This window comes from Pezoporus flaviventris, unplaced genomic scaffold, assembly GCF_033815535.1.
Source record: "Pezoporus flaviventris isolate CSIRO_AGI_PZ_B2104156 unplaced genomic scaffold, CSIRO_AGI_Pfla_v1 ptg000079l, whole genome shotgun sequence".
Classification (NCBI taxonomy): Eukaryota; Metazoa; Chordata; class Aves; order Psittaciformes; family Psittacidae; genus Pezoporus; species Pezoporus flaviventris.
The window spans coordinates 2,857,795-2,980,967 of NW_026892627.1; the positions used below are offsets into that span (position 1 = coordinate 2,857,795).

The 123,173-nt window shown below is 46.8% G+C and overlaps 7 protein-coding genes across 12 annotated transcripts; 4 read left to right on the plus strand and 3 right to left on the minus strand.

Moving 5' to 3' along the window:
- Nucleotides 1-638: 638 nt before the first annotated feature.
- On the minus strand, nucleotides 639-2,370 carry LOC133280022 (5-beta-cholestane-3-alpha,7-alpha-diol 12-alpha-hydroxylase). The gene has a single exon (XM_061474314.1). The coding sequence runs from the start codon at nucleotides 2,236-2,238 to the stop codon at nucleotides 706-708; it is 1,533 nt and encodes a 510-aa protein (XP_061330298.1). The 5' UTR covers nucleotides 2,239-2,370; the 3' UTR covers nucleotides 639-705.
- A 2,307-nt stretch (nucleotides 2,371-4,677) lies between these two features.
- On the minus strand, nucleotides 4,678-9,186 carry ACKR2 (atypical chemokine receptor 2). The gene is given in 5 exon segments (XM_061474315.1): nucleotides 4,678-4,991; nucleotides 4,993-5,771; nucleotides 5,774-6,022; nucleotides 7,624-7,681; nucleotides 8,279-9,186. Coding segments are annotated over 5 exon segments (1,182 nt in total). The 5' UTR covers nucleotides 8,303-9,186; the 3' UTR covers nucleotides 4,678-4,919.
- Nucleotides 9,187-11,596: 2,410 nt separating this feature from the next.
- HIGD1A (HIG1 hypoxia inducible domain family member 1A) lies at nucleotides 11,597-18,190 on the plus strand. 2 transcript variants are annotated; one of them, XM_061474290.1, is made up of 4 exons: nucleotides 11,597-11,601; nucleotides 13,378-13,485; nucleotides 16,335-16,469; nucleotides 17,220-18,190. In XM_061474290.1, exons 2-4 carry the CDS (start codon nucleotides 13,383-13,385, stop codon nucleotides 17,267-17,269), a joined length of 288 nt encoding a protein of 95 aa, XP_061330274.1. In that variant the 5' UTR covers nucleotides 11,597-11,601; nucleotides 13,378-13,382; the 3' UTR covers nucleotides 17,270-18,190. The 2 variants fall into 2 exon arrangements, with proteins under 2 accessions (XP_061330274.1, XP_061330273.1); XM_061474289.1 differs by lacking the exon at nucleotides 11,597-11,601 and adding an exon at nucleotides 12,854-12,877.
- Nucleotides 18,191-18,800: 610 nt separating this feature from the next.
- On the plus strand, nucleotides 18,801-50,258 carry CCDC13 (coiled-coil domain containing 13). Of its 3 annotated transcripts, XM_061474407.1 has the most exons (16): nucleotides 18,801-18,931; nucleotides 20,077-20,297; nucleotides 25,003-25,151; nucleotides 27,663-27,805; nucleotides 31,217-31,303; nucleotides 31,568-31,729; nucleotides 32,832-32,936; nucleotides 34,633-34,797; nucleotides 36,091-36,267; nucleotides 37,909-38,115; nucleotides 39,260-39,393; nucleotides 41,405-41,482; nucleotides 42,300-42,428; nucleotides 44,895-45,049; nucleotides 48,426-48,540; nucleotides 49,075-50,258. In XM_061474407.1, exons 2-16 carry the CDS (start codon nucleotides 20,083-20,085, stop codon nucleotides 49,220-49,222), a joined length of 2,169 nt encoding a protein of 722 aa, XP_061330391.1. In that variant the 5' UTR covers nucleotides 18,801-18,931; nucleotides 20,077-20,082; the 3' UTR covers nucleotides 49,223-50,258. The 3 variants fall into 3 exon arrangements, with proteins under 3 accessions (XP_061330391.1, XP_061330393.1, XP_061330392.1); XM_061474408.1 differs by lacking the exon at nucleotides 18,801-18,931 and having other exon boundaries at nucleotides 18,956-20,297; nucleotides 31,568-31,684; XM_061474409.1 differs by lacking the exons at nucleotides 18,801-18,931; nucleotides 36,091-36,267 and having other exon boundaries at nucleotides 18,954-20,297.
- A 5,848-nt stretch (nucleotides 50,259-56,106) lies between these two features.
- HHATL (hedgehog acyltransferase like) lies at nucleotides 56,107-71,207 on the plus strand. 3 transcript variants are annotated; one of them, XM_061474412.1, is made up of 12 exons: nucleotides 56,107-56,190; nucleotides 57,707-57,853; nucleotides 58,418-58,485; nucleotides 58,816-58,929; nucleotides 59,609-59,803; nucleotides 60,517-60,726; nucleotides 64,234-64,405; nucleotides 65,055-65,199; nucleotides 65,581-65,616; nucleotides 66,398-66,599; nucleotides 68,028-68,169; nucleotides 69,464-71,207. In XM_061474412.1, the coding sequence occupies exons 2-12, from the start codon at nucleotides 57,748-57,750 to the stop codon at nucleotides 69,583-69,585; spliced, it is 1,512 nt and encodes a 503-aa protein (XP_061330396.1). In that variant the 5' UTR covers nucleotides 56,107-56,190; nucleotides 57,707-57,747; the 3' UTR covers nucleotides 69,586-71,207. The 3 variants fall into 3 exon arrangements, with proteins under 3 accessions (XP_061330396.1, XP_061330397.1, XP_061330398.1); XM_061474413.1 differs by lacking the exon at nucleotides 69,464-71,207 and adding an exon at nucleotides 69,013-69,442; XM_061474414.1 differs by lacking the exon at nucleotides 56,107-56,190 and having other exon boundaries at nucleotides 57,723-57,853; nucleotides 58,422-58,485.
- Nucleotides 71,208-75,594: 4,387 nt separating this feature from the next.
- On the plus strand, nucleotides 75,595-85,293 carry KLHL40 (kelch like family member 40). The gene is made up of 6 exons (XM_061474397.1): nucleotides 75,595-76,986; nucleotides 79,655-79,815; nucleotides 81,404-81,511; nucleotides 82,505-82,690; nucleotides 83,117-83,263; nucleotides 84,025-85,293. Exons 1-6 carry the CDS (start codon nucleotides 75,841-75,843, stop codon nucleotides 84,134-84,136), a joined length of 1,860 nt encoding a protein of 619 aa, XP_061330381.1. The 5' UTR covers nucleotides 75,595-75,840; the 3' UTR covers nucleotides 84,137-85,293.
- Nucleotides 85,294-89,945: 4,652 nt separating this feature from the next.
- Nucleotides 89,946-108,660, minus strand: ZBTB47 (zinc finger and BTB domain containing 47). Its single transcript, XM_061474410.1, has 6 exons — nucleotides 108,194-108,660; nucleotides 97,018-98,391; nucleotides 93,615-93,762; nucleotides 92,922-93,037; nucleotides 92,359-92,503; nucleotides 89,946-92,194 (listed from the first exon to the last, which is right to left on the minus strand). The coding sequence occupies exons 1-6, from the start codon at nucleotides 108,194-108,196 to the stop codon at nucleotides 91,827-91,829; spliced, it is 2,154 nt and encodes a 717-aa protein (XP_061330394.1). The 5' UTR covers nucleotides 108,197-108,660; the 3' UTR covers nucleotides 89,946-91,826.
- Between the last annotated feature and the right edge of the window lie 14,513 nt (nucleotides 108,661-123,173).

The window sequence follows — 123,173 nt, forward strand, 5'->3', positions numbered from 1 at the left end:
ATTTTCCTCCCCCACACAATAGGGACAGACTGTGCTGATCAGGGGCAGGGTGTATCTGCCAGTGTACTTGTCCGATGTATGACCAGACAAGTGTATGGACCAGCTGATTATTTTACCACAACCTCTTTTCCTCCCCACAATCAACTCTATTTTCCTCCCCCACACAACCAACTTTATTTTCCTTCCCATATCCCATAAATCCCTCCTTTTCACCTTTGGGTTTCCCCCTAAACATCCCACAGTGAGTTCTGTACAGTCTCAAAATGTTCTTCCCCTGGATGCCATAACACGTCCCCCATCCCTTGACAGCAATGCCCCTTACTCCAGCCGGTGATTGAAAGAGCTACTCTGGATGAACCATCATAATGGGTCTCATGCTGGGAACATGGAGGTGATGGCTCTGCTGGGACAGCCCTGGGAGGGACCTGGACAAAATACTTGTTTCTTGGAAGCCCTTAATTTGGGTTCCCACCTGCCAGTAAGTCCCTGTGCTCCTCTGGGCATGTGCAGACGGCTTTTGAGGGGATGATGGCCCCCTGGATGGGGGAAAAAAACACCTCCAGTGGTTGCTTCCAATCTCAATCATTCTGTAATTCCGTGATCCTGTGCTATCAAGTGTTGGCAGGACACTGATCTGATAAGCAGGGGATCATACAATTTATTTCACAGATAACACCAGAACAAACAACACAAAGACTTTGTAAACTAAAAGCGTAACCGGTATCTAAACCGAACATCACAGGCAGGCTGCATTGTCCCAAATCCCCAGCGGCTTATGTCTATGGCTGGGATCTCCTCTTCTCTGTTGACCAGCTCCAGGTCGTACAGACTCAGCATCAAGAATACAAACATTTTAATTTCAGTGGAAGCGAAGAACCGCCCAGGACAGATGGATACTCCTGCCCCCCAAGGCATGTTGAAGTATTTCAGCCTCTTCCCATTTTTGTAGAAATATTTCTTGGTGCCATCTGGGTTTATGAAGCGGTCGTACTTAAATTCATGAGGCTCAGGGTGAATTTCTGGGTTCATCTGCACAGACATGTGTGGGAACAGGGCCACCCTGTCTCCTTTGCGGAGGGTGTACTCTGTCCCACTGCTTGTCTTAAGGCTGATGTCCTCCAGAACAGCTCGGATCAGTATTGGGGCTGCAACCAGCCTCAGGGTCTCCTCCAGAGCACTGTCCAGAACTGGAGTCTGGTTTAACATGTCCCTAGTGACGTTAATTGGTGGGCTCCCTGGCTTCGTTTCTTGGGCATTCTCCCTTGAGACTTTATCTACCTCATCCTTCACAGCCTTCATTGCTTCTTCATGTTTCATTAGGTACAAGAGAAGCCAGAAGGCAGTTGGGCCTGTATTGCCTTGGGATGCCCAGAGTAGCATAAACATGAAACGATCCCGCATGTACTCAGGGACACCGTTTTCTGCCAGAAGCTGGTTTTGATCACTTATCCACCCACTGATATTGTCCTTTTGCCAGCTTTTCTTCACAGACAGCATGCTCCAGAAGAGCTTCTTCAGTCGTTCAGCTTCTATTTTGTCCTTGGGAGGCAGCACAGCAAAGGCCAGGCGAGGGAAGAGGCGGTCGTACTTCCGAAACTCATGGAACATCTCGTTGGAGTGGATGCGATCTTGCTCATTAGCTTTCTCCTTGTTTTCTGCCCCTTGGTGTGGCTGGGTGCCATATAGAGCCAGGTACCCAGCTCTGAAGACAATATTGTAGCAGTAGTCAAAGAGGCTATCCTCTCGCCACACTCGCTTCTCCTCTCCTGAGCTCAGGTTGAAAAGCATCAGCTTCTTAAAGTTCTCCATGGTGGCTTGTGTCATGACAGTGAGACCATCTCCCATCAGATGCTTCGTGCTTGATGCATGAATTATGCTGTGGTTGGCTTCAATGGGCTTGTAGCCAAAAACCTGCAGGACGAGTTTAGATGCAAAAGTCCTAAAATCTAATTTAGATCGTGATTCCTTCACAATGGCTCCAAAGCAGGATGGGTCCAACACAAAGGTGAAGTAATAGCCACCAATCAGCACCGTGAAAATATCCCCATGTTTTCTCTGCATCTTTTTCAGAAACCTTGAAGTGTCCTTTCTGAAATCCAGAGCATACCCCAGCCAGGGAATTATACCTTTGTCTAGAGGTGGTTCACCAGGTCTCTGTCTCCGAAACATACCCAGGAGGTAGAGCCCACCGAACAGTAATCCTATCAAGGTACAGAGGAGAATCTCGCAGAGTGCCATGAGAGCTCTGTGCCCATCCAGCACGTTGGACTACAACTAGATTGGGGCAGAAACGTGCTTTTTATTCCCATCCAGCAACGGATATGCAGATGTGAAGCTGACGACCTCTGTCCCTATTGGCAGGAAGCGTTCACCTTTCCCCTGTAAAGCACTGCAATGTGTACACTTCCCTTGATGAACACATATTTTTAAGGTGGAAGGTATGTTGTAATCAAGTTACCAGGCTGCTGTGTAAGGTGGATGGGTTTTGATGTGTGCTCTGTAGCAGCTTAAAAAGAATTCCCTTTCCTAGGCTGCATGGAGCTCAGGTTTTGAAAAAGAAGGTTCAGAGAATTTCACTCAGTGATTTCTGCCAGTAAGATCAGGCTATGGATACATGCTGCAGGCTGAAAACCTGAGAGAAAGAGCAGATGTTGGAAATGCTACTGGAAATGAGCTCAGGACCAAGGGAAGGAGGTTACAGCTGAGCTAATTTGGCCTCAAAATAGAAGAGAAGAAAAGGTCTCTAACATTTTGATGTTCTCCTGCACACAGTGTCCCATGAGTGCTTTCCCAGTGAGCGCTGCAAGCACTGCTAACCCGTACGAGGGTAAATCAAACCAAGTCTGCTTGCCCCATGAGTGATGAGGGCTTCAATCAGTTGCATTTGCTTTGCACCAGATGAGTCTGGAGTCTGCAAATGGCCAAGCCTGCCTCCTGGCTAGAGAGCAGCAGTGCCTAGGATGGATGCCAGCACTTTCTTCTGGGCCAATGCATGCACGCTCGGCACCTGCAAATCAGTCATGTCCCCTCCAGCCAGTGGAGGGCCCACAACCCTCTGCCCTCCTGCTCCCACCCCTGTATACTTGGCAGTTTTACTCATCTTCCCTTCTGCTTCTTCATCTCTCTTGCTCCCCATTCTCTGGACGGTGTCTGGGGATGATGCCAGGGATGTCACGCGCCCATCCGGCACTATGCCTCTGGGTGCTGCCACCCTGATCTGCACAGCCTTGGTCCCAGCCACTGGCACTTGGACCTCACAGCACCTTCATGCAGGATAGAATGACATTGTCACTCTCTATGTGAAAAGATCTAGTAAACCAAAAAGTATTTAATAGAATGTGAAAGAAAAAGTATTTAATAAGGAGATAGGACAAACTGCTGTGAGCAGTCATCGGGAATGTTGCTTACAGCCCCTTTTACACCCCCCCTTCCCCCATTTCCCCCACCTTTGCCCTTCCCCTGAGCATCCCATCATAAGGTTTGCACAATCCCACGAGCCCTGCTCTGTATGGGATCACAATCTTTTTTTGGTTTCACTTCCCAGCTGCATTCTCCTTCCATGTTCCCTCTCAGGGACCTGACCCCTGCAGTGACGGACACATCACAGTATCAGCTAGATATTTACTCTAGGTTTGTTGGTTATTTTGTTGGGCTTTTTGTTTGTTTGTTTGTTTAAAAGTTCCCATCCCTACCATTTTGGAAGCAGCTGGCAAGAAACAGCAGTGAAAACAATCCACCTTCCTTGATTAACTCAAAGCCCTTTTTGGTCCAGTAGTCTTGTCTAGTGATAAAATTAAGGTGATGAGTGTTTTCTTTTAAATTATTGATTTTATTTGTACAATTCCAGGCAACTCCCAAGTTCAATAGCTCGCCAGGCTGGAAAGGGCCCATGTAAGGTTCAAGAGTATCTGGGGTGAATAGTATCTTTAAATAAAGGTCAGCAAACTAGTAACTTTGAATTTTAAGGCTATATTGGCTAATAAGGATTGGCTAGCAGCTATACATGCTCTTCTGTTCAAGGAGGCCATGCTCTCAGTCTGTGGTTTTGCAAAGCCAATATTTATATTAAAGATGGTATCTGTGGGTCTTTCTATCTTGTCAAAACAAATCTTTGAGAAGGCAAATACCTCCACCACTGTTCTGCTAAGCACAGTTGGTTTTTTTCTCTTTCTCCCTGTTTGTTACTGGTTTGTACTTTGTTGTTGATCAAACTGATCTCTAATCAAAGATCTGTCCCTTGGAATGACACAGTTTCCTGCTCAGCAGACCTGAGTGTGACATAGCTCTTCATAACAGAGAAACTTGTCATTGGTCAGATAGCTTCATTTAAAGGTGCCTAATTCCTCATGTTGTCTCTCCTGGTAGACAAAGGGATGAGCCTGGTTGAACACAACTACCTGGCAGATGGTGAAAGCCAGAAGTAAAGCCACCCTCGAGGCTGAGCTTCAGGCCACCTGTGTCTGGCCTGATGAGCATGGCAAATCCATTCCCCAGCCCACAGCACAAGCTGGAGGATGACAGAATGGCTCTCCTCCATCAGACCCTTCAGACCCTTTGGGATCTAAGAGGGGAGAAGTTCCGCACAAGTTTCAGTTTGCATTTTAATGGCACAGCATCTAGACAGGCTGCTCCTTCATTCACTAGTGCCAAACAGGAGGTAGTGAATGACATTCACATACTCCAGACAGGAGCTGGGCTTCTCGCACATTAATAAAACCTGGTCAATCCTTTTATAATAATACCAGTCACAACAGAAACAAATCTCTCACGTACTTTTCCAATCCCAGTGTGGAAAATCCTCATCTTGATGCTGGTGCTAGGATGAAATATCTGGTTACTCACCAACTCCATCACACAGCCATGACCAGTAAAGTACACTATAGAGGGCATACACACAGTCTAAATAATGTAAATATTTATCATGCATTTGTGATACTCAACACTTCTATCTCAGCTGCATATCTGCTGCAAGATTGGCTTGTCTCTTGAAGGCTGGATGTCAAAGAAAGCACTTCTCCGGAAAATGGCCTGGGGGATCTTCCATAAACATAACCTGAATCATTTTTTCACAAAGGCATATAGAAAGAGGTTAAGACAGCAGTGGACAAAGGACAAACTCTCCGTGATCTGCATGGCACAGTCCAGTCGTCTACTGCTGCTTTCACAGCTCCTGATCACGCCAACATCTTGCAGGGAGTGAAGGATGAGGACAATGTTGTAAGGGAACCACAGGACAAAAAAGACACCCACCAGAGTAAGGACTAAGCAGAGTGCTCTCTTTGAGCCAGGCATCTGAGACATAGGGAGGACACACGCTATGCGGGAATAGCAGAACATCATGAAGAGGAAGGGAAAAAGGAAACCCAGGGTGTTTTGCATGACCCAAAAGACAACTTTCCAAAATAAGTGATTCTGGCCATAATCATGGGCACACACGATGGTTTTGTTGTGGATTTGTGTTGTGCTGGTGAAGAGACCATCAGGAATGGAGAGAAGTATGGAAAGGACCCATCCCACCAGCAACATGAGGATGGACTTCCTCCACGTCATGGAGCTATTTGAAGAGCAAGCATGAACTATCTGCAGACACATGTCCAGACTCATGCAGCTCACAAAACAGAAACCACTGTAGAAATTCACAGTGTACATGGCATTTAAGACCAGGCACAATATGTCCCAGGTCACCCACTGAGAAATGTACAGAGCCCAGAAAGGAAGGGTTAATAGCAAGAAGAAGTCTGAAACCATCAAGTTCAGCAGATACACTTTGGTAACTTCTTTTTCTTCTTGATGTCCATAATGAGAACAATAAAGAGGAGGGCATTCCCGGCCAACCCGACCAGGAAGACCACAGTACAAAACAATGGCAAAAATACTGTGCTGAAGGAGAGTACCTCTTTTTTTTTGCAGGGGCCATACTGCTTGTAATCCTCCTCATCCAAATACTCATACAGATAGTCACTCGAACTGGCAGCATCCATCAAGGCTGTAGCGGTTGCTGTTGCATTTGATAAATGGCTGCCTAGGAGCAAAAGACAAGTGAAGGGGATCAAAATGTTATTCCAATTCACACAGGAAAGGCAAGCATCACATCATGGAGCATTTTCCTTTAGTCCATAGGTTTAAATTTATGCCACTTTCTGATAAGTATTTTGTATCCTCCACTCCTTGGCCTTTCCCTATGGCATGGGGACAGCCGTCTACACATACATATGAAAATAAATAAAATAAAATAAAATAAAGTTCAATCTGGTTTCCTTACTCTGACATATTCAAACTTGAAAGCAAAAGAGCAGCCTCCTCTGACACAACTCACCACTTCCTTCTGATGCCACTGCAAGCTTTTGAAAAAAATTCTGCTCTAAGTTACAGGAAATCCTCCACGACACCTTGCGGTGAGCTGCTTTAGACTCACCCAGGTCACAACTGAGAAAGCAGCATCTCAATTCTCAGTGAAGCAGAACCTGCCACTGACACCTTTATGTTGATGCAGCTGCTCCCTCAGGTGAAATGCTCAACATCTCACTCCTGGTTGAACACTGATCCCTCTCAATGCCAACTCTAGGACACCAAGCTATGGATTTTTGTAAAAGGTATTAGGAAGTGTAAAATATGGATTCATAAAATCATAAAATGGTTTGGGTTGGAAGGGACCTTAAAGATCATCTAGATCCAACCACCTGCCATGGGACACTTTCCACTAGACCAAGTTGCTCAAAGACTTAATGAAGGTAAGGACATGTAGGAACCAAAATCAACTCCTGAATCAAAGTCAGAGGTAAAGATTTAGCTGGAAGGATGTTGCTGGAGTTGATCCTGCATGAGAGGATGCATGGGCTGAAACACTGCTGACCGAGGAGAGCGAGGGCCGTGAGGTTGGCCACTCCCCAGGACTGAAGGGTGGTGTCAGTGTTTAGACAGCTGCAATCCAGATTTCAGGAAATGATGAATGATTTGGAGAGCTTCCTACTTCTGCAGTCTGATTTTCAGAAAAAAAATTAAAAAAAAACCCCACATAAGAACACTACAAGGGTTTCATTTTCTAAAAGCCATCCAAACTGGGCAATGGTTGTCACTAAAAAGCCTGTCTTGTGCAGTGGGAGATGGGATCTGCCTGAGCTACCTCCCAACAGTACCATGAAGTTCATTGTGAGGTTTAAAAATCAAGCCTAATCACCAGGCTCTGAGAATAAACCAGGGCTGTCACAGAGAAAAATCGTGCAGATACCACTCCACCCCTAAACCATACCATTTTTCAGCCATGGCCAGAGATGCCCACCTTTCTCCTGGGGCTTATTCTTCCAGCAATCCAAGGCATGACTGTGTAGCTCCCTGCCTGCACTCACTCCTGCCTTGCTCTCTTTGACGATATTTCTCTCATTGCCCAGGAGACCTGCAGCCACCAAGTAATGATAAAATGAAACTGCTGGTCCCTGGTTGTGCTACACATCCCAAGGGGAACATACACCAAGGTGGCTCTGCAACTTCTAGGTATGGCTCCCTTCCCACAAACACCCCAGGAAAGGGGGCACACACAGGCTAAGCAAAGTACCTGAGGCTCAGAGTGGGGTGCTGAGGAAGCCTGTGGGTGTGCAGCTGTAAGGGGTGAAGTTGTGGACAAACCTGTTGTAGTCCCATGTCTAAAATTGTTCAAATACTCATTCCAGGCACTTCCAGGCAGCTGAAAACAGAATTTGTTTTGGGCTGGATTGAAATGTTTTCTTGATGTCTTGCAGTTCTTTGGTGATTGCCACAGGGCACTTCAGACAGCAGCCACACAGAGCAGAGATCTGCTATGGGAGAGTGATACAGTAAGACTGTTCTGGGCATTAGCTTATATATATATATTTCAGAGAAGAACCGTGCTTCTCTATATGCAGCTCTGACTGTATGCCCTTGAAAGGAAATCAAAGCTCCCCACCCTTCTGAACACAGCAACACCCAGCAAGATTCTCAAACACCTCTCCCCACATGCCCTCTGCTCCCATAACAGGACAAACCATCTCCAAAGTTTCCATTTCTGGGTCTCTTCCAGCCCACCAGGATGCCTTTTCTCCCTTTGCCGCATCTTCCTCTCTCTGCACCATGCTGGCGCTGACATTCACATGCCCATCCCCATAGCTCATAGTGGAAAACTGAAAACATAGGCTGAGCTCAGAGATTAATTCCAAGCTTGCTGAAGCACCAGTGCCTAGGAGCTGGCTCAAGAAGAAAACAGAATTTCTCCAGGTTTCTCATGCTGCTTTGTCTACAAGTAAGAAGGAGAAAATGCACTTACAGGAGCTTCTTCTCCTGTCCCCATCCTGCCAGATGCTTGAATCAACTTTTAGGAACCTCTTTTACTTGTGTAAGAGCATGGGCAGGAAATTTGAGTTCAGCGTGACCTCCCTGGTTTTGTTCTGCCTTTCCTGGTGTTAATCAGTGGGTGACAGCACTGAAGGAATCATCTCCACCCCACATCTGAGCATGAATCCCTCTACAATATCTAGAACTGGCACCTGCACCCAGAGTTGGGCTTTGGCACTTGAGATACCCCTCAGGACACAGCACCTTCTGCCACCAGTGCCATGAGGACCCAGCACCCTCCTTCATAAACACAACCTACTCTTGTATAGCTGGAGTCAGACTTCACATTAGGGATGGCCCGAGCTGCAAGGGCCAAGGATCCATGTCAGCACATTGTGAATATCACTGGTGGATCCTGTGCACCCCAACATGCACGGGCTGAGTGGTGAGTCCACACACAAAATAGTCTGAAGCAGGCTCCTCTGGGATGTGCCACACCAGGGTCACCCAGGCAAGCACACAGACCAGCCACTTGCTTAAAGATAACCAGTTGCTTTTGCTTTTCTTCTCTCCATTCCTCCATGCATGCTTTGCGTCTGTGCTCCCTGATCCTTCTCTTTTCTTTGCCCCATCTCCTTCCAATTAAGTGGTATTTTTCTTTCTCTCTGTTCCATCTGGATTTGCTGCATACCAGCCCCAGATGTGGCAACAAGTTCCCTCTTTTTCGTTTTCTAAAAGCTTTCATTAGTGGAAATATTTGTGGTTGTAGAACAGACGGATATTAAGATTAGATCATGTCCACCCTGCCCATGTCCCAGCTCCCCTGGGCAGGACTGGATCTGCTTGGTCTCTGCACTGAGAGGCTCTCAGGGCTGAGCCCCTGCTGTAGAAATCTGCATTTTTTTCCAGGAAATCTGAATAAGCCACATGCTACTTGGATGGTGCAGAGTCCTCATCCCCTGCAGAGCAGAAATGGTTACCAGTGGGGCCGTCGGGCCCTGGCAGCTCTGTGGGGACAATCACATGTCTTTTCAGGCACTAACAAAGCCTTGCAAGTGGTACCAGAATAATGAGCTTATTGCCATGGTTGAAGATACAAAGATTGACAACAGCAGAGATGTGCCAGCCTCCTGGCACTGCCACAGGGACGCTGGGGGAAGCTCCATGGCACAACCCTTTGCTTGTTTGTCAAAGGTGTCTCTGATGAAATGGATTATTGGAGAGGTTTTAGAACATCACTGTTGTTGAGTGGTCACCTAGCAGCTCATTTCCTTCAGCCCACCAACAAACAGGGCCACAGGGAACACTCTGACTGTGTCAAGGCCATCCTCCATGCCAGCTCTGGTGTGCTTTATAAATCCCAAGCCACCTTGGTAAAAACAGGAGAAAAGAGCAGCAGCGATGGCCACAGCTCCAAATCCAACCTGCCCCATGGTAGGTGGATTTGCAGAGAGAAATATATTATTTTTACCCATCTTCGTGTTTGCTGCCATCAGCTGGTGTACATGTGTGCCTGCATTTAAAACATAGCCTATAATATATATAGGCAATGTACAGATTATTAAGAGAGCAAGAAGCTGATTGCAAAGCTGAGGCACCAGACATGCACACAAGGATGCTACAGCTGACAACAGTTTCATTAGCCCAGCAATTACAATGAAATAAGTTTTTTGTTTTAATTGAGTTTCTCCCCTAAAGCACATATTGCGCAGATCTGCAGGGATTTAAATATGCCTCTAAGAGTCACCAGAGAAAGTAGCCTTCACAGTAATCTATTACAAGATTTTAACTCAATTCGGGAGCTGGTAATTGCATAGATCTTTTAAATTTATTTTATTTTTTAGACTCTGCAGAGCCCTAATGGCTTTGGCAATTAAGGTAACCAGATTACTGGTAATAGGGAGCACATTTAGAGAGATACAGCAGCTATCTGAGCTGCTTTCTTTTATGCTTCTGAAAATGCTGTGTCAGTGGTAGGGTGGCCCTGCAGGAGCAGCAGCTCTACGTCCCCCGTTGCTCAGAGCTGGGGAGACACAAACACTGCACCAGAGCACTGCAAAGCCAGTCAGGGTTTTTGGAGAAAAGGACTCTGCTATTTTGCTCTGACAAGTGTCCCCTGGTTTATGGGAGGGGGTTAGGCATCTTCAGGATCCTAGAAGATTTTTCCAGCTGCCCCAGAGTCTGGTTTGCTTAAAGTGAGAAGCAATTTGTGGGTTGTCTTTGGGCTTCAGAATCCACTGCCTGGCATACAGCAGGTGCAAAGCGAGCTCTGTTTAATAGCTGGAATTCAGGAAAAAATAGTCAACGAGACAGCTGAGTATCAAGATAACCAGACCGATGGAAATCTGGCCTCTGACTTTTGAGCTCTGCTACAGAGCTTCCACCTGATGTCACAGTGTGAGTTTATATTGACATGAGAAGTTCTGAACTGGGGTTGTTTAGTCTGGAGAAGAGAAGGCTCAGGGGGGCCCTTATCACTCTTTACAAGTACCTGGAAGGAGGTTGTAGTGAGTTGGTGTCAGTCTCTTCTCCCAGGTAACAAGCGATAGATCAAGAGGTAACCTCCTCAAGGGGAAGTTTAAACTGCATATTACGAAAAATTTCTTCACTGAAATGGTAGCCAAGCATTGGAACAGGCTGCCCAGGGAAGTGGTGGAATCACCATCCCTGGGACTGTTCAGTGATATACCTGGCCCTCGGTGATATAGTTTAGTGGTGGACTTGGCAGTCTGCGTGTTAATGGTTGGACTTAAGATTAACTTGAAGGTCTTTTCCAACCTAAATGATTCTACGATTCCAAGTTACAGGAAAACTGCAAAGCTGTTTTCCCATCCTGCAAATGACAGCCTAAACCCCTACGTTCGGGGGTTCAACCCGGAGCCCCTGCGTTTTGCAAACCCTAGATACTCGTGCCCGGCCGCCATGGGGAAAGGGTCCAGCTCCGCGCAGGGCCGCGTCCCGCTGTCCGTTTAGCAGGTCTGAGGGGCGGGCAGCGGCTGGGACGGGCCGGGCTGCTCCAGGTGACAGGGCCGGATCCCCAGCACGCCTCCACGCCAGCCCCAGTTCGAAGAGCCCCGTGATCACATCCCGCCCCGGCCTGCGGTGACAGCGGCCGCGCTCTGGATTGGCTGTCGGCGGGTGGGTTGCCGCGCGGCATGCTGGGAGTCGTAGTTCTCCGGCCCCACCCGCGGGAGCCTACGGCCGGGGAGGCGGGGCGCACCGGGCCAATAAGAGGTGGGGGGCGGGGCCAGGCGCGCAAACGCCGGCCGGTTTCAGGATTCAGGAGGGCAACGCAGCGGCGGCGGTAGCAGCGTGGTGAGGAGGACCTGTCCTTGGAGCGTAACTGGGGAGGGGACCCGGGGTGGCGACCCTAAAGCTGCGGGAGGGTATCGGGGGCAGATAGAAGGGCAGAGGCCCGGGGTGGAGTGGAGGTGCATGGGGCTGGAGTGGGGCAGAGGCCTTGTGTGGAGTACGAGGGCCTAGTGCTGGAGTAGAGGGAGGGCCCCGGGCGGGTCTGGGCGGGGGAAGGCAGCCCGGTGGTTCTGTGGGGTGCTAGGTCCTGTCACATGCCCACCCGTGGCAGAGCCACCCCTTGTGGGTGCGGCACGGGCGTCCCGCGCCTCCCTGCTGCGGTATGGGGCAAGTCAGGGCAGTGATGTGTCCCACGGCCACACGAGGTGAAGGTCACGGAAACGTCTCGCGGTGGACAAATTGCTTCACTTCGCGGTATCCTTCCCTTGTGTGAATCTCACCTGCGGCTGTTCCCGCCTCTCCAGCGTGACGGAAGGGTGCGGGGGGGGGTTGTGTGTGTGCCCTCTCAAGTTTCCTTCTCCGAATGAGTCAGGCTAAAATATAACTTCCATTTAGCAAATAAGGGTAGCGGTAGGAGGCACAGAAAGGCCAAATCCTTTGGCCTGCAGAGGCTTGCGTGTTTAGTTTAAAACCCAGGCAGTCTGAAATGGCTGCTAACCGGGGAATACAGCCACATTTGAAGTGCATCTTTCGCATGTTAATTTAAGCCCGTGCTTAAGTTAAATTCCTGATGGCTTATTTCAAGAGCTTGGAGTACATTCATGTGCCCCCAAGGTGTACGTGGCTGCTGAGCCTCTTTATGGCCAAACAGGAACAATACAGGTAGAGGTTTTTCTAGTAGAGAGCTTTGTGATGTTGTTGAACTAATTGTGCTGGCATAAACAGTCACCAATTGAAGAATTATGCTTGTGCCAAGCACTGAAGAAAGAACAGGTTCTCAGTGCAGCTGCAATGGGGACAGGACAAGAAGCTGGCAGGTTTTGGTGGATGGTCTCTCTGGTTTGGTGATGATGGCTCTGTGAGTACAGCCCTCCTCATGGCCATTGCTGCTTTTTCTTTAACTAGGGGGCATGTGAGAAATCACCTGTGCTGCAGCAGAAACTCTGATCATCCTCCTGATGTGCCCCCACATGAGTCTGTGCCAATCAAGGGCTTCACAACTTGCTTTGGCTCCTCCACAGCTGCCATTTTACATTCTTGCATTTTCCAGTAGGCGTTTGAAACCTTACTGAAGTGTCAGATGAGGTGGGAAGAGGTGTAGTGACCAAAAAGCTGCCAGGTAGGGCTGACCTTCTGCAGCAGCTTGCGCTTTCCCCAAGCGCTTCAAGTGCCGCTCTTGGCAGGGAGCGAAAGAGAAGAAATGATCTTTCCTGAGGTCAGAGCTGCTGTTAGGGAATTGTCTGTGGAAATAAAGCAGTGTGGTGGAGGACAGATGTCCTGAAAGGAAATGCAGGCAGTGACCAGAGCTTTCAGTGGCTTCTTGCTGCCCATGAGGGGCAGCTGGGGTCTGTAATTGTGTGAAAGCCATGGCAGAAATTTGTTGCTTCAACGCTGTTTCTTTTGTCCTGTCCTTCCCTTTCCTAGTATGCAATGATCTTGTTTTCCAGGACTTCACTTGAATTAATTCATCTGTATATAGCTCATCAGCTCGAGTCTAGCTGTTGTGCTTTTATCTTGCTACTCAGTTCACTCATGGACTATGTAAGGGAATTTATTTTTCTAAAAGTTCTCTTAACTTGGTGTTTCTAAATCCTGAAGAGAGACTCCTTGTCTTCACAGCCACTATGTCATCTGGCCAGGAATCCGTTTTCCCTGAATATGAGACTGAAACCAGTCAGACATCAAAGCTGTTAAGAAAATTTAAAGAGACGCCATTTGTACCAATTGGTAAGTATAAAGATGAATAAATATGTTTACACATAGATCTTTCTTTTCACGGGCGATCAGTAGGGTTAATGCTCTTTACCTTTTTCCCCATTAATGGGAAATTACTTTGAAATTACTTCGTTGTGTAGGCTTTTTGTATGCTGACAGTGGTATTCCTTCTGCCCAGAATGGTGTTTGTTCTGCAAGATACAGGGAAATTAATGATTCTTGTTAGCTTAAATAGAAACCTCAGAACCTACAATTGCAAGTGGGAAAAAAAAACAGCCAATCAGCACACCCTGAAAGATTGATTAGGTGAGCTTAAAAAAGGATGTTTAGGTGATCCTGTTAAGTGTTAGAGACTGTGTTTTCTAGCCATTCTGGAGTGTACGGTTGATGGGAAATACGTGATCTTTACAAAGTGACTTTAAAGCCAACAAAATACAACTTAGAAGTGTCTAAAATACAACCTGCCAGCTAAATGTGGCACCCTCCTCTGCTGCTATCCTTAGTTTAAAATGCATTTTCTTAGTAGGTTTTGCAGTGCCCCAGCTTGAGGAGGCTGTTGAAGTTTTCAGCCTCTCTGCTGAAACCCTGAGAAAGCCTCAGAGGAGGGAGAGGGTCAGTTGTATTCATCCCAAGAGCTTTCCTCTGACTGGGAACTGCCTCTGATGTGAGACACGTTTTGATTTCCAGCCGCCTAAAATGGAGAGCAGTCAGGTCACTTGGGGTGAACTGTTTCAGGCGTTTGCCAGGAGATATCTGTCACCAGTCCGTGTGGTCACAGGACTTTGCTTTCCAGCTTCCTAGGGCATACTGTGAACTCTGTGAGTTCAGGTTTTCCTGAGCAGATTGGCACAATTTAACCTTCAGCCTATGCTGGAGCTAGCTTGAGTGCCCTAAAACTCTTAATTGGTATTTAATGAAGCTGCCACATGGGTCGTGCACCAGTGAAAGGTTTACGGCTTCACAAGTGGAACTGGTGATACTCCTGTTCAGGGAGACAAGCTGTCCAAGCTCTCATTGGTAAAATATACACTACACTTAAAACTTGGCAGCCTCTTTTGTGCTATGTAAATAATCATCCTAAATAGGAAATGAAGTAGATGGAATTGGGAAATCTTATGCATTGGTGCTCTGTATTCCATGAGACCATCAGTATACACAGGTTGGAGCTGGCATATCCGGGGCTGTGGTTGATCTGTTGAAGAACAAAAAGTTCATTCTTTCCCTGTGAAAGAGACCTGGCTGAATCTCTCCCCCCACATCACAGGACCAGTAACACGACTTGTCCTATCCCAGTGAAAGTTGTCTATGTGTGACAACACCTAAAATAACAACCTCAAGTAGGATAGTGGGTATGTCAGGCTGCACCCACATGCTGGGGGTCAGATCTGCAGGTGAGTAGGGTTCTTGGATGTGAGCTTCTGTCCTGGAAAGAGGATGTAAGCAGCACTTACTCCTCCTGAAAATTAGCCAGGAAACTCTGAGCTACTGCTTTGGCATTTTAATGCTAGTGGAAATCCTAGAATGGTTTGGGTTGAAAGGCACCTTAAGGATAGGAAGAAGTTGTTCCCTGTGAGGGTGATGAGGCCCTGGTACAGGTTGCCCGGAGAAGCTGTTGCTGCCCCATCTCTGGCAGTGTTCAAGGCCAGGTTGGACGGGGCTTTGAGCAACCTGGGCTTGTGGAAGGCGCCCCTGTCCATGGCAGGGGGGTTGGAGCTAGGGTTAGGGAAGGGACCTTAAAGACCATCCAGTTCCAAATCCCTGCCACAGGCAGGGACACCTTCCACTTGACTAGGTGTCAAAGCCCTGGCCAAGTAACAGCTGGAGTTTATAGACAGCAGACGATCAAGAGATCTGAAGATCTCTAAAGATCTGTATTCTTGCCATTGTTACCAAAACAGTGAGGCAAATAGCTGCAAAAAACCAGCAGCAGCAACTAGCTCATTAGCTCACATTTGGGAAGGATTTACTTGATCATGTAAAGGAAACCACAAAAGCCTTTAAATAACAAAAAAAGAATTTTTCAGTGTCTAAGGTTGCCTCATAAGAGTACCCCTATTCTGCCCTAGCCGTTTTTATGTAAGATTTTGTGTGAATGGCAGAAGGTGCCTCTGAAACTGCTCTGCTCTTGTAGGAAGCAGGAAATCTATGGAAAGTATATGAAGACCTAAAATGGTATTTACCGCTACAGTCTTACTTAGTTTTGGATCCTTTTCTATTATATGGGTTTCAGTTGAACCGTTGTACCATCACATGGTTGACTGGTTTTGGCCCCATGAAATCCTGTTTCTGCTTGATGTCATTTAATTTAAAAGCTATTTTTATATTTCATAATGTAACATAATCTAGGAATTATATGATGTTCTCTGTAGCTTGTCTCTTTGTGTATGAAAATGACAATCTCTTGCTCTTCTTTGCACTGACTTGTGCATAGAATGAGGGGACACATGAGTGGATTCAGTAGACAGGGCAAGACTTGTCATCCACATAGAAACAGTAATTTGACCAAAGCATGGTTATTTTAGAACAGGGGGAAACGCCTCAAGTCATGCCAGGGGATGTTTAGCTTGGATATTAGGAGAAATTTCTTCACCAAAAGTGTTATCAAGTGTTGGAACAGGCTGCCCAGGGAAGTGGCTAAATGGCCATCCCTAGAGGGATTCAAAAGACTTGCACATGTGGCACTTAAGGACATGCTTCAGTGGTGGCCTTGGCAGTGCTTGGTTGACAGTTGGACTTGATCTTCAGGGTCTTTTCCAACATAAATCACTCCATGATTCCCAGGGTATTTTGTTTAGATGGGTCACTTCACACATCCCTGATGTTGATCTCGACTCAGAAGGATGCTTGCCTCTTTCTTGCAGGAATGGCTGGCTTTGCCATGTTGGTTGGGTATGGGCTGTACAAATTGAAGCACAGAGGTGACATGAAAATATCGCTTCACCTGATTCACATGCGGGTGGCAGCCCAGGGCTTCGTCGTGGGAGCGCTCACGTGTGGTGCGTACTGAACAGGAGGACCTCTCACATCATCTCTTCTCTTAGTGGTTTACACAGCCTGCATGAAATGTTGGGGTGAAAGTGTGCCATCTGTTACATTTTAGGATGTTTATGCTCATGACTGGTGTTTGCTCAGACTTCCTAGAGTAGTGTGAATTTTAACTACACATTTAATATTAAGCTGTGCTAACTCTGAGAGTAGAAGTTTTGACTGCTTTTAGATGTGGAAAGTTATGTGAGGTTCTGCAGATGTTGAAATTAAGAGGTAATAAAAGAATGGTCTGCCATTAATATTTCCCCTTGTAGGTATGTTGCTGTTCCTGAATATAGCACATTGGAAGACCAGTTTATGTAGAGTGTAGTATTATATATTTTTGTATATATATTTTCAGGACTGAACGTACCAGTGTGTACATCCCAGGTCTTATCTGAGTGTTTCAGCTATGTATGTGTGTCAGTGCCTATCCCGTGAAACACTGTTGATACTGTATTCCCAGAAGTTACAACAGAGAAGCCTGACTGCAAAGTAAACTAGAATTAGCTTGGGATCAGGATTTTCATATACAGTATAATTCCATATCAGATTTCTCTGTATATGAAGAAGTCAGTGTTCATCACTGCTATAAAAAAAAAAAAAGAGGAAGGGAAACATTATTTCATGACTGAGACTCTCTCTTACTCTTCAAATTGAAACTTGTTACTTCTTGTTTAACAAAGCTTTCCGATTGTGTTTGTATTTCTGTCTTGTAGGTGTGCTGTATTCGATGTTTCAGGAGCATGTGCTGAAGCCCAAAGAGTAGCAGAAAGCTCATTGAAATCTCTGTCCTGGTGGTTGCCTGTGTACTGCAGCTACAAACCTCCTATCAAGGGGTTCTTGAGGAAGAACAAAAAACACGATATTAGAGAATTGCCCTGTATATATTTGGTGTACAGAACACTGTCTTGGAGCTGGCAGCCTAAATGATTGTGCACTGGGGTAGTGGGTGTCAGGGTCTGCTTTGATTGACATTAGCATATCCCAGTTTTTAGGGGATATAGTAGAGTACAATGCCTTTATCTTCTCCTCAACTATCAATACTTTCCTAAAATTGGTGGCTTCTTTTCCTGCCGTTGCCCAAAACCACAGTCTGAACTAGCTTCTATGAGGCATTGGGCAGCATGTGGAGGCCAGGCCTGTAAGTATCGTGAATGCTTTGCTGTCATTTTCTATCTTGTGTATTTGTCAGCCTCCATCTTTGTAATTTAGAAGCTTCTAGTAGCACTAAATGGTTTCTAAAATATTGAGAGAGATATGAACATCTATTTTATTTTTTTTATTTAAGGCATAAGTACTTGGTATGTTGCAGCTATTTAAATGTTATATTTATTCATTTTAATGAGGACACAGGCTCCCTATTTTTACTATAGATTTTCAGACTCTTGAATTGCTATATTTTGTAACTTTATTTACAGTGTTCTTCTGAATAACATTTAACTGTAACGTTTAAAATAGATATTGTGGAAATTAACCTTTATTTGGTGTTCTAATGCTTTCAGCTGAAGTATATGATATAGCTCTGATTTCTGTGGTATCATTAAATTTTTAACCATTTAAATCTGAAAAGGCCCCATAATCTTTGAGGTGTTAAAACCCTTCTCTGTCAGTTGCTACTGTTATTTTACACTTGGACCCCTTGTATCTGCAACAGCAGTCACAAAAATAAATATGTTGAGAAATCCAATTTGTAAAAACCTCATTTTCTCCTCTTAGCTTACATTCCATGGTGACAGTATGATGTCTGTGTAGCAAATACCACAAGGTCTATTCTGCACCTCTGTCTGTGACATATTGTACAGCCCAGTGGGAGATAAAACGTGAATAAATATATGAGCGCTAGAGGTAACAAGTGTTTGGCTATGGATTTGTTGGGGGGTGCGCCCCCTGTGCGTGCCTGTTGCAGAGGAGGGATGAGGTGAGCGTGAGCTCCTGTACCCGGATAAAAATCGCCTAGGAGGGTGCGATGTTCCTGGAGAGGGCATTCCCAGCCGGCACAACTCTGCCGTCCTTGGCTGCTCCCACAGTTCTCCCTCACCGGGGACGAGCGGCGAAGGCGAAAGGAAATGCTCCTCCACCGCGCAGAGACCTTTTCCCGTCACCGCCTTCCTCCTCCCCCTCCAGGGGGTGGGATAAGGAGCAACCCATTCCCTCCACTGCCGCACCCCGAGGGGCCGGGCTTCTACCGGGAAGGGGCGGTGCTGTGCGCGGCCGATCGGACCTATCATGGCGGCTGGCCTGAGGGGTGGGGCGCATGCGTGGCCTTGCCCTTTCCCTTCCCTGGTGGCCTGGGTGCCGTTGCTATGGAAACCGCGTGGGGCTGCGGCTGGGCCGGGAGCCGGAGCGGCCGGGCCCGTCGGGCAGCCAACAGGAAGGGGCGGCTGGCGGGTCCCTGCCGCTGCCCTCGGGGCCGGGGAAGGCGGTTTCGGTAGGCAGATGGGCAGGGAGGTGCGGGGGAGGCAGCGCGGCGCCGTCAGGCCGCAGGACAAGGCGGGCGTTGCGCGGGGAAGAGAGGGACTCCCATCTCCCCACACATCAGATCGGCAGCAGAACCCCTGTGCCAGGTTTGGACTCGGTGCCCAGGCAGGTTGTCGTGCTTAAGATTGTCCTCTGGCCATCGTTCATACCCACGGGGCTTGTGGCTATGCAGAGGCGCCGGACTCCGCTCTTTGCTCTTGTCAGTTCATAGTGCACCCTGTCGTGGTGCAGGCTGCAGTGCGTCCCTGCCCACACAGTACAGACAGGCACAGAAGGACGTGGCCCGCGTTTCTGCACTTCATCAGGATGGTTGCTGCCCTAGTGTCAGAAAGGGCGTGTGTTAATTACTCAGCAAAAAGCCTTTGATAGTTTTTACTGATTGTTCTTCCGAGACCAAAGGTGCACTTGGGTTTTTTGCTGACGCTAAATGTCAAACAGAAGGAGAAGCGGCTGGAATACATCAGAAAACTGCTCATCTTTAGTCATACTTAGTAAAGCTCTAGACATTTAAGTGGGTAGCAGTACTATCGCTTATAATGTTATCACTTAATGCTCAGAAATCTGGGGAGAAATATAAGTCACGCCCTTGGTGTCTTGTGCCCAAAAGGGAGCATTAGGATAAACAGAGATCTTCTATCCTTTGTCAGTCCCACATTAACCCCAAAATGGAGGGATCTGCACCTTTCTTTGGAACATGGGAAGGAAGGCTGGATGGTTGCCAACAGTTTGTGTTCCGTTTAGTGAGTGTACCATGGTGGCCTGCTGCACTCTTGGATTTGACCGCAGCTTGCTCTTCATTAAAAATGTTTATTTAAATGATGCGTTTAAAAACATTTGAGAACATTTATTTTTGGATGCTAAAGTGGAAAAGGCCCCAAAACGTTTTTGAAGGGTGCTTGAAAACTGTTTATAGGAAAAGGCACTTGAAGCAAGGCAGTGGGGTTGAGGATCCCGGTGGCTGAGAGGAGGAGGTGACAGGGAGGCTGTGCAGAGGTCAGTGAGGGAAAATTGTAAAGCAGTTGTTAGAGGAAGACGTTCTTCAAAGAGATGTTGATCTCTGCTTGCTGTTGCTTTTTCTTCTTGTTAGGCTTTTAGTAAACAATGGAGTCAAACATAAAAGAGAATGAACATTTTCAAAGCCAATTTAAGGCTTATCAAGAACAACAGCAAAAGCGGCTGCGAAATCTAATGGAGAAGAAGGAAAAGCAGAATGGTCAGAAGGGTGATAATGGCAATACAAAGGAGACTTTCAGAATCCCTAATGATCTAAACCTCTTTGAAGCAGGACAACCTTTAAATGAAGATGGTGGCAAAAGGTAAAGCTGTAGCAGCACCATTTCCTCAGGAAGTCACAGAAGTGTATTTAGCATACGTTTTTATGAAACTCATATTAAGTGGACAGCAGGCTTTCTTCACATATCAGGCTTTCAGTATACTGATGTCATGGTTCCCAGGCTGAAAGTCAAAAACACAGCAGTGCGCCAGCTACTAAGAAGGAGAAAAATGACTGCTACTGCTGAACCCAGGACAGCTGAGAAGACTTCCTCTGTCTCTATAGTATCTATTCTTAGGGCACTATGATGTGCGCTTTATTTTCAGTGTCTCACAAATGAAGAGTGGAAGGACAGAGGGGTTAAGGGTGACATGCTAGGGGCAGCTAGGTACTATCTGTCAAAATCCAGTCATTCAGGATCACTAACACTGTTGGTTAGTTCCTACCTAGCCTTGTAAACAAACAAGTTCCCTATTTGAATAATTTCCAGAGACAGATAAGGACAAAAATGCTAATAGATGCACCCCGGGGCCTACAGAAAAGTATTTCCCTGGCTATCTTTGCACTACAACCTGACTTAGTAGATGAAAAGACAGCCAGCTATGTAGGAGGGTCTCATAGGCAGAGTTGCCTCCTGGTTAAGATACTTGACAGGGTTGTACAAGGTAAGGTTTTAAATCTTACTGGGGACAGGGGGTTGGGTCTTCGTCACCCACTGGGGCAGTATCTGGATTACCAGGACACCGGACATTATGGTATGGATCTCCCTTGGTCTTGTTTTTAGAGCTGAGTTACTGGAGCAGAGAATTGAAACTTCAGCTGACATAACTTATCTTCCTCCTAGGATATAGTTGGTTGGTCTTCCCTTCTGACCCAACTGATTTTTTTTTTACAAACTAGAACAGGTCCGAAGTTGGACACATCCCAAAGATGTCTGTAGTGTTGGCTGTTCAGGTATATGCTCTGTGTTAGTGGTGAAGCCAGCTGAAGAAATTTCTGCTTCTACTTCCCCCTTGCAGCTGTGCTGATACAGCTGTTTGCTGGAAACTGGATTCACTTTCTGGAGCAATAGTACTTTTATCTCAGATCATTTCAAGGAGGAGGAGCTGGCAGCTTTGCCAAAACCAGCAAATCACAGGTGGAAAACCACAATTAGGCATATACCTTTGAGATAGTTTTCTCTCCCAGCATCTGGAGTCGGGAAGGGCACTTCTACCAAAGTTTATCAAGCCACTCACCAAGGTTTATTCATTCCCAAATGCAGATCTTCCCTCTGTGTTACTCTAGGCAACTCCCTGCTCAGCTTGTTTCTGGGAATTGCTTCCTGAAATGCCCAAGTGCATTAGCTGCAGCAGACCTTCTGTGCAGATGCAGGGAGTCGAGGAGCGAACCACTGAAACTTGCAGGTGCTTCTGGAAATGTAGTGTTCATGCTGCTCAGGAAGTCTGTGTAGAAACAGGGAGCTGCTCTCTCCATTGCATCATACATTGCATACTTTACACATGGGTGCCTCACTATGGCTGTTGGATTTGCCAAGTTATGCTTCTGATGTGACCTCTACCAGCTGTCCTCTTCCTTCAACATTTTGTTCTGATAGTATATGGAAGATTACTATGGAGATCTGGGGTTTTTAATATATATATATAATTTTTTTTTTTTTAAATGGAGAGAGAGACTGATGTGGATTTGCCTAGTGGAGGAGAAGGAATAGGTGCTCTCATAGCACATCCTGGTGCAGTGTGCATTCCCTGACATGCAGAGTGTAAGAGAGTCCCAGCAGTTTTCTGTTATTTACGGTCCAGTAGTTTAGGTCTGAGTAATTCAAGAGCTATTATGTACCTCTGTTTTCAGTGATGCTGACTGTTGAAAGTCCCCATTTGACATTGCAGGTGTAGCAGATTTATCTGGATTGTCCTTTGCTTATGTACTTCTGTGTTCAGCAAAAGAGGGGTTACGAGTGTATCAAATCCAGGCAGAATTTGCTTCTGGAATGGATTCACCAGGATGTACTTTGCAGTATTCCCATGACAACACATAAGAAACTTGTTCCAGAATAACAGGACTCCATATGGTCCGCAGTGGCAGTGATTTCAGCACGTCAGTGTTGTTTATAGCAGCAATGGAAAACATCCTCCCCTCAGAAGTTTTGCTTCCTCTGAGCCTTGGGAGTTTGTTTTTCCTTCCTCTGTCCCACTCCCAAATTTTGTTGGAGTGGTTAGCTGAGGCTTCTGTCTTTCTGGTTTGTTCTTTCTGTCATTTTATCCTTCCTAGTGGAGGAATGGTTGGACTTGATCTTAAAGGCCTTTTCCAACCTGCTTGATTCTACAATTCTACTCTGTTTGGTATATTTAAGATTAAGTGATTCTCTCCATCACATGGAGAATTTGTAACAGAGTTGGGAAAGACACCAGAATTTCAGTTACAGACCCTGTTCATAAGCTTCACCTGTCTCTATTTCCTTGAACTAGAGTGAAAAGGGTTACCTTTTGGTGGCCTGTTTCTTTTGGCTGACTTTCTGTAGCTGAGCCACTGGGGTGGAAACTGATACCTCCTTTGCATATGTAGAGTCAGTCTGGGGTGGGTGGGATGGAGACGTTTCTCAGAGCAGACTCCAGCTCTGTGCAGCTAGTATTTGTGTCCATCCTACTATAAGTGCTTTTTGGTAAGACTTGGAAGCCAGCTCTGAAGAAGACATCGCTGCTTCAGGTGTGATAAGAGCTGAGAGCCTTTTTTCATGTTAATTCGCTAACTTAAAAATCCTTTTGTCCACATATCTCTAATTAGAGCTGCACACTTCTATGAGGGGTTGCATGTAGGAATAACTTAGTTTTGCCTCTTTTCTGCTCAGAGTGCTGCTTGCTTTCTTCTTTTATGTAAACAACTGCCTTTGATCTTCCTTTGATATGCAGCTTTGAAACACAAGTGCATTTCTTATCATCTCATAAATTGACTGTGCTGTTTATGGCAGTGCTTTAAGGGGTCATTTCTTTCTGATATGTACTTATGGACTGAGCACTTAAAAGTTTCAAAGTCCAGTTGGAGCAAAAAGCTTGCTAACACTTTTGAATAGAAAAGATTTAGGTGACTGCTGAGGTAACTGACCTGCCTGGCTGTGTATATGTTTAAAGACACTGGTATATACTGTAACAACTGGGCTTAATCCAAATCTCTGTGATCATGCACTGTTCCAGATTAAGTCACCAAAATGCAAACATTTAGGGCCATTCTGTAGATAATAGGAATCCAGGGGTCAATTCATCTGGCTGATTTAGGTGTCTAATGGTATTTGAGATGCTGTAGGAACTTCCACGTGGGAAGGATAGGTAGGACGCGGAAGACCTTCACCCTTCAGTAGCAGCAGCTAGGAGGTGAGTGCGCAGCCCAGATGGCACCTGTGTATGAGTAACTGAACTGAGTCCCCTCCTCGGGGCACTTAGTGGCACTGCAAGAGCAATTCAGATGGCAGCTAGTCTGTAGGCAGTACTGCTTGTATTGACTGGACCTCCTCTGACTTTTGTGTGCATTTTGGCTTGCTGCTTAAAGAGAGGTGCCCATGTCTTGGTACGGAGTGGGACCCCATCCTGAAACTCAGATAGAGCAAGATGAAGAAACTCAGATGGGTGGGGAGAGGAAACTCAGAGGCCGTGCAGGCACAATGGGAATCATGGACATGAGCCAGCAGGGTCTCTACCACAAACTTATTTACCAAAGACAGTGTCAGTACAACTTCTCTAGCACATTTGGTTTCCTCCCTTCCATTCATTGCTTGCTGCTGGCTAAAAGGTGTGTCTAAAGTTGGAGGATGTTAGTAGTTCCTGGATTGGCTCGTATGTCTACACGTAGGTGGCAAGTGCTCTCTGAGATGCTCTTGATTCTTTCCTTGGGCTCCAGTAATATTCCCAAGAACCCTATGTCATGGCTGCTGGCCTCACATAAGAAGCTCAGAAAATCCTGGGGCATCACAGATGCCTGATTGCTCACAATTGAATTGATCCCCCAAGGCCTTAGCATCTAGGTTTTACCTTCAGAGGAACCATCACATGAGGACAGCAAAGAGATTGAAGCTATTCATTATCCGGATGTCTTAGAGAAATAAAACCCTTAAATGTCACTAAATGTACTGAAGAATAAGAGAAGCAAGACTACTTCCTCCCATTCAGAGGGGGTTTTGATATTCTTTGTTTCTAAATTAATTCCAAAAAGCAACATTAAAAATGCAGACTGATGCCAGTCCCTGCCTTTGGGCTTCCAAGCAAATCAGATGAGGACACAGGAAATGGGTCTTTTGTGAATTATTATAAAGCATTAATTTTGAGGAAAGAACCTCAGTAACAGGTTTTGTAGTTGTTGCTCTGTTTGCTTTGGTAATTATGGAAAGTAAAGCCTGAATGTTATGGATGCTGAATGGTGAGCCTGTCTAGTTTCTCCTGAAGAAACACGTAAGTAAGACTGAGTGAGATGAGATTATTCAATGACTTCAAGACCGCTAAAAATATGCCTGTTCTGTGATGGTTTGCCCAGACAACACAAGGAAGTGCAGAATTTTTTAAGAGGAAGTGTTAACTGAATAGGTCAGATCATCAACTTGTGTTCTGAACTTTGGGATACACTACTTATTTCAGTAAACTCACACCTGGTAAGCTCAGCTCATTTAACATGCAGTCATTTCATTCTTTTATTTCTCGAAGCAACTATTTGAAGCACATTACAGTGACATTTACATTTGCATTATGGTTTATTTTTCCCAGGTTTCTTGAGGTTGAGAATAAGCAGCTCCAGGATCAGCTTCGGGAAGTCCGAGATGAGAACTGCAGACTGTACAAACTGTTGACAGATAAAGATTTTGAAATAAAGCAACTCCGGAAAAAAATACAGGAGGACAGATTGGCTTTAACAGGTAAATGCAGTAACTTTGTATTCTCACTGTGTTAGTTTGCTTGGTGATGATGACAGTAGAGGTAGGGTAAGAGATTCATTGTGAGCTCCTAGCAGTAAAATATTAATGTGGCATCTCTTTACCTGCTTTATGCTAAAAAGGAATGTATTAGTCATATTGTGATCACCTCTGTTGCACACCTGTAATGAGTTTCTGCTAGGAAGAATCAAAATTCAGGTTTCAGGTGAGAGACACTTGTTCTCTGTTGAGCTTGCAGGCATTTGCACTAGCACTGAAACCACTTGACTCTGACCTATGAAAATACTTAAGACACCTGACTATATATTTAGACAATGCTTAGAATTGCTTCATGAACTTGGCAAGGATCTCAACTGACACAGTTCTGCATTTGCTGAGTTTACAAAGCATCTTGCTTATGTAAGGAGTCTCATGGCGTTATTTGCAGAGGGAAGTTCCTCACAATGGTTTTACATGATAGTGCTTACACATGGAACAGCATATATGCTTAAAGATCTGTCCCTTCCTCTCTCCTTCAGTTTCACAATCCACAAAATATGAACACTACTACTACTCCTCCCTGTCTTACGGAGCTATTGAAAGGACCAAATGACTTCTGGTAGTCAGTCAGGTCAGATTTAAGGTGCAGAATACTGTTATTAATAATTATATGGCCCTTAAAAGAAGTATTAGGCCCTTTTGGGGTACACAGTGATCTCTGTTCCTCACAGATCTTCTGCAAACTTGCTGTTACTGGCACAAACCCACTTATGATTCATAGACATCTTATTTTGGAAAACGTTCTGTTAATATCAAAGAGCAGTGTTGCAGCTTTCTCGGCTTTGTGGTGCTAAATTCCTTATTCAGGCTCCTTTTTTTTGCGTGAACAGGGCACATGCAGGATGCTTGCTGAATGCTAAAATCTGGCTTCTAATGTGTCTTGGGGGACCTTTGAAACTTGGACTGTGCAGGCTGCCTTTCCTCCACTGGGTGCCACTGTTGTTTAGGACAGCAGAGATGTCCGGGCTAGCAGAGAAAGGGGAAACCAGAAATAAGCAGACCTAAATAACATTTAAATTACACCTTAATTCTTAAAAACTGCCAGTGGCTTGCATGTAGGAGAGATGATGAGCTATTACTGGGTCAGGACTAGGAGCCAGATGTGCTGTTGCAGCTTCTCTGGCTGACTCGTGTGCCAGCTTGTGGCAGTTTGCGCCATGGTTCTGTCTTTCCTGTCTGCAATGTGGCAAAGACTTGTCCACGTTGCTTGAGAATTAAAAGCTTTGATTAAATGTGTGCAGTGCATTTGATGACCATCACATGGAAGCACCAGCCTGGCTTTTGGTTTATTACTTAGTGATCAATTGCAGTCATTATTTATCATGAAAACTAAGAAAAAAGCAGCTTCTAGATAAGAAGGGAAAAACAAATCAGATAAAGGAATAAAAACAGTGAAAATGCTTTTATGTTCTCTACACATTTTTTAAATAGTGATATAGGCTTATATTCTGTTCTCAGCTGTATTCTGCATGCCCCCTTTAAAGTCTCTAGGGGTTTTATGTGATTCAGAATTCACTTTAAAGTGATCTGTTGTCCTTGCATACACCTCAGGTCTTGAACATAATCTTCACAATGTCAGCAGAAAAATTAATCCTTCAGAGCAGCTAAGGAGGATGAAGAAGTTAAAAAGAATGACAACAGCTGAGTTCAGTCTTCATATATTCCACCAATGTTGTGTTATTGTAGGCTCATATTCATTGCTGAGCTAGAGGTTTCTGTGGACATAGCATGCAATTATACTGATTTTACGCTCGTGTGAAAACTTTTCTTCACCTATGTGATGTGTGTCAATTAACAAAAGCCAAGAGACACAAAAGCTAGTCCTTGCTCTGACACTAATAAAACTCTCTCTGATGAGGAGGTGAATGAAGTGTCTGTTTAAAAAAGCAATTAAGAGAGTAATACAGTAAGACTCCATGTATAATCTCAAGGGATGTATAAATAGGCACAATGAAATTTCTTGAATGTTTTCCAGGAACCAACTGTAGTAGCGTGCCTGACCTTTCAGGACAGATGTCTAAAAAAGTTCACACCTCTGTTTCAGCAACTCCTCCAGTAGTAAACAACCAGCATGATGTTGTCTTTTCCTATAATACTCCACAAAAACCTGTTCATAACTATCCATCACAGCAGTGAGTAGGAAACATTTCTACCCTTTCTATGTAGTAATGTTGATATGACCAGTGCTGTGGCCTTCTGACATATAACTGTTGCTGAAGTGTGAAATGTGGCTTTGCTAGCCACAACGTGATGCTGACTCAAAGGACCAAGCAATCCAGCTGGAATCACTGGCGCCTCTTTTCCTTCTCTTGTTCATTTAAGTGCCTGGCACAGCTCTGAGGGAAATGGATTAGAAAATAAAAGTACATTGTGCACTGGACAGAGAACAAAAGCATCATCTATTCTGAATCTTCCCTGTAAGATATGTCCTTTGCTTTTATGTATACTTTTCAGGGGCGTCTGGTTTAGCTGGAGATGTTGCAGCTACTAAAATAGTTGAATTAGCCAAAAAGAATCGTGAGATAACTGCTGAGGCTGAGACTGAAAAAGCCAAAGTGAAGCAACTGAATAACAAAGTCAAAGAGCTGGAAAGAGAAGTGAGACATTTTTGTTGTTTGGTTGTTTTTTTTTTTTGTGTGTTTTTTTGCATGCTAAAACATAGAAAACTAGCTTTTGGGATAGAGGACATGTAGAAACTGAGTTAAATTCATGTTCCCATTTTGTATTTGCTCTTACATCCATGCTTGCTTTGAGTTCTTGTAATTTCTAGCCATAATAGGAGAAAGGGATGTGTGCCCTCAGCTGTGTTTTCACCTTTGCAGAAAGGAGGAGCTAGGAAAGCTAAATCCATAAGTTTCGATGACCCAAGAATATATGAAATAGTGATTAGGAATGTGTATTTGCCACACAGAGGCTTTTCTAGCACTATGGGAATGATATTTTTCTGATTTTATTTTTTTTGTGAGGAGAAGCTGATTTCATACCATTCTGTCTTACATTCCCACCTCATTAATGCCAGCCATGAACTGGTATTCTATTCTTCTAAGCTGTATTTGTCCAAGTAATGAAAGCTGCTTTCTAACATAAGTACTCCCAGAACTGAGATAGTAACAAACTAGATCATGTAAAACACCAAATCTTCATTCAGAGAAACTCATTTTTCTGGTTTAATATGAATTTTTCATATGTACTAACCTATAACAGGAATAATTTTACTCAGGTGACTGCTACAATGAAAATTAGAGGCCCTGATGGCAGTGTTTACTTTGTTCATTGGCTATTACTCCTCTTCCTTACACAATACTGGTAAAATTTTTGGTAATTTTTAGTCCTTTTATTTCTGCACTTTGCTTCCTTAGAAGCATAATTGAAATGGATCAATAATGTTTATCATGCTGACAAGTGTTTATCATTCTGATTTCATCTGTCACAATCAATTATCACAAATCATGCATTTATCTGAATTGTACCACATTTGCCTGAAAGTTGAAGAAATAGTAGATTAAACTTTGAGAACACCTGCATAAATCCAGAATGTTCTGGTCAAAAGCTGGCTAAGAAATGTCAGGTATAGCTAGGGACCTACAAAATCACACAAGGGGAGCAAGCCATGAATAATTTCAAGAAAAATCATGATAGTTATAATCCCCTACTTTCAGAAGTGTAATGATCATTATTCAAACAGAAACTTAAAGTATTATCAGATATTGACCCAAAAGAAAGGACCACAGACATTTCAGGAAAGGAAATCAAACTGAAAGCCAACAGAAATTTTCAAGAAACAGTAATTGCTGGTCAAAGCAGAGATGGACGTGTTAAATGTGAACTAATCTGCTCTTAGACACCAACACCATCAAAATCAAAACTAAACACAGCAAACTGTCTCATCTGAGACAAAAATGACCACAGCATGAACCCCACTGAAACTATGCCCTGGTCAGTGTTCTACATTTTCTCACAACCTCATTTGGAGTGGCTTTTCTCTAAACTAATGATGACTGGCTGAATTTGTGGATTGTACTTGTTCAGGAGAACTATAGGAAGATAAGGGGGCTGACAAGAAAACTGAAGAGGAACTTTTTACAAGGGTATGTAAGGATGGCATGAGGGGTAGTGGCTTTAAACTGATAGAGGGTAGATTTTGATTAAGTATTATGAAGAAGTTCTTCTCTGTGAAGGTGGTGAGGCGCTGGCACAGGGTGCCCAGGGAAGCTGTGGCTCCCCCATCACTGGCAGTGTTCAAGGCCAGGTTGGACGGGGCTTTGAGCAACCTGGTCTAGTGGAAGGTGCCCCTGCCTATGGCAAGGGGTTGGAACTGGATGAACTTTATGATCCCTTCCAACACAAACCATTCTGTGACAGAGAAGAGCTGTTACAGACGGAAACCTGCAGTGATTCATATCTCTTTAGTAGCTCTTAAGCTAAGCTGGATCACTGTCTAGACACACTCATCTTTTTCTATTGATTGTAGAAAGAACCAAGACAACTAAAGTGCCATTCAGTTGCCCATGCATAAGTGTGAAAGTACAATCTGAGATGCCACTTAAACCTCTTAGACACCCCTGCAGGGCTGTTTGACGTGACAAGACTGGCAGTGCTGGTGCAGTGGCTGAAGGCCTGCTGGGTACCCTCAGATCCTCAAATGGGACTAGGCAGCTGTGGATGGGCAACAAAACCAAGCCTACAGCCAGTTCATCCACTTGATGTAATGTAGGAGTCTACTGTGAGTGGGCTGAAGACTTACCTGACTGTGTTGGCCAGACTCCATTCTTTATAAAGACTCCCACACTGAAAACAAGGAACATGTTAATTTGTGATTTGAATCTCATTCCCTATGCTGACTTCTAGATGCCTTAAACCCTGCAAAATGAATTGTGGTGACACAATTGCATCACAATATGTACTTTCAAGGGTTGTTTTACGTAATTGTTAACTCTTTGCTTGTATGAAAACTCAAAATATGTAAATTGAAAGTGTTCTAACATGACTCTGTTCCCACAAATAAAATGGAAGGTGTGGCCATTGAGCAATCACTTATCAAAGGGTGGTACATGTAAACAAATGCTGCAGACAGATGTTTGCAGAAAACTGCCTAGAATTTAGCCTAGCAGCTGCCAACACTAGCTGAAATTTCTTATTCTCACTCCATTGACTAAAAAAATTTATGAACTATATAGAAGGGGTGGCCTAACTGTTGATTTACGTGCAAAGAAGGGGCAACATTAGAGCTGGTTCCAAGTTGCACTCTGCGTTTCACCAATCATTTTAATGAAGCTATTCCTTTGTGCCTTTTTTTACTCAGGCAAATAATCAAGATTTTCCTCCCTCCTCAAAGAATGAAGTTTCAGCCCTTTAAAGCAACATTTCCTGGCCTTTTTAGCTCCAAATTACAACACTCCTGTCCAATAAGAAGTCTTTGCAGTCTCAACATAAGACATGGTTCAAACAAGGAGTGGCTTTATGTCTGCCTGCCTTTGCTGTAGCAAGCAATTAGATATATATTCTTCTACCTTAGAGCTACCAGCTAAAGAGAAATGGCCTTAACATCATTGCTAAATGTCAGTTGTAGGGCCATAGGTAGTCATTCCTTCTTTTACGTTCCTTTGGTGAGTAGGACTATGTGGTTTTTATTAAATATCCTGTACTGTAGTGCATTTACATTTATGTATATAAACACTTATTTTATGAACCTATGGTAATAAAATCCCCCAGAATTCTCCATACTTGATAGCTGATCCTGTCTCAGCAAGTCAGAGACATTTTCGGTGAATTTATTCCACTGTAAAGTAGCATATTTTACTTTGGGAAGTATTTCAGGGAAAAAAAATGCTTTCCTACTGATTGTGTTTAAAAACAAGGGAAAATGAAGTTGTTGTTTGGTTGTGTGTTTTGTGGTTTTTTTTTTCTAGAGTAAATAAACATCCATGTACTTTTTTGCTAATTAACATTCCATGGATTTATGCTCTTCACTGTATTTATTCTATAATAACAGTGCATTTTCTTTACAGTTACAGACAGCCGTAGAAAAAATGCATTGTCTTGGTGGTGATGCAGGAATCAAGCAATCAACTCTGAAGATGATAGAAGGAAACTTGGTACGAGTTGTAATTGAAGAGAGGAAATCAGAATTTGATACTTGGTTCTCTCCTGTTGTACCATCCTTTTCCTATGATAAGGACATATCCCTGTCACTAGTTTGTGGCCAAATTGCTCTGTTTGTATTGCCTCTATACCCTCAAAATTAGGGAAGGCATGGGTCTGGAAAAAGATTCTCTGATCCTGAGGGATCTGTGGATCTTAATCACTTCAGGTTTTCCTTAAGGACTGTGTTCTTACCAAGTACATTCTTCTCTTCAAAGGCTGAAAGTCCAGAGGTGAAAGCATTGCAAGAAAAGTTAACTGCAGCCAACTTTAAAGTGATGGAATATCGTAATCAACTCCAGTCTGCAAAGCAGGAACTGAAGATGACCCAAAAGGTACTGTTGCAGGATGCAGTCTGTGTCTGGGATCCTGTGCAAGAGGTATATTCTTGTGAAATCAGGCTTCTTTTCTTTTGAGCTTTGATGAGCCTCCATGAAATATTCCAATGAACCGTAAAGAAGGTATAGTGGTTGCATTGGGAAGATATACACATAGACACACAGATTTCATCCTCTGACACCATAGCTGGATGACTGTGTCTGTTATTTCTACTGCTATGATAGGTACAGGTTCTTCAAGGTTTGAAAGTCCCAGTTGAGCAGAATAGGTTCAAAGCATATGTTCAGGCACATTTCTCCTTTCCAAAACATTTAATTATGCATTTACTTTAAATATAGGCTTCAGTCCCATGGAAATCAATGGGATTAAAGACCACGCTTGAATTAGAGTACAGTTTGTCGGACTAACCTTTTTGATTCATGATGGATTTTAAAGTGTTTATGTGCTCTGTTTCCTTTGGTTTTGTTACTTTGTATAAGAACCTGCAATGCAGATCAGAGTAGAAATATGGTCCTAAAAATAGAATTCTGCTGACCTTTTTATAAATAATTTAAATGCTCTTCATACTAACTTTAGCTCTAGTTAATGTGGATGTGTTGGAATTGTGCAAGAGAGATTGGCTCAATTCCTGATTTGCAAGGATGTATATTAGGACAATAGTCTGTTCCTGTTTAGTTCTGGTTAAGTATTTATTATATCAAAAATAATTACATATGTTGACAACTGTCAGGACTGGTTAGTAAACCTTGATGATGAATTTGAAATCTTTTTTACAGAAGTAGCACAGTTTGCCACACAGCTATACAGCTAGAGAGTACAATTTGACACTCTCCATAGGCAGGCAGGAAAACACAGATTCATATTTTTTTAAAAAGCAAAGAATAATACTCAAACATATCAAAATACTGAAATGCCCACCTCAACAAGTAAAACTGTTCATGTTAGCCAAACTTCTACCCACCAACAGTATGTATTGAAATAATGATCTGGAAGAGTTTACAGCAGATGAGATGCTGAATATTGGATGCAGGCCACTCTGTATAGATTGTGTTTTGTGTTTATTGCTAGAGTAAGCAGCCTTTCCATGCCCCCAACCTGTATTAAAGCCTAGCCTTCTTGTTTATGTTAATTCTTTTTTTATAGCTTTTAGCAAATGAAGTTGGTGAAGATGTGAATATTCAAAGTCTGTTGACCAATTCTGGCAGCTGGCGTGGACGAGCCCAGCAAATTCTTGTCCTCCAAAGCAAGGTGAGTTAAGACTCTGCATAGTGCCATGTAAGCTGGGTACTGGGGTGCTCTTTCTAAGTACAGATATTACATTAGTTTAAGGTAAAGATGCTGTTAGTTCTTTATTACGTAACTCCTAACGTCTATACTTGCTTATAAGGTATGTCCCAGTACAGTGCTTACTGCAACTACATGGCAGTTTTCAATGTTGAAGAAAGCAACTGTTTGAATAAAACACTTTATGGTTACTTCTGTAATAGTTTTTAGGTATGTTTGTATGTGTCTGCACATTCATGTGTGTGTGTGGTGGCAGGGATGTTATATTCTAAATATGTGTTGATGTGTGCAGGGTCTTTCAGAGTTCCTGCAAATTATGTTAATTGGTCTATTGCAAACTTGCAAGCTTCAGCATTTAAGCTGTGAATCTTTCGTATCTGTGTCAAAGGAGAGAGTTCAGTGACCTTAGAGAGTTCTGGCAGTTAAAATCCCAGGATGTTGTGAAGGTGCCTCTCTCCACTGGGTAGAGAAGGAGCGCTGTTCATTGTCTGTGCTCTGGCTTAGACACCTTCATTCAGTGCCTAAAGTCAGATGGGAAGAATTGAGGTCAGATAAGATTTTCAGGTTGTTCCCCCAGGAACTTCACTAAAATCTTTAACTCTTGAATCTCTCCTGAAGGGCACAGCCTAGCTGAAATGTCAGCTCCAGACAGGGAGGCAGTTTTTTCTGCAGTTTAATTCTATGCCAACAAACTGATTTTGCACTGTGACTGAAATTGTTAACCTCTAATTTCCCTGGAGGAAATTATATTTTCCTTCCATTAAGGTCCCCTGGATGGAATTCATGTCAAGACCATAAGGACTGTACGCTAATGCAGAAATTTCTTTCTGAGGCAGTATCCTCAAGCCCCTTCAGTAGTCAGTGGTGATCTTGTAAATACAATCACTTGATCAAAAGTGAGGAAGGTGCATCTTATCTTAGAAGACACCTCCAGAAAAAGGCAGAGAAACTGTGCTGTAGCAGTGCCCATTTCTTTCTACTGACTGTAAAATAGATCTATAGCAAATAGCTGAGATGCAGGGGCTTAGTTCACTTGACTGCACATAGGTGTTTAATGCCAGCTGAGAGGCCACAGGTTGTCCCTCTGGCTTCTAGTCATCTCTCCAGAGGAGTATGGATGTCTTGTAGATCCTGCATCATGTATGTCTCCAGTATCCCAGGGCATCTAAACCAGTGCTAGGTACTCATGTTCAGCCTAGTGATCTGTGTCTTTGATTGTGGACATCCTGGATGGTGATTCTCCTAAAGACCAAGATGCTTAAATGTAGATGGGTGAGTGGGTGTTTGCTCATTTAGAGGAGATCTAAGGTATTATTCTGTTGTGCAAGTGTGTTTAGTGGCATTCAAGATGCTTTGGAGTTGTCTGCATGGCCTCCACATATGGCCCCAATAAAGCACGTATCTCCAATGTATCCTGAGTCTCTTGTAGGTCTGGTGTTACATCTCCTCCCTGCACAGATGTGCTAGATGTCTGCATATTTGTTAGCAGGTAACAAATTTAAATTTGAATGAGCAGACACTGCTCTGTGTTAGTTAACTATGATAATGTCAAGAAGTAATATGATGCTACTCTGAGCTCTCTTTGGTTATGTCCTCTTTGGTGCTGGACCACTGTACTCCTGGAAAAGGCTCTGGATATGTTGTCATTATTGCCCCCTAGGTTCGAGAGCTGGAGAATCAGTTGGGTCAAAGCAAGACCAGAAAATCACCGAGCAAGGTTGATGAGGAATTGCTGGCAGTTATTGATCCAAGGAAGTTATCAGCCCAAGAGAAGAACTTGCTGAAGATTCGCAGCTTAGAAAAAGAAAAGAAAGAAACTTTGGAGGTAAAACACTGTGAGTTGAGAGAGGTCTGTTTGGGTGTACAGTATGTAATAACTTGCCTTACCTTACCTTCAAGGTGTACATTATAACCCACCCAAGGATCATTTCACCCAAAACCCACCTGGTTTTTGATCTACTGGAGGGAATTCTGCCACACTTCACAGACTGTGCAAAAGGCTTCCACACTTGAGATCTGTATTGTAGTCTTGGGTGGACAGGATTGTACATGCCTCTGTAGTACAAGATTTAGTCTTCACCTCTGCTTCTGTCTTCAGCTTGGGGACCCCAGCATAAGAAGGATATGGGCCTGTTGGATTGAGTCCAGAGAAGGCCATAAAGTTGATTAGGTGCCTGGAGCATCTTTCCTATGGAGACAGGCTGAGAGAGCTGGGCTTATTCAGCCTGGAGAAGAGAAGGCTCTAGAGAGATCTTAGAGCAGCTTCCAGTGCATAAAGGGGTAACAAGAAGGGTGGAGAGAGGCTTTTGACAAGGGCAGGTAGGGACAGGAGAAGGGGAATGGCTTTAAACTGACAGAGGGGAGATTTAGATTGGATATTAGGAATAAATAATTTACTGTGAGGGTGGTGAGACACTGGCAGAGGTTCCCCAGAGAAGCTGTGGCTGCCCCATCCCTGGCAGTGTTCAAGGACAGGTTGGACGGGGTTTGGAGCAAGCTGGTCTAGCAGAAGGTGTCCCTGCCTATGCAGGGGACTTGGAACTAGTTGATCTTTAAGGTCCCTTCCAACCAAAACCGTTTTATGATTTACGTGTCAGGTGCATCTCTTTAGCCTGAAATGCCATCAGCTGACAACTGTGCTTGGTTAGGTGATGTTGGGAAAAGGGAGAGAGACCCTGGGTTGCAATACAGCTGGTGCTGGCTTTATATTAAAGGCATATGTAGAAAGAAGCCCTGCTACAGCTGCATCCAAACTCTGTAGCATCCCTCTTACACTTTGGCCAGATGTGCATTCTTCATGCAACATTAAATACAAACCAGGAGCATACAGAATTAGGTTTTAATACAAAATTATCATTTGCTTCTCGGCACATACTGAATTAACCCAGTCCACATCTATTCCTGAGCAGGCAGACTTTTTTTTTTTTTTTTGATACTGGCAAGCAGGCAACGAGTTGTAGCATTTGTAATTTCTACTTTCTTTGGGATAATATGGAATGCCAGTGCCATTTTTTATATTCTCCCAGGACATATGTGATTCCTCTAGCTCATCAGAGCACCTGGGGCTTGGTGATAGGCTATAACTGTCATTTCCTATGATGTGTTTGCATCACTGCAGAAACTCACTGGGGAATATGATGTTCTCAAAAAGAGTCATGAGGAAGTGAAAAAAACCCTTGACGCATCAAAAGCCAGGAACAAAGTACTGTGCAGTGAAGTGAAAACCCTGAAGGGACAGATCGTAATCCTGTTGGAGAAAGGAAAACATGACAATGAGCTCATAGACGCCTTACTGGTATGGTCTGACTATTACTGTTGGTCTCAGCCCCTGCATATCAGCCCTCTTTCTATAAGTGATGAAACATGATGTCATTTAATGACACAATGACACAGACAACCTTAGGGTGTACAGGAGCCTGATGAATCAAACTGTGACAGCCAGAGGTTTCCTAGGCAGCTAAAGCACTTCTGTGTTTTGGATCAGATCATGTAAAGGCTGCAAGACAGCACCAGGCGTGACACAGTTGCAGTGAAGTGGCTCTAAGCTGCAAGTATTGGAAGAAACATTTTGCAGAAGGAGGATTGAAATAGGATTGTCTAGTATGTAGAGGAAAGGCTTTATTCTTGGCCCATGAAGCTGGACAGTATTCTCTGTTCTGCTTTCAGCTTCATTGGTAGGTTTGGGTTTTTTTCTTAGAATTCCTGCAATTTTGCACTTTCAGTTGTTGTGTTACACAACCCAAAACACACAAGCTAAACCATGAGTACTAATCCATATGCGCATTCGCTGGAGATGAGATTTGACCTCTTCAAAACCAAGAGTATTAGCAGAGACTCAAGATGCAGTTATGCTGAAATAAATAGCTGCTGTCATGGTCTTGCAGGACGCTTTTGTCCTGCCGTGATTCTAAATAGTCTTCCCCAATTTCAATAATTAAAAAAAAAAAATAGAAAATATGCTGCTTTTTACTAGGGTTAGCTCTGTGTTTCTTGATCCAGCTCCTCACAAGTTTCAAATCACATTTCCTTGCTTCTTTAGGTTTTAGCTAATATATGCTTGTGACTGAGCTGGCATTCACCTTTCTGCATACCAGGCACCCGCGGGGAGAGTGGGTACTGACCAGCACATTAGGCAGATTACAGAGGAGTCAAATAACGGTTGTCACTTTTGCCAAGTCTTAGTGTCTCACTAAACTTATTACAGAAAGACACAAGTTTACTTGAGAAGGAATGGTTAAACTGTTTTATGCCTTACATCAAAGAAGCACCTTGCTTGCAGTTTGTTGGCCTGACAGAATCAACTATCTGACAAGGATGAGATTTGTCAGTGTGAGAAAAACTCCAAAAGCCACTGATAAAACAGCCTAGTGTTATAGCTGTCATCTCATACTTCCCTTATCTTTTAATGTCACTCACACAATCTGATCATGTTCTAATTTCATGAAAAGCACATTCAAATCCTTACTTTTATCCACTTTATGAAAAAATCACCTTCATTGTCAGAGGCCAGCCTTTCTTGCTTTATTTTCTGCTACACTGAGTAGCAAAGCTGCCAGCAAACTGAATCTCCCAGTTGCTTAGGTCTTTTCTACTTTCATTGTCCAGTCACTATAGTCTTGATATGACCAGCAGGAGCCAGTGGAGATGGACTGTCCTTACCCAGCCACATGTGTCTGGGCATTGCAAGTAGATGTGCTGTGCAGTCCTTTCAATGGATAAGTGCTGATGCAGTGATCTCGTGCTTAAAACATAACAGACTCTTGGAGTACCACTAGTGATATCAATGTGCTTACACCAAGGAATGGGTTTGGCAGAGCAGTCTTGCCCTAGCATTCATAAACAGGTATCTGACTTGGAGGGTGTAAAACACCAAGGGAGTCTTAATAATCATTGTGTATAAAAGTGAAGATCTCACTCATTGTTTTTATTTTATCAGGCCCAGCAGAAGCAAATGCAGGAGATCTTAAAGCATCTGAGCCATCAGGATGAGGAGAACAAGGAGTCCAAGCACATGCTAGGGCAGAATTTGAACAGTGAGGTTCAGAAACAAAACTGCCTTATAGAGCAGCTCAGACAAGTGGTGACTGAACGAGAAGCAATGGTTAAAGAGCTAGAAGAGGAGATTGGGCAACTCACACTTCAGGTAGACAGAAGAAATTAACTGGTGGAGTATGCTCTCTAATCATTTTAGATCTGCTCTCTCACTTCCTTCTCCCTTGTTATCTGAGTTGGCTGCTAGCTTGAGACATTAATACCTGTCTTACTGGCAGTCTGTCCTCTTGGAATGAGACAGGAATTTTCTCTTATAACTCTTAAATTTCTTTCCTGTACGTAAGTTTTCTTCAAGCTGTTTAAGCAGCAGAAAACAGAAATATCAACCACATCCACCCGTGGCTTCATGTCAAGAATGTCACACAGCTGACAGCAAGGGTTGGGCTGCAATGGTGACTTCTCAAAATTGAACATCCTTGACTGCTGAAGGAAGCAAGCAAACAAGCATAAGTGAGGCTGACATCAGCAGGCTGACATGGTACCTGCCATAGTACCCATCTGCATTCCTTTATGGTGTGATGGGGCCCCTAGTAAGTTATTCTCATCTCCCACTGTAAAACACTTCAAAAATTTCCTTCAGATCTCTAAGCTATGGATATGAGTCTGAGGAGCCTCAAGCATATGGAAATTTCATTGTACAGATGAAAGAACTGGGGAGGTTGACCCCTTACAAATTAGCGTGTTAAAAATGTTTTAAACTTTTAGGGTTTAGTGTTGCAAGCTGACAGAGGCAAGACGGCACTATTGCCAGAGCACAGGCACAGGAGTTGAGAGGAAGTCCACTAACCTTCCAAAAGCTTCTCATGTGATCTTATATCTTACAGTCAGGTTTTGTTAAGAGTATTTAGGCAGCCAATTCCTGTTGATATAAAACCCTCATAGGGTTATGGTGAGATTGTGGATCTGTCAGATACCTCAGTAATGGGGACAAGAGCATTGAACCAGAGGTCAGACCTGGGTTAGGGAGACAAACCAACTGTGCTGGTAGTTGTAGTGTTGGTGCTGCACTGTGAGTTCTCTAGTGAGGCTGTGTGCACCCTATGATTTCATATGCAACTTGCTTTGTTTTCATCCTGCAATGGATAGAAGCTAAAGGAAACTTTCTGAGGAGGTCATGTAAATCAAAAGTTCTGGCATGCTTGTAGCAATAATTATAAGATGCTGATTAGTCATTAAGGCAGCTATTTTTCTTTGAACTGTGTAATCAGTTTTATAACCTGCTCCAACATTAACAGCTGAAATCTGCCTATGAAGGGGACAGTTTGGGAGCTGCTGAACCACCACCTTCTGAGTCCTCAGATTCAGGTTCTACTCTGCTTAAGCCTGTGGCATCAGGCAGCAATCAAGTTGGAAGGACTGGATCTGCTCGGTAAGAAGACCCTACTGTCAATGTTTACAACTGCTGTGAGTTATTCAGAAGCATGGTTTCCCCAAGCAACTGTATGAAACCACAAGTGCTATGTGCCAGCAGTGGTGGCAGCCTGTTTGCAGTATATGGGAATCTCTAATCTCATTATTTCTTGGATTTTCATCCTGGAACAGAGAAAGATCTACAGACTTGCAGATATTACTACATTTGGCATGATGGTAGTGCAGCTAATTTTCCTTCTGCAGCTCAGATAATGTTCCTGTGGTTAGCTTAAGTGCCTGTGATTCTTCTCTCTTATGAGAAATGGGGTTTGTAATGAGCAGACTTCTGAAAGCAGGGTGGCGAATTAATGCAAAATGCCATTTTAGGTAAGCACTAAATCACTGGCTCATTATTTAAAATCAATAAATACATGGAATACGATTTACTTGCAGAAATGTTGAAAACACACCACATCATTTGTTCTTAACAAACATCCTTTTTAAAACCTCACTGAAGACCATGTAAATTACGCTAATCTTAATGCAGCAGTATATCCGATTTTTGTTTATGCTGATGTGGCTCTGTGCCACTCTGTCTGTGTAAAGGGACCATAATACCGAAACAAGTTGTTTCCTTTCCTTTTAAAATGCTGGTTTTGATGCTAAAGAGTTCATGGTCTAACTGGCGATGAGAATTTGAGACTGGTTTTCTCAGGAAATGTTTCATCAAATTAAAGTTGCAACTGATTTGTTCTATGTAATTTTAACTTGCCTACCATATTACTTTAGACACTGAATGTGGTTTTAGAAATGACAGATGTATCCCTGTCAATCAGCATTAAAGTAGAGCATTACTACAAAATTTAAGAAAAGTTATTCTCACTGGTTTTGAGTTACAGTTAAAACATCCTTTATTTGAAGTTTTCCACATCTCCATTGGTATACCTTTCTGACTGACTTTATTCTCCCACTTCTAACTCTGCAGAAGTTGTGCTCTCAAGGAGTAAATCATAGAATCATGGAATGGTTTTGATTGGAAGGGACATTAAAGCTCATCCAGTTCCAGCCCTGCTGCCACAGGCAGTGACACCTTCCACTAGATCAGGTTGCTCAAAACCCCGTCCAACCTGGCCTTGAACACTGCCCCAGTGATGGGGCAGCCACAGTTTCTCTGGGCCAGTGTCTTACCACTCTCATAGTCAAGAACTTTTTCCTAAGATCTCATCTAAATCTCCCCTCTGTCAGTTTGAGTCTATTTCCCCTTGTCCTGTCCCTACCTTGTCAAAAGTCCCTTCCTAGCTTTCTTGTCAGCCTCTGTAGGCACTGGAAGCTGCTTTAAGGTGTCTCCAGAGCCTTCTCTTCTCCAGGCTGAACAAGCCCAGCTCTTTCAGCCTCTCTGCATATGAGAGGTACTCCAGCACTCTCTTTGTGGCCTCCTGTGGACTTGATTTAGATAAAAAACTATATTTTATCCACCTTTTCACTTCATATATCTGCTGAGATTAAGAAGGAAGGCAAGCAGAAAAATTAGATTGGGTAATGGCTTTGAAGAAGCCACTAAGTGCAATGCATAAATAATTTCTTGTATACATGGCTACCATAGCTGTGTCGTGAAAATAGCTGACATGTAAGGTGGGCAATGAATGAGTCTGGAAATTGCAAGAGCTGTTAATAGTTTGGTCAGCAGGCCTCACTCATTCCATTAATTTTAATATGCTGATGAACTCTGTATTCCATTTTACTTTAGTGAATCATCTTTTCCTATCAGGAAAGATGAAATGAAAAATGCTATAAATAGGAACTAAAGCTCCTTGGAGATGTCAAACTAAAAATCTACATATTTAGACTGGGACACTTCTGTCATTACCAACCTTAACTTGATTTTAGGATTAACCACTCCTGACTTAGGAGGCTTTGGAAATCTTTTCCCTGAAAGGTGACAATAAATACAGGCATTGCAAAATGACTGGAGTTCTTGGAAGACTGCCTTCTGCGGAGTTTAGGGACTAATACATCTTTCTTCCTCTCAGCACAGTGTCCAAGATGGGCCATACACTTGTAGAGTCAGCAGCTACTTTCCATCTCAGTAATAACATCACACCTGGAAGGTATGTATATAAACTTCATAATAAACAAGGGGATGTTTCCTGCCACACTCCACAAGCTGCTGGCCTTATCTTTGTGTGCCTTATTTCTGTAACAATCAGCTTCTTTCACCATCCTTCGTACTGGATACTGCCGAAGACCTCTGACACAGGCTCTAGCATCTTCTTGCTATCTTAATTTTTTTAATTGACTGCTAGCTTTATGCTCCATAAATCCCATGTTCCCCTTTTCACCTCCAACCACCAAGATTTCTCCTGCTTTTTGCTCTCAAGGAGATATTTCTGAATACTACTCCTATGTGGAGAGTTCAGAGAAGTAATGAAGTACATAAAAATGGGATACATGGGAGAACTGCCTCTTTTTTTCATCACAGATCAGGCATAGGAACGGCCATTGTACTAATGTTGCCCGAAGCCTTTCAGCGGGAGAAAATCAATAGCACACCATTTAACAGCTTAGCTAGCACTTTAGAGAATCCACATATGGGCTTCTTTTATTTTGGCAGTAGCAATGGGAGGAGAGTCAGTGATAGTGAATTGATAGGAGGTGGAAGTGTGTTTCCAGGGGTAATGGGAAGGGAAAGCACCCTTGTGAAGGAAAAGACCTTTCTAGCGAAACGGTAGCTTTATTTTCAAATATTTCTGTTCCATTTATTGCAGTATAGAGATTGGTGCTGGGGGGAGGTAGTGAGCCTGGCTCTGCATTCTGGCTTAGTTTTCAGACAAGTGTATTTTGATGTGTTTTTCAAATCCTGTCTTTGTTTCATTTCTTTCATTTTTGAAATGGGAAACAGACTCACTATGTTTCTGCTGCTTTTAGGCTTGCTGGCGCTAACAGCCTGGATTTGAAAGTACTGCAGACACAGATCACAGAGCACAAGGCTCTGTGCCAGGCTGCTGAAGTGGAAAGAGACAGGCTCCTGGAACTGGTCACTGTGCTGCAGAAAAGGTAGTGGCTGATTCTGCCAGTATCCTTTGTGGGATGCTGTGATTAAAGAGTGCTTGAGATGTGTGAGAACCTGTAGCATGCAGTACAATATGCCATGCGCTGCCAGTGTGATCCGTTCCTTAAATAGGGGATTTTAAATTTGTTCTACTCAATTTCCCTGCCTAGTTGATGATTCACTTTTTTTATTATTATTCTTTTAGAACAAAGAGCCAAAAAAAAAGGAGTCATCTTCGAGCTTGCTGCACCTAGATGAAATTAGAATTCATGTATTTACATATGTGTGGTGTTATTTAGGCAGCAATATTACTCATCAGTAGTAAATACTGTAATTATAGTTGTAATCTGCCTTCTGTTCCAAAAGCTTTTCGCATTCTTTTAAGTTGCACTATATCCTCTTCTAAATGAATTTATTCTGCTTTAACTGAAGCTTAGCTGTGATTTTTTTTTTCCTTTTCTATTATTCAGTTCAATTTAAGATGATGTTAAAAACTATGTTTTAAGGGGGCAGGGAAAGCGAAGTCCTTTCTCTTTGGACACCTTTCAGTTACTACTTTTTTGGTTGGTTGGTTTGGTTTTTTTTTTTCCCAGTTAGAGAATGTGTATTGTTTGATTCCCAAATCTGTATTCCAGCTTGTAGGAAGATAACACTTTTATCTGTGCGCTTTTGAATACAATAAGCACTATTTGCTTACTTTCTTTATTTTACAATAGTTATAATTTCTCACTTGTCCAGCTTTTGTCCTGTACAATTAATTGCAGTCAGAAAAATGCATCTTTTTTATAACTGTGATAAAGGTGCTTTTAAGAGCTAAATCCTGGAAATACACACTGGGAGAATCTTACTTTTCTTTGTAAGCCCTGTGATTTTAATAGAGCTATGAAATTAGATAAGGATGGAGGTGTGAGTGATAGCTAAAATGAGGACATCACGAATATGGGATAATGAAGAGCAAAGAGCCAATGAAATGCACAGTTGCTTGTAAAATGTACCGTAGACTGATGATTCAGCAGCTCCACAGTTATTACACATATATCAAGAGCTCCTGCAGGTAAAGTAAATTTTGTGAGACTGTGTCTAATAACTCTCAGAAAACCTCAGGATAATAGCATCCAGTCGTATTTCAACATGCGTATATATAAAAAAAAAATCAGGCATTCTTCCACTTTGCTTTTGGAGTGTGGGTCAGCAAAGTGGAAGAGTCAAGAGAAGAGTGCTGGGAATGGTTACATGAGTGGGATTTTTGTACAGCAGCTGCCAGGATTTAGGACTGTGTTCCACAATCACTGACTGTGGAGCAGAATATACTCTCAGAAGAGACTCTGTGGTAAATGGTTTGTAAGATTGGGCCCTGCTGGGGAAAGAGCAAGAGCTAGAGGAACATTTTAATTTAAGTTATTAATATATGGCAAAAGATTTCATTTAAAAAAATTACTAGTCTTGTCAGTTTTCCTCCACTGTTTGTCTAATGTGGATGCTAGGGGAACACCTAGTCAAATGAAAGTTGAGTGAATTCAGAACCACTGAGAGAAATATAATTTCTCATAGCATGTCACCAGCCTGGGAATTCACTGCCACAGGAGGTCAGAGTCTTGCCTGTGGCTAGATTAAGACAGTGATATAATTTTATTATAGTTGTAATAGTTTTTTAGTTATGCCAGCTAGGAGGGAAATAAGACTAATCAGGTCTCCTGATTCAGAGAGTAATCAGCTATCACCTTTGGGGTCAAGAAGGAAATTCTTTATTCTGCACTATACAACACAGTGAGTGAATTCAGGTTTCTGTCTAGCTGTAAACTCCTCTAAATCGTTTGGTGTCAGGCACTGCCCCACGCGAGATGCATCACTGACTCCATCTGTGGGCACGCATCAAATTTTTGTAGTTAATTTTCTAAGATACTGTGAAGGGTGAATAGAGTCGATTTGCTCTTCTGTATTGCACTATGGAATGAACCATCAGTTTCTTTTCCAGTCACTTCTTTCCAGGATAGTATCTAATGGCCAAGTTTATTAAAAGCAACGTCAAGTTTCTTTTCTTGCTTGCAGATAACTGACGCAAAACAGCTGATGCTGTTTTTATAAACTTTTTCCTTCCAAATTTTCCCAGGGTTTTCTTTTAAATGCAGTTTATTCATGTAATAAAAGATCTTTCCTCTGCAATCTGCAGCTTGCCTGCTCATCTGAGTGGTAAAATCACACGAGTAGCCAGTGTTAAGGGATTTAGGCAACCCCCATTAACAAACCCATTATTTCCAACTGTACTCATTAGTTAATTCTGTTTTGCAAATTTGAAGGATGTCATCTGGAACAATTTCATTGGGATTTTTGCCTTTGGATGCATGAAAAATTCTCTTTTTCCTTCTGTTGGGAGCTGTGCAGCATGAAGCAGGATTCAGTATCAAGACTGACTGATCCTTAATAGTCATGACATAAATAAGCTGAACTACCCTTTTTTTTTTGCCTGCCAGGGTGGAGGAAAGCAGCAATAAAATCTTGGCAGCTGAGAAGAGTCTTCAGGAAGAGCGGCAGCGATGTGTCATCTTGGAACAGCAGCTTGAAAAACTGCAAATGGATGCAGGGAGTGACACAAGTGAACAGAAATCCCCCATGAGGAGCAAAACAGGTAAAGTGGAGCATTTGTCCCTCATCGTACCTTTACGGTTAATAGAAACAACATTTGGTCATTCATCTGCCAAACCTACACAAGTTCTTGACCTTACACATGGTGATTTGGACCTACTCAGACCAGTGGAGCAATACAGGATGTAAAATCCTGACCCCCATTTAATTCAAGAGGATTTTGGCACAGATTCAAGTGGGATCAGGATTTTTGCAATACATTGTTTTCATGGAATTACAGCCTACAGAAAAATACTTGACCCTGCTCCATGTTGCAACCATGCCCACTGCTGTGTTCCCTTTACACTTCTGCCCGAGAGATTCATCTGAAGGTTAAGAGCAGAATTAAAGGGCGCATCCCAATTTAAGGCCTGTCTGTGTCTATGAAAAACTATTGCTGGTGATGAAGTAATTAGATCTGGTGTAATTTATTATCCCATGAACATGATAATCTCCTGCTATAAATATGAATGCCTCACTAGCATAGTTAAAGGAGGGGAATTCATGGTGGATGTTAAATTTCTATTTCCCTGATCAGATCCTTTTATTGCTTAAGGACTCTGATTCTATAAAGTGTCTAAACCAATAAAATGGCACATATTCTTAAGGAAACTTTTCCAGTCGTTTCCCTTTTTATGTGTATTTTCATAAAGTAAAAAGACTTTAAGTGCTGTGAGATGAACAGTAGGGACAGGAATTTCAGTTTGGCAAATACTGGGGTGGTGTCAGGTTTAGTTAGGGTGACTAGAGAGGTCACAAGCCTCATCAAAGACCCTGTACAAGCTCTTGGGCCGTACGGGGACTGCCCTGCAGCTCAGCAGATGGATGGTGTGGCTTTCCATCATTACTCTATCCAGCGCTACAGTGTGTACTAAGCTACCTCATCAGCTTCTTAGAGCTGCTCTGTACTGAGAGTGCTAACCTGCATGAGAAGTCACCTCCTTTTCCACCCATACTGGGGTCTTGTTTCTCCTTAGGCATGGGTCAGTCTGAGGTAACAAACACTGTTGTAACTGAATTGTGTCAAACCCACCGCTGTCTGTAAAATATGGATCTGTTCCTTGGAGCAGAACTGTTGTGTCCTTAGGAAGGGCTTCAGCCAACATTGACTCATCCCCATGTGCTTTTCTGTGAGCACTGATTTTTAGAGCTGTCTTACATATATTAACTTGGAGTCTGACAGGAGAAAATGTAGTGCAGAGAAACCTAGATCCTAATAGAAGCCTAGAGTTTAGAAAGCAAGTGCTACAGCCTTTAGCCTTTAGGATATACAACATTAATTTTGATAAGAGAGAAGTGCTGACGCTCACAGAAGTGGTATCATGGGATACCCTTTGTGATTCCCAGGAGGGTTTGGAGGTGAGAGGCTTTGGAGCCCTCATAGGGTTCTGCAGACATACAGAGGAAGAAATCAGGGGGTCTGTAGGGACAGGTAGTATCCAGATGAGAGCTGTGGGAATACAGTTCTCAATGGTACACTTTTTACTGACTCTGTGCCTTAAACAGTATGGGAGCATTTTGGTGCTGTCTTCTAGAGGAGAATTTAACTGAATTTTTGAGTGTTCAGACTTTGATACAACCTGGCAGTGTAAAGCCATGTAAAGAAATGTGTTGTTCTGTTATCACACATGTGCTCCACCTACGTTTGCCTTGCAACCTCAAAGAGATACAGCAATAAACTCTCCAGGTCATGAGCTATTTTGGGCAAGTTGGGCTGTAGTAGCGCTTTGGTAACTCATCCTCTGTGTAGATTGGCATTTAATAGCTGGAGGAAACAGGCTAATCTTACCAGTGTGACAGGTTCCTTCTTACTAAATATTTAGTTTGTTAGCCTTGTCTGCTTAAGGACCAAAAGCTAATGTAGAGAAGGATTGTCAGTAAGACCAATACAAAGCAATCCTCTTTAAGTCCATGATGGGTAGGTAACAATTTATTTCACCACCCTTCTTTTGAAGAGAGCTCAGCCCCTTGCAATGTGCCAAAACTCTGGAGTTTATACAAGAAACGAGTATGCAAGCCCATAATGCACCTCTTCAGCAGAGCATGAAGTTTATCTAAATGCTTTCATGCCAGATAGTTGTGGAAATATGAAGGAATGAAAAGCTTGTATATAAAATAGAGACTAGAGAACCCACTAATTGACATAATATTTGCTTTTCTTTCTGAAAGTGCAAAATTGGAGAGAGCTGATCTAATTGCTAATCTAATGTTTCTAGTCTCTTCAGTTCAAGGGAAGTCTATAATGATGCTGAGTCGCTAGACACAACCAGTTGTGTTTTAAAATTACTCATGCTTTTCATTTTTCTGTTTTTTTTTGTTTTATCTGAATTTCAAATTAGCAAAAAATAATCCCAGATGAGAATAAGAAAGTTACAGCAGGTTTTCATTGGTCCTGTAAAACACAGCGTCAAGACTGAAAGCACTTCTTGGTTGTACGACATAGCCTGTTTCTTCTCATACGTTTCGTCAGAGTTCAGTACTCTCTGACCAGATATTTTAGATACTCCACATGGGAAGGATTTAGTGTTTTAGTACCATTTACTCCACTGATTCAGCCATTTATCTACAGCAGACACTACTCTCCAGTTCCCTCGGTGTTGGGATACGTTCAGCATCCTGTATGACAGCTGTGGTCACTTATTACATTCCTTTCTTAGCTTCTTGAGCACATCATCCTTGCCTGTCTTCACTGAGCCTTCTTCCATCATAGAGGTTTGCTGGTTGGTCACACTTCTCTGCATCTCCAGTCTCAGTAGTAAATTTGAATTATATTTCTCTATAACCATGGAAAAAGTTTTTGTGTCCTTTTGAAACAACAGGAGCAATTCTGCATGTTTTGGGTAGGCCTTTAATGAGGAAAGCATTCCTGATTCAGAACCTTAGTTTGAGGTATGTATTTAAGTGCTTTACTGCATTTGACCTATGTTGTGTTTATGCTAAGGATCAATGTGCTTTACAAAAGCTGCTTCAGTGTGTGCCACACGCAAACTTTATCACAGGCATCCAGGAAGCAATAGTTCTCATAAGCTTAAGTAAGTGAAACACAGTGACAAGATAAACATCAAAATAATTCTTTTGAACTGTTTCTATCACCTCTTGTTTTGTCCATTTAAATACTTTGCTTTAATTCTTCTCTGAATAGGTAGGCTCACAAATTACTGCATTTAACCCTAAAATGCAAACTCATCATGTTTTAATTTCACTGAAAGGAGATTAAAATAAATGGCTGTTCTATACATTTACAGTATTTCAGGGATATGCATAGAACTTAACAGATTCCTTCGTATTTATTGACTGTTTCCTAAGATTTACTCAGCATGTTACCGAGTGAAAATGGTTGTTTGTTTTACTAAAACTCTATTTTGTGATTAAATTTACAGGCCAGACTGTGAGTCACTCGAGGCTCACCTTGGATGTCAGTGATAGCAAGGAGTTCTCTGCAGCTCAGCTTTCCAAGTTGCCTATAGAATTGAAGGTAGAGGAGCTGAGCAGAAGGTATGGTTTCCCCTTCTCCATGCTATGTTACTCACAATAGCTAAAATTCATTGCTGTCCTTTAAGCAGTGATAGTACCTACACCTGCTGCTCAGAAGCTAAAACCTAGCAAAATCTATAGAAACCACAGATCATCTGGTTTTAGCTTCTCTATGTCATTCTTACACAAATTTCCTAATAATTATACAGATACCCAGAAATGTTAAGCTAATGCAAATGTTAAGCAACGCAAGACACATGCAAGGAAGACACCTTTTTTCTTTTTCTTTCCTTATGCATTGATTGCAAGCTTATTAGTGAAAATAGAATTATAATCTTTAACAAAGCAGATCTGAAAAGTATATTGGCCATCTAATACTTGTTTCTGTCTCAAAGGGAGAAGGAACAAGTGACAAGTCTGCTCTTTCTCACACCTCTCATAAAATTAACAGCGAGCATGTGTTTCAATGTTTTCTTCCCCAGAGCTGAAGCACTGTTCTAATTTGCTTTAAAGCACCACAGAGCACATAAAAGTTTTCCATTTGTTTCTTCATAGGCTTGCGATGCAGCTGAATGAGAACAAATCTCTGAAGGCTGCTTTGGAGACTGCCCTGAGGAAGAAAGAGGAAGACTTTAAACTGTATCAAGACACAATGGGCCAAGTGAAAGATATCTTTTTACAGGCCATTCAGCAGCAGAAATAGGAGAAGAGTTAAGCAAGATATTCAAAAGTTGTTTGGACTGCAAAGCAGGGAGAGAGCTCAGGCATCGTGCCCATGAAATGAAATGCAGTGGCAGTCTAGTTTTGCAGCCTCAGATCATGTAATTTCTTAGCATTTGCAGAAGAGGATGAGAAGTGGAGATAAAATACAAAAAGAGTGAAGGTTTTGCATGTCAGCAAATTCTTTCTTTAAGAGTTAGCTAACCAGCAACTGGCTCTCAAACTGCACATGCCATAGGTTGATGCAGTTTAGGAAGCTGCAGGTCTGCAGTGTGATTTTAGACAAAACCTCCCTAGTTTCAACAGAATCTTCATCAAAAGGGCTCAATATTCAATTCGCTGCTGCCTTTATCAGCTCTTGAAGGAGTTTGCTCTATAAAAGTTGTGCCAGCCCCCTTCCAAATTTATGCCAGGAGCAAACCAAGTTCTGTTTTTATCAGCACATTGATACCTGTCTCAGGCTTTCTGTAGCACATAAGTGCTAAGGGAGAGATTTAGCCTGCCCTGTGAATATTTGCAAGCGAATTTCGCGTGGGCTCCACTTACCATTCCAACCTGTTTCTTAGCTTGAACATATTGGCAGCAGAGTTTTCTGAAACTCAGTGGAGTTTCCACTGAAAAGGTAGACTGTGCAGATTACCCCTGCAATCAGTCAGACCTACCTTAAATTAGTTTATACCATATGAAATTTGCCATCCAGGTTAAGAATTCCCTATTCCTGTGTCCCTGCATTCACCTGTTACGCAGGTCTTCTCACTAGAAAGAAATGCTAACAAAACTCAGGCAGGTCCTCACTGCAGTAGTGGTAGGACTTTTGGAGATGCTGAAAACCCTTTCGTCTCTGTCCTTGTCTCTTGCAGCATGGTGAGAACACCAAGCGCAAGCTAATAAGGCATTAGCATGCAGCCTGCCAGCAGAGAGCTAGCCTTGGGGATTACAAGCAAATGGAGAGCTAGCCATTTTTGTATAGTGCTGCTTTGTTTCCTGGTGGAAAGTCTTGAAAGCTCTTCTTTTTCTGCCTTGCTTTGTCAGCCTCTTTTTGTGAGTGTGAAGTTGGTCAGATTTTAACCCCAGCCACCATTAGCACTAAGTGGATTTGTGGCCAGGCAAACCACAGCTCCCTTCCCCAGCACGGGGCTTGCGTCCTGACTCTGCTTGCATTGAGATGAGGCATGTGAAAAAGAACAGCGGGAGTTACTCCAGATGCGTCGAGGGTGGTGTCATCCCTGTGTCTTCTTTTCCTGCTCATGTTCAGAGACGTCTCTCTCCAAACAGTTTGCAGAATCCCTGATGGAGGAGCTTGGGGAGCTGAGGATAAGTTCAGCACCCAAGAGTTAGCCCTCCCTGTATTTAAAAGCCCTGCTCTGCTCCCCCAGCACTGGCCATAAAAAGCAGGACCAGAAATGTTCACCTTGCTGGTAGCATCAGGAAAAAGCATCTTGCAACCTACAATCCTCTCAACTCAAGGAATTGTAAATCCTGGATTGAGAGACAGACACAGCCTTGTCCAAGTGAGCTGTGGTTTGTTTCTGTTCAGCTCCATCCTGATGATTACGAGGTGAGGGATAGGGAGAGCAGACCTAACAGGAGCAATCAGCCCACCTCTGATAGATAAGGGCATGCAGTAGCGAGCAGATCCCTTTGAAAAGCTGTCTGAGCTGTGGCAGAGGTGTGGAGATTTTGCTATGCAGTGGCTGCTAAATTCAGGCTTGTAGCCTGTAGCTGGAGATTCTGATTTCACTTACATAGAAGTGCGAATCAATAATATTTTCACCTATGTACAGGAGAGGCAATCTGCTGTCCCTTCTAATACATGGTCAGCATTTGTCTCCTGTCTCATGATAAATCAGTGAAGCTCATACCATTTTCCAGCAGAATGGCTGTGAATCAACCCATGAAACAGAGATATGAAAATGGGAGTGTTATATGTTACAGAACACATATGGCTTGCTAGCACATGGTGCAAACCTCTTCTCAAATGCTGCAACATGGCTTGCTAGCACATGGTGCAAACTTCTTCTCGAATGCTGCAACACTCATTTCTTTAAACATATGTTTGTTGGGGGGGGGCACAGAAGCATTTTTTTCTTTTCCCACACACATACACACATGGCACCTCTGGACACCTTGACAAAGAAGAAACTAAGATGCTATAAAAGAAGTTATTTAGAGATCCTGTACCTGTAGGTAACTGTTTCTCATGGAAATGTGCAATCTGTTGCACATTGCAGAGTCAGGAAGGGTTTTTGCACACAGGTCAAATTGTCCAGGTCTTCTCAGTTTTCACCTTAGTTTTGAAATAAATTCCCTCTGCATTTTCACAGTGACCTGCCTTTGAATTAATCCCCATGCTGACTCTTGCAGCAACTCCTTCCCAGATTTCCAAGATATGAGACTGATTTTCTTGCAGTGCATATCACTTTGTTGCTGAATGTAAGAAATCCTGTCAGACCCTGGAAGCAGCAGCCCCAGGTACCCCAACCCACTGCTCAGAGAACAAAACCAATGACAACATTTTTCTCACTGCCCATGAAAACCCATAACACTGGTACTTAGCCATAGGATCTCTCCAGCACGCTTGATATGCTGTTTGAACTACAGTATTTCTCTTAGGGATGTAGCTGGGCTTGATCTGAAGTCTCCAGAACTCCCTGCTTTCCTTGGAAGTTTTATGGCTTCATGGATAATTACCAGACCATTAAAATCCTGTGCTTTGATTCCTGTTTGAATTTCTCTGGCTGAAGTTTGCAGACAGTCATTGTTACACCTTTCTTTGCTAGATAAAAGCAGTGTGAATATGCAGCATTTCCTTGCTGGGACAGCCTTCATCCTGTGCAAAGTCATGTCACAGGCTGCTTTTTGATAAGCTCAGAGTTTTTTCAGTCTGTCATTGTAGCTAATGGTGGTGACAGGCTGGTGGTGATAACGCTCAGCACCGCTAGCACAGACTGGTGGATACAGTTAAGCTGTGAAGAACAGCATGAGGTTAATTTTGCTGCAAGTGTTTGAGGCTATGGACACTCCTTTTTAAGATATGCCCAGCTTTTACCTAATATATGCTAAGGATACGAGACCTCCAAACACGTGGGCCGAGCCCAAGGTTGTCTCCTAGCCTGGAGAGGGGAAGAGCACTTCCACAAAGCAGTCATAAAGTGCCTTATGGATGCATCTGATTTTAGAGGTACAGCTGAACCTCTGGGAATAGATAGTATTTGATGAATTGTCGTCGTTTTACTTTCAGCCTGTTGCAAGGCACCTACCTGCAAAGAGCAGGCAGTGTGAGAATGAGGAGGCTTTCCAGACTGGTCATAACATGAATTCAGTTGCATTAGCATGGTTATATACAGATAGTATCAAAGCAAGTGAGCTCTCCATAACATGGTGTCTGCTTGGCTCAGTGGTGGAGGATCAGCCAGCAGGTTGAAGCCCCACTATAACAGCTCCAGTTTAGAGACATAGATCAGGGCTGTGGGTGGCTCATGGCCCTTCCCAATGCTCCAAAGAAAGAAGACAGATTTCAGTTCTTCACATGGGTGAAATGGGAAAGAATTTGGTGGCAAAGGGGAACTGAGTTGGAAATGCTTTGCCAACCTCTCCATCAGCCACAACCAGCAGCTGCTACTGCCCTGCAAGGCGCAGGGCCCTCTCCCTGTGTGTGACAAAAGGAATGAGATTCAGTTTTAAATGGAAAAATACTCCAGCAGGGCCCCCATGCTCTAAATTAAGCCACAGCTGAGCCAAGAGGGGTATTGGGTTTCTCCCTTCATTCTCTCCCTCTGAGCCCAGCTCAAGAGCTGACTGCTCCCATGGGACTGAGCAGCCTCACTCAACAAATGCCACCTCAATCCCATGCGTCTCTACTTACAGCTCTGAAACCCATCTGCATGCAGGGGGTGAGATCCTAGGCTTTAGAGCAGCTTGTTTGTCAGCAGGGATGGTTATCTGCAGGGTGCAGATAACAGATAAGGTCATTCCATTGCCTAGCTGACCTAATTGGGGCATTTTTTTCAGGAATGGGAGGGGATTGTGAGGAGAGGAGCTGAAGGCTTTGACCTGATGCCAGTTGTCCCTGACAGGTGGTGGGAGCCTTCTTCAGAGTCCTTCTTCAGGGCAGCAGGAGGTCCTGGGATCTTTGATGGGATTGGTGTGTCATGGGGGATGCCATACTCTGGGAGCTGAGAGGGGTCCTGAGTGTGACCTTGGATGGATCAATGTATGAACAGATGGATGGGACACACATCCCTTTCTCCTGAGCCATCCTGCTAGCGTGGAGGAGTCTGCTGAAGTCCTTGTTGGGTTGGCATGTGCCACTTTTGCGTGGGGAACCCGATAGGGCAATCTAAGGCAGTATAAAAAATAAACAACTGTGGGTTATTATAATCCTTTTTTCTTCCATTTCACCCCAGAGAGTGCAGGGAGACAGCAGCGTAAGACAGGAACCAAGAAGAGCCCATGGGACAGAGGCAAGCGCCTTCTGTTGAACCCCACCACCTTCCACTTGCTGGTTAGCACACTACATCAAGGTCTGGACTCAGCTCGTGTGCCACAGCTTCCAACAACCATTAGAAAAAAGCTATAATTAAAAGCAGCTCAAAGCCATAAACAGCAGCTTGTCATAAAGCACTGGGGCAATAAAACACAGAGGTGTCCTCTGTACTGAGGCAGGCATGCTGGTCACATTAAAAATAGATCTTTTTACATTAGAAATCAAGAGAGAGGGTTTTCTTTTCTCCCAGTTTTTTCATAATAACTATAAATTAAAGCTAAATAATTTTTATCACCACAGCTCTCAGAGCCTCATGAAAAACTTATGCCCAGCCCTCCACTGGTGGTGTTCTTTCAATCCAGCAAGATCACAAATTATTCAGGATTTTAAAAGAGAGAAAATAAAAATCTATCATCATTCTGAAACTTTGTATGCTGATGCTCAGGGAGAGCAGCATGATGGGGCTGGAACCTGCTCCCTGGAGCCTCCCAGCATCCCAAAAGCGAGATCCCCATCTCCTCCAGCTTCCAAAACACTGAGCTTCCAGCACTGGTTGGGATTGTTAGGATCCTGGGGCATGACCTGTTGGTTTTCCTGTGCCCCTTTGCTTTGTTGCCTTCCTGTACCACGCTGCCACCAAGCAAGTCCATGTCCATCTGCACCCGCTGGTGGGGCAGAGCCTCAGATTTCCCTCCTGCAGAGGCTCTTTGACGTATGGCCATGACTGGCAGTAAACCCCTGCTCTCCAAAGGCACACAGAGCATAATAAATTGTGTTGCTGCACTTATCTGCACTGATCGCTTAATTACTTTGCCTGTAAGCACCCACTCAATTATGCCAAGGTCTAAAGAGATGAAGTTCCAAGAGCTGCTGCAGCAGGACCAAGGCTCAGGGGCATCTGAGGGGCAGGCCGCCAAATCCTGCCCAGCTGCTGCAATTTAAAATGGCTCATTGAGTGCTGAAAGTATTGGCAATTTAGTGCCAAGGGTCTCTCTATGCACATCAATTTAAAAATGTTGCCAAAACCCCTTTTTTATTCATGGCCAGTGCCATCCTGGGTGCCTATCTTGGGGATCTGCCCTCCAGAGCCCAGAACATGACTTCTTTCACCCCAAAGCAGACAAACCCACAGAGGTATTTATAAAAGCCAGGGATGTTATTTCTCTCCTTTGACCCTACAGGCAGCCCAGAAGATGGTCCAGGGTGGCAGCTCTCCCCAGATCTCTCAGGGCTTTGGTAGAAATTGCTTCCACAGGACACAGGGATGGGACTGATGCTGCATTGATTTTAATAACTTGGCTGACCTGTATTTGCCCATCCTGAAATAATGGAGGCCACAACCCAGTGCAGCCCCTTCCTATCTCGTTTTGTTTGCAAATGCAAAAGCTGACAAGCCACAAAGACACTTAGAGGGATGGAGCATCTCTGGTATGGAGACAGGCTGAGAGCACCAGAGAAGAGAAGGCTCCAAGGAAAACTTAGAGCAGCTTCCAGTGCCTGAAGGGGCTGACAAGAAGTCTGGAGAGGGGCTTTTGACAAGGGCAAGTAGGGACAGGACAAGGGGGAATGGCTTTAAACTGTCAGAAGGTGGGTTTAGATTAGATATCTGGAAGAAGTTTTCCCTTTGAGGGTGGTGAGGCCCTGGCACAGGTTCCCCAGAGAAGCTGTGGCTGCCCCATCCCTGGCAGTGTTCAAGGCCAGGTTGGACGAGGCTTGGAGCAATCTGATCTAGTGGAAGGTGTCCCTGCCTGTGGCAGGGGGGCTGGAACTGGATAAGCTTTAATGTCTCTTCTAATCCAAACTATTCTGTGATTCTAAGGGGCCCCTAAATTTGTTTTATAAAGGTGTGGCAACCTCTGAGCCCTGTGCTGATTTAAACACCACCTGAGACAGGGGGGAATTGCACCTTTTGGCTCCGTGCCTCAGTTTCCCCATTACCATGCAATGATATTTGCTTCCCCTCTAATCCAAGGCAATGGAGGCTTCCTCCTCCCTTGCAGGGCTCAAAGCAGGGCACCAAAGCACCCCCGCGAGGGGGACTGCTCCCTGCGGGATGTCTCCCACACGTTGGGGCTCCCCTGGCCAGCCCCGGGCAGCGCTCCCTGGCCCGGGTGCGCTTTGGCAGGCAGGACGGGTGCTCTCCGGCAGCTGCGGTGACAGACAGCTCCTGAACCAGCCCCCCTCCGCAGTGCTGCTCTAAAATAAAAATACCTCCCGCCTGCTCCTCTCCACTCCCCGCCAAACTTCCTCCGGGGGCAAGGTGGGGGACGGCAGCCCCAAAATACACCCGGGCAGACACTCCCCCAACCGCGGCCGAGGGATGCTGTAGGGGAAGCCAACAGCCCCCCAAAACCCTCCTTCCCTCCCCCCCTTTCTATTCTCCCCTCCCGCAGCCCCCCGCTGCGGTGCCGGACGCTGGATCCCCGCACCCTCTGCCGCCTCCCCCTGCGACCCCGGGGTTCAAGGTCAGTAGCGGGGAGCGGTGCGGTGCTGAGCGGGGTGGGGGGGATGCCGGGGTGCTGACACGCTGCTCCCGCAGCTCCGGGGCTTTTGATCACCTCTGCCTAGCGCCCACCGCCCGTCCGGGGTCCCGAGGCGGCGGAGGGGAGCGCAGGGATTACGATGCTGCAGCCCCGCCGCAGCTCGGAGCTGGGGCGGGGGGGGCTCCCCTAGGCACACCCGTGCACCTGACTCAGCAGCTCGGGAGCCACTGGGAGTTAAAACTGTCCGAGGGTCGTCCCCCGCCCAGCACCCCTGACCCACCGCAGGGTCCCCAGCGGCAGCCGGGGGCCGGTAACTGCCCCCCCGCCAGGCTCAGTTTCGGGGTGGCCTTGCCCCTCTCTCCATCCCCAAAAAATCCAACTTTGAAAAGCTTGGGAATGAATTACAAAAGCTTTTCAAAGCCACTTCTGTGATTGCCCCCATGCCGCAGGGGACCGCAGCGCAGCGGCACCAGGACAACCCCCCCCTCACCAGGACTAGCGTTCCCTCCAGCTAGTTACCCCGCATCGTTGCTAAAAAAGCTCCAAAGCTCTAAAAAACTCAGTGACCGAAAGAAAATAAATTAAAAAAAAATAATAATAATTAACAAAAAAAAAAAGGTCGTTTAAATAAGCACCCTCAGCACAAGCTCCGCGAGGCAGATGCAAAAGCAGAAGGTGACCGGGTCGCCTTTTACTGCTGCCTATAAGCGGAATTCCGCCCCTTTCTCCCCCCAAAAGCGCACCGCGCCGCAGCGGGGTGGGGGGAGATATCACGGATTGGGGGCAGTGCCCCAGGCAGCGTATTCCGCAGCAGCCGGGGCGCTGCGGAGCTCGGGTCGGGCTGAGAAGCACGTTAATTACTCGAGGTTAATTAGCGTCGGGAGGAATAATTAGCCCGGGCTAATTGCGGGGATGGGTGCGGCAGAGCGGTTGGTGGGGGCCTGAGATTAGTAGCTGGGAGCGGTTTGGGCTCGGGGGGCTCCTAAAGCCTCCAAGAGCCTGGGGCTGGGTAGAACCCCAGCTAAAAGGTGAACAGCAGCCCAGGGTAAAGGAGCGGGGCCATCTCATTATATTCTTTCCAGCCGGAGTGTCCCTGTGCTCTACCACGGATTTCTTCTAAGGTGCAGTTAGGAATTAGGGGAGGGACACCAGAAACGTGCTGGAGGACCCCCATCCTGGGTGGGTGGTATCCTGGAGCATCTCTGAACATTGGGATGGATGCACTTTGATGGGTAAGAGCTGGAAGAGCCTTTTATCAGGAATACCTAGCTGAGCTGTCCCCACATCCTGGCTCCTGGGTGGGTTTTGCAGCAGCGCTGAGCAGCAGCCGCTATCCCTGCACTGAGCATTCACCCCCAGGTACTACCATCGTCCTTCAGCTACCACCCTTTAAGAAAGCACCCAAAGCAGAGCAGCTAAGGACCAGCAGCAATTCTTGGTGTTTGAGGGGTAGGAGGGCAGGTGGAGCTCTCACCCAAGGTTTTCTTACCTTTCCCAGGTCTGGATCCCCTGCATCAGCTGGGGCAGTAACCTGCGGCCATGGGGGTTAAAGCGATGCTTCCCAACTACGAACTAGGCTTTTATGCTCTCACTGTGACATGTGCTGTGGTGTACAGTAGTAGTGAGATCTTCCAAGCATCCAGAGGTAATGGCTCCCCATTGCATCCCCCCTGAGGGGGCCCTGGGAGGGGGGACGGGTGTACAGTGGCTGCTTTTACAGCTATTAATACCAGCAGCAGATCCCTGGCTTTAGTCTGGGCACAGAACAGCTTGGGAATCCTTTGCAAGGTTCAGAAAGGACTTTTGCTTTTTTGCCTGCTTTCTCCCTTGTCCCCATTTCCATGGCTCAGGGCTAGAGGCTGTGGCATTTCACAGCTCTCCAGCCAGTGCCCAGAGCAGGCAGTCACCCTGCCTGTACGAGGCTGGTTCACAAGACTTTTGTGTGGAAGCCCCAAAACACCTGTAGATTTCTTGGATTAGATGGGGGTTCCTGGGATCTGCACTGCAAAAAGGCTTTGCTGGGAAGTCTTGCAGAAACAGTTGAGGAGCCCAACTCCTGTGGTTCTTCATGGGAGTTAGGCACTTTTGGGATGTGGTGTTTGAGCCCTGATGGCTCATCATCATGGTGAGGAAGGCTGCTTGCCTTGCTGAAACCCAGGCCCCGCTTCCCAGAGCTGTTTCTCTCCCCATAATTCTGATTCTTTTACAGACAGCATGAACAGAAAGGCCTTTCGGGATGGCATAAAGCCGGGATGGCACTACTTTGGCAGGAAGATGGTAAGAGGAAGATGGACTCAGTCTTTGGTAGCTACAGGTGACATGGTCAGTGCTGAGCACTGCAGAAGCAGAGCTGGTTGTTCTGGTGCTGACATGCTTTGTCAGGAAAATATCAGCCCTGCAGCACCATGGATGCTCTCCTCTGTGTCCACCAAGATGAGGCACTTTGCATCTCCTGGGGGTTTATGACCAAGCTAAAGTGCTCGGGGATCCCTTGGGTGGAAAATGAGAAAAACAGGCGTTGAAAGTTGTGTGGTTTCCCCTCCAGCTGGGTGTTGGGGCAGGGATGCAAGGGCTGGGGACAGTAAAGTACTGGTCCTGCTCCCACAGGATGTGGCTGATTTTGAGTGGGTGATGTGGTTCACGTCGTTCAGGAACGTCATCATCTTCGCCCTCTCGGGCCACGTCCTCTTTGGCAAAATCTGCTCCATGACAGTGCCACAGGTGAGCCAGTGGGATGGATTTGAAAGCACCAAGGTGACCTGGAAGATGTGGGGAGGGTTTGAGGGATGTTCTGTGATGTTCTAGGACAGGGAGGGCTGAGTTGGGGCTTTCACCAAACTGACCATGGGTTAGGGCTGTTCCTGTGAGACCCCCCCACACACAGGGTCCTGTGTCCGGCTCTGAGCCCCTAGCATAAGAAGGACATGGAGCTGTTGGAGTGAGTCCAGAGGAGGCCACGAATATGCTCCAGGGACTGGAGCACCTCTGCTATGGAGACAGGCTGAGAGAGCTGGACTTGTTCAGCCTGGAGAAGAGAAGGCTCTGGGGAGACCTTAGAGCAGCTTCCAGTGCCTAAAGGGGCCAACAAGAAAGCTGGAGAGGAGCTTTTGACAAGGGCAGGTAGGGACAGGACAAGGGAGAATGGCTTTAAACTGACAGAGGGGAGACTGAGATGAGATCTGAGGAAGAAGTTCTTCCCTGTGAGAGTGGTGGGGCCCTGGCACAGGTTCCCCAGAGAAGCTGTGGCTGCCCCATCCCTGGCAGTGTTCAAGGCCAGGTTGGATGGGGTTTGGAGCAACCTGGTCTAGTGGAAGGTGTCCCTGTCTATAGCAGGGGCTTTGGAACTGGATGAGCTTTAAAGTCCCTTCCCACCCAAACCAGTCTGTGATTCTTCTTGTAGCACCGGGCTGTGGTGTACATGCTGTATGGGTTCTTGGCTGTGCTGAGCAGCATGGGGCCTGTCTACCTGATGATCATCCTCTCCCACTGCCTTGTCCTGTACTCCGTTGCACTGGCCAAGCAGAAGTGGCTCTGCTACGTGGCTGGGCTCTGCTGTCTTGCCTCCTTCAAGATGGAGCCATTTAGCTCGTGGCAGGTAGGTGCTGTCTTGGGCCATGCATCTGCCTCATGTCCAGCCCACTTGTGTCTGTCTCATTGGGTTTATTTCCAAGGCGGGATCCTGGGGCACCCGCAAACATGGCCTCTTCTGATGGTACATCAGAGCTCCACCTGAGTCCTTGCTGGTCAGTCAGCAGCTTGTCAGCCATGGAATAAGTGCTCCTGCTCCGTGCTTCAGCTTCCCCATCTGTAACACAGTGCTGGGTTGGATCCATGCCTGTCTCTTAGGCCTCTGTTCAGTTAAGATGATCTCTCTCTGGCAGGTGGAGAGGAACCCAGGAAGGATCTTCAGTCCCTCGGAAGGACAGTGCCCTCCCTGCCTGCTGCTTAGCTCCTGAAATGTGTGTGTGTCCCTGCATCAGGCTTGTGCTGGCTTTTCTTCACTCCCTGGGGAGGGTTACGTCCCTATGGCAGGGTAAATGCTCCCACCCCAGAGTAAAGCCTCTGTTACCCACAGCTGCCTGGTAAAGACATGGCCAAGAGGATCTCCTTCAGGATGTAGGAACCAGCTGGGAAATCAAGCCCTGGTTTTCTCTTTCTAAGAGCAAGGCTCATTAGTTCCTGGGACAATTGGTGTCAGAGAATAATTAGAGGCTTTATGTGGTGTCCCAGGAATGACATCCTCCACAGAGCAAGGGCACACAGAAGTGACACCATGTGCCTGGTGGTAACTTTTGATTTCTCATCCAGAGCGGGTTTGTAACGGGAGCTTTTGATCTTCAAGATGTCCTTTTCTATGGAGGAAGTGGGTTCACCATCATGCGCTGCATGAGCTTTGCACTTGAGAGCGCTGAGAAGAAAGACGGCATCTACTCCATATTTGACCTCCTCAAGTACAACTTCTACCTCCCATTCTTCTTCTTTGGGCCTGTCATGACGTTTGACCAGTTCCTTGCCCAGGTGAGTGCTCCTCAATAAACCTTTCCCTGCATTTGTTTGCTTGGGTTTAATGCCTACAAAACCCCACCTTTTGCCACAGTGAAGATGCAAATGGTTGTAGTTTCTCACGGTCACCTGCAGTGTGTGGCCATAGTCTGGGCTGCACAGTGATGCTGTGATTTTTGTGGGGAGAAGCATAAACTGATGGGGTTTTAACCTTCCCTTCTGGAACATTGCCACTGATCAGTTCAGAAGGGAAGGCATTGCTGTGGTGAAAGCATCATGCTGGGGTGAGGAGGGGAATGCTCAGATCATGTCTTTGGACGCCTGCACTGCTCGGTGCCTCAGTTTCCAAGTGCTGCCACACTAGCTGCCCCACTGTACTGTGCTGGGAGGCCATGGTGAGGGCCAGACCTGTGGTGCCTGTCTGCAGGGCCTCTGCATGCAGATGGCTGGAACAGCAAGGGCAGTCTTATGCTTCCATCCAGCTGGTTTGCCCAAGAGGCGACCACCCAGCATTCCTGGGAATGGTCTCTGTGTCTTCAGATGAAGTTATTTCTCTAGAAATAAATAAGATCACAAATAGAAATAAATGAAGAAGCAACCAGGGGCTTCCTCTGATCTCCATGAAATACTCTGGTGCCCCAAGTCTTTGTCTGTATCACACAAAACCAGGGAAGCTTTGTGAAGAGCAGACTCCAAACAGCACTGGAAAACATGAGCAGAAGGCTGGGCTGGGACCAGCAGACCTCTGGGGCTGTTTCACAGCTAAGATGATGAAAAGCAGCAGTGCTCTGTCCTTCCTCACTTTTCCCATCTCAACATCCTTTTACACCAATGATCAACCTTGGCCATCAAAGCTGACTGGTACTGCTTGCTGAGGAAGGGACCTCTTGGTCAGCAATGGTGCTGGGAAAGACTGCCACCACTCCTCTGTTTCCTTTCAAATAAGAACAGCTACATTGAGTTTTTGGACCCAAATTGACCTTTGATTGCAAGAGCATTCTTCTTCATCCTAAGCTTTTACCTTTGCAGGCGCCCTTCTCACCCCATGTTCCCCTTTTTTTCCCCCCTTTTTCATCAGTCTTTCCTATGAAATGGGCAGTGCTGGCTTCTCCTAACACTGCAGTCAGGTGTCTGTAAATCAGGGCATTAAACTGTCATGTCTCCAGTATATGAACTCCACCATTCCTGCAAGGCTTGATCTGGAAGGGGTGTTATTTACATCATCATAGAACGGCTTGGGATGGAAGTGACCTTAAAGATCATGTATTTCCAACGCCCTACTCTTTGCACAGCCCCAGACCAGAATATCTATGGGCACTTACTGAGCAACTGCCCTCTATGCTGCTTAGAACACTTACCCTGAAGGCACGAGAAGTCCCAACGCCTTTTCCACGCCCTGGCCAGGGGTCCTGTGTTGGCCTGGCCACTACTGCCACCTCCTGGCTAAACACTCCCCTGCTCTGCTGGAGCTGCCTCTGTCGCAGGGGTGAATTCCATACTGCCCAGCAGCAATTATGGGGACAGGCAGAAGGGGTCCCTTCCCAGCGTGAGGTGTGCAGCCCAGTTAGGAAACCCATCTGTATATTTGGCTCCTACTGGTGCTACATCCTGGTGGAGACCTTGCACCTCTATGTATGATGGGACCTCATCTATACCGGGGCTTGGTCTACCCCATGTAAGCTGACAAGCATCTTCCTTACCAGGATCAAAGGAACAAAATCACTTCTGTAGGGGTGGAAGTGTGGAGAACCCAGCCTCGAACACAAGGGGATGATGCCACCGCACTCAGACATAAGGGTAAGAGGAAGTGGCCTCAAGCTGCACCAGGGGAGGTTTAGATCGGATATTAGGAAATACTTCTTCACTGAAAAGGATGTCAAGCACTGGAACAGGCAGCCCAGGGAAGTGCTTGAGCCACCATTCCTGAGGTATACAAATAAATAATAAATAATACAAATAAATTTTGAAGAGACCTGTAGATGTGGTGGTTGGGGACACGGTTTAGTGGTGGACTTGGCAGTGCTGGACCTGGTGATCTTAAAGGTCTTCTCCAAATGTTCTTCTCTAAATGTTTCTATGAAAGGGGTCTCTGTGTCCTCCCACACATCTCCATGCCAGAGCCTGTCCTCCCTCGGCTTCTCTTCCAGCTCAGGGTCCGGTGGCCTCTTTGTACCCTTGAAGCACTTGGCATTTAACAGACATGAAAGAAATCTGGCAAAGGCTTTAATACGCAGAAATCATCTGGATTTGATGACGGGGCTGGTGCAGCAGCCTGTGGATTATGCTGGGGAATCTCCCACCTCTCGCAGGGAATAAAGGGAAAGTAATAAACGTAAGAGGATTTCAAATACAGCAGCAATTTTTACGGCGATGCGGGGAAGCGAGGACATCAGTCTGCCCAGCGTAATCCTGAAAGCTTGCTTGGATGGTGATTATGTTACAACAGCCAGAGATATGACAGCCCTGGGAGGAAAAGCCCGGCCCCCTGTTTGTACAAGACACAGTAGAGATGAAATCCCCATGGATTAGGTTCCAGCCTATTCAGGATGGCCTCTCAAGCAGCTCCCCTCTCATTTCGAGCAAGTGTCTGCAGCAGAAGTTCTAGAGATCATCAGTCATTCTCCTCCTCCCAAATGACCCTGGCCACAAAATATACATCTGGCCCTGGCAGACCTACAGGTGTGATTCCTGCTCTGTTCCCAACCTCTTCTGGGCAAGGCACTATTTACAAGGGCCTGTAGTGATAGGACAAGGGGGAATGGCTTTAAACTGACAGAAGGGAGATTTAGATTGGATATTAGGAAAAAATTCTTCACTGTTCTTATATTAGAAAGAAGTTCTTCCCTGTGAGGGTGGTGAGGTGCTGGCACAGGTTGCCCAGAGAAGCTGTGGCTGCTCCATCCCTGGCAGTGTTCAAGGCCAGGTTGGATGGGGCTTGGAGCAACCTGGTCTAGTGGAAGTTGTCCCTGCCCATGACAGGGTGTTGGAACTGGATGAGGTTTAAGGTCCCTTCCACCCAAACCATTCTGTGATTCCATGTCCTTCCCTCAATCTGTGGAATCCTGTAGATGTGATGGGTATGGGCATTTACTCCTCCCTAGTGACCCGTGCACAGTGCCACCCTTAAGCAACCTTGGCTTTCTGAACATGTCCCTGCAGAACAAGCATAAACCCCAGCTCCCTGGTTGGTGTGGTTTTCACCCCAACTTGAGTCCCTTAGGTACAGCCAGACCTGTCACTGGGGTGTCACACCATGTGCCTGCTCTGCTGGAAACCCCAACAATGGGAACAGCCTTTGCTAGAAGGGTGATCCAGGAAGCACATTGCTGCTGTGCTCAGCACGAAGGTGGGGGTGTTGGACGGACCTCCTTGGGTGTTCCTAAATCAGTGGTGATTTGGGCCATGTAGGTCATGGTGTGATTTGAAAGGCAGCATTGGTCCCTGTTTGGACCATTTGCCTGGATGGAAGAACACACTGCCTGTATCTCATCTGAGCCCTTTACTGGTTTGCCATCTGGGCAGGTGAGCAACCGAGAGCTAAGACGCAAAGATGACGAGATGAGGAATATCCGGGTCAATGCCCTCATCCACGCTGGGGCCATCATTGCCGTGGACATCTTCTTCCACTTCTTCTACATCCTCACTCTCCCTTCTGACCTGAAGTTCATGAACCGCCTCTCGGACTGGTCCTTGGGTGAGTGGCCGTGCTTGGACACATTCATGCGTGTACTCAGCTTCAGGGCAGTGGTGAGTGATTCCGATCTCCAGTCATCCTTACTGAGAGGCTTTGGCAATGCCTATGTTGGACAGGTTTGAAAAAAGCCCCTCTTCTTCCCATTGATAATGCGCAGATCTGGGGTCAGGCAGCCCTGGAAAGCAAATGGTGTTGGTCTGATGTTCTCACAAGGTCCCAATGCAAATTGTTTAGCTGTGGGTTTAAGAGGCTGAGCACCAAGCCATTCCCATTGCATTTGTTCTGGGCTGTAAGGGAGCTCAGCACCTCTGAAAAATCAACCCCATGTTATTGTTGTAACAGGCACATCTGATATCTCAGATGCCTTCTCAGGTAGCCACCTATTATAGGTGTTTGTGAGCCACTGAAATAGCCTCTGTGTGTAGGCTGTACAGAGAGCAGCTCAGGGGGTTGTAGCTGCTGTCTTCAGTCTCCTAATGGAGGGTTGTACAGAAGGTGGACTCTTCCTGGAGGGTGGCAGGGAAGAAGCAGAACACAGCAAGCAAGGCGCAGCAATAGGAATTAGACATCTTTAGTGTTTGTCCCCGCAGGGTTTGTCTTCTAGTGTCAGATTCCTCCCCAAGACTTTTGACTCTTATTTTTGCTCCAGCTGGCCTGGCCTACTCCAATTTGGTGTATGACTGGGTGAAAGCTGCTGTCATGTTTGGGGTGATCAACACCATTGCCAGACTGGACCATTTGGACCCACCCCAGCCTCCAAAATGCATCACCATGCTCTATGTCTTCGCAGAAACGTGAGTACCCCACATGCATCTCATGAAGAGAGATGGCATGTTTGACCTGAATGAAACATGCATGGAGGGGAGGACATCTGGGCTGGGATTCTGAGGAGCTGGCCTGTGAGGTGGGGACTATCTACATTGAGTATATATACTGAACCTATAGCCTAGACCTGGCCATAGACCAGGGAAATATTCTTGGGCAGGAAGCAATAGATAAGAAGAGAGGTTATCACCACATAAACAGTGGGACCTGTTTAGGAAGGAACATGGGAAACTGTTATGCCCAAGTACCTTGCCAGGGGACTGAGTACCTTCTTTGGCTGACTGCTATGTGGAAAGGTGTAATTCATTACACTGTGTGTTTTAACATACTTTTTATCATCTGCATTTTAGGCATTTTGACAGAGGGATTAATGACTGGCTATGCAAGTAAGTGTTAACCATCTCTAGTCTGGTCCAGGGTCTTCTCTTTCACCACATAGCAATGAAGCATTTAATGCTGTTTGTCGCAAAGCTGAGATGTCTTCTCTTGTGAATGAATCTCACTGTGGCATGAAGTCATATTTGGTCTGTTTATCCCTTAGACCATTGAATTAATCACCACAAAGAGCCACAGCCCCCTGCCAAAGTTAGGAATAAGGCAGTCCTGTCCAGAGATCCCTTTAAGTCTGGTGGGTTTAGCATTCCCTCGACAGAGTTGGGTTCATATTACACCAAGACGAAAGGGGAATTGAGCCCATGTCTCCCATATCCTGGGTCTCCCATATCCTGGTATCCAAGGGTGGCCTGAGCTGTATCTACACCTTCCTGAGCCTGTCAGCTATCTTCAGCCACAAGTTCACACCAGTAAACCTGTACTGAAGGTAGTGGCTGCTCGGTAATGAAATCCTGTGCACCAGCAAGTCTGAGATAGCCTGCAGCTCTACAGATCCCTATGGTTTATCAACCCTTTATCTACAAGAAGGGGAAAGGGTGGTATTTTGTCCTGAAGGAGCTGTGGGCTTGTGAGGAACACAAGCCACAAGCAGCTGGACTGCAGAAAAGATCAGTTTATTGCTAGAATGTGTCAGCCAAACTTCCTTCCTTTCTTGCTGGGGTGCTCCATGTTGACCTGCCTGTGAGGGGCTTGTGGTGGGTGAGCATGGGATAAGGGACTCCAGAGTGGTCTCACGGTTTACAAGGAGCACTAACCACTTTCCTTGGCCATTAGGTACGTGTATGATCACATTGGAGAGAACCATGACAACATCATTAAGGAGCTTGTGGCCTCCATCGCCACCTTTGCAGTCACCACCCTGTGGCTAGGACCATGTGAGATCATTTACATCTGGTCTGTCTTCAACTGCTTTGGCCTCAACTTTGAGCTTTGGGTACAGAAGTTCTTCCAGCAGGCGCCCTTTGCCAAACTGGAGGTGAGAAGCTGGGCTGCAAGTGAATGGGGAAAGGTCAATGGGCCCGGGACCAAACTCTGGAGCTGGAAAACATCCATGACTGTAGGAAGATAAAACTTTGTTATACAAGTCAGATCCATTTTCGTCCGAGACTGAAGAGCAACATCACTGATGAAGTTATGCAGCTCCATGTCCAGGCCTCCTGTGTGGAGACCTGAAGTTTTTTCATGTGGTCTTTAGCATCCTTACAATCAGCTACTTAACTGGCTGAGGGAAACACAGTCCTGGTGCTCTGTATCCCTTCATTTTATGCACTGTGTCACCCACCCAGAACAAATTCCCACCTGCCCATACTGACATTTCAGCTGGGTGTGGAGCTTTCAGAGGGAAAATGGAGGTCCGAGAGAACCAGAAGTGCAACCCCAACAAGTCTCAAAGTACCACAGATGTAGACACAATCTGAGGTCTGTCCCTGGTGAATTATTTATACATTTCCATATAAAAATAGCTCATTCTTGTTCTGCAAAACATCATGATATTCTGAGTGGTTTTGATGTTTTGATCTGATTTCTGATAAAAACAAAGTTTTAGGTATTAGATTGAATCATTTTCCAACCACTCCAAAGCTTAGTCCTCTGTCTCTGGGACCAAGGTACCTCGGGGATATGTTGGAAATAAAACTCAGGAAACTCCATCCTGGAAACAATTATGTTGCTTATTTGTTTTGCCCAATCTAAAGTCTGGAGGTCCTAAACCAGCTCAGTAAAGACCTCTTTTGAACAAAAACTGGAGAGGAGTCCTCCTTTTTGCTCTGCTTGCTGAACTTCTAACCAGATTATAGCACTCACAGGCAGTGAAATCTCCTTCCCTGCGGCACCGCAATTCTCAGCACTAAGTGGCCTGGGGATTCATCTTGCTCTTTGAAGGTTGCTATAAACCACTTCCCTGCCCCACTCACAGCAGCTGCTCCTGAAGATTATATGTCAGTGACAATTTCACTCTGCTGCTGTCATTGGGTTTTCAGCTTGTTGGTTTTTTTTTAAGTCCTAAGAAACAATTTCTACTGGGAGCAGGGAGTGATATGCACATAGGGCTAATAATAATCCTGGTGTAAAACAGCATCCATCTGCCTTGAGGAGTGGCTTACCCCAGGCAACAGATGAAGAAAGCAGTACTCAACCTTTACCATTAACATGAAACCATGTATAACATCTTGCCCCTACCCGTGGGACCTTGAAACACCAATCAGGAATCCCAGTATGAGTCCAGCAGCAGAGCACAAGTTTTACCTTTTCTGCATGTTTCTTCATCCCAAAGACACTAAAGGCTGCTCTAATTTCTGCCTAACCCTTTGGGATCCCAGCCGGAGTTTGGCAGGAGTTGGACCACTGTTTCTCTTATCCTTACAGCCCCATTTTTCCTCACTCTCTGCTCCTGTTCCCACCACAGGCCAAAATGTCAGCAGCCATGTCTCGGCGGATTAGGGCAGTTTTTGGGGCTGTGAATTTCTGGGCCATCATCCTCTTCAACATCCTAGCCCTCAACAGCCTGGAGTTTGCGCTGCTGGTGACGAAGAGACTTCTTCAGACAGGTAAGGTGCTACCAGCCTTCCCCATTGAGGGACCCTCGTCTTGATGGGAGGATGCTGGTAGGGGGGTTCAGGACGGGGACTTCTGAGTCCTCTTGGATACAAAGTGGCCTGGCCATTGGGTTGTTATGTGGCTGCTCCCAGTGTGCCTCATTCTTATGGAAAAGGTGCAGGCAGTGGTTTCTTAGCTCCCACCCTTCTCATGTGAGCTCTCTGGGGCACAAGCTGCTTTTCAGGTGTGCTTATACAGCTCCTAGCACAGCCTAATGCTGTGATTTAGACTCCTTACAGCAATGCAAAGGTCATATTCACCCCACCAAGGTGGGCTGAGTCCCTGGTAATGAAATGGTCTCCTTGCTGGAGAAAGTGATTTACTTGTCCTGCCTCATCTCCTTTCTCTTGAGCAGTTACTCCTGCATCAACCTGAAGTTGACAGGTACAAATCCTTATGTTGCAGTACATTAGAAATGTACAGCAAATATGTACATTTCTAATCAGTGGATGGTGGCACCATTTTGAAGTCTTCTTGAGAACCCCAGGGTATAAATAGCCATCAGGAGCCCATGTCCTCCAGCCCTCTCTGGGATGGGGCTGGCGTAGGAAACAGCTAATGTGACACTCTGGGCTCAGTGTGCCAGAAGTGCCTGCCTGCTGAGCTAGCTGGCTTTTGCTGGTTGCGTTATTCATTTCAGAGGTCCTGTTTTAGCAGGTACAAAGCCTGTGTCTCCTCTCTGCTGTGGATACCAGATTTGTGATTACAAATGACATCAGATCCTTCATAAGTAAAAGGAAGAGCTCCCAGCTCTCAGTCACTTACGTAGGTAACAAAAACATGTGTTTTCCTAGGTGTACGTTGTGTCCCCACTGGGTAAAGAACAAGGCTGGGGTTGATCTTCAGCATCAGTGGGGCCTAAAACTTCCACAAGGTCACAGTGCTGAACAACGATGGACATGGGCAGATTGAATAGGCAGAAAGTCAACCAAGACTAAACCTGGGGAGAATGAGTTTTGGGGGTAAGACAGTGCTCAAAGCTACTCCAGCATGTTCCCACATTAGCTGTGGTCCATAATGCTTTGGTGGGCTCTGGCACAGCTTCATCTAAAATCTGACCCTGGGGTTTTGTCTCTTCTCCCAGTGAAGCTGTAGGGTTGGATCCACAATTGAAAATGCCACTGGCCATCATGAACTTGTAGGACCTCCTAAACCCACCTGAGAGGGAGCACTGCTGGAGAGAAGAGCTGGCCTTGTTAGGCAAGCAGCCACACCAAGATGACCATGTCTCCCTGCATCTTCTAGGTTTCCCTGTCAGCACCTTGTCCATCTGGTTCATCACATACTGTGGAGTGCAGCTGATCAAAGAGCATGAGCGCATCCTGGCCATCAAGGAGGAGAAGGGTGACAAAGCAAAGGCAGAGTAGAGGGAAGCATCAGCAGGCTTGTCCCAAAGCCTCATCCCCCTTCCAGCCACTGCTGCCAGGCCAGCCACTGACTGGGGCTCTCCAAACACTCCTGACAATCGAATTGCTGTATCTTACCCCTGTAGAAGTCACCTGGAAGGCACAGGTCACCCCCTTGCTGCAGGAAAGATTTTCTATGAGACACAGTGGGCATTTTGCAGGCTCCCCATGTGTGACAGACTGCTGAGGTAGGCTCCCAGGACATTTCCTTGATGCTAGAAAGAGCCGTCCCCATAATTCTTCTGACCCTCTGACATGGTGCAGGAGATCTCACCCCCTTCTTCCAGGGGTTCCACCACCACTCAGCTCTCCCCCAGCATCTGCAGCCCATGTCTCCCAGAGGAGACTCTCTAAGCTCCACAACTGGAGGTGTTATGGTGGTCCAGACACACAGCTATGAGAAAGAGATTAGCTGGTGCTAAGCTTGCTCTAAGCAGACCACCTCCAGCTCACTTCTAGCCCAAGAATCCCATGTTTCCTTCACTACAAGAAGCGGTCAGCATCCACTGTCAAGTGCTCAGCACTTATGGTTGTGCAGTAAGCATTGTGAAATGGCTCAGCACAACCTATACATGCCAAGTAGCTAGAAATACGTAGTAGAGTCTTTATAGCAAAGGGTAGGAAGACCGGGATGTCTCTAATACCCATTGAAGGGTATTATCTCCCCACCACTGACAGCAGTGTGGAGTGAGCTGTTACAGCCTCTGCAAAACAGGTCTCCTCAGTACTAAACGTCTTGAAAAAAAGTGATTTAATGCCAATATTAGGCATAGTTAAGGAGAGTGCAGGCACCACACTTGCTTCACAGCCATCGTGTATCACATACAAGTCACCTGGGGACTTGCTGAAGAAACACAACACATGGCTCACAGCTGCTTGGTCCCCAGACCCCAGTGCAAACCCAAAGGGCTCTCCACTGCCGGGTCTCAGGCCGATGTGGCCACCATGACCATCTGCTATGATATATGTCCTGGGACTCAAACCAAATCCCACTTGCACTTTTCAAATGCCATGGACAAATGGTTAAGCTCACATTCCTGTCCATGGCTGAAGATGCTGTAGCCAACTCTTGCTCATCTCCAGCCATGCATCCCCCAACTGACTTTGGTGCACACAGCCTAAGCATATGACTGCATGGCTGAATGAGCACACACGCTTATATATAACCAAAGCAGAAAGACCCTGAATGAAGGGCAGTGATCTGGGCTTGGGTGGTGGAAAGAAAGCCTATGATAGCTTCCTTGGAGAAGCAGACTTTGGACACTGCATAGGGAATGTATTGAATAAATGTACATGTGTGAAACATGGTGCCCTGGGGGAAAGGTGAAAAATAGCTCTGGCTCTCTTGCACTTTAGAGTAACTTTCAGTGGCCTTATGTCTGAGTTATGTTGATGTTTGGTGAGGGCAGAATCTGGACCACTTTGCAAAGTGGGACAAGATGCTTGGTGCTGGTGTATTCTGGCTTCCCTGTGGATGAAACAGGATCAGTTCCTAGCCAGCTTTCAGCTCTGCCAAAGTACTTTGTAAAGTCCCTGATAAATGTCACTTATTTATGTAGTAAATAAATGTTGGACATCTATGATGCCTCCTTGTCACTCTCATGCTGCTGTAATGCAGGTGACACCCTGGGCAACGGGCGATGCCCTACTACTAGAGCTGAGAGACAAAAGGATCTGTTTTCAAGTCCTCACCTCCCACCCCTAAAGGTGACATGAGACATCACTGATTTAACAGAAACCCACCTGAGTGGCATCACCAGATTGGTGGTTTGGCTGCAGCTTGATTCGTACTTTCCTTTATTTTGACTCCACCTTCACACTGGTGAAGTATCACAAGCCTACTGCCATCAAACTGACATCCATGTACTTTCTGGGCTTGAAGCCACGTTGGTTTTATTTCTGGGAGCCCAACCAAAACTGTTGGAAGTAAGGGCATGTATTGTGCCTTGGTGGCACCTCTAGTCACATCCCCAAACATCCTTCAGCTGCCAGGCCCATCACTTTTAACACAGGTGTGCTGCTGGACCTTTGGTGGATGTTTCTTGGCATCTCCATTATTTCAGATTTACTCTTTCCCACCAAAACAGCTATGACATATGTGTTTCCTTCCAGGATAAAACACCTCGCCCTCCTCTACAGGGGTGTCCTCACACAGTGAAGCTGCATTGAGCTGCTGAGAAACCATGAGCTCCGATCCTGCGGGTGGCTCAGCTCAGGTCCTTGGCTGCCCGGGAGGACAAACAGAGTCACCCACTTCCCAGTGTCAAAGTGGTGACTCACATGGCAAAGCCCAGTGACTCTGCACTGCCCTCCTGACTCGGGTACTCCAGGAGAGAAAATAACCCATTCACTAAGGATCTAAATTTACCCAGCAGCTGCATCGCTGGAGCTGCCAGAAGGAGCTAATCTTAGACACCAACTGAGTGGGTGATTTGCTGGAGAGGCTGTTTATGGGAGAACTTGGGATTTGCCCCTCTTTGCCTGAGGCTCTCCCCTCAGCTATCACTGCTGTTACAAATGCAGGAGGTCTGGTGGGACAGGAGCACCCAAATGGTCTTACCTCAACCAGCTTAGACTTGCTCAGCAGACCTTCTGCCTCAGTGTATGCCTCTATAGAACAGGATTTATCAACTGTTCCTCTCTCTCCTGGAGAGAAGTATCTTGTCTGATCTGGTTATCACCTGTCTGTTAGCAAAACTCACCTGAGAAGCCAAGAGAAGCAATTGCTTATTGCTGTTGCAAGTACAAATCCCAATTAGTAACTCTACACTGGACCCCTGTTCAACCTGACATGGCTATAATTCCTGCATTCAACTTTCTTGGTCTAAAATTGTACATGGGAAGGAATGATCCTGCTACACTGCATCCCCTTAGGACGCTTTCCATGGATCCTCACCTACCCACATGTTGTGGTGGGGTGCTATTGCCCACTTAGAGATATACTTAATAACAGACTCAGTCCACTGATCATTGGAAATCACTAACTGTAGACTTGTTAGATCTGGGGCCAGCTAGCCATGGGCTATCTCAGAACAGCCCACCACCATCCAGGGTTGCTGTCTGTTACACAGCAGTCAGCACTCTCAGGTGAAGGGGAGGGAGTTCCCTGGGGAGGGTCGATTCATCCATTCACGTGGATGAATGGTAACTATGAGCACTGCTCATCCTTATCACATCCACATGTGCCCTCTCATCTGCTTTTAGATGCTAAATCCCTCTGGGCTTGGCAGGTACTTGCTTGGAGACCAGCTTACCCTGTCAGTGACACACTGGACCCAGCAAATGAAAGACAGATGGGACAAATCTACTGTGATCAAAGCCTCTAGAAGAGATAATGGTTGCAGAGGGCTCAGAACTGATGGCTGCCTCTAATTCCACTGCTATCATCAGAGAAAAGACTTGGAGTGAGACGTTTTACAAGGACAGGAAGGGACAGGACAAGGGGGAATGGCTTTAAACTGGCAGAGGGGAGATTTAGATGAGATCTGAGGAAGCTCTTCCCTGTGAGGGTGGTGAAGCCCTGGCACAGGTTGCCCAGAGAAGCTGTGGCTGCCCCATCCCTGGCAGTATTCAAGGCCACGTTGGACACAGGGGCTTGGAGCAAGCTGCTCTAGTGGTAGGTGTCCCTGCCTGTGGCAGGGGGTTGGAACTGGATGAGCTTTTAGGTCCCTTCCAACCCAAACCATTCTGTGATATTATATGACACTGCTGATTCCATGTCTCCCTTCTGTCAGTTTAAAGCCATTCCCCCTTGTCCTGTCTCTACCTGCCCTTGTCAAAAGCCCCTTTCCAGATTTTTTGTAGGCCCTTTTAGGCATTGGAAACTGCCCTAAGGTCTCCCCGGAGCCTTCTCTAATCCAGGCTGAACAAGCCCAGCTCTCTCAGCCTGTCTCCATAGCAGAGGTGCTCCAGCCCCTGGAGCATCCTTCTGGCCTCCTCTGGACTAGCTCCAACAGTCCTCTCATCTCAGGTAAGTGCTTAACTTGGGTACAATGAGCCAGCTCCCAGGGATACCTACATCTCCCCATGCTTGTAGGAAGCTTAAATGACACAGTGTCTTGAGGAGGCAGTGCACTTGAAAAAACAGGGCAACACCCCCATGCCTTGGAGCTGCCCCAGCCACTGTGCAAAACCATTGAAGCCAATGGGAGACCCCAGACCAGGTTTGGGACCAGCATAGTGCTCTTTTCCCAGGTGGACCACAAACCTGGGAGAAGCCATAGACCTACTGTCTGGTGAAAGCACTTCTGAGAAGGGTTGGGCTGTAGCTGCGCTTCAGCAGCCACACTTCGTGATGCAGGGAACATGGAAGCAACCTTGGATGGCAGTACACACTGAGCAGCACAGTGAAAAGGAAAACAACCCAGGGCTCAAGGGAGATTAAAGGCAGAGGGGGAAAAATCCCTGCTGGTAGCACGACATTATGATTAAACTTGGGAAAGAGCAGAATTAATGCAGAGGAGGGGAGAGGGGAGGATGGGAGTGTCCAGCCCCTCATGTCTGGGAGCACAGGAATGTTTCTGAAGTTTGACCCAGTTCAAAGATCAGCTCTCACTGCCTGATCCCATCACAGATGAGCAGCCAGCAGAAGAGCTTATCATGTGAGCTCCAAAACCAGCTTACGATTATTTCCCTGCTATATTGGTACCTCCCAGATGCTGCTGGAACCTCACCAGTACCAAAGGGGCTTCATACCAAAAGCACAAAGCACTTTTATAAATACATCCATGCCAGGGTAAGGGGTTAATGTGGCTTTAAATACACAAAGAAGAGTGGCTAATATCTTTGCATGAACTTAATTAGATCGTTAATTAAATCTGTGCCATAACTGAGTGTCAGCCAGCCCAAGGGGTCCATTGTAACAGAGATAAAATGGATACATGTACAATTTTTATTGTAGGTATAATTACAGCTATTCTGCTCACCCATGTCTATCCAAACTAATTTGCCCCTTCATGAGCTCCATGGGAAGAGCTGAACAAAACCTGTCCGTTTGAAGACCCATGGGGCTTCCTAGACATCCATGGCATGCAAGCAGGACATTAGACCTGCTGGAGACTCAGCCTTTCTGGAACATAGGCTCAAGGCAAGGCAGGTTGTCCTGCTGTGGCTCTAGGCTTCAACATAAGGGTGTTGAATCTCAGCAGGCCTTAGCAGGAGATGCTCAACTTACAAGAATATACCTGTGTTTAGAAGTCTTAATCTGTGAGCTGAAGCCCTCCGTTGCTCTCTCTTTACTTCTCAATCTGCTGCCTCAGACTTTCTGTCACCAAGATGTGTAAAAGACGGATTTATTAACAGAGACTGTGCCATTCAGGCCCACGCATGTATTGCAGGCACGAAGAGCTATTCCCCTCCCAGGCTCCACAAGTCTCTTCTAAAGAGTGAGACTTTTTAAGTAACCTCCAGCATAGGTGTCATATCCCGCACAGGGATGTAAATAAATAGCTCTATCTTTATTTTCCACCCACTTCCAGACCCCTGAAAAGTGACTCCAGAGGAGAATAAAGGACAAACTTCTGCAGAAAAGCAGCCCTGGGAGCGAGCTGGCTGGAGCCAGGAATGCCACAAGGCCCACATAAGACACTCTTTTATTGCATCTTTCCAGCTTTGACTTCACTGTCTATTTTTAGCACAGCAAAAGGTTTAGGAGTTTCAGAGCAGTCATTTTAGCAGTGCTGGGAGAAGGTCTCAGCCTTGCCATTCATGACCCAGAAGGCAGATTCAGACGTTCGATTCATCTGGATGTTGTTTCCCAAGCACGGTGGCTGAGCCAATGGGTCACATATGTCTCCCGTCATGACATGGCAGTAAGAACTCCTGCTCCCCCTGGGGTGACTCATGGGCTGACAGACCCTTCCTGAAGCATGGAGGCTGGAATTACAGCTGTTCCCCCGGCCCCCTCCTTTCCTCTTTGTCCAATGTGTCATATTAAAGGGTGATCGGCTTACACATGCTTCAGTATAGATTCCTTAAGCTTTCTAGCGCTGTGGCTATATATAAAGCCCTACGCTGGAAACTGAAGTACACAGACAGCTGCGATAGTAGCAAGCGCTTCACATTCCCACTGTGTCAACGGTCTGGAAGCAAGGGAGACCGTGAGCCCTGCTTTGAGCAAGTTTCTTTACCAGGGGCTTAGTTATAGATATATTCATAAATACTTATCTATAAAAGAAGGATTGGGAAAAAAAGGAAGAAGAGCAGGTAGTCTTCACCATGGGTTTGCCTTTAGATCAAGCGGAAGAATTGCGTCTTTACCAGCAAACTCTTCTCCAGGATGGACTCAAAGACATGTTGGACCACGATAAGTTTCTGGACTGTGTCTTGAAAGTCAAGGGGAAAGAGTTTCCCTGCCATCGGCTGGTACTGGCAGCATGCAGCCCATATTTCCGAGCAATGTTCCTCTCAGACATGGAAGAGAGCAAGAAGAGGGAGGTCAGTTTGGAAGATGTTGATCCAGATGTCATGGGCAAGATCCTCCATTATATCTACACCTCTGAGCTGGAGATCACAGAGCAGAATGTGCAGGACATCTTCTCCGTGGCCAACATGTTCCAAATCCCCTCCATCTTCACCGTCTGTGTGTCCTACTTGCAGAAGAGGCTCTGCCTCAGCAACTGCTTGGCTATCTTCAGGCTGGGCTTGATGCTGGATTGTGCCCGGCTGGCCGTGGCAGCGAGGGATTTCATCTGTGATCGCTTTGCACTGGTTTCTCGTGATGAGGAGTTCTACCAGCTCTCCCCCGACGAGCTTATTGCAATCATCTCCAGTGACTCCCTCAACATTGAGAAAGAGGAGACTGTCTTTGAAGTAGTGATGAAGTGGGTGGGGACCAAGGACCATGAGAGCCGGCAGAAGGCCTTGCCTGTCATCTTTGAAAGCATCCGCTTCCGCCTCATGCCCAACGACTACATGAAGGACCACGTGGAAAAGCACGCCATGGTGAAGTCCAGTCCAGAGCTGCTCAAGAAACTGCAAATGGTGAAGGATGCCCAGAAAGGCAAATTCACTGTGGTGAGGAAGAAGAAAGTGAAGAAAAGCAACGAAAAGCAAGAGAACGACAATGTTGTCAACGGAGCAGTAGATGAGGAGGAAGATACAGAGGAAGATGCTCTCCCAGGGATCTTAAATGACACAATGCGCTTTGGGATGTTTCTCCAGGACCTTATTTTCATGGTGAGCGACAGTGGAGCAGTGGCCTATGATCCCACTGCCAACGAGTGCTATTTTGCCTCCCTGTCTACTCAAATCCCAAAGAATCACGTCAGTCTGGTGACCAAAGAGAATCAGATCTTCATTGTTGGAGGACTATACTACAACGAGGACAGCAAAGAGGATCCCATGAGTTCCTACTTCCTACAGGTACTAGCTTTGTTTTTCTTGTTTCCTTGACCACTTTGGAGCCTCACCAGTCTTTAGCGTCCATGTGACAAAAGTAACATTCGTTGTCATACGATACTAAAATGAAAGTTGTAAATGAAGGTGAAACATCTGAGATGCTTCACTCTTCTCCCTATATTTTTAAGGCATATCCCACGAAAGGGATCTTGGTAATTGGAGAAGGAGGCTTGACGGAGTAGGTAAAAGGAATAAGCCTTCCTGATTCAAATCCTGAATAGGGAACCACTTTGAACGCTGTATTTTGTCCAGCCCTTGCTGCTGGAAGGTTAGTGACATCATGTCTGGGTTCTGTTTTGCATCCTTTGTATTACGAATCCCCAGCAAAACCCAAGGGTGACTCTGCCATGTGCCAACAAAGGAACAGCAGCAGCTACAGCCACAGAGCAAACACCCCAAGGACAAAGGGTATATTTCCCCACCTAGCAGTATGTGCCACATTTCTAGTGCTGTTCTTGTCCCTGGATGTGTGCTGGGTCTGATCAGTCTGGAGAAGGGGAAGGGAAGATCTCACTGATGTCTGCAGCTTCCTCGTAAGAGGGGACACAGAAGAGGGATCCAGTCTCTTCTTGTGTTTGCACAAAGATGGGACAAGAGACAATGGCCACCGGTTGCAGTAATGGAAATTTCAGTTAGTTGCGAGGAAAGTTTTCCCAGCTGAGGTGGTGAGGTACTGAAGCAGGGCTCCAGAGAGGTCACAAAACCTCCATCATTGGAGACATTTAATATTTGACTGCACAAAGCCTTGCAACCTGCTCCCCCTCCAAAGTTGTGCCTGCCTGAGCATGGGGTTTGCTCCAACCCCAATACTCCAACCTAAAGCATTCCATGATTCTAAGCTGAAAACAGCAAAGATTTTATATTCAGCTCCCAGTTTGCCACTGACTCAAGTAGCAAATGCCTTGGGTATCAGGTGGCTGTTTGTATCGCCTTGCCCACAAGAAGGGGACAGTGGTGCCGTCACAGCTTTCTGTGACACTCATGCATGGGAATTGCAGACAAGCCTCCCAGGGGTGGAAAGTGCCATCAGTTTCAAAGGTGTAATTTATTGCCATCAGTGTCATTACGTAACCTGAGGTTCCTGTAAGAGCAAGAGAGCCTTTTTGAGACTTTTTTTTTCAGAAGAAACTTCACACAAATGTAGACAGGCAGCTATACAACAAAACTTTGAACCATCGTGCCAGTGCAGCAGCAACCTTCTGACTCTGTTTCTATCCTCCCCAGTTTCACATTCCTCCTGCTGAAGCCAGGACAGTTAGGTCAGGGATAGTTTAGACTTAAGGACAGGCACCAAAATACAAAAATGTTGATAAATCCCCAAGGCATTGCAAATTTTGGCAGGAACAAAAGGATCCTATTGACATTTCAGATGCAAGAGGGTATCCCTTATTTGTCGGTTCTAAGATTAATGACTTGAAAACAATGCTGAATCCATCAAGAAGCAGGAACTAACTATCCTGGTGATTGAGCTGCTCAGGATTGACTATAAATAACCCATATGTGGACCACAGATTACAAAGAGACAATAACCACAGGCACCCAGCTGAGGCCAAGTTTTTGGAGGCAACCCAGCAAGCCGAAGTCCTTTGGCCTGAGCCCACAGCAAACAGTGCTTCAGGCAATGCTGCATCACAGCTCCATCTTTCAGGGTCCCACCAGACTGCCCTCCTCCCTCCTCTGCTATATTTAATGTTTCTGCCCCAGTTTACAGTTCCCATCAAGCCATGGTGCACAGATTGCTCACAGCATCATAATCTTTCACATCCTTTTTTTTCTGGTGGGAGATGAGGCAATGCCTTGATCTATAGATGTCCAAGGACCTGCAAGGATTTGGACATCTGATTTAATAGTGCTGTATGAATCAGTTTTCCCATCTATCCGATAGGTCTGGCACACTTTGGTCAGCAAGAAGAGTTCTGGTCTTTGCAGTACCATCTCAGCTGTGTTGTACTGTGTTGGGTAGGTAAGTATTGTGGAAATAGCTGTTATGCAGATAGACTCACGTACGGTTCATCTCATGAATTCACACACACTGAGGTGATACAGGACAATATCAGTATCTTAAGAAGCAGAGGTGTAGTGGAGCACGGTAACTGATCATTTGCCAGAAAGAAGAACAGGGGGGAAAAGAAGGGGCTCAGGAGAGTGAGCTGTGTAGCCAACATTGCCAACGCTATGCTGTACCTGGCAGAGATGGAAAGTATCAGGATGAAATACTGTGGCATGGGTTACACCTGAAGAGGTTCAGGCAAAAATTCTAGGATTCAAGTGCTTCAGCAAATCCAGTTCCAGGAACTATCCACTGTAGGTCCAACATGGGACTCTCTCCTCTGAGGATGACCAACCTTATTCTAAGTCAAGGCTTTGGTGCATAGGAAAGAATATATCCATGCTGCTGCATCTCTTCTCTTGTGCCTTGTCATAAAACTTATTTTATATGATATATGACTTGGAATTGCACTAAAATCTCCCTTTCTGACCAGATGGTAAGGCACAGGCATTGCAGGAAGTGCCTACTGGGGTGACCAAGCTGCACATGGGAATAGACTTTTCCCTCAGCCTCTGGGCCCTGATTTTTGCCAAGCAAATGCGCTGTGTGAGCACACACTTAACGCCATGTGTTTCCTTTCAGTATGACCATCTGGATGCAGACTGGCTGGGGATGCCCCCCCTGCCTTCCCCTCGCTGCCTCTTTGGCCTGGGAGAGGCAGAAAACTCTATTTTTGTGGTCGGAGGAAAAGAACTGAAAGAGGGAGAGAAGACTTTGGATTCGGTCCTGTGTTACGACCGGCTGTGAGTGTTCACATGCGAGTGTGGGGCGGGAGGTGGCTTACAGGGGAAGATGAAGCAGCTGCCATTGAAAACGAGCCCTGCTCCCCAGGGGCTGAGAGTTTTCGGAGGCAGGGCTCAAACTCTGCATCTAGATGCTGGGACCATTGGGACTATCTCAGGCTGTACCCTGGGGTGTTGAGCTGTCTGTGTCCAGCTGCTTCATTTATTGTAACTGAGCCTCCCCAAGATGGAAGCTGTAATGGGGATATTATGTTATCAGGGACTGATCTTAGTAGATGTGTATGTGAGGTGTATACAGAGGAGTGAGAGGAGTTTTTCCTTCTGCTCTTGCCCATTGGTTGGAGATCCAGTGACATTCACCATGATCTCACCAGGAGTGGCTTTGAACAGGAAAGTTTGTTTTGGTAACACTCAGATGTGGCACTGAATGGACCAGCCTAATGGATATCAGGCTTAATATCCAATTATTTCTGGACAATGGGCTCTGATCCACACTAGGTCATAACCCTTATTAAAAAGCACCATCCTTTTCTGCTCGCAGGAGACGGAAGCATTCGAAGAGATGTTGCCAAAGAGGCAGAGCAGTAAACATTGACAAGCCTTTGCTTGGTTTATATTTAGATGTGTGTGTTTCAAAGTCTGTTTTATAGGCAAAGATTTGAAACCAGTTTCATTCCCACAGAATGGGGCATTCATCTGCCCCTGTGTCTGCCCCCACTGAGTGCTCAGGTGGTGGCCTGAATACTGATTTGAAGCTGGCAGAGATGTGATCAGCACCACTTGTATTTCTATCAGTATTTAAGTCAAGATTTCAACCTGTAACAAACCTGGAGAGGGCAAAGTGCTGCTCTACGGGATCAAATATTTGCCCAGATTGGTTGGCCAATTAGAAAACACTCTCAGTTCTTAAGTAAAATAAAGTGCTGGTCTTAGGGGCTACAGTCTACATGTATGAAAACTGGGGGCAAGCCTAGGCCACATGGATATGAACAGGCACCTGTTGAGAAATTGGTCAGCCCTATTTGGGTACCAGTTTGGGGTTTCCAAAGCCTTACAGCTTCATCCTCTGCTGTCCCAGAACTATCTCAGAGGCTTCATCACAGCCCTGCAGTGCAAAACGTAGATACACCCACTCCTGTGGGCCCTTGCTGAGTGCTGGCCGACCAAAGCACCTCAAAGTGGAAGGTGGTGGCCAAAAAACCATTTGCCCTCAGGATCTTGCACCCCTAAGTCTCATTGGTTTAATTTTTTTTCTGTCATGCAGAAATCTGCATTGTTTGTGTTCAGCTGGTAATGGCTGCAAATTAGGTGAAATCCTGGGAGAAGTGGGGATGTGGATCCAAAAACTTAAGAGCAGGGGATGCTGCAGAAAATAAAGAGTGTGGGCATGAACATTCTGCATATTTCATTTCCCCCTTTTTTTTTAGGATCACAGAATTCCCTCACGAGCCCTATCTGATTGAAAACCTCCTGGTTTTGAGATTGAGTTAGGATCTGTGACCACCTCTAGGTTCAGAAAGTGACGTGTACTCTAGGCCTCACTCAGAAAGATACAAATCCTTTTGTTTCCAATCTTTCTCTAATCCAGATCCTTCAAGTGGGGTGAAGCTGATTCCCTTCCCTATGCAGTCTATGGCCATGCAGTGGTATCGCACAATGGTCTTGTCTATGTCATCGGTGGAAAAGGAAGTGACAAGTAAGTCAAAAAGCAAGAGAAACTCAGGGAGTCATCCCCCAGGCTACTGTGAGTGCAGAGCATGAGTTGGTACCTCTCCGATGTGGATCCTATATAGGTTAAGAGGATTAAAAGCGGTATGAGATGTGGATCCTTCCCTCTCAGCTTGCTTCTGTGTCTGCAGTCCTTCCTAAGCCCTTAGAAGTCCCACCATCAGGGGGATGGTACTGTCCTTGCAGGAAAGGGAACATATCAACCCCTTTGCTCATAATATAAATGTCACAGGGATTGCAACAGGCACTGAAGAGCAAGAAACTCCTTCACATTCAGGGTTTCCTGTATCCGACTTCTTGTGGAATAGTGTGTTCCTAGTAGTCAAATCCAGATGGGTATTTGCAATAGGGGTGAAAAACGTCATCAAATCTGATCTCCATCCTGCCTTCCTGCAGGAGATGGGCTCAGCAGAAACAGCCTCTCTTGGGGAGTACTGCAGCCATTCCTTTACAAGGCAAAAGTGTGACTGCAAAGCAAAAGCGCCAAAATCCAGCAAAGATAGGTTCTGTTCTGAAGGGATTTTGGTTTGAAAAGTGTGAGCGCGCATACATTCACATGCCTTACATTGCCGTCATGGGGACAAGGATGCTGCTGGTCATATTTTGCAGCATCAAGCTGGATCAGGAGCACTGAAACAATGTCTTGATGGCTACGTGCAAGTTTCTGAGAGGCAGTTAGGTACATGGACCCATATCCAGCTCTGTGAGCACTATACCGAACTTTCAAGACTCCTACCCAAAACTAGCACAGCAGAAGGGGATATGTTTTACACACAGATGATGTCTCCAGCCATGGGCATCTTTGTGTGCGTACCCAAGCAAAGGCATGCATGGTGATGTGGAGGAGAAAAATCCTTTCTAGAGACCCCATGTTCTCCCAGCGGGCATCCCCAATCTTCTATGTTGCAAAGCTACCCTTGTCAAGTGATCAAGGCTCCTGGTCTCTCTCATCTTTCTCTAGGAAGTGCCTGAAAAAGATGTGTGTCTACAACCCATCCAAGTTTGAGTGGAAGGAGCTGGCTCCCATGAAGACTGCCCGCTCCTTGTTTGGAGCCACTGTGCATAAGGACAAGATCTACGTGGCAGCTGGTGTGACTGACTCCGGCTTGACCAACTCAGTGGAAGTCTATGACATTGCCACCAACAAGTACGTACCTGAGCACAGCTTTGGGGGGGGGGTAGGTAGATGAGGAGCAGCTACAGGGGTACATTAAGCAACTTCCAGCCATTCTGGAGTTTGCTTTCAAGCCCTGGTACCATTACTCACAGTCTGTACTCCTCGGACAGCTGGGCATCATCAATGCTACTGCAGCCTTGCAGCCGCAGGCCCACTGCTGGGGCATGCTGGTCCATGCCAGGTATGCTTCACAGCTCACTTAGTGCAAAATGAAGCTGAACTATGATGATAGAGATAGGTATCTCCAGCAGCAGTTGGTGCACGATCCCATCCCAGGGAGACCTACACAGGCTAAACCATCACTAGTTAATTCAGTCATCGATTCCTGATTTGAGGCCAGCCTCAGCATGGGGGTAGGCAGGGTGCTCTAACATGTCCCCTCTCGCTACGTGGCAGGTGGGACACCTTTACTGAGTTCCCGCAGGAGCGCAGCTCCGTCAGCCTGGTGAGCTTGGCTGGGGTGCTCTACCTGCTTGGAGGCTTCGCCACAGTGGAGACAGAGTCAGGAGAGCTGGTGCCAACGGAGCTGAATGATGTTTGGAGGTGATGATCTTCCCCAGGGCTGTCCATGGGAGCATGGGGGGGATGCTAGTGGGAGCCACTGGGGGAATAGGTAGTTTCGGTCTTTCTTGATGCCTTCAGTGAGTTGGTTCCACCAGCACAATGCTGGATGCTCACAGAAGGGTCTGTGGGTGAGAAGTTTGCCCTGTGCTGTGCTGGAGGGCACATTAAGTGATTCAGTGATCTCTCCCAGCCTCATATAGCAAAGTACCAGGGAAAATCGGCTCCTTTAGCTTTATTGCTGCATTGACATTTTGCCTGGAGCTGGTTCCAGACCTCCCCTTTGGTGTGAAGCAGCATTTCTGCAATGCATCCTCTCCTGGGGAAAGCCAGTACTCAGGCTGGAAATTTGATAGTCCTATGTGTGATCAGACAAGTGGGCAGAAAGCGCTTTCTGATGGCTGCCAATAGAGCGTTAGCTGCTCCTGTCCTTCGCATATGTAGCTCTAGAGCACCCTCAGCAGGCACTCACTGGCCTTCACCATGGATGTTCAGTCTTGGTGCCACCAAACCCTTTCCCAATGGAAAAATATACCTTCCCTAGCGAGACCATGTGCTAATACCCACGTCCTCTACCCTGGTGCTGCAAACCAGACCAGGGCTGAAAGTCCCCGTGCAGCTTCCACAGGTATCTCGTGGCCAAATTATGCCTATGGGCCATCACACCATGGGCTACCACTACCATGGAGAGCAGCTGAAGAGGAGAGAAGCTTTCCTCACCATAACTGTCTGTCTGTCCCCAGATATGATGAAGAGCAGAAGAAGTGGGAAGGGGTCCTCCGGGAGATCCAGTACGCCTCTGGTGCCACTTTCCTTCCCGTGCGCCTCAACGTTTTGCGCCTAACAAAGATGTAGCAGAGCCTGATTTATTTATTTTCCATGGGGGTATGGGGCAAGGAGGGATGGGGGGACGTGAGGCCGTGCTTATCAGCACAGAGGTGTGGCATCGGCATATTGTGTAGGACATCGCATCTGTGATTGGTACCTTTTTGCTTAAATGGGAAAGGGAGGAAATTATCTTGAAGCCCTATGGGAACCTGAAGATGCTCACAAGAAAACTAGAGAAGAAGGGTTCTGGAGCCCGCAAGGAGCTGGGGTAGACTGGGAAGCATGGAGCAATGTGTTGCTCCACTATCACTAGACAGGACAAAAAGATCATATGCTTGTTCTGCTTCTTTCTCCATGCTTTCCCTATCATCTTCTCACCTGCTGCTAAACTTACCCAGCCGACAGTGAAGGCAGAAAGTGGGTCCGAAGGGACTAAGTTGACATTCCCCAAGGAAATGGGCCTATGAAATATTTCCCCACTTAGGGTAGCTGTGAACACAGTGCTAGAGCCCACCTTGGAGAAGAAAAGGAAGGGTAGGAGAAGTAGTAGAGGAGAGACCTGGGGGAAACTTGATGAGTTTCCCAGTGATGAGGGTTGTTGGAACGAGACAGTTAAAAGAAGAGCGCAAGTGAGCATGGGCAGGAGAAACACTGGAAGCTGCTGTGAAAAGAAAAGAGTCTTAGGTTTTTACCTCGTCCTTGACTTTTGGAGGCCAGGAGATGAGGGCTGCAGGAAGGGAAAAGCTGTGCAAGTAGCAGGGTAGGAAAGCAGGGAGAGATGGGAACAGGAGGCCATGTGCGTTCGTCTTCAGCCATTTGGGCTCCTCACCTTCAATCACAGATTACAATGTCCTCACCTGTGGATGGACAAGTGCTGTTTTTCAGGGAAAGGTTTTATATTAATGCTGTTTCCCTCATTTTTAATGTTATGACTTTTGGTTTTTTTTTTAAGGGTATTCTAGCTTGCTAGGTTCATGGAGATCTCAGATGTGTTTGGCTCTAGGAGAGCCTCCTACTGAGGAAAAATGCATATTTATTTTAAAGTTATCCAAATGATGTTTTGATAGAAACATGGCTGTACTGGCAGCAGGACAAAGATCTGCTAGAGCAGAAATCTCCTCATGCCCACACCATCTGACCAGTGGTTTATTTAAAAATAAATTATTATGCTATTTCAGAAGAAATCTCCTGTGTCTGTGCGTTAATAGAGCTGTAACTGAATGTCCACAGCAACTAAACAGAAGGAGCAAACAGTGATGAACATATGCAGCAAGCCAGCTCCGTGGAGAGCCCTAGCAGAGCCCCAGCTTTTATTCTTCTTATTTTTCCCCCAGTTTGGGAGCTGAAACTTTAGCATTCATATCCTTACAGCTATTCTCCAAAGATGGGAGAAGTAGAAGCTTACTTAGGATTAGAAGGAAGCTGGTGCCTACATGGTTTGATACCATGAACAGGAGTGATAATCAGTAACAAAAACACCACCAAATACAAACCTTGCAAAATAATTCCCTGGAAGTGGCATGAAAATTATGGTATCACAAAGCGTATCTGGCTGATTCATCAGGTTCAAAATGCAGCACAGAGAAACTCAAACAAGTTTGGAAGGAAAGACAATTTGGCATGAGTAAAGGGACCAGAGTCTTGTCCTGGTTTCATTTTAAGGATTTAAAAAGTTACAGGATAATCTCCTTAGAGGGCAATCACATCAGAAGAGTAATGAAATATTTTCACAAGAATAAATCCAAGGTGACTGGCTCTCACAAAATAGGTTATAATAAAAAAAAAAAAAACACACAAAAAAAAAAAAACCAAAAATACCACAAAAACCTTTGAAACTATCAAGCATGTAAAAAAAAAAAAAGAAGAAAAAATCACATTCTACCCAGTTCTGCAGAAATTCTTGTGGACAACTCCCAAGTTAATTGAAGCTGAATCTGCCAAATGAAGAATAGCCTACGGCAGCAAAGAAAAAGAAAAAATAATAAGAAGAAAAAAGAAATCCATGCATAGAATAACAATTTCTCAACAGTCATTTATTGCAGTGGCAGGACACCACCTCCTGCCTGGGATTAGACATCAACACCTTTGCTTAAAGCGCTTCTTGCTGGATGCAGAATGGCAAGCTGTTCACACTGGGTCCTAAGAGAGGGTTAATCCCCGTCCACCCACTGCTTGGCTCTCCTGGGGAAAATCTGAGACCTTTAAATTCAGTGGGGAATGTTGCTGAGCTTCAATGAGTTGTTACAGATGGTCCCTTGTTATTAGCTTGAGGAGTGGTGATTAAAACTGGTCCTCATCCTTGGTCACTCACCTTGCAAATGTCTATCAGGAATACAGTTAATAGGAACTTAGTGCTCTTGCATGGTTCACACGCATTATAAAGCTGTGGGAGATGCCACCACTGGCTCAGGGAAAGAAACCATAAAAGGAAAAACAGCTGTTGTACAAGAGGACTCAGAAGAGCTTGACACACCCCACTGCTTGAGCAAGGAGGGGCAAAACTAGTGCATGCAAGCCAGCGTTGGCCCAAGGAAGGCAGCAAAATTCCATGTCACCAAGCAAAAGTGTGGCCCAGAGATGCAGACCACCACCACATCAAGAGGCTGCTTCAGTCCAAAGGCAGTCACAGATAAGAAATGCCAACATGAATACTCAGAGGCATCATTGCTCGCTGCTGCCCAGTGCACAGCTCCAAGGGCACAGGTCCCCCCATGAGTATCTTCTCCAGGCAATGCCAGCGGCAAAGGAGAAGGTGCATCCCAACAGTGGGAAAAATCATCTCTCCTTCTATTACCTTCCCAGTATCAGTGCTGATATTAGCTGACAAGGTTCCCACCACTCCATTTTAAACCAGTAAAGGCACTGGGTGCTTTTGGATGGGCTCCTTGGTTTCTGCACTGCCTATAGAGGAGCTCCAAGAGATGCAGCTTGTAGCTCACCCAAACCTCTTGGGGCCAGTATGACCCAGGAGATCAGCTCCCACCCTCCCTAATATTCCCCCTGGGCTGTAAACACTGAGCCCCTTCCTCTATTCACTCATCACCATTTCCTGGAAAGCTATTTTATTTGCCCAACAACAGTCTAATTGTTTCACACACACACACACTCACCTCCCACCAAACCCAACACAAAGTCTATATATACGAAGTAACAGCAGCAGGCAACATGCCCATCCTGCTTGGCTGACAACTCACACAATTGTCTGCAAAGGGACTTTAAAATCAAACCAAACATAAAAATTAAGGTAACAAAGAAAGTGGTGGAGTTTTTTCTTTTATAAAAGACAAATTGTTTATTGATTCAGTCCTTCCACTTGCAACCTCTTTGGTAACAGTCATAACACTTCCAGACTGGGAGAACGCAGTGGAAAGGCCTAATTCTGACCTCTCACCACTGCCAGAGCTGACATGCCTTGGTGAGAGGCCAAAAGCATGGCCAAGGACCTGGCCTCTAGAGACAACTCGAAACAGCCTACCCTACCATGACTTGTCTTGCCCATGGGTGGCCCAGAGAACAGCCCCAGCACCCCAAGGCAGAAGACGGTTTGGGATGGGGATGCAATTAGGCCCTCGGTAACAAGGCTGACTGTGAGCTGTACCCTGGAAGGCAGCTTTGATGCACCTCTTGGGACCTCCCAAACATGGGCCAATGGGGCTGTCAACGAAGCAAGACTTGCCTGCTCCAGTAGGCAATGACTTGCCCCAGCTGGTCCCATGTTGATGGACTAACCCAACCATTTCAGCCTCCCCCTCATCACACAATCCCAAAGAGAGTAACTGCTGTACTTGGAGTTAAAGATAAACATATATTGATTACACATGGTCATAAAAAAAAAAAAAAAGTAATAATAATACATTTCCTAGAACATTACTTAAGACGCTTCCGAAAAGCATCTAAGCTTCCCCTCCCCGCCTTCCCTTATCTATACAGAATAAAGTGCTTCATTTAGTTTGTTCACACTAGTAGAGCCACTGATACACTCGTAACTTGGCATGTTTGGGCAACCGATACTGAATGCTGTAAAATAATACAGAGCCAAACACCAGGCATGAGAAATTAGTTTTGAGGCAAGTGCTTGGGGTTTCATTCATTTCCTTCAAGTTCCATGCTACTGAGGTTGTTCTTATTCCTTTTGTTTGTTTTCCTTTTTTTAATTATTATTTTCCTCCTTTGCAAGTTTGACTCAATTTCCACCATGGTTATGTCACTAGGCAGGGCCTCGTGTGGGGAAGCTCTCTCCGTCCATGTGAACAAAGGGCGTCTGTCTGTCCATCCTTCCCTCTCGACTTCAGGCAAACCAAGAGTTTAATCAGTGGAGTTGTCTAGCAGCGGATGCTCGTTTCTATTGCACTGTCACAGCCGTTCCCACCTGCCGGCTGTCCATCCATCACCACCTTCCCACCGCGCTGGGGTTATGGCTGTGGTCCGAAGGGCCAGCTGTGCCTCATGGGCACCATGAGGCTAACTGGTCTGTGCTACCAGGCTCCTGGGATAGATAAACCAAAAAATGACACCACCAACCCCCCCCCCCTCCCATGACTCCCTCCCTTCCCAGAGTTCAAATGAAAGTGGAGGGGGGAATTTCAAACCCAGACAGGTCTGGGGTTAGATGCACGGGCAGAGTTGTCAGTTGAGCACTGTGTTACGGTGTATTCATGAACTGCGTAATGGAAATCAAGCCCCTCTCCACCCTCGCAGTCTGTGGAAGAAGGGATGTGAGAGATTAAGGTGCAAGAGTTTAAAAAAAAAAAAAAAGAAAAAAAATTAAAATAAGCCATAAAAAGCTTGAAAGCAACGGACCCAACTCCCCCACCTCCCGCCCTGTCTAACCCAACGGGTGCCAACAGGGCCAACCGGGATAGATGCGGGACTGACTCGTTTTGAGCTCTTAGTACATTAATGAAAACCAGACATGAAGAGACACACTGGGGCTGAGTAAGGGTGTAGACAAAAGGGCTCAGAGGCCACATAGGACTCCTGGGAACTGCCCAGGCCCTGGAGAGGGGAAGGAGCAGCAGGGATCTGGTTCTCCAAAGTGCTGTGTGCATGTCACATCTCGACGTCTCCAAGTGGCTCTATGAGCAGGCTCTTGAAGGGGATCAGAAGCAGATGGGATCAGTCACTGGGCTTTCTGCTGGGCTTCTAGCCTCAACAAGGTGCTCTCATCTCACAGTGACATACAAGTGGGACAGGTCCTCAATGGGAGAGGACAAACTGGAACACAGAAAGCCACCTCCAGGTGAGAGGTACAAGGGAGCAAATGTTGGTGTGTTTACTTGGGGACAGAAGTCTACCAGCCAGGTAGGCTGATGCAGTCCATCACAAAGACCATACAGGCAAAGTCAGTCCTCCTATCCCATCTCAAGGCTGAGTGTGACAGGTAAGAAGCACAAGGGAGTCCTAGGGGATGTGATCTGGGAGGCAGTGGAGGAGGAGACAGCATGGACCACTCTACTGAGGCCCTCCAACACATCCAAGGATATTACTGAATGCTTCTCTAAAACAATCGTCTTCCCTTCTGGATCATGGTCCCTTCAGAAAGCCAATGGCCCCAAGACCACCCTCATGGGTGAGTGTTTGAGAAGGCTTTGTGACATCCTAATAAGCCCCAGGGTCATGGAGGAAGGAGAGCAAAGAAGCCTTTGGTACCCACCTGAGAAGGTCAATATGGCAAGGCAGCTCTGTCACAGCACCCTCCATTTGCTCAAAACAGATGGAGATGACAGTGAGCCCACTGGCACTGACTGCAATGTTGGGAGTCCACAGGATCCCAGCCAACATGAAGATGAAAAGTGATTTGTTGCTCCAAAATGCTAACATCTACAAGAGCAGACAGCAGGCACAGGGGACCACCACTCAGCAGGAGGGAACAATAGTCACCTAACCCATTCTGTCAAAGAGTACTCAGGACAACAGCAGATGCTCCCCTGTCCTGTCCCTATCAGGGCAATGCTCCTGAATGTTCCCATTCAGCAAAGCCCCTTGCACGTGGCTGAATCCTTCCACCTCTGCAGGGACAGCCTCAGTGCTGCCCAAGCACTTTACTGATTTAGGCCAGGAGACAAAGCACCAGGATTTCTTGCAGGGCCAGATGTGGCCTGTGCCCACTGTGCCCAGCACCCTGCTGTCACCCAGAACAAGATGCAAATAAGAAAGGGCTCCTGCAGCCTGCTCAAGGTCCTCTCTTCCTTCTTGCCTACCAATAGCTCACGACTTCCTCCATGACCTGACCACATGCATCTATAGCGCTGGCCTTGACAGCAAGACATCAACTGCTATGCGCAATACCTCTTGGCCAGCACCTCTCTGCCTGTGCTGGATGCTCTGCAGCATCTGCAGCTCTCCCCAGCTCCAAAGGGGACATTTCCCCTGGAAGAAAGACCACACAGCCATGGACAGGCCAATGTGTGACTCCCTGATGCAGAGCACAGCAGTGAGATACCCAGCTTGGACCAATAAAAAGTTAACAGCAAAGCCTCCTACCACCAGCATGAAGCAAACCTGAAGTGAAACCAAAGACCAACTCAGCTTCAACAAACACTACATGGCCAAAGAAGTGCTAACCAATACCGTGGGACATCACCAAATCAAACACAGCCCTCACTGGTCCCCCCAAGCCAGGGCAGGGAAACAGATGACAACCCCAAAGGGAGTGGCAAAGCTTGGGAGAGCAACGCAGGCAATGAGCTGGAGGATGAGACATAATCGTCAGGCTGAATGTGGTCTGGCTTTAGCTCTGAACTTTGCAATGGGACCTAGCCTGGAGCTCACCCATTAGAAAGGGGTTTATTCAAATTGTTAAGGCACTATTCTGGGCCAATTCTGCTGAGAAATGGCAGTATCCTTCTTCTCTATCCCAGGCTACATTCCCGCTGGTCCCGAGGCCATCTGAGCTCTCCCAGAGACATTTTCCAACTCCAGAGCATCCCCAGGAGCCCAGCTCCTGCTGGGATTAGCAGAAAGGGCACACCAGAGACAGACTCCTTAGGGCACCCCAAAAGGGAACCGGCAGTGAGCTGCCGATGCCCCGAGATGCAACGCTGGTGTTTGTGCTTTTGCCTACCTAGGAGGAAAACCTGTCACAGGGAAGGAAGACGTGGCAAGGGCCGCTAATGAGAGCAGGCTGACAGCTTTCCAACAGGGACATCTGCTCACCCGCCGCGGGCCACCGGGGCTGGCAGACAGGGCTGTCGGGGGCTCTTCTGTGGTGCTCACCTCTCAGCCTCTTGGGAAAAGAGCCTGGATTGAAAGACCAGCTTTACAGTACAGGGATTCAAGCACCACTAACTAGATTTGGGCTTATTATAAATATCGAAGCACCAGCAGGCATTCATTCTGCTAGCAAGCGGGAGTGCACCACCGGTGAGCACAACCCCGGATGGCACAGCATCCTGCTCCTCCAAGCATCACCAGCATCCTGGCTGAAGATGAAGCTGATGCATGGGAAGATGTAACAGAAAGTGACGCCTTTTACCTACACCCTTACGGACGGATGGCAGCTACCCCCCCAACACCCATGCTCCTCGGTGCAGGGGGCTTCCTCCTGCTCCCCCTCTCTGTGGAGAACGACGGGTGAGAAAAAGAAAAAACATACCAAAACAACCCCAAAACGAGGAGGAAAAGGGGTAGAGAGCAAGCAAAGCCTTGGCTCCCCTGGGGGGAGGCATTCCCAAAGGGCTGAGCAGTCTGTGCAGGCACATGGCCGGGATGGGGGCACCTAGTTGTTGTTTGAATTTACCCTGCCCGCAGGAAACAGGGGAGGGGGTGGCGGTAGGTGAGGAGGAGGAGGGAGGGTCTGTGGAAGGGGATGGAGCAGTGGCAGGGGCAGGGGGGAGATGCCAGGGCCGGGAGGCAACGGAGCAGGGCTGGTGGCAGGTTGGGGGACGGCCGTGTCCGAAGCCAAGGGGTTGCTGACGCGGAAGCATTTCTCCTTGTGGGCTTTCAGCATGTTGGAGAAGCGGAAGCGCTGGCCACAGACATCACAGGGGTACGGCTTCTCGCCCGTGTGGGTCCGGCGATGCCGCTTCATGTTGGGGCGGCTGGTGAAGCTCTTCCCACAGATCTCACAGATGTAGGGCTTCTCGCCTAAGGACAGGGGAAGACAGATGAGAAGCTGATGTCCCCTGGAGTCTGGGCTGTCCCCTGCCAAAACCCCATCCTGCCATCCACCCAAAGATGCTACCTCATTCCTTCGCCCTTCCCCCGGGTGCCTGCCCAAAGGGGCTGCGGGCAAAGCGGGGAGCTCTCACCCGTGTGCGTCTTCATGTGCTCATCAAAGTACTGCTTCATGTTGAAGTCCTTGCCACACCACTGACACATGAACTGCTTGTGGCCAATGTGGATGCTCATGTGGGAGCGCAGCTGGTACTTGTACTGGAAGCGTTCATTGCAGTTCTGCAGAAGTGAGAAGGGGATGAGCTTTTGATGAGCACCCAGAACATCTTAACATCCCCCTCAGATCACGAGCGTGTTGAAGTAGTGCAAGAAATCACTTTTTTTCCCCAAAAGAACCCAAATAAATGGCTTTTTAGGATATACCCAGCCCAGTGTTCAGGCCAGATGGGCACGGGGTTGGATGTAAAATCCAGGTGCTGGAGGGACAGATCATGGCATCGGACAAGTTTCATCATAAGGTTGGTAGGACCCTCAAACCAGGAGGTGATGCAAAGTCTGGAAGAGCATGGGAGCATCCCTACAGCTGTACTGGCACAAAGCATGGCGGGAGCTCCAAAAAGTGGATGATTTTTCCCCAGATCAGTGACTTTGTCCTTGTTTTAGAAGATGCAGGGTAAGGAGACACACAGGACCTTACCTCGCATTTAAAAGGCTTTTCCCCAGAGTGCTGGAGTGAGTGGACCTTGAGGGACATGCTGCGCTTGAAGGACTTCCCACAGGTCTCACAGGTGAATGGCATGTCCTTGGTGTGAGCTGGAGAAGAGCAGTGTCAGGAGTCCTCCTTGCACTTCAAGCATCTGTCTCCCCAAGTCCCATCTGCCATTCCCAACACCAGTGCCCAACCCCAGCAAATCCAATGCCATCTTGGGAATATAAACAGTAGCAACATTTCAGGTACTTCATACATTGTTTGCCAGGCCCCCCATTTTTGGATCTCTTTGGTGCCTGCAAGCCCCAGGGACCCAACCACCACTGTCATGTGCAATTTGCTATTCAAAGCCTGGCACTGGTGTGGTCTGGAAGGATGGTTGCACTTCAAACCCTCCTTTGATCACTTCTGAGGTCTTTTTTTCTGGTTAAATAAAACAAATGTGATTTCCCAGCACCATGCCTGACTGCTCCAAACCAGCACTGAGCAGACATACATTCAGTATTAAGTACTGGGCCAAATTTCAAGGCCTCCGCACTGACGTGAGAAAGCTCACCCAAGAGTAAGCCCAGCCCTCAACTCCCAACACAACAGCAACAAAAAACCACCCTTCATTGCCAAAATGATGGATGAACACCCCTAACAAGGTCTCCCCGTGGCACCGATGACTCCTGCACTCACCAACCATGTGTTTGCGCACGTGGGCCATGGTGTAGAACTTCTTCTCACAGATCTCGCAGGAGAACTTCTTCTCGGCATAGCCGTGAACGATCTTGTTGTGCTCATGGAGGGACCAGAGTTTCTTGAACCCCTTCCCACACGTCACACACTGCAAGGAGAGAAGAGATGGCTAAGGAAGCAGGGGAACGTGCCCAGAGACCACCAGCATTTCCATCTTAATAGGCTATCAGCTTAATCCACTGAAAGGGAATATCACTAGAAACTTACAGCTAAGACATCAAAAATCATAATGACCAGTAAGTCCGCTACAGACCTTGTCACTTAAAAACTCCCAAAAGTCAGATTTCTATGAGGATGGAACAACGACTTTTCAGGGAAGGACACGGCATCTCCATCAATGGCTGAATTAGGACTTGCATAAACAGCAGCTCACCCACCAAGGTTCTATTCCCAGCTGGGGATTGAATTCTTGCACACAATGATGCTATTACATAAAAAAACAAAACACAACCCTCTGTGCATTAGAAGGCTGCAAAGAATACAAGAACAAGAAGCAGCCCAAGCCAGGGAGCATAACTTCAGTCTTCAACAGGTATTACAGATGTTTTACCACCAAATGAGTTTTCCAAACATACTCAAATGGACCCCAAAACCAGTCCATCAGCACAAGCAGAACAACACGACATGCAAAACCTCCCCCAAGAAGTTATGGCAGAGATTTGCTTCAGTTCCGACAAGTTTGATGTTTCTCTGAAAGTCCCCAGGAAAAGCTCCAGCTGTGGCATGAGATCAGTTTGAAGCATGTGAGATCAGTTCAGTGCCCAGGGAAATACTGGAGAGCAAGGTCCACACAGGAGACCATTGTTGGAGTACAGGGATGGTAGGCAGCATGCGGCTAAGGACCCTGCCAGGCGCCAAGGGTCTCTCTTTCCTCCAAGGGTCAACTCTTTGATCTTCATCTCTCCATGACTCATCTTCCTCTTGGTTAACAAGGATGAAAATATCCCTCCTCCTCACAAATGTGTTAAGAAAGTAATTCATGCCTTGGAGGCATCTCACAACAGCACGGCTGAGTGGTACCAGTGAGCCTGGGGAGGGATTCCTCCGGCTTCTCCTCCTACTCAGAGGAACAGATGCTCGTTGATGGGCTTCGACCAGATTTTGCACTAAATGAGGCTGTGATACCATGGAAAATACCCCATTATGCCATGTAGTCACAGTATCTCTCCATATATATTTCTATTTTGCACCCAAGAGGCAAAATGAGGGTCACAGAGGCATTCCAACATCCATCATCTTCACCTAGTCATGAGTAGTTCCCTGAGTTTTACTGTTTCTAAGTATATATTTCCACAGATAACAGTTTTATCTCTGCTGTAAGAGACATGTCAGGACAAATTCAGGACCAGAGCCTGGTATCAAAGACACATCAATATCCATTTTCTGCACTTAAAATAAAAAAGGCTGCGGGGGAATTCTAAAATTAAAGGTAGAAAGAAAACAGCAGATGTAGGAAAGCCCCCAGGCTGGGACCAAGCACCCTGGAGCACTGAGCTCTGTCTTCAGTTACCATAAGAAAGCATCACTTAAAAATGTAGAAGTTGTATCCGAATGGGGGGGGGTGGAAATGAGAAGGTAAATTATTGCAGGTTAAAAGTGAAACCATACTGAAGCTGGTCAAAGAGTTTGAGAAACCACCAATAGAGTAATGGACAAATCAGTTTTCAGGCATTGGAGGCAGGATGCCTGTTATGCTGTCTGCAGGCCTGTGGACAATGATGGGAAACCATCACAGGGTGAAGCCTAACACCTAAAGCATTATTGATGAAATACGGGGGCAAAACAGGGAAATAAAGCAGCAGACTTGACTGGGGTAAGAGGGATGGTCCCTCCACAGATCTGGTTAAAAAGCAAGAAATAAAGACTGTCCATTACAGGTATAGAGTTGAAAAAAAATGCCATTTCCATGCAGCTGTAATTCCAGGCTATACTGAAGAAATTATTCAGTATTATCAGAGCAACTGGAGTGAATTTGGCTATTTGTAAAATTAAAAATGCTCAACTAAGTAAGAGGTAATGATCCACATTTTCTGCAGAAAGAGGTCACTACACAGTCAGTTGTGGGTCATCCTATTCAGAAATGTCCTGGAAAAAGGATTAAAAGCAGGGAGGAGGGAACCAATAAGGTGACAGCCCCTGTTACCTGTCAGGAAAGCTGATGAGGCTGAAGAAACGTTCTGGGAAAACTCGCTTTAATTGCACGGGCTTTCTGATAGGCTCTGAAACAGCCACCATGATGCAGGTGTCGGAGCTGCACTCACCCATTCTTGGAAAAAGCATCCAAAAAAAGCATCCCCGGCACTATGAATTTTTCAGGGTCAAAGTGTCAGTGAAGGCATCAGCTCCTTCACCCACCTGAGCCAAGACTGCTCCTGTCTCCATGTTCCCCATACACCCTAACACTGAGATCCGCTTCGTTCCCCTTTTATTTGTGATACTATTAGCAAAGGGCTCCGTGTGCCCTGGGTTGCGTTACCTTCACCTAGGATTGCTGCAAGATCATTTAAAATCTGGCTGGTGGTGGAAGGATGATGGGCAAAGCTCTCCAGAAGTTGGTATCTTTTAATTAATAGCAGCAGCATCACACAAAAAACAGCTCATCAGGGATTAGGGGATGGTTTGGAGGGGACTGCAGGAACACACATTTGCTGCTCTGATGGGATGCCTACCTATCCCTCCAAAACAGCAGTGATTTAACAGACTCAGTCTGCAAACACACAATCCTGTTAGCATTAGGTGAAGGACACACCAAGCCCAAGCCCTGCATGGATGTCAAATGCATCCGGAAATTTGCTAATACGCAAGCTAAAGAGCACAAAAGGCAGATTAAAACCATTTTAACTTGTGTCAGCAAATCTTTGAATTAAGCTAAATTGGTTTCAGCCTGGGTGGGAACAGCTGGAGTGTGTCTCCATCAGGGGCTCGCAGTGTTTTATCCAGATTAACTGAATAAATTCAAAGGGAAATCATTCCTCAAAAATTACTCCATGCTTCCACCTGGCCAGCCAAGGGGAAGCCACAGTCCCCTGGCACAAACCCTCACATCCCATACCACCATGGGACCCTCTTGAGCCTGAACACAAGTCACAAGGGTGAAATGAGGTTCCCTCCCATCTGCCATGTGCCAACCACAACATCAAGAATATTTGAGCATGAGCCCATCCCATGGTGTAGCTGGATGGGATGTCCTCCGTGGTGGATGGGATGTCCCTCCCACACTGGAGCGTCCCATCATAGTGGGATGCTCTTCGTTTGGTGGGATGCCCCAACCTGGTGGGATGCTCCACCCCGTGGGTGGATGTTCTCCCCTTGGTGGGATGTCCATCCCCTGGGGCTGGCTCACCTGGATGTTCTTCTCGCAGTCAGTCTGGTGGTGCAGCAGCAGCTCGCTCTCGAGCAGGAAGCGTTTGCCGCACTTGTCGCAGATCTGCATGCGGCTGTGCGTGACGTTCATGTGCTTCTCCAGGTACCAGCGGTTGTTGAAGACCCGGGGGCACTTCTTGCATGGGTAGTGCTGCTTCTCCTCCAGCTTCACCTTCTGGCCCAAACTATCCTGTTCCTTTTTCCTCTTCCTTCCTCGCTGCCCTTCTTCCTCCTCCTCCTCCTCCTCCTCCTCTTCCACCTTGGCCATCTCCTGAGACCTGGTTGCCATGGCAGGTTTGGTGGCTTTGGAGGCCCGGCTGCCTCTGCGGGGCTGCCCACACTTTTCCCTTTTCACTTCTGACGCGTCTTCATCATCGTCGTCGTCATCCTCTTCTTCAGTCGTCTCCTCCAGGTCTTCCTCCTCACTGTGCTCCTCCTCCTCCTCCTCACCCACCTCCGCATCCTCCTCTTCCTCCTCCTCCTCCCCTTCCTCATTCTCCTCCTCCCCATCCTCCTCTGTGTCTCGCCCATCACCATCAGGCCTCCCCATCACAGCTGCCTCACTGGCAGCTCCCTTCCCCTCCGTGCCCTTTGAGACATTGAGGGTCTGGTTGTTGAGGTTCACCTCCACAATGATCTGTTCCCGGTTGTATGAGCCCTGGCTGTCCAGGTCCTCCTCCGACTCCTCACCCTCCATCTTACAGACAGCACCTGGACCACCATCCTTCTCCTCCTTGTAGTACTGCTTGGCTGGACCAGGGGGAAGCGTCCCACCACCCGTGCCATCTTCCACCCGCACTGAATAGGGGTCATTGCCCTCCCGGGCGTAGATCTTGGGATGGGGGGTATCCACCTCCTGCTTGATCTCGCAGTAGTAGGGTGGGGGTCCGGCACAGCCCTCAGCAGGCAGGGCCATGTCAGTGGCCAGGCTGAGCGAGCGGGTGTCGAGGAGGTCCTGGCAGGAGGAGGCAATGTTGTTCATCTGCAACACGGCGGCTGCGTTCAGCACATCCTGCACATTGCAGGAGTTGACGAGGAGCTTGGAGGTGTAGATGAAGTTGAGGATCTGCTGGAGGCCCTGTGAGGTGAGAGCCTCCAGAGAGAGCTCCACGCGCTGCAGCTGCTTGTTCTGGGTGAAGAGGGAGTGGAAGAACTGGCTGTAGGCTGCCAGGACTCCCTTGTGCGCAGGGAAGATGCTCTTGTGCTGCACTAGCACAATGTCCACGTCACACAGGTCCGGCTGAAAGAGGCGCTGCTCGTTCAGTCTGTCCATCAAACACGTGAAGTGGAGGGCTACATCCTCCACCAGGGAGTACTCAGCCGAAGGGTAGTCAGTCGTTTTTTCGACTATCAGCTGTGGGGAGGAAGGAAATAAAATAACTCAAGAGGGCTCTTTTCCCAGGAAAACACCCGCCCAGCCATGCCACCCGTCCCTGTCCATGTATTCTAAATCAGAGATACCAACCAAGAGGCTCCACCACCAACTTGATTCCAGTAGACTCAACCAAGAAGGAAAAAGCCCAATGAAAGGATAGGTCAAGGCCACACAAGCACCTACTTACATCCCTTCAGCCTGGGGTAGGAGGCACCACGGCCATCCCACCACCAAGCTGGTCCAAAGCCTGGCTCAGCTGTCCACACTCATGCAGGAGAGATGTCATGCAGTGGAGCAGATGCCTCGATCTCCTAAACCAGGTGGAGACCAAAGGGGACAATTTGCCCCATGCAGGAAGCCAATTCTACGCACCAGCTGAGATTTAACCCCCTAAATAAAAGGAAATTAGGATTTTAAATCTCCCTGCTTCTACAAGATAATTACATAAAACACAGTAACCTCTCATATTTCCCGAATTACACTGTGTGCTCTGACTCACGTCAGCAGCTAACTCCCTAGCTGGATTCACTGGGATGATTTATGCGCTTTTTTAATGCCCATTTTAAATTGCCTGGGGAAAGGCACTACCTGGAAAAATTCAAATCAGGGAGCAGCAGCCCCAGGCTGGGAAATGCTGCGACTGCCAACACTTCCCAGACTGCATTTGCTGGGTATTTAATTCCACTTACATGTATTTTGCATGGTGCAAACCACCTCCGGACATCCATCACCTCTCCTGGGGATACTGAGCCCCAGGATGGGTTTGTCAGCTGCATCCCAAACACAAGGGATGTCCCACACTCTATATCTCAAGCCCTGTATTAAAATCAGGTGGGATAACCCTTTACCCTCTGCTTCCCTTTGTCTTGCTGTGCTGAACACCCAGTTCACAGATGGAGAAGGATCCAGCCACATTAACATCCTCTTTTCCACACCACTGCAAGATGTGACCAAGGACATGGTGCAGAGCAGTGGCAGAAATGAAGGGCTCAACTTGTCAGGTTTATCCTGCACCTTACACTCCAAAAAGCATTTCTCAGCTCCAGTTTTTTTCTGGAACAAATTGCAGCTCTTGATCAGCCCCTGAATTCCAGCAAGACACAATTTGTTTGTCTTCTATTTTTGTGAGCCAAAGGCGAAAGCACACGCAGACAAAAATGTTTAAATAATAAAAAGGGTGTTTTCTTCTGTTTTCTCAATAAGTTTAAAAAAAAAATGTTCCCCCTCCCTGCCAAAATTCTTCATTTTCACTGAATTTATGCTCCACAACCAACCCACCCAACTAGCGGGGTCGTCAGCTTCACATTGTCCAGAGGGCCCCAAAGAGCCCCAGCAAACTCACACCAGGGGGAAAACAGGACAAAACCAGCTTTTCTGCAGCCTGGAGTAAGGCAAAGAGGGAGAAGGGATCATATATATATTTCTGTATATATTTTATATCTATATTATATATTCGTTTTTCATATATATTAAAACACTGTATAAATATATGTAAACATAAACACATAAACACTCTACATACATATTTGTTACAAAATGCTACATCCCAGCTGGAACATCAGCTGGAACATCCACCACCTCCCCCCCCCCCCCCCCATTTTCTGAGCCTTGTAACTGCCAAGGACATTTCGACAAGAGGAACTTGGATGGCTCAGCCCCCCCAAGACACACAGGAAAGTAAATAACACTATCACATGTATTGAGCGCTGAAGGAACAGCAAAAGCTTTCAAGTGGAGAGGTCTGCTCTTTGCCAGGGACTTGCCTGGTTTGCTTGCGCTATGAAAAAACCCAGTTGAATTCAGGTTTTTCCTCCTGGGATCCATCTCACCTCACTCCCCGTATAGGATGCCCCGAGCTCAACACGGTCACAGCCATGGAGAAATGGATGCAAAACAGAAGGAACTGGTTCCGCCGGGCAGCATCATCTCTGCACAGGGCAGCCAGGAAAACAAAAGCTGGGTTCTGCTCCGGATCGAGGTTTTTTGGCAAAAGGGGCTGATCCCTCACCCAGAGCCGGGCCTTGCCAGGCAGCTCTAATCAGTCCCAGCAGCGGCGAGGACAATGCGTGTCTTGGCCGCGTCCTGTCGGTGACTTCAGCCCGGGCTTGTCAGCGGGAGGCTTTTGCTCTTTATTGCTATCAGATGCTTTTCGTGAGCTTGCCCAGAGCCCCAGCCAAGGCAAGAGGCGCCTGCCGGGGTGAGATCCCAAGAAAGACCCCAACTTGCCTTAAAATACCCCCCTGGCAGCTCCCGCTCCTGCTGCTGCACCGGAGCAGAGAAGCCTGATTAACCGGGATTAGTGGGAAGGTTAAATCCATCACCCTTCCCCTGGGAAAACAAATACTTTAAATATATACTTTTTTTTTTTTTTAAATCCCAAACATATTAAAAGACACTTACTGAAAAAATAAAATCACAGTTTTGCTCTTTTCCACCATCACCACCTGGGTGGGTTTAGTCCCATGAGTGGCCCACTGCAGGAGCAGGTCACCCATCCCAGTCTGAGTCTGGACTTGAGGTGTTCAATGTTATGAAACTGGAGCAAACCCTAAAACCACTGACCCCCACCACCCCCAGTGAACTCTGGACAGGGCCCTGGAATCATCATCACAAAAAAAAAAAACATAAAAATTACTCGAAAGCAGTGTGTCCATGAGGTCCCCACGCCAAGGGGATGGCAGCGCCTCCAGACAGCCCTCCCTGCCCCGACACTGCCCTCCAGCGCTATTTTCACAGTATTTTCAAGCGGCACTGCCAAAGTCCGTTCCCAAAACAGCCAGCTGAGGATGGAGAGAATGCTCAGGGTGAGAGGGGACCAAGGGATGGAGTTAGCTGAGCCCTGATGGCAGTGGCTGTGAAGAAGAGACAGGAGTGATACAGGAATGGTGGCCAAAGGAGACACTCATGCTCACTGGACCAGGGCAGCCTTTCTCCAACAAAGCCACTGAAAATACTGCTACAGGAGATGAAGCCTGAGCACAGCACCGTCCCTTTCACCTGCGTCCCCTACCGTGCCTCAGTTCCCTTAACAGCCCCACCAGCATCTCATCACCTCCCTTTAAAGTGGGCTGCTGCTGGATTTACCTTAATGTACTAAGATAAAATACTATTTATCTTCACAGATCCCTAAATGCTCCTGCAGCAATATACCCCTGTGAATAAGCAGTAGGTTGGGTCACCCTGGACATATTTAAATACTCAAATCTGCAGACCCCCAGGCCACCTCTGGCATTCACCAGTCTCTATATTTATTTATAGCCATGTCTATTGCCCTCATCACTGGAGTACCAAGGATCACAAGTATCTGCCTCCTGTATCAGCAAAAGAATAGGGTTTTGGGGGCATACAAGGCACATTTAGGTGGCCACAAGCCCCTGCTTCAAGTGGGGCAGGGCGGTGAGACCAGCTGCCTCTGAACCAGTTTCCATGCAGCACAAAATCTAGGGATTTCCTTAAAATTTTTCACTACCAAGACTCCCATGAAAAACAGCAATCTGCTTTTCCATCTGCAACTACCAAAACATTTACCATTGACCTTCAGTATTAAACCTGCATTAAGGAAAAGTGCTTTAATGAGTAGCTGAATACGATATTAGCACTTGCTCCTCAAAGAAACCTCGTGTGCTATTCTCAATTTGAATACCGCTGCATTGCAGGGTGAAAGAGCTTGGCTGAAACTATTCAGTCCCAAAACTTCACTTTTGCTAAAGAAAGAAATAATGTTAAAACCCCCTATTTTTACAGAGTATTTCAAGTGATACAAAGATGTATCATTGGGAATCCCAGAGACACCCATGCTTTTGATTTTAATCCACATCCCCATGCCATTTGCCCTCTGCTTTCAAGACCCTTGGATGAAACCTTCAGCCTTTATCCCCATAGTTTTGAGGCTACATAGGGTCTGGTTTTTTTTAAGGATGATGTAGTGCTTGCGTCTTTCAAAAACCAACTCCCAAAACCAGGATGCACCAGCACGAAGCCACCCCAGAACCAGCAGCACTGCCTGGACTATACATCACCAAAACCACCCATTTTTGGACCATGGCCATGCATGGAAACTTGGCACTGATGTAAAACACATCCCAGTGCACCCTCCCCTCGCCTATCACCTACCTTCACTGCTTTGCACGCCTGTCGCCACCCTCCCCGGGTGCCTCTCCCACGGGTGCTTTGCCCTCCCGTGGCACAGCGCTGTGCTGGGGGTAGGGGTTTTTTTGCTTCTCTGAACGGGTGTTTTTATTTAATTAGGGGAGGGTTGTCCGGAAAAACAAGCAGGAAGGGAAAACAATAGCTCGGCCACAGCCCCGCCTGGCGAGGCGCCGGCCGACACGGCCCCAAGCGCCCACCGCCAGCATCCTCCCCACTGGGATGGGATGCCACTGGGGCTGGACCGGGCATTTACAAGGAATGGTCCCATCCCAGAGGCCTGGGATGGCCAAGTCCTTTGGGATGGTGGTGACACCATCTAACGTGGTGACTTTCCTCTACATACTGTCTAAAAGGCTTGAGGCTGCCCAAATTAGAGCCATGTGCAGGCTTCAGAGGAAGCGAGAGGAAGGGTCTCAGTGATGCTCCCAAAGCCTGTCCCACTCCAGGGTGTTGGGCATCCCAAAAAACACCTCCCAGCCTTTACATAAGCAAGGAAGAGCATTAGCCTGGCTTGGGGAACAATCAGATGTTTCACAGGCTTTTTTTATTCCCCTCCCTTTTGGTTGTTTTCTAGGGCTTTTTTAATAGTATCCAGCATTTACAGGCTTCAGCTCAAACATGCTTTTCCAGGAAGCAGCCTGAGAAGCCAGCAGCAGTGCCAGGCCCAGCAGGACCATCCTCAGTGCAAGGGAATGGGGACAAATCCTTCCCCATCCCTGTCCCCATGCAGACAAGGAGCCACCCCTGCAAATGGGGAAAAGGTTCATTTGGGCTTTTCTTGTAAGTGCCACAGCCACCTGCAGCACTGCGAGAACAAGGGGATGAGGGGAATGAGCAACACCAGGCTTCATCCTGTTGGGAATGGGCACTGGCTTCCCAGCAGCACAGCCTGCTGAGGGTTAATGGCTGGTTGCTTTCTTATTTATTTTATAGGTTTTTTTTTCTCATATCCCAAACCCATCACCCTCTCTGGCATCCTTCTTTTCTTTTGCACACAGAGCTGCAAAGCTACAATGATGCTTTGCAAGGACGGGCAGATGGGACAACCCTGCTGTCACCCCCAACCCCAAACTGGTCCAGGGAGGCGATGCTGCAAAGCTGCTCCTTGCAGATGCCAGCACCACCACGATGGCATCAGGGACACCATCCCTCTGTTCCACCAAGGGTGACAAGGACTCATTGCCAAGTCCTGAGGTCAGCCCAGTAACCCCCAAGTCCATCCTGACATGAGTGAACGTGAGCCCCATCCTCTGCACAAGCACAACCTCCTTGCTGCAAAAATATTGAGGCTTCAGCCCAACTCCACATTATCTCCAGCCCAGGATAAGCCTCAATCACGCTGCTCTGGAGGGAGAGCAGAGGCACCAAAACTGGGCTGGATGCACCCATCCGTCTGTCCCTGTCCCCTTGATCAGGACCCAAAGCGGTTTCTTTCGGTGCAGCCAGACCCAATATACAGTGCAAAAGGTCTGTGGGCAATTCAAGCTCTGCGCTAAGCCTATAGCAGGGTCTGGGGTTAAACCCCAAACAGATGCTGCTGGATTTTGGCAGAGCAAGCATCCTCCTGACAAACACCAAACACAGCCAAGACAGACAAGCCACAGGGTCCCCACCAGTGCCTGGCACAGCCAGTGACACCCGGCTGATGGAGACATCCCCGAGCCACCACCCTGGCACAGGAGCAGACACTGGGATGCGATGCTGCCCTCCTGTCCAGGGGATGCAGGACCTGCCACAGAGTCACTGCTGGGGTGGAAGAACCCAGGACACACACACACACACACACAGCCACTGTCTCCCCCCTCCCCTGCCCGAGAAAAACAAGCTGAGGGAAGACTGAGGGAGGAAACAAGGACAAAACCCAACGCTGACCTCCCCAGCCGGGCTGTCGGCCAAGCGGCTGCGCCAGGGGCCAGCTCCGAACCGCTGCCCAGCCCAGCCTGAGCCGGCGAGGCCAGGGAGGAGGTGAGCATCATCCCCTCACAACCCTATGGGTGCCCCCAGTGCCACCAAAGGAGGGGATAGATTCAATGGGGGAGACAGTGCACAGAGTCCCCTGTGACCCATAGGACACCCAGGGACCCCAAATTCAGTGCAGGGAGCATGGACGGGTGCAACAGGGCAGCCATTGCGCTGCTTGTGCATAGCCTGAAGCCATCATGTCCCTGAGCCAGCCCAACATACACACTGCCATGCAGTAGCCAGGAAGAGGCTGAGATCCCTGGAAAGTGAGGTGGATAGATGCACAAGGCCTCCTCCAATGCTGAATTAGCTTGGCACTGGGCAGCACATTCCCCTGCCCAGCATCATGGCCTCCATCCCTGGGGAAGCCACAGTAACCTTCCAGGTGGGTCAACAGTGAGATGGGATGCGACACCTCTGATGTTTGCCCACACCCAGATCCCATCAGACCCTAAACCCACACCATTTTCTAACCCAACTCCAGACCACAAAATTGCCAGAGAGGTCCAAGGTTAAGCCTCTCCCAGCATCCTTGGCATAGCTTTCCATCCTAGAGCATCCTCTCCAAGCCTTACACTGCCTCACACTGACCCCAGGGATGGTCCCCTTCTCCAGCTCCATCCTAAACCCAACCTTGACTGGGGCTTTTTGTGAAGCACCAGCCATGTTCCTCTCTGCCAGCCATCCTTCCGGACCAACACTTAAAAGATTTTTATGAACATGCATTAAAATGGGTTATTTTTATCATGGCTCTTCCAACAAATTCAGCAGCTCAGGGAGCAGGGCTCTAACCCAGACAAAAAGGTGTCAGTAGCCCTGGCTCTGGGCAAAAGATACAATCTTAAAAATAATAATTAAAAAACCAGTTTATTGTAATTAAGTCTTCTACCCATTCTATCTGTACCACCATAGCCAGTCCTTCCCCATATCCAAAGTCGCCTCAGGTCTGACCATAGCCAGCTGAAGCACTGAAGTCGGCTGAAGAGGGAACAGCAGCCTAAGAGGACACAGGGACAAGTCCTCAGGTGTCCCCACACAGGAAACCCAACAGGGCCAGCCCTGCCCTGCAAACACCACTCCAGCAGTGCAATGCAATGGGTTTCCTTTAGAAATAAGAGAGGAATAATTAGGGGCAGTTGGTACAGAGACATATCCCGAGCTCATCCTCGCCACCAGCACCCTCCAGCCTTTCAGGGACCACAGATCCCATGGGATGTCAGGGGACATCTAAGATGCAAACCACACAGGGGACTTAGGGTATTCCCTTTCTCAGGACCACACGAATGTGGAAGCAAAACAAAAACTTCAGCTCTTGCTCTTCCTGGAGAGCACTTTGTCACAGTTATCGCCATGTCCCCATCTAAAAAGCCTAAAGGCAGCAGTGCAGGAGAGCCCTCGGTTTTCTCCTCCAGCATGAGCAAGAAGGGAGGATGGGGAAATCAGCAGTTCCCTCGAAACCTTCAAAGACCCTCTGATGTTTTGACACATTCAGTTCATCCACAAAAGGGTTTTTTTCCTATTTTTCCTTAAGCAGAAAAATCTGCATCTTAGAAATAACTAATATTTAACTGATTCATGGGCAACCTCCAGCTTCTCCCTCCCTTTTATAAAGAAGGTATCTCCAAAGGCAGCAGCCGGTTATTTTAGTGAAGGGGGTGACATGCCTCTCCTCCAGACCTGAGAAACAAACACAAGGCCATTTATCTTGCCTGACTCTGGCGTTCGCCTGGTAATAACCTAACGTGCCGTTAATTCCTCACAGGGAGAACAAAGCTCAGTCCTGAAGCCAAGCCAGGCGGTGATAGGAACCCTCTGGATGCCCCAGCAAAGCCCCTGGAACGGTGTTCAGCCCAGCCGGCATCCTCAGGGAAACTCCATGGTCAGAGCCGAAATGTTTGCACACAGCAAATGATTTCAACCCCAGATCCAGAAAATAAATAAAAATAAAATCAAAAAAATTCCCTTAACATCCTTCCAAGGAGGATTTTTGCTCTGCGAAGCAAATTTTCCTCTATTTCTTACTGAGGCCAGGGGCAGAGGAAAGGTTTAATTCCCAGCTTTTCACCTCCTTCCCCGCAGGGCTGCCCGCTCAGGTGGGCTCTGGGCATCTCCATTCCCACCTCGGGGATGAAACGTTCCCCAAAACCACCCCGGTGCTTCCCCAGGTCCATCAGCATCTCCCTCCGGAGGGGATGCAGGGGCGGCTTCATAAACTGATTAATGCCAGCAGGAATTTCGCAGGCCGAGCGTGGCCAGCACGTACTCAAACCGGACCCCGGTTACCCCCGGTATCGGAGCCGGGGCGTGCCAAGCTCCATCCCAGCATCCTGGCTCTCACCTCCTGCACCAGCTCAGCTGTGTCTGTTTTTCCAAGCTTGCACTTTCTTCCCCTGTCTGAAAAGCCGCTCGAACGCCTCCAGGGTGTTATTACGGGCACGGAGCCATCGCTGGGGCAATCACAACCCCGCACTTTTCGGGATGGGGGAGGCACCAGAGCACCTGGAACCGCGGTTCCTGGGCATGGCACATCCCAAGGGATTTTCCCTGTGCATCTTCCCGGCTCAGGCCTGCTCTCTGCAAGTCAAACGAACCCCCCTCAAAAGTCCACCGGCTGCTAAAATAGGTCACTGCTGCAAGGCTCCCGGTGCAACCGGCCTCCCTTCCTTGTTATTATTGTATTTTAGGAGGATTCATGGAAAATGCCTTTGCAAACCCGGAGCAGGGCGGGATGCTGCGCCTTCCCCGGGCCTCACTCCTCTGGGGGGTCAGGGTGAGCCCAGCATCCCCTAGATCCCCTTGGGAAAGGGGGCCCACGGCAGGAACAAGCCGGGAAGAGGGGGGTACACACAGGGACGAGGAATTAGCAAAATGAAGGAGTCATCCGGGGAACAAAAAGGGCCGAGGAAGCGAGAGGCTGCTCCCGCGCCCCCCCCCCCCCCCCCCCCGCCCCAGCGTCAGCAAACCCCATATCCTCCGGCCTGGGCAACCAGGAGGCCCCAAAAGTACCGTCTGTGCCCCTCCACCGCGGCCCAAACCTCGCCGTTGACCACGAATGGGGGCCTTGAGGTGGGCTTGGCCCCGCTGCTCAACCCTCCCGCAGCAGCCCCATCACCTCTCAAAACACACCGGGGTGGGGAGAACAAGCCCAGCCCCTCCAACCATCCCCTCACCCCCCGCAAAACCAGCCCGTGCATGGCGGGGGACACGGCGACATTTTTAATACGATTTTCGAATGCAAAACCTTCCCCCCCCCCCCCCGTTGTGCCAAGGGGGGGCCCATGCAGCCCATTCTCCCCCCACCAAAGCTGCTTGCAAGGAAGCACCGGGCCCACTGCATGGATGGGCTGCGCTGTTTGTATCCTACCCCCCGGCTCCTTCCAGCCCCTCCACGCGTATCCGTGTGTCCCGTCCTCCCCCCAGTAAGGATGCCGCCGGCTCGCCCATGCAAACCCCCCACCCTCCCCCAGGTTTCCACCTCCGCCGCCCTTGCAAGGATTTGGGCAAGTTTCGGAGGCCTTTGCAAAGTCAGCAAAGCCCCTGGAGCGCGAGGAAGTGGGAGGGGGGGGAAGGGAAGAAGGAGGAGGGGGAAGAGGAAAATAAGGAAAAAGCAAGGAAAAGGGAAGGGAGGGAAGGAAGGAAGGGAAGGGGGGGGGGGGTGTGCAAGCTCTACCATTTTGATGCAAAGGTCTCCGCGCAAAGGAGTCCCGGTCCTCCTCCGCTTGCCTGGGGTTTTTGCTCTCCATGAAAAAACAAGAACTGTTGGGATGGGTGGTTTGCTGGGTTGGATGCGGGGTGGGTTTTTTGCCTTTTTTTTTTCTTTTTTGGCTGGCTTTTTTGCTGCTTTTTTTTTTTTTTTTTGCCTTTTGGAGGAGGAGGGGGGAGGGAAGGAAATCACCGCGCCGCCGCTGCTGGCATCCCCCGTCCCTGTTTTCCTCTTTTTTCCTTTTTTTTTTTCCTTTCTCTCTCCCGCTTTTTTCCTTTTCTTTTTTATTTTTCTCGTTTTCCTTTTTTTCCCCTTTTCTTTTTCCTCCTCCTTCTCCTCTTCACCTCATCCTGCCCATCGCCATGTTCGCCCCTTTTAGGAAGACGGAGGAATGCGGAGCGGCGGCGGCTCCGGCTGCCAGGAACCCCGGGGCCGCTGATTGGAGCCGCCGCATCAGATGGGGCCGCGGCTGCCCCTTTAAAGGGACAGGGCCCCGACGACAACGACACGCTGCAGCTCACCCCACGCGTGACAGCCCCCCCATCATCCCAGCACCCCAACCCCGGGTTACAGCCAAGCCTTGCGGGGAGCACCCCTTCCACACACACATACACCCGGGAGCATCCTCTGTACCCCACTGGGGGAAACTGAGGCACATGCACCCCGCCAAAAAAAAAAAAAAAAAAAACATAAAGCCACCAAAAAGGCTTTTTTTGGGGCGTAAAACTCCAGTTTGGGGAGGCGTGGTGTATAAGGTTGGTTTTGTTAAGAAAAGGGATTTTTGAAGCGCTATCCTGCTGTTGGGGGAAATGGGGTTCCCTATAGGTAGAGATAGATGGGGCAGGTGTTTAAGGCATGTTTGGTTTTAGTATAGGGGGGCTGGTAGGTGGTCGTGGTGGGGGTCCGCCAAAGCCCCCTCAAGCCATGGAACGTGGCTTGAATCCATACCTCACTCCCCCAGAATAAAGTAGGAATTTATTATTTTTTCCTCTGCTTGGATCCACCCAATGCTGAGCTTCGGATGGTTTTTAGCATCTCAGTGCAACCCAGATGGGCTCCCCCAGAGGGAGGGGGGAAAGCTGGAGCAGACATGGAGGAGGAGTCCAGGGAGGCAACATACATGGTCCTCATGGTGCTCCCACATGTCTGACGCCCCTCAGTACTGGGCTCCACCAGGGCAGGAGAAGACCCATGAAGCACCTAATGTTGGGATGCTGACCACTTCCAAGACCCACGAAGCACCTAATGTTGGGATGCTGACCACTTCCAAGACCCACTTCTGCCCTCACCACTCATGCAGACACCATCCAAAATGCCCAGGGCAAATTAATTCTGTTTTACCACCCTAACAGCAGAGAAACACAACAGCTTCAAAGGGTGGCAGCAGGGTTGGGGGCATCCCCAGAGTCCCCAGGCTACTGCATCTTCATCCCACTTTCCCAGCTCTTCTTCCCTTCCAAACCACTCCCTTTTGCAGACACAAATGTGGTAACGTCTTGCACTTGTTTAGACTCTGCCTTGGTTGCTGTGTGCAGTAACATCTTCCAGATGTGTCCAGCTCTTTGCATAATGTCGCTGCAGCCACGTCCTGCCTGCTCTGGCTTTATTTAATATATTTAATTCTTTTTAATGCCCTTCCTTGCTCCCAACCCTGATTCACTCTGTAGGAAAAAATCCTGGCCAACGCCACCAGCACCTCTCCCCTATCAGAAAGCTTTTCATGAGATGAGTGTTCTGCCTATCCAGCATGTCTTCTACCCTGGAAACTTTTCCAGAAGCTACATAAGCTCCTGGAAAACACCCTGCTGACACACAGCCAGTGCTGGGGTGAGGATGAGATGAGGCCGGAGGTGGGAGACGGGAATTTAAGCTCTGCTCCAGAACCCAAATCACTGCAGCACCTTCATAGATGTGTCAGAGAGGACCAGGGAGCTCCAGAGCTTGGAGCTCTTGTAGCACTGAAGCATGCAGGTCTGCAGGGACAGGCAGGGATGGTCAAAGCCCTGATGCCACTCTTGTGAGCTCACCATGAGGTCCTTGCCTTTGGGGGGATGCTGAGCCCCCTCTCACATGGAAATCTGGTCTGCCGGCCACAGTTTTTCCTTCTTGACATGGCAGAAGCTGTTCCTGCAGCGGCCGTTGCCACCAGCACAAGGGGAAAAGTTCTGGAAGTGTCACATTTGGGTGAAACACTTCGTTTGGCAACAGTGACTACAGCAGTGTTCCTAACAGACAAAACACATGTGGGTTAATGGCCACAACTACCCATGGGCTCAAGAATAATTTGCTGGAAAAGCTTCCCAAAGCTCCCAGCAAATCCCATCCAACCCCATTTGGTGGGATACCATCCAACCTGGCCTTGCTGGCAAATTGGTAGGACAGGCAAATTGGTCTCATGTGTGGCTGGTGCAGCGCAGGGGCTGTCCTAACACACTTAGGCTACCCCTTCTTGTGCACCTCATCCCACCATGCAAAGGCTGAGCAAGGTGAGATGTAAGACACTTCAACTGCACAGTTAAGGTTAACAGGGCTCATGGACAACTGACTTCTTGTGGGAGCGTTTTCCCCTTCAACTGCTGGGGTTCCTGAAAGAGGGAAACTCCATGATCTCTGTGCCTTCACGCAAAAATAGGGAAGGTCTTCCTGGGAGGCTGGGAGCTGGCTCTGACACATCCTTAATGGTATCATTGACCAAGGAAAATGGAATGACCAAGGAAAGGTGAACAGGGTCCAGCATGGCAGATAGATGTGGAGATCCGGTGTTCAGTTCAGTCACCGTTAAGGAATGGGGTCTCCAGGAAGAGCGAAGCTCTGGAGAAACAAGGAGCATGGGGAGGGAGGCCCTGGTGACACAGGTGAAGTGTTGGGTCTCCTTCCTGTCTCATTGCAGCAGTGTGATGCCCACAAAAAGGACATCTCTCGTAGCTTTCCCTCTTCCTTTCTCTTGCTGAGATACGAGTTAGAAACCCAGTGACTCCACAAGATCACAGGGGGTCTTGAATGAAGGATCAGCCACAACAATACAGAGACTGGAAAATGTTTAGGGGAACTAGGTGAGGTTCATATTTTCTTGCTATAACTGATCTCGGGTAGTTCAGTTTACATTTCCATAGTTTTGGTCTTCTCTAAGAGAAGTGTCAGCAAGGACAAGGGACAAGAAGAAAGCTGATGTCCTGTAATAGCTCAGACACCTTTGAGTTTGTGAGGACCTAGGCAAGAGCCTGTAGGTATTCAAAAGATGTGCAGATGTGGTGCTTAGGGACATGGTTTAATGATGGACTTGGTAGTGTTTGGTTTATGATTGGACTCAATGATCCCAATGGTCTTTTCCTATCCAAATGATACTATGATTCTATGAAGAGCCAAGTGGACCTGAAAGGGTATCTCCAAGGTGATACCATGTCCCCCTGCTGGCTCTGCCTGCTTGGCCTGGATTCACTGCTTTAAGTGCAATGACTGTGCTCTGCTGGACATCTTCTGTAGGCTGGAAATCCTACAGGTACGTGCTCCAGGAGATGGTGAGATGAGCTGCCTTGCTGTCCACCCTTCCTGAGCCAGCACTGAGCCACCAGCACAGCAGGGCATGAATGAGTTTGGGAAAAGCCCTCCAGATTGCCATGGCCTTACCCATGGGATATAGGATGGGGGCTGAGGATCTCTTTAGGGATGCATCATGGGCTTGGCAACTGTTTTTCACTCAGCAGCTGGTTTTCTGAGCAGGCATATGGATCGTGGAAAAGAAAGGATCAAATCAGCCCAGGAGAGAGAATAAAAAATGGGGAAAGCAAGAACATTCCTAGAGGCTCTCTGGCCTTTCTCCTTCCAACCTCCTGAGAGGAACAGGAGGAGGAGAGAGACATAACAAAAGGCACAAGAAAAGAATAAGCCAAAGCAACGTTAACAAGAGGGTTGCAAGGTCCAAAGCAAGCAGCGTCGTGATGCAACAGGGCAGGCCCCTTCCCAAAAGCCCGTCAGCTTCTGGAGGACCCATGGTCCTGCAGAAAACACTGTCCTTTTAAGGCCAGGCGAGGAGGGCCGTGGTGCGGGAGCTCTGCCCTACTAAGGGAAAACATCTCCCACTTACTGTTTGCAACGAGAACACCCACAGCGTGAGTATAGACAAGCTCTCAAAGGACGACTGAAATACCGCTGCTTCGCTTTGACCCCAATTCTTCTTTCTTTTATATTTATTTTTTCCCTCTTTGATTTCTCACTTCTGCCTCCAAACTAGGAAAAAAATAATAAATTATAAAATAATAAAAGAAAATCAATTATTTGGGTGGGACTGGATGGATTCAGTGACACCCTCACATCGCAGTGTGGGGATCAGGCTCAGAAGGGCCTCCAGAGGACAGGGGTGAAACCTCCCCTAAGCAAGCAGCCCTTCCTGAGGAGGATGGTCTCCTTCCTGCAGGCAGCTGCGAGCAGCAGCCGTGCTGGTGTTCACCCTCCTCCCCTGCACAGTGGAAGGGCTGCGATCCAAGCCAGGGAGGACACTGTTACTCCACTCTCCAATATGATGCCAAGGCGCATGCCAAGGCCATCCATCCATCCACCGCTGCAAATCACAGCCCCGGCTGACCCGGCATCTCACTGCCTGAGAGGGAGCCACCACCTCCCGGAGCTGTAAAGCACACCTTATGCCAAGTCAGGCGGTATTTTCCTCTTGAGGGATCGCAGCTCCTCCGGGAATAGCTTTTCCTCTCTGGTTTGACGGAGGCAGGGAGGGGAATCCATACTGCAAATAAGACCCTGACACATCAGAAAGTTCAGGGAAGCTCCTGAATTTGTGTTTTCTCAGTTTTTCATGCACCTAGTAATTTGCCCACCCACAGGTATCTGCTGCATCCAGCAGCAGGCAGGTTTTAATTCTCAGAGGAGCTCATATTGGATTCCAGGTCTCATTTCCTACCAGTAATGCCAGTATTAGGAAGTTTACTTACAACCCTTGAATTCTAGTACAGTGGTGAGAAGAACAAAGTGTTAAAGAAAAATTGCTTGGAGGAGGAAGGTGGAGACAGCCTCCCCCCAGTCATAGTGTTTATGTTAAAAGGGTTCTCCAGAGCTCACATGGTACAATGTCTTACTCAAAACAGGCAAGTAGGAGGAGGAAGAAATTCATCTTTTCATGTCCTTGCTGCTCTCTCAGTGCTCCACCCCAGGATGTGGACCAAAGAGGAGCCCTGACCCATACCCTTCACAGCCCAAACATCTGCACTGCTGCTGAATGTCAAGAAATACTTCCTGGGTACCAAAACCCAGAGTGAGGTAAGGCTGTGATGGGTCTTTTCGCACTGCCTGGCTCAGTGTGACTTTAGTGTCCTTGCATCCCTGGCACAGTGTCGCTGTTGACAGACATCAATTCATTAGCAGTGGGGCTCATTAGAATCAAGTGCTGCAAAAACACAGCACCAGAATTGGTACCATGAAGTGCTTTTTCCAGGTGGGTCACCAAAATAAATTATAAGGGAGGAGAGCACACCGCAGTTGACATCACCCCGCTTTTTGAGTTGGTTCTGCTTGTCTCTGAGATGAGTTACAGCAGAGGAACAGAGCATTGCAAGGTCTTTTTTTTTTGGATAAGGCACTGGCACGGGTTCCCAGAGAAGCTGTGGCTGCCCCATCCCTGGCAGTGTTCAAGGCCAGGCTGGATGGGGCTTAGAGCAAACTGGTCTAGGTGAAGGTGTCCCTGCCTGTGGCAGGGTATTGGAACTGGATGAGCTTTGAGGTCCCTTCCAAACCAAACCATTTTGGGGTTCTAGGATTCTCTGAAAAAGAGCTCATTTCAAGTGTTACTTAACTGCAGGTTTTAAGATTGAGGCCTGTGCACTGGATGCATCAAGGAAGCCAAGCCAGGTTGTCCTCACTGCTGTTGTATTGGATAAACAATCTCTATTAACAACTTGACTTTGCAGTTTTATTATTTTGGGGGAAAAAAAAGTTAGTTTTATCCTCCCACCAGGCCTTTCTCCAGCCATTACTTGCTACCGCTCTCCTGCATCACCAATTTAACTGCTGTTGTGTTCAGGGCACTGGACAAAAGCAAATTCAACATAATTTAACCTTTTCCATGAATAAGTGTGTGGATTCTATATTCTAGGTGGGGAAGGCATTTATAATTTATATATGTTTTTTAAAGCCCTCAGACTTTTAAAGAACCTAAATTGCCACAGGACTGGAGAAAAGGTCCTTTCATTGCTCAAAAGCTGGTTAGAAGAGAAGAAGAAAAAGGTAGGGCTTTAATGGTCATTTTTCAGGGTAGAAAAAGAGCCCATGGCGAGGTATACCAGAGACTGAGTCCTGGGGTTCTTTTTGACATCTTTATCAGCAATCGGGAGGAGTAAGAGTAGGCCTACATCTCTGTGTTTGCAGTGAGCTTTCCCAAGGTCATCAAGTGCCACACTGACAGCAAGAGACTCAAAGAAGCTCTAAAAAGAAAAGGAAAAGCAAAGAAGGAAGTTTCAAATGAACTTTGGTGTAGGAATACGGAAAGTAAAGCATCTGGAGGAGAAAGCATGCTTGCACTATGCTGAGGTTGGAACTGGCAGCTAGAGCTGAGATCTTGGATTGCCACCAGGAGCTCTCTGAAATTGCTGGCTCAGCACACAGCCAAGGTGTGTTCAAGGTGGCAGCCAAAAAAAGCCAAGAAATTGTTATTTCTCTGCCTTGCCTGAGCACATCCAATGCTCAGGGCATCAGTTTGCTGCCTCAGAAAACCCCGATGCATCCACGTTTCAACTGCTGTGTGTAGTCCCGATGTCAAAGAGGGGCATGATGGGGCTGGGGAAGCAGAAAGAACAACTACTAAAATAGCTGATGAGGTTGGGCAGGTGCTTTACAAGGTAGAATGACAGCCTCAGGACCCTTCAACTTGGAGAAGGGAATGGTGTTGGGAGCTTACAAGCAAGGCGCAGCAAATCATAAAGGCAACATATACAGTAAATGCAAAACTATTCTTAGAATCATAAAATCACAGAATGGTTTGGGTCGGAAGGGACCGTAAAGCTCATCCAGTTCCAACCCCCTGCCACAGGCAGGGACACCTTACAGTAGGCTAGGTTGGTCTAAGCCCCATCCAGCCTGGCCTTGAACACTGCCAGGGATGGGGCAGCCACAGCTTCTCTGGGCAACCTGTGCCAGGGCCTCACCACCCTCACAGGGAAGAACTTCTTCCTCAGATCTCATCTAAATCTCCCCTCTGTCAGTTTAAAGCCATTCTCTCTTGTCCTGTCCCTACCTGACCTTGTCAAAAGCCCCTCTCCATCTTTCTTGTCAGCCCTTTAGGCACTGGAAGCTGCTCTAAGGTCTCCCCAGAGCCTTCTCTTCTCCAGGCTAAACAAGCCCAGCTCTCTCAGCCTGTCTCCGCAGCAGAGGTGCTCCAGTCCTGGGAGCATATTTGTGGCTTCCTCTGGACTCACTCCATCAGCTCCATGATGTAATGATTACTGATGCTGGGAGAGCATCAGTAAAGGGAATGAACTGAAGGAATTTTTGCCTTGCATGTTCTCCTGAAATATTATCTCCTGCTGCTGCTATGAAAGACCATTAGGTTTGACAAACTTACAGAAAAATGGGGCAGTTTACTAGTCCAGACTCCCCCCAAATCCAGCGAGATGCACATGGATTACTGCTCATCACCTCTAAGCTTCATCAAGAAGAAGCAATAAACTTCAGTCCTCATCCAATCCATAGCTAAAACATACATTAAATGGTTCCTGCATTGTCTTGTGCAAACATAACGACTGAATTTCTGTGACAGCCCAGAAGGGCTTTGGTGCCATCCCCAAGTCACGTTTGCAGCGCAGCGATGGGCTTGCTTGTTGATATGCCAGGTGTGAAAGCTGCATGGGTCTTCCCAGCACGGGGCTTGCAGTTCAAAGACATCTTTACATATGAAAGGATAACGCGGTAAGAAACAGCATTTCATTAGTCAGGAAGTTATAAATTGATATCTTGATTGAAATAATTATCAAGAATTACAGGAAATACCCAGAGATGCATTTATATTCAAGAGAGTCTTTGGAAACTTTGCCCAAGTAGGAGTTTCTGTTCAAGGATACATCACATCGAAATGAATTCCCACCTTTCAGACCCACCACTTGAGTCCTGCCCTTTACCTATTTTCTTGGAACAAACCAGATGCTTACTTTTTTTTCCTTGGATAACTTAGTGTGGGAGGTTATTTTTAAGAGTACTGTTGAAACACTGGTGCTTGGTGGACTTGCGAAGCACATATGTGTGAGCTGAGTAATTTCAAAGTCCCTTTGCTCTATTATGTCCCTGGAATTCATGGGGAACCTTTCCATCACAAAGGGGTATAAACTGGTAACATGAAAGACATGAAACCATCTTATTCAGTAAATACTCATACAGAGAAAGAACAGTCAATTTTCTTCCACTACCTAAGCTACATGGAAAATAATCCCCCAAACAAAAAAATTTCCAGGGTGAAGATCACATAGAAACATTCTCAATTTGTATTAGTACTAAAGAAAGCACTTGACAGGCTGAGAAAGTTGGGGATGTTCAGCCTGGAGAAGAGAAGGCTCTGGGGAGACCTTAGAGCAGCTTCCCATGCCTAAAAGGGCTGACAAGAAAGATGGAGAGGGGTTTTTGACAAGGGCAGGTATAAAAAGGAGAAGGGGGAATGGCTTTAAACTGACAGAGGGGAGACTGAGATGAGATCTGAGGAAGAAGTTCTTCCCCGTGGAGGCGGTGAGGCCCTGGCACAGGTTGCCCAGAGAAGCTGTGGCTGCCCCATCCCTGGCAGTGTTCAAGGCCAGGCTGGATGGGGCTTGGAGCAACCTGGTCTAGTGGTAGGTGTCCCTGTCCATGGCAGGGGGTTGGAACTGGGTGAGCTTTACGGTCCCTTCCAACCTGAACCAGTCTGCAATTCTATGAAAAATACAAAATGCTGCTACTTGTGCTGGTATCTTGATTCAGGGAAGATGCAGAAAGATATTCAGCAGAGAGGGTCATGTGGGTGAGGTGGAAGCTAGGAGAAGATATGTTAGGGTGGAAGGCCCAGAAAGCATACACTATCACTCAGTTTTTCAAAGGTAAGGTTACAGGGGGGATTAGAAACACCGGCTCCAAGGCCAACTATGGGAAACAAGCAATGGGCACCTTCAGCCAATGTTTTGTAAGACCCAGCATCCAGAAGCTCGTCAGACAAGCTGAAGTTCAACTTAAGAGGCCAGCCCCTGCTCACATCCCCACACCCCTGGCGCAGCTGGAAGAAGAAAGATGGCAGGGACAGACAACATGAAGCAGGAGGAAAGCAGTGCTGGAAGGCAGGAATGTTACTTATGATGTGCTGGGAAACTGAAGAGATACACAGCCAGAAGTCTCTGGGGATCTGTCCCAGGCCTGGTACTGCTCAAGATATTTTTTTGATAATTAGTTGCATGAATAGAAAATTTGCTTCTTCCAGCTGCAAATGATACCAAGCCAGGAGGGACTTTGAGTACTTTGGAGGATGGGCTGGAACTTCAAAACAAGCTTGACACATTAGAGAAATAGCCTGGAAAAAAAAAAGGGAAAAGGCTGCAATTTAGTAGAAACAAAGGGAAGACTCACTGCTTGTGTAAGAATAGTTGAGCTGCAGAGCACAGCAGAGGCAGGGATGTGGCAGGGGAAGGCAGGGGCAGCAAGGCATCCCTCCCGGGATGCAAGCAGCCCTGCTCACATCACTGCAAAAGCAGTAAGACAGACGCAGGGACATGTAAATGATGTCTGAAGGACACGTGGATTGATATTTTAGATCTCCGTGGCACCTTGAAGCCTTGGCTAGAGTATGTTGTTCATTTGGGTATGATGACTTGGGGATGTTACAGGCTGGTGGTGGAGTCCAGGAGATGGGAGATCTAAGAAGTTGAAACTTCCCCTAAAAAAAAACAAGCCTAACCCCTTTCCAAACCACCCCCAAAAAATCACAAAGGTCTTGGAGCTATTTAATCTAGAAAAGACCAGATCTGGGCAAAAGCCAGCCCAAGCCTTTTACAAATATTTAATATGGTTATTCTCTTCCTTTCTAACTGCAGGAAGTAGTGATAGGCTTAAGTGGCAGCAAAGGAGCTTTAGTTTAGACATCAGAAAATACTTTCTTTTAAAAAAAAGTCAATTTTTTTTTCTATTTCTACACTTTATATATATATATATATATATATAGTGTGGGGCTAGTTCAGGCAATTTTGGTTTTGCATTTCAACTCCTAAATCTCAGTGCCGGCATTTTTTGCAGATAGGTTGGTGAAAAACTACTGCAATTAATACAGCTAAAGTGGATCCTGCCTCTATGAAGGAGAAAACTGCATAGCCAGAAAGGTCCCTTTTACTGTATTCTTGATCATAAACTTTTTCTGAAAGGCACTGGTTTGAAGCTATTGATAGAAATGAAAGACAATCATGGAATCTGTGCAGTTTCCTCCAGGAAGTCTATAGGAAATCCATCATTAGAACTGCATTTCTGCATCTGTATGTGCGTTTTGGCACTTACAGCTGTTTCTTTTTTTTTTTGTCTTACGCCCCCCTAGTTTAATGGAAAAAAACAAGAGAGGTGTATTGATAGACTCAGGATATCATGCAATCACAGTATGGTTTGGGTTGGAAGGGACATTAAAGCTCATCCAGTTTCAACCCCTTACCAGGGGCAGGGACACCTTCCACTGACCAGGCTGCCCAAAACCCTGTCCAACCAGTGCTGTGCCACACTCAAAGTAAAGAAGCTCTTCCTCATATTCAGTTTGAACTTTCTGGGTTTCAGTTTACGCCTGTTGCCCCTCATCCTTTTGCTGGGCACCACTGAAGTGTCTGGCTGCATCCTCTTGACACCTGTGCTTAATGTATTTGTATGCATTCATAAGATCCCCTCTCAGCTGTCACTTCTCCAGGCTGAACAGTCCCAGCTCTCTCAGCCTTTCCTCATATGAGATGCTCCAGACCCTGAATAATTTTTGTAGCTGGACTCTTTCCAGTAGCTCCTTGCCTTTCTTTAACTGGGGAGCCCAGAATGGGACACAGTGCTCCAGATGAGGCCTCACCAGGGCAGAGTAGAGGGAGGATGACCTCCCTTGACCTGCTGGCAATGCTCTTCCTGCGTCACCCCAGGATACCATTGCCCTTCTTGGCTAGAAGAGCACATTGCTGGCTCATGGACAACTTGCTGTCCACCAGGACCCTCAGGCCCTTCTCCACAGAGCTGCTTCCCAGCAGGTCACCTCCCCAGCCTTGCATGCACTTATTTCTCCCTGGATGCAGGACCCTATACTTGCCTTTGTTGAATTTCAATAGGTTGCTCTCCACCCAACTTGGCCTGTCCAGGTCTTGCTGAATGCCTAAATGATCTCTAAACTGGTCCTCCTCAATCATCCTGTTTGTCACAAGGATTGTCTTTGAAGAAGGGAGAGGTAAGAGCTCAGGGGCTGAAGGCTGTTGCTATTCAGCCAGATCTGAATAACCATGTAGCTTCTAGCAAAGTCAGCGGTATATGAGGTATCTAGTGCATTCCCCAGAATAGTGTCCAAGGCTTGGCTACGCCAGTGACAAATGGGTGACATGGGCAGGTAACGTGGAGAAGCCCTGGTCAGTGCTAGTTGTGGGACACAGAGAGGACTGATAGGTTGCTATGTTAAAGAATCTGAAAATAAGTGAAATGAAACAACCAGGGAACCATTGCTCGCTATTTCTCTTAAAATAGCAGCTAAGGACACTCAATGAAGTTATCAAACGCACATTACAGTAGAAAAAAAGGAATTAATTCCCCACCCCCAGTGTTATTTCTTTAAAAGGTGGAAGCCGTCACTAGAGGATTCTAGAGACCTCAACAGCATAAAGGGATTAATAACAAAAATACCCTCAACAGCTTTATAGAGCCACTATTAAGCACAGTTGTTTACACAGGGCCGTTGCAAAAAGCCCACTAAGTTGTCTTCTTGCTTTTTTCTTTCTTTTCACACCTGCAATTGGTTATAACCACCAATACACTGCTTTTACCAGGAAAGCTTTTCAGCTTTCAGCCAGAGCCCACAGATGGCATAAACCAAAAGTCCTCCATGGTTGAGGCTGCCCCGCAGTGTGAAGGCAATTTCTAACAGCAAGGCACGTCAGGCAGGCAGGCAGTTGCTTTAATCTGGAACAAGCAGCATCTGGTTTGGCCATGTGAGTGGGCAGGGGCACCCAGGGTGGAGGTTTGCCAGGGGAGCGCTCGCCTCCCTTTGCCTTGGAGTTCTGCGACAGTGAATTCCAACACATAAAACTGACATTCATATGATGATTAAAACAACCCAAACACCTTCCCTTATGCCAAATAAGCATCTAGAATGGGTTTGCTTCTTCGTTTTATCTCAACCGTACTTCTTCAACCAGCATCAGAAGACCCAAGAGCCTCTAAATCGATTCATCTCACTGGTACCTTCCTGAGAGAGCTGGGCATTTCTCCTGGAAGTGCAGCACTCAGTCCTTTACCTTCCCTGATTCCTAACAACCTTCCCAATCCTCCTCAGGCTTTCCATGGCTTCTTTTCTAAAATGCATTGGGGAGTAGTTATGCAGATGCTGCCCAAATGATGGGATGGGCAGCCAAGGCTCCAGGAGCCAGGGAGAACTTTTCCTTCTCTTCTGTCACAGGGTGCATGATGAGCTGGAGGAAAAAGCCCAAGAGGAAGGGCAGTCCCTTCCTGACTAAATTAAGGAATTAACTAAGGAATTTTGCAGCCTATGGTCAGGACTAGGACATAATGCTCCTTTGGGAGCTACATGTGCTTGCAAGGTGTGATGAGCTCAGCACTCGCTGTTATACCACTGTGGGGGTAAGGATACTGGTTCTCTTGGGCTGCATCATACTTTTCTGAAGACGGACATAGAATGGTTTGGGTTGGAAGGGACCTTAAAGACCATATAGTTCCAACCCCTCTTGCCATAGGCAGGGACACCTTCCACTAGACCAGGTTGCTCCAAGCCCCATCCAACCTGGCCTTGAACACTGCCAGGGATGGGACAGCCACAGCTTCCCTGGGCAACCTGTGCCAGTTCCTCACCACCCTCACAGGTAAGAGCTTCTTTCTCAGATCTCATCTAAATCTACTGTCTTTCAGCACAAATCTATACCCCCTTGTCCTATCCCTACCTGCCCCTCTCCAGCTTTGCTGTTGGCCTCTTCAGGTACTGGAAGGCTGCTCTAAGGTCTCCCTGGATCCTTCTCTTCCCCAGGCTGAACAAGCCTAACATCAGAGGAGAAACACCAGTTAATACCAAATTAACACTCGCTTCCCTGTGTGCCTCTACTGTGACTCTGAAATATATTACTTCTATTAAAAAAACCACAGGAAAACTGTCACAGACTGATTTTGCATGTGCAATCCTCCCTGCTTCAGACAGATTACATGGATATTATTAAATTCCAGACTGGGGCCCTTTAATTGTTTACTTTAATTGTTTATATAATTTTTAAATTACCACAGTTAAACATTTTAAAATCGGGTGGCAAAATCTTTACTGTTTCACAAGCATATAAGAACATAAAGTTATCTATATGGGTGTGGAGTGGAGGTGGGGCATTCAAAGCTTTATCTTTTCATTATTTAAATCCCAGGCAATGTTCAGTTTGGAAATTAAGCCAGATGGATTCCAGAGTGCAGCTCAAGGTCATCTAAATACTGTGTTCTGCTCCAAACTGTAAGCATGATCATGATGAACCACACAAAGCCATCAACAGAAATTTAATACACTGATAGATACTCAGTGATCTTCTGAAAGAGCACGTCGAATACTTCTTACCGTCAAGTGCAAGGACACAAGTAGCCCTTGTTTAGAAGCAATACAGTAGGAAGGAAATCTCTGCCTGTTGGTATCATAGGAAAAGCAGATTTATGCTGTTGCTTTGTAAATATGTGCTTTGTAAGAACTAGCTGTTTCATAGCCAGATGGTTCATTTAAGAGTGTCTTATTCTGGATACATTAAGTCACTCACCTGCAACTGCAAACAGAACACTTTGCTCTTGCAGAGCTGCACCACAACAATATTCTGTGTACTGTGCAGCAGGTCATCTATTGCCAAAACAACCGCAGACACACACACATACACTCCTACCCTTACTTAAAAATCAACCTCTACTTTTTTCATGAAAGCACCTATACTTGAGTGATAGTTTTACTGCTTTGCAGGATTTAAGATTCACTTTAATAGGAAAGTGTCACTAATGAAGCATACGTAACTGGGTGTCAGCCGCTCTATTTTTAACACGTGTGCTCCAGCACAGCGCCTGCCGCCAGCCTCCTCCCGGCTCAAGGTGATGCCTTGACCTCTACAGCAGCAGCTCCGCAGCACATGGGAGCGGCTCCAGGATCCTGATGTTCAGCTTCTGCACAGAATAGGGCTTCATTAAGCACAAAACCCAAAATTACAGTTAAAAGGACTACCTCTTTTTAACAAAAGACTGTTTTTTGCTACAGCAAACATTTCTTACACAGTTGATTCTGCCACAGCCATCCACCCTTCCCCTACCTGAAATTACCTTTTATTTTTTTTTTTTTACACCTTCCATCAGTCTAGCTCACAGCACCTGGAGTTCCTATTGTTCCTGCCTAGGTGTTCGAGGCCAAGTTGGATGGAGCTTTAAGCAACCTGGTCTAGTGGAAGGTGTCCCTACCCATGCAGGGGGCTGGAACTAGATGAGCTTTAATGTCCCTTTCAATGCAAACTACTCCATAATTCTATTATTTCTTATGCCTTCTAAACGCAGTGCTCCCAAGTTTGGGAAATGCCAGGTTAACTGGATTAAACTAAATCAAACAAGGAAATGCTTCCACTTGTCCTTTTTACCTTAGGCCAAGCCTTTCCATTAAGTCAAAGCCAGCATTTCCAAATAAATCAATGTTTTCTGGAACAGAAGGTCTAAAAGACCAATGGATTAGTCTGCTGAGCCACTACCTCTGCCAACTTGAACTAAT

Excerpts from the sequence above, each read along its gene's own strand:
- LOC133280022 (XM_061474314.1), bottom strand. The coding sequence starts at position 2,238 with ATGGCACTCTGCGAGATTCTCCTCTGTACCTTGATAGGATTACTGTTC.
- HIGD1A (XM_061474290.1), top strand. The coding sequence starts at position 13,383 with ATGTCATCTGGCCAGGAATCCGTTTTCCCTGAATATGAGACTGAAACC. Across the intron at positions 13,486-16,334 it reads GACGCCATTTGTACCAATTG|GAATGGCTGGCTTTGCCATG; the intron begins GTAAGTATAAAG and ends TCTTTCTTGCAG. Across the intron at positions 16,470-17,219 it reads CGTGGGAGCGCTCACGTGTG|GTGTGCTGTATTCGATGTTT; the intron begins GTGCGTACTGAA and ends TCTGTCTTGTAG.
- CCDC13 (XM_061474407.1), top strand. The coding sequence starts at position 20,083 with ATGGAGTCAAACATAAAAGAGAATGAACATTTTCAAAGCCAATTTAAG. Across the intron at positions 34,798-36,090 it reads AAAAGAAAGAAACTTTGGAG|AAACTCACTGGGGAATATGA; the intron begins GTAAAACACTGT and ends GCATCACTGCAG. Across the intron at positions 39,394-41,404 it reads GGAAGGACTGGATCTGCTCG|CACAGTGTCCAAGATGGGCC; the intron begins GTAAGAAGACCC and ends TCTTCCTCTCAG.
- HHATL (XM_061474412.1), top strand. The coding sequence starts at position 57,748 with ATGGGGGTTAAAGCGATGCTTCCCAACTACGAACTAGGCTTTTATGCT. Across the intron at positions 59,804-60,516 it reads AGCCATTTAGCTCGTGGCAG|AGCGGGTTTGTAACGGGAGC; the intron begins GTAGGTGCTGTC and ends TTTCTCATCCAG. Across the intron at positions 64,406-65,054 it reads CCTCTCGGACTGGTCCTTGG|CTGGCCTGGCCTACTCCAAT; the intron begins GTGAGTGGCCGT and ends TTTTTGCTCCAG.
- KLHL40 (XM_061474397.1), top strand. The coding sequence starts at position 75,841 with ATGGGTTTGCCTTTAGATCAAGCGGAAGAATTGCGTCTTTACCAGCAA. Across the intron at positions 76,987-79,654 it reads TGAGTTCCTACTTCCTACAG|TATGACCATCTGGATGCAGA; the intron begins GTACTAGCTTTG and ends GTTTCCTTTCAG. Across the intron at positions 83,264-84,024 it reads GAGCTGAATGATGTTTGGAG|ATATGATGAAGAGCAGAAGA; the intron begins GTGATGATCTTC and ends GTCTGTCCCCAG.
- ZBTB47 (XM_061474410.1), bottom strand. Across the intron at positions 93,038-93,614 it reads CGTGCGCAAACACATGGTTG|CTCACACCAAGGACATGCCA; the intron begins GTGAGTGCAGGA and ends GCTCTTCTCCAG. Across the intron at positions 92,195-92,358 it reads GCACATGAAGACGCACACGG|GCGAGAAGCCCTACATCTGT; the intron begins GTGAGAGCTCCC and ends CCCTGTCCTTAG.